The following is a 144,179-nucleotide window of genomic DNA, read 5'->3' as shown; positions in this document are numbered from 1 at the left end:
GGGATGGTTCAATATATGGAAATCCATCAATGTAGTTCACTACATAAACAAACTAAAGGAAAAAACTACATGGTCATTTCATTAGATGCTGAAAAGGCTTTTGACAAAATTCAGCATCCCTTTATGATAAAAGTCTTAGAGAGATAGGGAATCCAAGACCCATACCTAAACATAGTGAAAGCAATAGACTGCAAACCAGTAGCCAACATCAAACTAAGTGGAGAGAAACTTGAGGCAATCCCACTAAAATTGGGGAACAGACAAAGCGGCTCATTCTCTCCCTATCTATTCAATATAGTACTTGAAGTCCTAGCCAGAGTAATCAGGCAGTAAAAAGAGGTCAAAGGAATAAAAAATTGGAAAGGAAGAAGACAAACTATCACTATTTGCAGATGATATGATAATATACTTCCAAGACTTCCACCGAAGAACTCCTAAAGCTGATAAACAACATCAGCAAAGTGGCTGGATATAAAATTAACTCAAGGAAATCAGTAGCCTTCCTCTAATCAAAGGATAAACAAGATGAGAAAAAAATTAGGAAAATGACACCCTTCAAGATGTGACCCTGACAAAGCAAATGAAGGGTCTTTATGAAAAGAACTTTAAGCCTCTGAAGAAAGAAATCAAAGTCTCAGAAGATGGAAAGATTTCCCATGTTCATGGATTGGCAGGATCAATATAGTAAAAATGGCCATCTTGCCGAAAGCAATCTACAGATTCAATGCAATCCCCATCAAAATTCCAAATCAATTCTTCATAGAACTAAAAAGAGCAAATCTCAAATTCATCTGAAATACCAAAGAAACACAGGATAGCAAAAACTATTCTACATAACAAACAATAGTCTGGGGGAATCACCATTTCTGACCTCAAACTAAATGCAGAGAAACTGGAAGCAATCCCACTAAAATCAGGGACTAGACAAGGCTGCCCCCTCACTCCATATCTTTTCAATATAGTACTTGAATTTCTAGCTAGAGCAATTAGACAACATAAGAAGGTCAAAGGGATACAAATTAGAAAGGAAGAAGACAAATTATCACTATTTGCAGATGATATGATAGTATACTTAAGTGACCCAAAAAACTCCACTACAGAACTCCCACAGCTGATAAACAACTTCAGCACAGTGGCTGGTTATAAAATCAACTCAAGCAAATCAGTTACCTTCCTATACTCAAGGGATAAACAGGCTGAGAAAGAAGTTAGGGAAATGACACCCTTCACAATAGCCACAAACAATATAAAGTATCTTGGTATGGCTCTAACCAAACAAGTGAAAGACCTATACAACAAGAACTTTGGGTCTCTGAAGAAGGAAATCAAAGAAGACCTCAGAAAATGGAAAAATCTGCCATGCTCGTGGATTGGCATGATTAATCTAGTTAAATTGGCCATCTTGCCAAAAGCAATCTACAGATTCAACACAATCCCCATCAAAATCCCAACTCAGTTCTTCACAGAGTTATAAAAAGCAATCCTCAGATTCATCTGGAATAACAAAAAACCCAGGATAGCTAAAACTATTCTCAACAGTAAAAGAACTTCTGGGGGAATCAGTATCCCATACCTCAAGCAATACTACAGAGCAAGAGTGTTAAAAACTGCATGGTATTGGCACAGTGACAGGCAAGTGGACCAATGGAATAGAATTGAAGACCCAGAAATGAATCCACACACCTATGGTCACTTGATCTTTGACAAAGGAGCCAAAAACATCCAGTAGAAAAAAAGATAGTCTTTTCAACTATCATGTGCTGGTTCAACTGGAGATCAGCATGCAGAAGAATGTGAATTGATCCATTCCTATCTCCTTGTACTAAGCTCAACTCTAAGTGGATCAAGGACCTCCAAGTAAAACCAGACACACTGAAACTAATAGAAATGAAACTGGGAAAAACCCTTGAGGACATGGGCACAGGGGAAAGGTTCCTGAACAGAATACCAATAGCTTATGCTCTAAGATCCAGAATTGACAAATGGAACCTCATAAAATTACAGTTTCTGTAAGACAAAGGACACTGTCAAAAGGACAAAACAGCAACCAACAAATTGGGAAAAAAACCTTCACCAACCCTAAATCTGACCTAGGGCTAATATCCAATATATACAAAGAACTCAAGAAGCTAGACCCCAGGGAACCAAATAACCATATTAAAAATGGGGTACAGAGCTAAACAAAGAATTTTCACCTGAAGAAATTCGGATGGCTGAGAAGCACCTTAAGAAATGCTCAACATCATTAGTCATTAGGGTAATGCAAATCAAAACAACCCTGAGATTTCACCTCACACCAGTCAGAATGGCTAAGCTTAAAAACTCAGGAGACAGCAGGTGTTGGCGAGGATGTGGAAAAGAGGATGACTACTCCACTGTTGGTGGGATTGTAAGATGGTACAACCACTATGGACATCAGTCTGGCGGTTCCTCATAAAACTGGACATGACACTTCTGGAGGACCCTGCTATACCTCTCCTGGGCATATACCCAGAGGATTTCCCAATAAGGACACATGCTCCATTATGTTCATAGCAGCCTTGTTTATAATAGCCAGAAGCTGGAACGAAACCAGATGTCCCTCAGGGGAGGAAAGGATACAGAAAATGTGGTATATTTACACAATCGCGTACTACTCAGCAATTAAAAACAATGAATTCATAAAATTTTCAGGCAAATGGTTTGAACTGGAAAATATCCTAAGTGAGGTAACCTAATCACAAAAGAAGACACATGGAATGCATTCTCTGATAAGTGAATATTAATTAGTCCAGAAACTCTGAATACCCAAGGCACAATTAGCATAAGAAATGACTCCCATGAAGAAGTAACTCCCATGAAGAATAGGGGCCTGATCCTGGAAAGGCTTGATCTAGCATTGTAGGGGAGTACCAAGACAAAGAAAAAGGAGCGAGGTGATTGGAGAATGTGTGGAGAGAAAAAGGCTTGTGGGAAATATTGGGAGGGGTGAACTGGGAAAGGGGAATTCATTTGTAATGTAAACAAAGTATACGGAAAAGAAAAAAAGAAAAAAGAAAAAAATCCAGTGGATAAAAGAGAGCATTTTTAATAAATGGTGCTGCATCAACTGGAGGTCTGTATGCAGAAAAATGCTAATCGACCCATTCTTATCTCCTTGTACAAAGCTCAAGTCCAAGTGGATCAAAGATCTACACATAAAATCACACACACTGAAGCTTATAGAGGAGAAAGTGGGGACCAACCTTGAACAAGTGGGCACAGGGGAAATTTTTCTGAACAGAACACCAATGGCTTATGCTCTAAGAACAAGAATCGACAAATGGGACCTCATAAAACTGCAAAGCTTCTGTAAGGCAAAGGACATAGTCAATAGGACAAAATGGCAACCAACAAATGGGGAAAATATCTTTACTAACCCTACATGTGATGGAGGGCATATTCAGCGTATACAAAGAACTCAAGAAGTTAGTCTCCAGGGAATCAAATAACCCTATTAAAAATGTGGTACAGAGCTAAACAGAGAATTCTCAACTGAGGAAACTCAAATAGCTCTAAAGCACCTAAAGAAATGTTCAGCATCCTTAGTTATCAGGGAAATGCAAATCAAAACAATACTGAGATTCCACCTTACAACAGTCAGAATGGCTAAGATGAAAAACTCAGGGGATAGCAGATGCTGGAGAGGATGTGGGGAAAGAGGAACACTCCTCCATTGTTGGTGGGATTGCAAGCTGGTAAAACCACTCTGGAAATCAGTTTGGCGATTCCTCAGAAAATTAAACATAGTACTACCTGTGGACCCAGCTATACCACGCCTGGGCATATACCCAGAAAGTGCTCCTACTATGTTCATAGCTACCTTATTTATAATCGCCAGAAGCTGGAAAGAACTCAGATTTTCCTCAACAGAGGAATGGATACAGAAAATGTGGTCTATATACACAAGAGTACTATTCAGCTATTAAAAAAACAATGAATTCATGAAATTCTTAGACAAATACTGGAACTAGAAAGTGTCATCCTGGGCGAGGTAGTCCAGTCACAAAAGAATGCACATGGTATGCACTCACTAATAAGCAGATGCTAGTCCAAAAGCTCAAAATAAACAATTTACAATTCACCCAGCACAGGAAGCTCAAGGAGAAGGAGGACTTAAGTGAGGAAAGGGAACAAAATACTCACAGGAGCAACAAGCGAGGCAATGTGTGGAACAGAGTCTAAAGTAAAGGCCACCCAGCTACTGCCCTACCTGGGGATTCATCCTATAAATAGTCACCAAACACTGGCATTATGATGAGAAGCATGTACCAAAAGGAGCATGCCATGGCTGACTCCAGAGGGGCTCTGCCAGAGCCTTAAAAATACAGAGGCAGAAACTAGCAACCAACTATTGGACTGAGCTTGGGGTCCCCAACGGAGGATCTGGAGGGTGGCCTGGAGGAGCTGAAGAGGTATATAGCCCTGACACCCTAAGACTCCCAGGGACTGAACCATCAACCAAGGGGTACACATAGTTCCAGTGAAAACTGTTGCAGAGGAATGCCTTGTTGGGCATCAGAGGGCATCATATTTGGTCAGGTAAAGATCCAACAAAGGGAAACGGATGGGGGGGGGAGTTGGGGGAGTAGGTGCGAGTGTGTTGGGTAGAGGAGCATATACATGGAGGCAGGGGGTGAGAGGAGGGGTAGGGAATTGTTGGGGAGGGGCACTTTTGGGAAAGGTTTTACTATTGGCAATGTAAATGAAGAAGATACTCAATAAAAAAGATAAAAAAAAAAAAAGATTTCCTCCTTTCCTAAACATTATAGGACCATCTTCACCTTCTGGGAGGAAATAAGCAACTTCATGAACCAAGCAACATAACATAATGAATTATACATATCAAAATTTGTAAAAGACAGCAAGGACTAAGAAATGCTGATTCACCCAGATCCTCATTTGATCTTGACTGTGATGTTAAGTACAGTTATGAAATTTGAGCTTTTTATCTGTGATTCTTTACAAACCCTAATACATTATAAACCATAGCTGTTTTCCTAAGTTATATAATATAATAATAATAATAATAATAATAATAATAATTTTCTATCTGAGTAAAACACAATTATGTATATTGCCCAACACTTCGTTACACATGTATCAGCTGAAGAATATCTAAGCTAATTCTATATTGGAGGGCACAACGAGGATTATAGATGAGAACCCTCTGAATACCTAGCCTAACTGAGATCCCAGACCCCTAGCTCAGAGGATGCAGAACCTTCAACTGTGCAACTATGCCCAGGAGCAGATTGGATGCTCAGGGACTCCCATCCAGACCCAGAAACTGCTTGACTCCCAGGAAGTCCACCACAACCAGGCTTATAGATCAGGCCCTCCAGACCTTCTCTCTCCCACAGAGACAGCCTGATAAAAGGAGTTCCATCATAACCAGGCTCACTGTACGACAGGCTCCAATCAGAGACAGCAAGCCATTTAACACCAGAGATAACCAGATGGTGAGAGACAAGCACAGGATCATAAGCAACCAAAAGCAATGCTACTCTGCAATCTCAGAATCCAGTTCACTCAACACAGCAAGCCCTGGATACCCCAACACACCTAAAACACCCTAATCCTACATCCAATGCAGAGCTAATATACCAAATATACAAACAACACAAAGACATAGAATCCAGAAAACCAAATAACCCTATTAAAAATGGGGTTCAAAGCTAAACAAAGAATTCTCAACTGAGGAATCTCTGATAGTTAAGAAGCACTTAAATAAATGGGCAACATCCTTAGTCATCAGAGAAATGCAAATCAAAATGACCCTGAGATTTTACCTCACACCAATCAGTATGGCTAAGATCAAAAACATAGGGGACAGCAGATGCTTGCGAGAATGTGGAGAAAGAGGAACAGTCCACCATTTCTGGTTGGACTGCAATCTGGTAAAACCTCTTTAGAAATCAATCTGTCAGTTGTTCAGAAAATTGGAAATAGTTCTACCAGAAGACCCAGCTATACCACTACTGTCCATATACCCAAAAGATGCTCTAACATATGACAAGGACACATGATCCATTATGTTCATAACAACCTTATTTATAAGAGCCAAAGCTGGAAACAACCCAGATATTCCTCAAAGAAGCAATGGCTACATAATGGTCTATTTACACAATCGAATACTATTCAGCTATTAAAAATGATGACTTCACAAAATTTGCAGGTAATTGGACAGAACTAGGAAAATATCATCCTGAGTGAAGTAAGCGAGATCAAAAGCACATACATGGTATATATCATTACCCATTGCTTGCTTTTGTTATTAAGCATTATTTAAACTATCTTTCATATGCCTGTATATAAATACATGGTTTTGTCATACATGTCTTGTCCTTGTGATTTGATACACCTTGAATTCATGTGATCTTTATTTATATGGTATCTATGGACCTTCAGACTATTCATTGTCTGATACTCTCAATAAAAGTGGATAATTCATGAGATTTTAGTCTGCCTCACTTATCAGCTCCATTTTACCAATGTATCACTGTCTCTAGAGCTATAACAAGCTGAGTGGGGACCTAATGTTGGCTTTATAACAGGAGATTGAGGATACTCACATTAAAATAAAATAAAATAAAATAAAATAAAATAAAATAAAATAAAATAAAATAGAAATAGGGAAGGAACTTGAGAAAACTACGCTTTGAGCTTGTGTATCATTTTTTTTAATTTGGTTTTTTTCGAAACAGGGTTTCTCTGTATAGTCCTGGCTTTCCTGGAACTCACTCTGTAGACCAGGCTGGCATCAAATTCAGAAATCCACCTGCCTCTGCCTCCCAGAGTGCTGGGATTATAGGCGTGGGCCACCACTGCCCAGCCTGTGCATCATTTTTTAATGAGAAGATGAGCCCAGGTATCAGTCACAACTACTAGATTTATTTCAAATTGCTTGTGATTATAATCCATATTTTGCAGAACATGGCACTTAAATGAAGAGGTATGAGATAGTCTGAATGAATATTGAAAAAGCAAATAAACAAGAGGGAACAGATTCTCTCTTTGGTCACTTTGTCATTGATAGAGACTATTAGCTATACTTAAAGAAGAAAAAGAGGTTAATAATCAACAGGAACTGATGCCCAAGTCCTTTCATGACTATAAATATAACAGGCATACTTTAAAATTGTTAACATATGGGCAAATTCAAAAGTAAAAGTGACATTAATAACTATCCAAGTGATCAATTCCTCAGTGACATTACTGGAGCCTTGAAAAGTGTACAGAACATTGCCTAAGATGATCTTATAGTATGGGATAAAGAATTTGATTTCCAATCTAATCTTGAAATTCTCCACTTTTCAATGAGGATTTAGGAGAGTCTATGAAAAGTCTAACTTTACAACCTAGGTAAGCTAGGGTATGGCAATGAAAAGGAATTCATTGATCCATTCCTCCATGGCCTCACAAGCTGTACTTGCTGCTTTTCATAAAATTTCAATAAAATCAAAAGGATTGTCAGGAATTAGTCATGGCTATTATGAAAGATTTTAAAAAGGACCTAGTGTTCCATATAGTAATGAATATCATTTTTACTGGAGCAATAATGCACAATGATTGCCATATGTTTCGTAGAATTGCTAAAGTGGTTTTTAGCTCTTTCCAATTTCTTCAATGGTGAATGTGGCTTTCAGATAAAGTTCATGGAAAAGTTCGTCAGCTAGAAATGGGGAAAAGTCTAGGAATGTCACAATGAAATGCTGATAGGGATTAGTAAATGAGCATCAACAGATAATCATTTGCATAATTTACCTATTTCAACCCCCTTGCCTGTTAGCTATGTAGCTATGGCTGCCTGCACGAAAACAGAAAAGGAATCTGACTTCAGGTATAGTTATATACAGAATATACAAGGTCTCTTAGAGCTTTATGGTGATTTCATAGAAAAATTCAAAAATGTTATTGAAGAACAAGTAAAGTGGGGAAAAAATCAAGAGTTCTTATATGACTGTTACTTTTGATAAAGACAATAAAGATTGTCAAGAACTAATAAAGCCACAAAGAGAGAAAATGTTATGGATTCTCTGAAGCTATGAAAATATGTAGGGACCTATTATCACAGGGAAAAATTAGCTGCTATAGGAATCTTTGCTGTCCAAAAGCTGATGTTGGTCAAGTGGCCACTTAAAGGTGAATTTAATTGTCTTTACAACAATTGAATGCTCATAATCCATATGCCCTATATGGAAGAAAGTAAAACATTGGGCTAAGGGATGTTGATTTACATATGACTATATGATAATATAGCAATATGAGTCAACGATGGAGAAACCTGATGAGGCAACTCTAAAGGTTCAACAATGTAAGAGTTTAAATATAAAAAATATAGTATTTATGTAGGTTTTAGATTTTAACTAATCTATTCTATTGTTACAAGCTACTACTCAAGCAAGTTCTGCTTTTCATATTCCTAAAGTATTGCTATTTTACCTCCACAATGTCCTTTTAAGTGACAAATAGTTTTTGTAGACCTCATCTGCCCAGAATTGGTGGACTATTGGATCACAATAGGTTATCTCTGAAAGGAATCAGCTCATAAGGACTTGTTGACAGTTATACAGGGGAAATAGCAGCCGTGATCACAGTACCTTCTAATTCACAATCTAAAGATAGAGGAAAATTTGCACAGTTAATGATCATTATCTATAAAGTTTCTTCATGAAAAAAACTGATCCATGCAGGAGGATTCAGTAGTACAAATAAAGCTTCAGCTTTAAGAACCCTATTAAAGGAATATTATACACTCTAAAAATATTAATGGGATTGATTGAACTGTGGAACTGATGATTCTGTTTCAGCCATTGAACAGTGGTGTTCTGAGTGGCATTTTATAGATGTAAGTTAATTTATGGTTAAGAACTATATATTCTAATAAGAGTAAACAAATTACACTATGTAGTTCAAGATGGCATAATGCAAATCACAAAACCTTCTGTTATTCATATTCTGATTACTATTTGGTGAAAAGTCTTTCTACATAAATCTAATACGTGTTTATAACTCTAACACTGCCTATTGTTCAGCATCTCATTTGCTAATGAAAAATGTGGGATTTCAAAAAGGAAAAGTAGTAGGTTAAGTGACTAAGAGTCACAAAGGATTGTGGCTCCTCTATTCTCACATGAACAATATCATAAGCATGGACTGGGTATTTCATTGTAACCAAAAGTTACATAAAAATTTAGTTTATGTGAACATCTCAACAGCCCAGTTCTAAAGGAAAGTTATAGGCTCCTTACCAGTAGTCAGATGACAGTTTGAGAATTGGAACATAAATCTGTCCCTTTTCTCCATGGAATTCTCTTGTTTTGGGGTACAGATTGCTGATGAAGAACTTCGGATGGTGGACAAACATCTTAAAAAATGCTCAACTTCATTAGTCATCAGGGAAATGCAAATGAAAACAACCCTGAGATTTCACCTTACACCAGTCAGAATGCCTAAGATTAAAAACTCAGGAGATAGCAGGTGTTGGCGAGGATATGGAGAAAGAGGATCACTCCTCCACTGCTGGTGGGGTTGCAAATTGGTACAACCACTCTGGAAATCAGTCTGGTGGTTCCTCAGAAAACTGGACATGTCACTTCCGAAAGATCCTGCTATACCACTCCTGGGCATATACCCAGAGGATTCCCTAGCATGTAATAGGGATATATGCTCCACTATGCTAATAGCAGCCCTATTTATAATAGCCAGAAGCTAGAAAGAACCCAGGTATCCCTCAACAGAAGAATGGATGCAAAAAATGTGGTATATATACATAATGGAGTACTATTCAGCCATTAGAAACAACGAATTCATGAAAGTCTTAGGCAAATGGATGGAGCTGGAGAACATCATACTAAGTGAGGTAACCCAGTCTCAAAAGATCAATCATGGTATGCAGTCACTGATAAGTGGATATTAGCCTGGAAAACTGGAATACCCAAAACATAATCCACACATCAAATGAAGTACAAGAAGAATGGAGGAGTGGCCCCAGGTTCTGTAAAGTCTCAGTGTAGCAGTATAAGGCAAAACCAGAACAGGGAAGTGGGAAGGGGTGGGTGGGAGAACAGGGGGAGGGAAGGGGGCTTATTTGACTTTTAGGGAGTGGGGGGGACAGAAATGGGGAAATCATTTGAAATGTAAATAAAAATATATCTAATGAAAAAAAGAAAAAAAGAAAAAAAATAATAGGGTAAATGGAGACAGTTGATTAACTTATTAGATTTTAATACCACCATGTGGCCTATAGGAGCTTTACAGCCTGAGTCTACACTGACAGCTTTTGCTAAAGATTCACCTTCAATTGTTTTGGATTTGAAAAATTGATTTTACACTATATGTACATCTTTATTGTAAGGTATATACAACATCTTCTGTTCCTTCACCCAATCCTATAGAATCCCAGCTTTGATATTAATTGACTTTATTATTTCAAGTCATGGCAAAAATCCACTATTATGTGTCAATACCACGTAGGAAATGTTTTAGAGCCAGTGAGGCAGGCCTTCCCCGCAGGCTTATAATATTCATTACATGGATGACATCCTGTTAGTCACCTCCAAAGAAAAGAGCTATAATGTGTATATGACATTATTCAGGATGTGGTACATAAAATCGGTCTTATTATTAGACTTGAAAATTTACATAGATCAGATGTGTTACAATATTTGGGACATCTGTTAACAAAAACACCTGTTTTTGTTTGTTTATTTGTTTTTGTTTTTGTTTTTTTAATATTTGCTTTATTTACATTTCAAATGTTATCCCCTTTCCTCAATACTGCTCCAAAACCCCCCATCCCATCCCCCATCTCCCTGCTTATCAACCTCCAACTCCCCCTTTCCTGACCTGGTATTCCACTACACTGGGACCTTCCCAGGACCAATGGCCTCTCCTCTCATAAGAACACCTGTTAATACCCACAAAAATGTCAATTAGCCAGGACATTTAAAAACACTCAACAACCTTCAAAAATTATTATGGAATATTAATTGCCTTTATTTTCATGTTTATTAGTGTTCTTCTTGCATGACTGTGCAAGGACACCAGATCCTATAGAACTAGAATTATAGACAGTTGTGAAATAGCATTTAGGTCTGTAGTAAAAAAAAAAATTAAAAATGTCTGTCAATGATGCAGTATTTATCATATGGTAAGATATGATCATAATCATTTATTGATTCTTTGATTCATAATCATTTAGGCCAGGACATAAGTGAAAGAGCAAACATAACATTAAAATAACAAGTATTTTTATTCTTTAATATTAATTAATTAATTTTTTACACTCCACATTTTAGTCCCTACCATCTGTCCACCCTCTGACTGTTCCACATTGCATACCTCCCCTCAAAACCCCTGTTTCCACATGTACATCCTACCCCCTTACCTCTAAATTACCTGGGACCTCCACTCTCTTGAGGGTTAGGTGCATCATCTCTGAATGAACACAGACCCAGCCAACCTCTACTGTATGTGTGTTGGGGGCCTCATATCAGTGAGTGTATGCTGTCTGTTTGGTGATTGATTGAGAGATTTTAGGGATCCCAATTAAATGAGACTTCTGGTCTTCCTACAGGGTTGCTCTTCTGTTCAACTTCTTTCCACCTTCCCTAATTCAACAACAGGGGTTGTTGGGTGCTTCTGTCCATTGGTTGGGTGCAAATATATGCATCTGACTCTTTCAGCTGCTTGTTGGGTCTTATGGAGTGAGGTCATTCTCAGTCCCATTCCGTAGGTGCTCTCCATAGCCTCAGTAATACTGTCAGACTTTGGGATTTCCCCTTGAGCTGGATCCTCTGTAAATCCTTCTGCCTTTCTAGCTGGAGGGCTGCTGTCTTCACAATGAATGACTGTACTATTCCCTCCCCCTCCCTATGCTTTCGTTATTTATACTTATTTTGAAGTTTACCTGAAGGTGATACATGTTCAGAAACTCAAAACTATTTATCTCTAGAACATTCTTCAGTGCCTTTAGATAGGACTGGGATGTTTAAACAATTTCAGAATTCAAAGCCTGGTTGGCTGAAGAAATTTGGGAAAGATATGAATCTGGCCTTGCAGATGTTTCCACTGAAAGATTATGGATTAAATGTTCTCAATTTTTTTCTCTGGCTAAATAAAAGCTCAGGAATGCAACCGTGTTATATGAAATATTTATAAATTTGTTGCTACATTACATTTTTCATCCTATAAGGTGTATCATTTTTCCTTATTCTTTTATTTTTCTCCTATGATGGCTAATTTAACATTATTAGCTAGTGTTTGATGAAATAATATTTACATTGTAGTAGGTACATATGTGGTAGTTGACACAAATTTCCTACTAGAAGTAGTTTAATGTATTTCCCACTAGAAGTAAGTGAATTCAGTTTTTGTAAAATAATCTTAACTGCATCATAAACATGTACTATGTAATAATTTTTTGATATTGTGTATAACTAGGAGTATTTTCAGAGGTAATCTCAACAATTCAATGGTTTGAATAGAAGTTGTGTCTATTTTGTTTTTCTGACTATTAAAAACTATCTCTGATATGTGATAATCACAGCCTTTGAATAGTTGACAGGTTCTGATGTGCTGAGTTTAGTCAACTTAATTTCTCTGACTTTTTATGTTTATATATGTGTGTGTACATTTGAGAGTTCACGCACATGTGTGTTAGTTTGTGTGGTATGTGTGTGTGTGTGTGTGGCGGGGTGGGGGTTGTGTGTGAGTTAGATGTGATGATGCTGGGAAGGTTCCCTACCTTTGTTTTAGCTCATCCAGGTCAAGATTAAAATAAGATGTCCTACTCTATCAATATTTTACATATTTTTTGAGACTGTCACTTATTGAACATGAATCTCACCATTTTCACAGGTTAGTATCCTCAGTATTAACCTGTTTCTGTAACTCAGTACTAAAGCTGTACATGCTATTCCACAACCCTCAACTTTTTATATGGGTACTGGGTTTCAAACTCACATTCTCATGGTTGCTTGGTAAGCACTTTACCCAAGGGTGAATCACTCTGTTACCCTACATGCCTTAATTTAACTAGCTGATACAAACATTTTCCAGGTCTATTAGGTTCTCACAAGAGTTCATTGAGTTCATTAACAGGATTCTTCTTTATAATTTTAATTTTTATTTTATTCAACACAATATACATTTTGATAACAATCATAGAAATGATTGATATGTTATTAAATGAACATAAAAAGATAAAGTCTTTTTGTTTGTTTGTTTTTAGTAGAGCTTAAAATCTTGGCTCTTACTGTGGCAAAACCCAAAATAAGAACAATTTTTAGACATTGCAGTTCATTGTAATAAGGCTGTACTTCAATGTCCCTCACATGCCCAAAGATTTTACCATCATAGTAGCTAAGCTAAGAGTTGACAGTTCTGCTGTGACAAGGAATGAATTGTAGGCACAATTATTTGGATACAGATTTTCTACTATGGTCAAAGATATTTGAGGTTAGTGATTGTTACCATGCTCAACCCACAAGGAACAGGTTACATTCATTTAAAAAAATGGTGTGTATATTAAGATGGTCTATCCACGAATCATTCATCAGCTTTCAATGAACAATGGTTCTGCTTGGTGGTACAGCCATTAGGTGAGAATAAGAGTCTGTTTCATTGGTTGTGATAATTTTGAAAAGCATTCATCTCAGAAAAAGGGTGACTTCTAAGGTCATCTCCAAAATTGATACAATAATTATAAATATCAAGCAAAACATTCAGTCTCTTTGTTGTTCTCTTACAAACCATCTCCAAAATTAATTGTCTATGTTTCTTTTGACTGTAGAAGAAATTTTGAAATATATAAGCTGTTCTGAAAACCATAGTATGGAGTAAAAAACATCAAATAAACAATCCTACTAATAGAGAGGCTAAGAAAGGAGAAGCATAATAAGACCATTATGTAGTACACAGCAAGACACTGTCATGTACAAACAAGCAGAAAGTGTGTATGGATTGTACAATATTGGACCTGTTCCTCCAATTACCAAATTAGAGAGACCACGGGGTAACAGCCAACAAATTTCCAATTCCTCATATATTTGAATTTCAATCAATTAGGATATGTTGGTAATATTAAATTTCATACTAAGAAATATTAAGGAAACGTGGTTGTTACTTCCTGTTATTTTTGTTGATAGAGGTGAAATTATGTTTGTGTGGGTTTGTTGAAAGATTGCTTTCTTGCTTTTTCTAGAGTGCAGTTTCCCTCCTTGTATTGCTGTTTTCCACCTATTATCCATTGTAGGACTGGATTTGTGGAAAGATATCATGTAAATTTGTTTATGTCATGGAATTTCTTGTTTTCTATGTCTACAGTAATTGAGAGTTTTTCTGGGTATATTAGCCTGGGCTGGTATTTGTGTCCTCTTAGGGTTTAAATGACATCTTCCCTGAATCTTATAGCTTTCCTAGTCTCTGGTGAGAAGTCTGGAGTAATTCTGATAGGCCTGCCTTTATATGTTACTTGACCTTTTCCCTTACTGCTTTTAATATTTTCTTTGTTTATTGCATTTGATGTTTTGATCATTATGTGACAGGAGGAATTTTTTCTGGTCCAATCTATTTGAAGTTCTGTAGGCTTCATGTATGTTCATTGGCATCTCTTTATTTAGGTTAGGGAAGTTTTCTTCTATAATTTTGTTGAAGATATTTACTGGCCCTTTAAGTTGGGTATCTTCACTCTCTTCTATACCTATTATCCTAAGATTTGGTCTTCTCATTGTGTTCTAGATTTCCTGGATTTGTTGGGTTAGGAGATTTTTGCTTTTTGTGTTTTCTTGGACTGTTCTGTCCATGTTTTCTATGGTATCTACCTGAGATCTGTTGTTGATGCTTGCATCTACGACTCCTGATCTCCTTTACAGGTTTTCAAGCTCCAGAGTTACCTACCTTTTGATTTCTTTATTTGTTGTAGTTGCGTTTTTAGATCCTGCATGGCTTTGTTCATTTCCTCAGTCTGTTTGATTGTTTACCTGTAATTTGTGTAAGGGATGTGTGTTTTTCTTAAAAGGCTTTTAGCTGGGGGAATCACTGTTCCTGACATCAAGCTCTAATACAGAGCAATAGTGATAAAACATGTATGGTGTTGGTACAGAGACAGGCAGGAAGATGAATGGAATAGAATTGAAGATGCAGAAATGAACCTACACACCTATGGTCTGGACAGTACACAAATGGCTTATGTTCTAAGAACAAAAAATGATAAATGGGACCTCATAAAATTGCAAAGCTTCTGTAAGGAAAAAAGAAAAACATGGTCAGTAGGACAAAATGGCAAGCAACAAATTGGGAAAAGATCTTTATTAACTCTACATCTGATAGAGGGCTAATATCCCTTGTATACAAAGAACTCAAGAATTTAGTCCCCAGAGAGTCAAATAACACTATTAAAAATGGGGTGCAATGCTAAGCAAATAATTCTCAACTGAGGAAATTTGAATGGCTCTAAAGCACCTAAAGAAATGTGCAGCATCCTTAGTTATCAGGGAAATGCTAATCAAAACAACACTGAGATTCTACCTCATACTAGTCAGAATGGCTAAGATAAAAAACTCAGGGAACAGCAGATGCTGGAGAGGATGTGGGGATAAAGGAACACTTCTCCATTGTTGGTGGGATTGCTATCTGGTAAAAGCACTCTGGAAATCAGTTTGGCCATTGATTCCTCAGAAAATTAGACATTGTACTACGAAGAACCAAGCTATACCACTCCTGGGCATATGCCCAGAAGATGCTCCTACATGTTATAAGGACACATGCTCTACTATGTTTATAGCTACTTTATTTATTATAGCCAGACTCTGGAAAGAACCCAGATGTACTTCAACAGAGGAATTGATACAGAAACTGTGGTATATATACACAATGGAGTGCTATTCAGCTACTAAAAATAATTAATTCATGAAATTCTTAGGCAAATTCTTTGGTTACCTCATCCTGAGTGAGGTAACCAAATCACAAAAGAACACACATGATATGCACGACTGATAAGTCGATGTTAGCCCAAAAGCTCAAAATAAACAGTTACAATTCAAACAGCACAGGAAGCTCAAGAAGGAGGACTTATGTGAGGGTGCTTTGATTCATCTGAGAAAGGGAACAAAATACTCACAGGAACATTAAAAGAGACATTGCGTGGAGCAGAGACTGAAGTAAAGGCCACCAAGAGACTGCCCTACCTAGGGATTCATCCTATAAAGAGTCACTAAACCCAGACACTACTATGGACAACAGGAAATATATACCAGAATGAGCATGCTATGGTTGTCTCCAGAAGGGCCCCGCCAGAGCCTCACAAATACAGAGACAGATGCTAGCAGCCAATGATTGGTATGGGTGTGGTGTCCCTAATGGAGGACCTGGAGGGTGGTCCAGAGGAGCTGAGGGAGTTTACAGCCCCATGGGAATAACAATGATTTCAGCCACCCAGATGCCCCAGGACTCCCAGGGACTAAACCATCAACCAAGGGTTACATATGGTTCCAGCCAAAAAACATGGAAGCAGAATGCCTTGTTGGGTATCAGTGAGAGGAGTTGTCGTTGGTCAGGTAAAGGCTTGATCGATGTCCCAACAAAGGGAAATCAAGGGGGGGAGGTGGGAGTGGGTCGGGTGGAGAGGCATACACATGGAGGTAGGGGTGGGAGGAGAGGTTTAGGGTCTTTGGGGAGGGGGAAAATCAGGAAAGGTTTTACCATTGGCAATGTAAATAAGATGATATTCAATAAATAAATAAAAATAGAATGAATCTTCAGCCTACAGATTTAGAAATCATCCTGGACAACACTCAGGATGCCACAGTACCAAGTATGGGGTATAGACCTGGGGGATTGACAGAAAACACAGACTCGGGTCATCCAGTAAGGAGAATGCCAAAGCTTTACTGAAGGACAAGCAATATATGCTAGAGGCCGGGTGAAAAACAACAGGAAAAAAGAATCATAGCCTTAGGGCAGGCACCTGGGAAGTCCCTACCACACTGCACAGGAAAACAGGAATCAAGCTAAGCTGCAGGGTGTACTGCTCTCAGGAAACCTGTGCAAACAGCTCATCTGGAGGCATGGAGCTAAGCTCACTGATACCCAACATTCTTCATTAACCTCATATCCAATAGAGGGCAAATATCCAAAATATATAAAAACAGAAGAAGCTAACCTCAACAAAACCAAATGACCTAATTTGAAAATGACTTACAGAGATAGGCAGAGAGTTCACAATAGAGGATTTTCAAATGGCCTAGAAGGACTTAAATGTTCAAAATCCTTAATCATCAGGAAAATGAAAAACAAAATGACCTCAGGATTCCACCTCACAACAAGCAAAATAGCTATGATAAAAATTAAGGAGACAGTACATGCTGGCAAAGATGTGGAGAAAGAGGACCACTCTTCTATTTCTGGTGGGATTGCAAACCAGTACAACCACACTGGAAATCAATCTGGGGGGTTCCTCAGAAAATTGAAAATAGATCTACTTCACAACCCAGTTATACCACTCGTGGATATATATCCGAAAGATGCCCCACAATACCTCAGCAACATGAGTTCCACTATGTTCATAGTGGCCCTGCTTGTAATAGCCAGAAACTGAAAATAATTCGGATGTTCCTCAATGGAATAAGAGATACAGAAAATGTGGTTCATTTACACAATGGAATACTAATCTCCTATATCAAGAAGGAGGACAATATGAGTTTTTCAGGCAAATAGATGGAGCTAGAACTTATCCTGATTGAGGTAACCCAGACCCAAAAAGACATATACTGTATGTACTCATTAATAAGTGGATACTAGCCAAAATGTACAGAATATCTAGGACACAACCCACAGAACTTAAGAAAGTTAACAAGCAGAAAGGCCCAAGTGAAAGTGCTTTAATCCCTATTTGGGAGGTATTAAAGTAGTCATTGGAGGCAGAAGGAGTGAGGGATCTGAGTGGGAGAATGAAGGGAAGGCAAAAATGGGATAGGTGAGGGTGAAGAGAAAAGCACAGAGGGCCATCAAAATGAATGGACATATTAACCTTGGGGGTTGGGAGGGGCCAGATCCTCTAGAAAGTGCCAGAGAATCTGGGAGGTGAAAGACTATCAAGACCCAATGGTATTGACCTTAGATGAAATGCCCAGCAGTGGGGAGAGGGAACTTGAAGAATCCACCTTCAGTAGATAGACAGGGCATCAAGTGGAGGAATGGTGTTGCCAAGTCACAGTCAAACTATTTGACCCAGAAGTTTTCCTATCTAAAAGGACCACAGGAACAAAAATGGAGAAGAGGCTGAGGGAAAGGCAGTACAGTGGCATGCCCATCTTGGGATCCATCTCATGGGGAGATACCAAGGCCTTACTCTATTGATGCCAGCATGCAAACAAGAAATATCTCAAGAGCAATATAGAGTAGATTAGAATCTTGGCAGCCTTCACCAATTATGATTGTGTGTTCTTTTTAATTCAGTAATTGCAAATTACACTTGAAAAAGGGTAAATATATGAACTAGGTTAATTTTACATGGACCTTCGTAGTTAATTTCAATTCCAAGTGCAAAGTGTTGGTTCTCTATAAACCAAAGCAAAGTGGTCAAATTAATGTGAGTACTATTCAATCTTTAACAATAGCCCTAAACGTATAGAATTTCCACAGTATATAATCTACAGTTTCTATCATTCTGCTATTTTTTATCTGGACACTCAAGTAAAAAAAATTAAAATAAAGGAAACAGTAGCAGTTCAACTGGAACAAGTGGCTCCTGAGATGTAAACTCTGATTGACAACATTGCAGACTAATACATAGACCAAACAAAACTCAAGAAGGAAGATTAAATGATGAATACTTTGGTCCTTCTTAGAAGAGGGAACAAAATACCCATGGAAGGAGATAGAAAGAGAAAGTGTGGAGCACAGACTGAAGGAAAGACCATCCAGAGACTTCCCCACTTGGGGATACATCCCATATACAGTCACCAAACCCACATTATTGTGGATGACAACAAGCACTTGCTGACAGGAGCCTGATATAGCTGTCTGCTGAGAGGCTTTGCTAGTACCTGACAAATACTGAGGTGGGTGCTCTCAGCAAACCATTGAACTGAGAACAGGGTCCCTAATGGAGGAAATAGAGAAAGGAGCAAAGGAGCTGAAGGAGCTTGCAGCTCCATAGGAGGAACAGCAATATGAACTAACCAGTACCCCAAGAGCTCCCAGGGACTAAACCACCAGCCAAAGAGGGACCCATGTCTCCAGCTGCATTTGAAGAATAGGATGGCCTTTTTGGAAATCAAATGGAGGAGAGGCCGTTGTTCCTGTGATGACTAGATACCCCAGTATAGGGGAATGCCAGGACAGTGAAGTAAGAGTGGGTGGGTTGGTGATCAGGGGGAGATGGGATAGGTTGTTTTCAGAGGGACAACCAGGAAATGGGATAACATTTGAAATGTAAATCCAGAAAATATTTAATTAAAATAAAATGGTTACTGGCCAAGCACTATCATTATATACTTCCCTCCCTAGATATAATTTGTATGTTTGTATTTTTAGGTAAAGAAAGCATGCACATAAATACATGCACAAAAACTACACAGAGACCTGTCCTTTTTACCCTGGAAAGAGGGTTTCCCTATGTAGCCTTGATTGTCCTGGAACTCACTCACTTACTCACTCTGTAGACCAAACTGGCTTCAAACTCAAGAGATCTGCCTGCTTCTGACTCCCAAGTGCATAGATTCAAAACATAAGCCACAATACCTAGCTCCAGAGACATGTCTTTATCAAGTATCTCTTGACAGTCTGCTAGAGACTCTGAAAGGCGGGATATCAGAAGCTACACTAAAATATTCTTTGATTTTTTTTAAGACTCTATTAACTACACCTTTATTTTCCACATTTTTCTGCAAGACAATTTTTTTTACATTAAATTGTTTGAAAATTAAAAATGATGGGATTTTTGATAACATATCAGTCTTCGCAGAGTTTTCTGTCTACTTACACAGTAAAAATTTACAAAGAAGATCTCCCTTGATTAAAAAACATTAGTCAGTGCTCAGAAGGTGGTTCATAAATTAGAATGAGCCTCAATGTTCGTTCATGTATTGCATTGTCAATGAGCTTCACTCATTTACTCATTCTTCATTTTCTTTCCTTTCTTTACAAAGAGTCGGTATACAAACATGAGGTACTTTACAGCAAGGGCTGCAGTGGCTGCCACATAGGCGAGCAGGAATTCAATCACATCCAGAGAGTGGTACTGGTACCAGGTAGGGTTATGTCCAAGTGGTCTCAGGTGCTTGGCCCTTTTGTGATGCATAACAAACTCAATCCAGAAGATTGCTCTGTCCAGGGGCTTCATAAGTTGGTCATGGTGAATGGTTGTCAACCACATAGCATTCTTTTTATAGCTGAAAGAAATAAAATGCCATCAATTAATAGAATGAATGCAACCAAAAATCCTGCTCTTACCCATTGAGCTGTCCTTTGAGCCTAATTTTTGATATTATTATTGACTTCATTCCAATATTAGAAAAGTGGTCCACATTAGACAGAGAAGCATGCAGATGCATTTGATTCTATTCTTGCAAACATTATTGGGGAAGGATAACTTAGAGCCATGAGTCTCCAGCCCTAAATAGCAGTTTGATGTAGCACAACTAGTAGGAATCACAGTGGTAGTAACTTACCCTGCTATTGTTTACAAATTACAAGAGCAAAATTGTATGTCTTTGCTCATGAAAACATCCTCATTTCTTAGTATGCCTTTACAATTATTTACAATTTAGGATTCAACTTATCTGATAGAGGAATAGGTAGAGCAGATACTCCTTAGAGATGGCGGTTAGTTAATACAGAAGAAGGTGTGAAGAGTGTGAAGGGAGACAGCAGAATTTAAGGGATCTGATAAGAGAAATGGGATGAGGGGAAGGGCAAGGGAAATAAGAAGAGGAGGGAAAAAGAGAAAATGACAAGAAGGTCTGAAAAAACAAAAAGAATTATACTATTAACATTCATGCCCTACATCTGATTCTATGTATAAACATACATATATAGTTTAATGAACATTTCTCATCTGAACTGATGGTCCTCCCTCCAGTAACCAATGACTTCCTACCAAAAAGTTCCACACAAGATATGAAAGTCTTCTTTTGAGATGTTGACTGTCAAAATCTTTCTTGGCCAAGCAGTATGGAGGATGAAGCAGAAGTGTTAAATATTTAGGACCATCCTGATTTACATAGGGAAGAAACATAAAACATAACAAGAATTAGAAAACAAAAAGTAAAGGAGAGAATAATGTAAATACTGAATCATGCCCTAATTTATCTCTGTTCCTATCATTACCATTACCTTAAGGATAATTCTTGTTTGTTTGGCCTCCAATAAGAAGACAATGAATGTAAGAATGAATGAATGAATGAATGAATGAATGAATGAAGAAAACACATTTTAAAAGTTTATACTCACAAAGGATTGTCTATGACTTCTTCCAGTGCATTGAGCAAATCTGTCCCTGACATTGTTCTGATATTCAGTGTAACAGCTGTTCCTTTGGCCATCATGTGGGCAATGTTATCATGTTGTTCTGCAGACATAGGAATGCCAATCATAGGGATTCTATGATAGATTGCCTCATCTTTGACTCCTTTGGCTCCACCATGAGTTACAAAGGCTTTGGTTTTTGGATGACCTAGAATAAGACAAATTCAGGTTAACATTGATTAGCAATTGTAGCCATGAAAAGAGATATGTATGCTATGAGAGACTGAAAAGAGATAGTCTTCATGAAAATTGCTATTTTCATAATCTCACTGGAATATTTTTCTGTCTCAGAGCTAGAAGAAACTAATTTAAAGAAACTATTTTTGCAGATTTGCATGTGATTTGCTTGTTCTTATGGTTCACATACCCTACAGCTTCATCTCCTCTCCTCTCCTCTCCTCTCCTCTCCTCTCCTCTCCTCTCCTCTCCTCTCCTCTCCTCTCCTCTCCTCTCCTCTCCTCTCCTCTCCTCTCCTCTCCTCTCTACTCCCAGTCCTCCTCTTCCTGCTACTCCTCCTCCTTCTCCTATTCCTCATGGCCTTTGCTTCAAACCTAAATCTGTGAATGAAACCTATGCATACCTCTTCTGCCCATCTGTAGGCATCTTTACTGATGAATCAGGGATAACTTGGGGGTCAACGTTACATAGCATCACTTGATGTATGTGAAAACACCTTGTGCCCAGGAGCAACCAGACTTTGGGGTCTAGTATTTAGCATTACAATACAAAGCAATGGACCAAACCTTAACATTATTCCTATCCTCATGCTGACTATACTAAGTGGTCTCAATTTGGTTTAAAAATTACATATCAAACTGAGAATGAAATGTGGTGGGGTATAGTGGGAAAAATGAAGGGGAAGGCAGAGCCGGTAATATGACCAAAACATGTTATATGCTTATCTATAATTCTGAACAATAAAATAATTGTCTTTAAAAGGAAACTGAGCACAGGCAGCTACAGTCTTGACTCTGGAAACAAATAAGAATGAAAAGGATCATAACCTGGCTTGTCACAGTATTCACGGAACACCTATAAGATTCTAGTCATACCCAGGATTGGAGAAGACCTTGTCTTTCACAGTCTGTATAGCTGGTTTGAGGGGATTCACAGTTAGCACACTACTGCATTTTACCAGAGTAAAAATACCCAATACATATCCTTTCCCTCTATCACATGATCCTCCTGATCTATGTCTTGTAAAGTAGCTGACCAACTTATCCATGGCTCCTGTATCTTAGATCACTCAACCCTCAAATCCTATATCTAGTCATGTGTGCACATTCACAACAGTGAGAAGCACAGAGTAAATCACTCTATGTGTTTCACTCAGTAGAATCATTTGCAAGATAACTTAAGTAATATGCCCTCTCCTATTACCATTATATCATCCATTGAATACTTTAGATAGTTCATCATGGTAAAGGCCTTATCTGTTGTTCCTCATCTTCTGGAGAAACAACAAGCCATCTTCTTTGGAAATTCTTGTATAGATTGAACCCAACTTTTATCTTTAGGTATTTCTTAATCAATGAGAGTTAATAATTAAAAATTATTGATAATGCCCTTCTACATATAAAATCAATACAATTGACCTATGGACAAATCATGACACAGTGATACAAAATTTATGAAATAACAAGACAACATCTGTCTCTAAAGGAGCAAGAAACTGTCTACCAACAGACCGCTAAGAGTAAAGATTGATGTATTTCCTTATAAGAATATCAAAATTGGGAAATGTTAGACAATTCTGCTTTACTAGAAAATACTGTTGAACACTGTGACAAAATTAGACATGAATTACACATAATGAATGGCATATCTCTATAGAGGGATCTCAATGTAAAAAAATCAAATATATACATGGCAATAACTGCTCAGACAACAATCTGAAGTTAGAGTAGCCAGTCTTTGTGAGGTGTTTATTTTTTAAATTAAAAATATATTATTTTTCATACAATGTATCCTGATAATAGTTTATCCACCCTCTACTCCTCCCAGTTCTCTCTCATCCTCTCTCCTCTTGATCTACTTCCTCTCTGTCTCTCATTAGAAAAAAAGCAAGCTTCTAAGAGATAACCAAACATGAAAAAAGAAAATATAATAAGTTGAAGCAAAACTGTCATATTGACGGTGAACACAGCAACCCCACAAGAGAAAAAGAATCTCAAGAGCTGGCACAAGAATCAGAGACTAACTTGTTCTCACAGTGAGGAATTCCATAGAACTAAGCTAATAAGCAATGATATATATGCAAGAGGACCTGTTATGGACCTATATATCACCTGTGCTTGCTTCTTCAGTCTCTATGAGCTCCTATTCCTCTTCCTTAGTTGAGTCAGAGGGACTTGTTCTTCTGGTATCATCCATCCACTCTGACTCTTAGTACTAACAGCAAATCAGTTAGAAGAGTATCTGACCTTGAATATAAGTTATATGAAACAACTAAGACAGTCAAGTAAATGGAAAAACAAATGAAAATTACTTCGGAAAGCTTCAAAGATACTTTAAACAATTAGACATTGAGTTTTGAGATTTTTAAGAAGACAAAATTTCCCTACACACACACACACACACAGAGAGAGAGAGAGAGAGAGAGAGAGAGACAAAAATAATAATAAGATCGTTGAAAAGTGTATTTCTGTATTTGTAAAGTTCTGGACATCCAGGTTCAAGAGAATCAAGGAATTCCTAATAAATTTGCCCAAATGGAACTACCTGGTGAATTTTTTCATCAACTTTTCAAAGTCCTATACAAAGAAAAAAGGAAAAAAATTAGATTTTTCATCAACTTTTCAAAGTCCTGTACAAAGAAAAAGGGAAAAAATCAGTAGGAAAATAATATTTGCAATCATTGCATAATTACTATTAGAGAAATGACCTGCTTCCCAGAAAATTCTCTATGGGGCAGAAGACAATGAGGTAATACATTCAACACCAACAGAGAAGAGGCTGAGACAATGTATGCAACAAAATTATCTCTCAGAAATTAATGAAATGGCAAGTCTGTGAGAAAGAAGAAAACTCATGAATTTATTACTATCAGGCCAATTGTATCAGATATAGCCAAGGAAGTCCTGTACTAGAAGGAAAAAATTTTACATGATTATGATTATATCATAATCATGTAAACATGTGAAAGACAAAAGCAAAACTGTGCTAATTCAGAAAGATTACAGAACAACCATAAGTTATATATTCTATGCTGAAATTACTAAATGAATGATAAGGAAGGGAAAATAAGCTAGTATATACAAACAAGAAAAAAACTGAACTAGATGATATAAATGTATACTTTGTTATGCAAGCCTTCCTGTGGATGCCTTTCCCCTAACAGGGATGCCTTTTCTAGCCTCAATAGGATGTGACTAGTCCTACTTCAATTTCATATGCCAAAGGGGCTTGTGGAGGCCTCCCTTCATGAGATGAAAGGGAGAGGGGATGGAGGAAAAGGAGGTTGAAGGAGGAGCTGAGAAAAGAGCAGGGAGGGGAAGCTGTGTTCAGGATATAAAGAAAATTAACTAACTAATTAATAAAAAGAAATTGACTTCAAAAATAACAACACATGGACAGAGGACAAAAGAGTAAACAATAAATATCATGCAAAGGGGAATATAAAATGAGTTCTGAAGCTACAACAAATTAGAATTAAGTAAGAAACATGTTAAAAATAATTACCAGTTTTGTAATTTTTAATTAAAATTTTATATTCATTCACTTTACATCCTGTTCCCTGCCTCCCTCTGGTCCTACCTTTTTCACAATCCTTCCCTCCATTCCCTCTCCCCTTCTCTTCAAAGAAGGTAGGAGCCCCAGTTCAATGACTGGTTGAGAGTGTCCCCCTCTGTATTTGTCATGCACTAGCAGAGCCTTCCAGGTGACAGCTATATCTGGCTCCAGTCAGCAAGTACTTGTAGGCATCGATAATAGTGTATGGGTTTTGTAGCTCTATATGGGATGGATCACTAGGTGTGGTAGTCTCTGGGTGGTCTTTCCCTCAGATGCTACTCTACACTTTGTCTCTGTATTTCCTTCTGTGGGTATTTTGTTCCCCCCTTCAAAGAACGACCAGAATATCCATTCATTGTTCTTCCTTCTTCTAGGGCATCATTTGATATGTGAATTGTGTCTTGGGTATTCCAAGTTTCTGAGCTAACATCCACTTATCAGTGAGTGCATACCATGTGTGTTCTTTTGTGATTAGGTTACCTCACTTAGGATGAGGTATAAATAAAAGCCATGACAATATGACACCTTTAGAGCACAGCTACCCTACTACAGTAAGCCATGGGTATTCTAACACAAACAAAGCCAGTTTGTTTTCTAGTTCCACCCATTTGCCTAAGAATTTCATTGTTTTTAATAGCTGAGTAGTATTCCATTGTATAAATTTACCACATTTTTTGTATCCATTCCTCCATTGAGGGACATCTGGGTACTTTCCAGTTTCTGTCTATTATATATATGGCTGCCTATGAACATAGTGGAGAATGTGTCCTTATTACATGCTGGAAGAAGTCAAATTTTCACTACTTGCAGATGATATGATAGAATATTTAAGGAACCCAAAATACTCCACCAAAGAACTCCTACAGGTGATAAACATCTTCAGTAAGTAGCTGATTATAAAATTAATTCAAACAAATGAGTAGCCTTTCTATACTCAAAGGATATACAGACTGAGAAATAAATTAGGGAAATGACACCCTTCATAATAGTCACAAACAATATAAACTATCTTGGTATGACTCTAACCAAATAAGTGAAACATCTGTATTAGCTTCTTCTAAAGACCTCTATCCTTTTTATTGTATTTTCTGGTTGTTTTTACGGGCTTTATTTATTTCCTCTTTAAAGGTCTCTATAATCTTTATAAGATTAGATTCAAGGTTATTTTCTTGTGCGTTGTTTATGTTAGAATACCCATGGCTTACTGTAGTAGGGTAGCTGTGCTCTAAAGGTGTCATATTGTCATGACTTTTATTTATTGCGTTTTTTGGAGGGACTTTAGCCATCTGGATGGCTTTAGCCATAGATGTTCTTACCGTAGTACATATTGTGATGGGGTTAATCTGAATGTTTGCAGTATGGCAGGCCTCTAATGGATGTCCTGGGATTGTATGATTTAGGATCCATAGGTCTGTATGGCTCAGGCTTTTCATGTCTAATGATGATGTCAAGAGGTTTCAGAGGAGAATGGAGATCCAGGGGTAGCAATCTGCTAAGGGTAGCTTGACATGCCTCAGAGGACTCAGTGAGCAGGGAACATGGGTGGGGGAGTGGAAGCTAACCTGTATGGTTCAGGATCTACAGGTCTGATGAAGGTGGGTAGAGAGGTAGCAGGAGGATGGATTAACAATTTTAAATAGAAAGTTTGAGGAAAAGAAATCATAAGTATGAACAAATGTCAATGAGGTGAGAACATGTAGCTCTATTCAAAAAGTGTTGCTAGATTCCGTGAAGATTATTAACTATTGTTATTATGGCAAGAAAACATAAGCAAAACTCTTCCACACCCGCAGGTCTAGTGGCAGTAAACGGAACTCAAATCAAATTTACTTTTATCACAGATTGCACTTTTCTAGACTGTGAGGTGATAAGTACAAAAAGTCATTAATTTGCTTGAAGAACAGCAAAGTGCATGCCAATTATATTATATTATATAATATATAATTATAGGAATGTTTAAAATAGCTTAAACCTTGGACATTTTAAAAGGAATTTAATTTTGGTACCTACCTCACCATGTCACATTTGGCACTGTCAGTGCCTCTGGACACAGTCACCTACTTACCTTACAAATATTAGTATGGGTTACAGTAGTACGATCCACCTGCTTCTGACCACCATAACCAGAGCTCTCTCCTCTGACAAACTTTCCCCTGCATGAAGTGATGATACTCTGAAACTATGAAACCATTCCAGAGCCAATCTTGGGTTGAAAATGGTAACATGGATCATTTGGACATCACAGAGGTCGTGTGACTGTGATTGAGACTTGTAATCAAGTCCAAGTGAGTGGGCATGTACAATCTGTGCAAGTCTCCATTGAGTGACCTGGCTTAAGAATGAGCAGATGATGTGAGTGGAGTGTAAGAAACATTCCTGTAGAACCAAACGGGGTTGATTGGGAGGAGACCTTCATATAGCATAAGATAGTCAAGAAATTATATGGCAAAAAATAGTCAAGATTTCATATAGCATATAAAAATATAACTTCATATAGCATTAGACAGGACGGTAGGTGGGATATATATTCAGCATATCAGTTGCCATAGGCATGATAACTATAAAAAGCCAGAATTTCTCTGTGAATATAGCGAAGTATAAATTTTGACAACAGTAAGAATGAATTCATATAGTGAACTTCATATAGTGAACCCTTCATATAGTGAATACTTCATATAGTGAACACACTCTAGAACTGGGGAGACAAACCTGAAGAAAAGAGAAAGAAGAAAGAGTAAATAAAGTTAGGGCATATCAACTTCTTGCAGAATATGTTAATGACAAAATCTCCATAAGACTAAAAACAAAAACCCCATAAGGCTGGAAAGACAGAACATTAAAAGATTTATTGAGAGAGTCACAATAGGTCATTATAAGAAATGAAAAGCAAAGGACCAAAATAATATTGGCAAGCATATATCAGATTAATGGGAGTGGAAGGACAGGAACTCAAGGTCGAATCCTCAAATAGAAACTTCAAACAGAACAGGACAGGAGAGAGTATCCAAAGAGAGAAGAGAGGAAATGTTGTAAATGTAGGGAGAGAGGTTATCCAAAACAAAATGCCTTGTCTTAAAAGCACAAGAAAAATATATCTTTTATGAGTTTAATGAGGATTAAAAGATTTTAATGAATGTCTCTTTCTTTTTTTTTGTTGTTCCATTTTTTTTTTAATTTTTTTATTCGATATAATTTATTTACATTTCAAATGATTTCCCCTTTTCTAGCCCCCCCCCACTCCCCGAAAGTCCCGTAAGCCCCCTTCTCCTCCCCTGTCCTCCCTCCCACCCCTTCCCAGTTCCCCGTTCTGGTTTTGCCGAATACTGTTTCACTGAGTCTTTCCAGAACCAGGGACTGCTTCTCCTTTCTTCTTGTATCTCATTTGATGTGTGGATTATGTTTTGGGTATTCCAGTTTTCTAGGTTAATAACCACTTATTAGTGAGTGCATACCATGATTCACCTTTTGAGTCTGGGTTACCTCACTTAGTATGATGTTCTCTAGCTCCATCCATTTGTCTAAGAATTTCATGAATTCATTGTTTCTAATGGCTGAATAGTACTCCATTGTGTAGATATACCACATTTTTTTGCATCCACTCTTCTGTTGAGGGATACCTGGGTTCTTTCCAGCATCTGGCAATTATAAATAGGGCTGCTATGAACATAGTAGAGCATATATCCTTATTACATGGTGGGGAATCCTCTGGGTATATGCCCAGGAGTGGTATAGCAGGATCTTCTGTAAGTGAGGTGCCCAGTTTTCTAAGGAACTGCCAGACTGATTTCCAGAGTGGTTGTACCAATTTGCAACCCCACCAGCAGTGGAGGAGTGTTCCTCTTTCTCCACACCCTCTCCAACACCTGCTGTCTCCTGAATTTATTTTTAATTTTTTTATTCGATATAATTTATTTACATTTCAAATGATTTCCCCTTTTCTAGCCCCCCACTCCCCGAAAGCCCCGTAAGCCCCCTTCTCTCCCCCTGTCCTCACACCCACCCCTTCCCACTTCCCCGTTCTGGTTTTGCCGAATACTGCTTCACTGAGTCTTTCCAGAACCAGGGGCCACTCCTCCTTTCTTCTTGTACCTCATTTGATGTGTGGATTATGTTTTGGGTATTCCAGTTTTCTAGGTTAATATCCACTTATTAGTGAGTGCATACCATGATTCACCTTTTGAGTCTGGGTTACCTCACTTAGTATGATGTTCTCTAGCTCGATCCATTTGCCTAAGAATTTCATGAATTCATTGTTTCTAATGGCTGAATAGTACTCCATTTTGTAGATATACCACATTTTTTGCATCCACTCTTCTGTTGAGGGATACCTGGGTTCTTTCCAGCATCTGGCAATTATAAATAGGGCTGCTATGAACATAGTAGAGCATGTATCCTTATTTCATGGTGGGGAATCCTCTGGGTATATGCCCAGGAGTGGTATAGCAGGATCTTCTGGAAGTGAGGTGACCATTTTTCGGAGGAACCGCCAGACTGATTTCCAGAGTGGTTGTACCAATTTGCAACCCCACCAGCAGTGGAGGAGTGGTCCTCTTTCTCCACACTTATCTAGGACGGCAAAATCAAAAGATATTAACCTCATTGGCATCCTGTGAGAGGAGCCTCATGGCTACTGCCCCTGAGCAGTGAATGAATGAGTGAGTGAGTGAGTGAGTGAGTGAGTGAGTGAGTGAGTGAGTGAACTAATGGACATACATTTTCTTAAAAGTTAAAAGATACACTTTAGCCATAGTTCATTTTAAGTGACTGTTAGTGGTTCTTTGATTGAATTATACAAGATTGATTTATGGCTAGTCTTTGAAATTGTTGATTGATTCATTCACCAACACGCTCTATAAAACTAAATCACAGTAAATTCAGAGAATAACAAAATGAATATAAGCACTTATGCACATAATGAAAAGAATTAAGAGTCAAGGAGGTAAATTATCAAGAAATTCTCGTTATAAAAAGTAAATAGAAAACTGTTAGAATTATACCACCAATGCTTATAATAATTTCAAACACTTGAGAATGTGTGTGTGTGTGTGTGTGTGTGTGTGTATGGTCCCCTGTGTCTTAGTGCTACAAATTTAAAATTTGACTTAGGGTGTAATGACAATGATATCACTGGTGGAAAATGATCACGACCATTCAATCTAAAAGGATAGGGTCAAACGGAGTTATCTACTGGGTTATTTCACAGCGTACATAATTCTTTTCTTTTTATTTATTTATTCGATATAATTTATTTACATTTCAAATGACTTCCCCTTTTCTAGCTCCCCCACTCCCCGAAAGTCCCGTAAGCCCCCTTCTCTTCCCCTGTCCTCCCACCCACCCCTTCCCACTTCCCCGTTCTGGTTTTGCTGAATACTGTTTCACTGAGTCTTTCCAGAACCAGGGGCCACTCCCCCTTTCTTCTTGTACCTCATTTGATGTGTGGATTATGTTTTGGGTATTCCAGTTTTCTAGGTTAATATCCACTTAATAGTGAATGCATACCATGATTCACCTTTTGAGTCTGGGTTACCTCACTTAGTATGATATTCTCTAGCTCCATCCATTTGCCTAAGAATTTCATGAATTCGTTGTTTCTAATGGCTGAATAGTACTCCAATGTGTAGATATACCACATTTTTTGCAGCCACTCTTCTGTTGAGGGATACCTCGGTTCTTTCCAGCATCTGGCAATTATAAATAGGGCTGCTATGAACATAGAACATGTATCCTTATTACATGGTGGGGAGTCTTCTGGGTATATGCCCAGGAGTGGTATAGCAGGATCTTCTGGAAGTGAGGTGCCCAGTTTTCGGAGGAACCGCCAGACTGATTTCCAGAGTGGTTGTACCAATTTGCAACCCCACCAGCAGTGGAGGAGTGTTCCTCTTTCTCCACACCCTCTCCAACACCTGCTGTCTCCTGAATTTTTTATCTTAGCCATTCTGACTGGTGTAAGATGAAATCTTAGGGTTGTTTTGATTTGCATTTCCCTAATGACTAATGAAGTTGAGCATTTTTTAAGATGCTTCTCCGCCATCCGAAGTTCTTCAGGTGAGAATTCTTTGTTTAACTCTGTACCCCATTTTTTAATAGGATTGTTTGGTTTTCTGGAGTCTAACTTCTTGAGTTCTTTATATATATTGGATATTAGCCTTCTATCTGATGTAGGATTGGTGAAGATCTTTTCCCAATTTGTTGGTTGCCGATCTGTCCTCTTGATGGTGTCCTTTGACTTACAGAAACTCTGTAACCTTATGAGGTCCCATTTGTCAATTCTTGCTCTTAGAGCATACGCTATTGGTGTTCTGTTCAGAAACTTTCTCCCTGTACCGATGTCCTCAAGGGTCTTCCCCAGTTTCTTTTCTATTAGCTTCAGAGTGTCTGGCTTTATGTGGAGGTCCTTGATCCATTTGGAGTTGAGCTTAGTACAAGGAGACAAGGATGGATCAATTCCCATTCTTCTGCATGCTGACCTCCAGTTGAACCAGCACCATTTGTTGAAAAGGCTATCTTTTTTCCATTGGATGTCTTCAGCCTCTTTGTCGAGGATCAAGTGGCCATAGGTGTGTGGGTTCATTTCTGGATCTTCAATCCTGTTCCATTGATCCTCCTGCCTGTCACTGTACCAATACCATGCAGTTTTTAACACTATTGCTCTGTAGTATTGCTTGAGGTCAGGGATACTGATTCCCCCAGATTTCCTTTTGTTGCTGAGAATAGTTTTAGCTATCCTGGGTTTTTTGTTGTTCCAGATGAATTTGATAATTGCTCTTTCTAGCTCTGTGAAGAATTGAGTTGGGATTTTGATGGGTATTGTATTGAATCTGTATATTGCTTTTGGCAAAATGGCCATTTTAACTATATTGATTCTACCGATCCATGAGCATGGGAGGTTTTCCCATTTTTTGAGGTCTTCTTCCATTTCCTTCTTCAGAGTCTTGAAGTTCTTGTCATACAGATCTTTCACATGTTTGGTAAGAGTCACCCCAAGATACTTTATACTGTTTGTGGCTATTGTGAAGGGGGTCATTTCCCTAATTTCTTTCTCAGCCTGCTTATCCTTTGAGTATAGGAAGGCCACTGATTTGCTTGAGTTGATTTTATAACCTGACACTTTGCTGAAGTTGTTTATCAGCTGTAGGAGCTCTCTAGTGGAGTTCTTTGGGTCACTTAGGTAGACTATCATGTCGTCTGCAAATAATGATAGTTTGACTTCTTCCTTTCCAATTTGTATCCCTTTGACCTCCTTATGTTGTCGAATTGCCCGAGCTAGTACCTCAAGTACAATATTGAAAAGATAAGGAGAAAGGGGGCAGCCTTGTCTGGTCCCTGATTTCAGTGGGATTGCTTCAAGTTTCTCTCCATTTAGTTTGATGCTGGCTACCGGTTTGCTGTATATTGCTTTTACTATGTTTAGGTATGGGCCTTGAATTCCTGTTCTCTCCAAGACTTTAAGCATGAAGGGATGCTGAATTTTGTCAAATGCTTTTTCAGCATCCAATAAAATGACCATGTGGTTTTGTTCTTTGAGTTTGTTTATGTAGTGGATTGTATTGATGGATTTCCGTATATTGAACCAACCCTGCATTCCCGGGATAAAGCCTACTTGACCATGGTGGATGATCGTTTTGATGTGTTCTTGGATTCGGTTGGCAAGAATTTTATTGAGTATTTTTGCATCGATGTTCATAAGGGAAATTGGTCTGAAGTTCTCTTTCTTTGTTGGATCTTTGTGTGGCTTTGGTATCAGCGTAATTGTGGCTTCGTAGAAGGAATTGAATGTCTCTTTCATCAGGAACTTTGATTACAGGTTGGTGTGGAGATTTCAATCTCTGTACTTGCTTGGTTTTCTGCCTTTTAATGTTTACAGTGAATATTGCCTGAGCTCAAGTCCATTTTGGTAATGTTCCCAGATTCTTACTAAACTGCAAACTTTGTTTCAACTCTCATTCATGTGAATGCACAAGGAAGGAGCAGAAAGAGGAGCAGGGACATTGCAAATGTCCAAGCAGAGAAAATATTTGCTTAGTGTTTGCAAAAGGAAAACATTTAGTAGCTAAGTGTACATCTTTGGGCATTCTTTGCTAAATGTGCCCTGTTATTTGGACACAATTCTTGTTTAAGACAATAATATTAAAAATATTCTGGAGGTGGATATGCACATGAATATGAGGTTCTATAGTTTGTATGACAAAATATGAGTTTGTCTTAAGAATAAAACATAAACATTAAGGACAAGACTGTATAAGCTTAAAATGGATGCACAATTTTCATCCATGCTGCTATGGGTATTGTCTTTGGCTGCTTATGCTTATGCAGTCATGTTGCTATGACTTTATTGTGAGTTATAAAGGTAAACATTTTGAATATAGTTATGCTGGAACTACAGGCAAATGTCTGTCCTTCTTTATCTAGGGATGGAACCCTGTGAAAATGACTTAATATTTTTTTCTGCTCTATTTTTGTAGAAGTCTAGGTGAGTATCAGAGACTCTGGTATTCTAGGTCTTAGAAACTTTCCATCCGCTTTCCATACTGTTCCTTGGGCAATAGATGTGGGAGCTATGCTGTAACACCTATGGTCCACAACAAACCAGAATGTCAATGAATCTATAAAGGTGTACTAAGCAGACCAAAATGTCCCAAATTATATCTAAGGCTTTTTAGTAGTAGAATAAGCATACCTGATAACGGAAACCTAGCCAACATCCTGGGGCTGATGAGGTTATGGACTAAAAAAAGAAAAAGTGCCTAATATAGCCCCTTTCCTAGAGCAGTAACATTTCCTTCTAGATTCTAAACTATATTCTTGTAATTTTAGATAAGTATAGCATCTACCCCCTCAAAAAAGGAAACTTTCTACATCAAATGGAGACCATCCCAACTGGATATCTTGCAGATATCAATGGTTTAAGGAGAGTCCAGCACCAATAGGAGATTTACTAATTAGTAATTTAACCTCATTATCAGTTATGAACTTGCTTAAGTTTTTATTTTATTTTGGCCTAATTATATATACATTTCTTTCCAATTTAGTATAATATAAGTTTTAAGGTGAATTCTATGATTTTTTTTAAATTCCTACCAAAATTAATGTGTTTCATTTCTTATTTGATTGATTAGAATCTTAACTCTATTTCTGAGAAAATTATGTTTTACCATGCCTGTGAAAAAAAGAACTGAAAATGTTTATTAGATACATTTGATATGTATGATATTATTTACCTCTTATATTTCTCTATATTTCAATGACATGTATATTGATCTGAGTGAGATACTTCAGTCACTAGAATAATAGTTTTTGAATTTTATATGTGGCTTTAGATTTATTAGTGTTTGTTGTTTTGAAATTGGTACATCTATGTTTGATACATAGGCATTTAGAGCCATAATGCAGTCATGACAGTTTGTTCCCAGCAAAGATTTTTCTTTATAAAGAACACATTTGGTGAGCCTGGGCCACAGTGCTCGGTCTCCAGGAAGTGCGGGAGACCTGGTGTGCACCCAGAGGCAGTCTGGGAGCACACAGCTTGCTCTGGTGGCACAGAGCTTAGGTTCCTGGCCTGAGGCCTCTGGCAGGAACCCTCAGATCTCTCTGCTTCTGGATCCAGATCAGCCTGGGCAGCAACGCCACATCTCCAGGTCCTGCAAGAGGCAAGAGGGGCTTCCAGGAGGCTGGTTGGGAGAAGTCAGTGTGCTCTGGTGAACCCAGCAGGCCCCAGCAGGAGCCTTTAGGTGTCTGCCTTGGGATCTGAACAGCCTGGGCCACAGCACTCGGACTCCAGGAAGTGCGGGAGACCTGGTGTGCACCCAGAGGCAGTCTGGGAGCCCACAGCTTGTTCCAGTGGCACGGAGCTTAGGTTCCAGTTCTGAGGCCTCTGGCCGAAGCCCTCAGATCACTCCGCTTCCAGATCAAGATCACCTTGGGCTGCAACGCCACATCTCCAGGTCCTGCAAGAGGCAAGAGGGGCTTCCGGGAGGCCAGCTGGGTGAAGTCAGTGTGTTCCGGTGTATCCAGCGGGGCCCGGCAGGAGCCTTCAGGTGTGTGCTTCTGGTTCTGAACAGCCTGAGCAACAGCACCCTGTCTTGAGGCAGTGCAGGAGGTAAGCTGTGCACAAGAGGCCACCTGGGAAGAGGCAGCTTGCACTGGTGAGTCCAGCATTGAAAAGACAACTAACACCAGTGAGAACTAGATGACAAAAGGCAAACACAGGAATGTTGCTAACAGAAATCAAGGCAATATGGCAACATCTGAACCCAATTCTCCTTTAACAGCATGTCCTGGATACCCCATCACACCAGTAAAACAAGACTTGGATTTAAAATCACTGGTCATGATGCTGGTACAGGAACACATGAAGGAGCTTAAAGAAACTCAAGAGAAAATGGATCAAAAGTTAGAAGCCCTTGCAAGTGAAACACAAAAATCATTGAAAGAAATTCAGGAGAATACAAAAGCCAATAAGGAGGAAACGCAAAAAAAACACTTAAAGAAATACAGGAGAACTTTGGTCAACAGGCCAAGGCCATGAAAGAGGAAACACAAAAATCTCTTAAAGAATTACAGGAAAGCACAAACAAGCAAGTGAAGGAGCAAAGCAAAACCATCCAGGATCTAAAATCAGAAGTAGAAGCAACTAACAAAACTCAAAGGGAGACAACTTTGGAGATAGAAAGCCTTGGGAAGAAATCAGGGGACAGAGATGCAAATATCAACAACAGAATACAAGAGATAGAAGAAAGAATCTCAGATGCTGAAGATACCATAGAAACCATGGACTCAACAGTTAAAGAAAATGCAAAATGCAAAAAGCTTGTAACCCAAAATATCCAGGAAATGTAGGACACAATGAGAAGACCAAACCTAAGGATTATAGGCATAGATGAGAGTGAAGATTTACAACTGAAAGGTCCAGCAAATATCTTCAATAAAATTATGGAAGAAAACTTCCCTAACCTAAAGAGAGAGATGCCCATGAATATACAAGAAGCCTACAGAACTCCAAACAGACTGGACCAGAACAGAAATACTTCCTGTCACATAATAATCAAAACACCAAATGTACTAACCAAAGAAAGAATATTAAAGGCAGTAAGAGAAAAAGGCCAAGTAACATATAAAGGAAGACCTATCAGAATCACAGCAGACTTTTCACCTGAGGCTATGAAGGCTAGAAGATCCTGGGCAGATCTCATGCAGACTCTAAGAGAACACAAATGCCAACCTAAACTACTATATCCAGCAAAACTCTCAATCACCGTAGATGGAGAAACTAAGATATTCCATGACAAAACCAAGTTTACCCAATATCTATCCACAAACCCAGCCCTACAAAGGATAATAGGAGGAAAACACCAATACAAGGAGGGAAACTTCACCCTAGAAAAAGCAAGATAGTAACCTTTCATCAAACCCAAAAGAAGTTAAGCAATCAAATTTAAAAAATAACGTCAAAAATGACAGGAAGTAACAATCACTATTCCTTAATATCTCTTAACATCAATGCACTCAATGCCCCAATAAAAAGACATAGACTAACTGACTGGATACGTAAACAGGACCCTACATTTTGCTGCATACAGGAAACACACCTCAGGGTCAAAGACAAACACTACCTTAGAGTAAAAGGCTGGAAGACAATTTTACAAGCAAATGGTCTCAGGAAACAAGCTGGAGTAGCCATTTTTTAATATCAGATAAAATTGACTTTCAACCCAAAGTCATCAAAAGAGACCCTGAGGGACACTTCTTGCTGTTCAAAGGAAAAATACAACAAGAAGAACTCTCAATCCTGAACATCTATGCTCCAAATGCAAGGGCACCCTCTTTCATAAAAGAAACTTTATTTAAACTCAAAGCACACATTGCACCTAACACAATAATTGTGGGTGACTTCAACACTGCACTTTCCTCAATGGACTGATCAGGAAAACAGAAACTAAACAGGGACACAATGAAACTAATTGAAGCTTTGGACCAATTAGATTTAACAGATATATATATATAGAACATTCTATCCTAAAGCAAAAGAATATACCTTTTTCTCAGCACCTCATGGAACCTTCTCCAAAATTGACCATATAATTGGTCACAAGACAGACCTCAACAAATATAAGATCAAACTAATCCCATGCCTCCTATCAGATCACTATGGAGTAAAAGTGGTCTTCAATAGCAACAAAAGCAACAGAAAACCCACATACACATGGAAACTGAACAATATTCTACACAATGATACCATGGTCAAGGAAGAAATAAAGAAAGTAATTGAAGACTTTTTAGAACTTAATGAAAATGAAGACACAACAGACCCAAATCTATGGGACACAATGAAAGCATTGCTAAGAGGAAAACTCATAGCCCTGAGTGCCTCCAAAAAGAAAATGGAGAGAGCATACACTAACAGCTTCATGACATACCCAAAAGCCCTGGAACAAAAAGAAGCAATTTCACCCAGGAGGAGTAGAAGGCAGGAAATCATTAAACTCAGGGTCGAAATCAATCAAGTAGAAACAAAGAGAACCATATAAAGAATCAACAAAACCAGGAGCTGGTTCTTTGAGAAAATCAACAAGATAGATAAACCCTTAGCCAGACTAACCAAAGGACACAGAGACAGTATCCAGATTAACAAACTTAGAAATGAAAAGGGAGATATAACAACAGAAACTGAGGAAATTCAAAAAATCATTAGATCCTACTACAAAAGCCTATACTCAGCACAACTGGAGAATCTGGAGGAAATGGACAGTTTCCTAGACAGATATCCGACACCAAAACTAAATCAGGATCAAATAGATCAACTAAACAGTCCCATAACACCTGAAGAAATAAAAAGGGTCATAGAAAATTTCCCAACCACAAAATGCACGGGACCAGATGGCTTCAGTGCAGAGTTCTATCAGACCTTCATAGAAGACCTCACACCAATACTCTTCAAACTATTCCACAAAATAGAAACAGAAGGAACTCTACCCAACTCATTCTATGAAGCCACAATTACGCTGATACCAAAACCACACAAAGATCCAACAAAGAAAGAGAACTTCAGGCCAATTTCTCTTATGAATATTGATGCAAAAATACTTAATAAAATTCTTGCCAACCGAATCCAAGAACACATCAAAACGATCATCCACCATGACCAAGTAGGCTTCATCCCAGGGATGCAGGGATGGTTCAATATAAGGAAATCCATCAATGCTATCCACTACATAAACAAACTCAAAGAAAAAAAACATATGATCATCTCATTAGATGCAGAAAAAGCATTGACAAAATCCAGCATCCTTTCATTCTAAAAGTATTGGAAAGAACAGGAATTCAAGGCCCATACCTAAACATCATTAAAGCAATATACAGCCAACCGGTAGCCAACAGCAAACTACATGGAGAGAACCTTGAAGCAATCCCACTAAAATCAGGGACTAGACAAGGCTGCCCCCTCACTCCATATCTTTTCAATATAGTACTTTAAGGTCTAGCTAGAGCAATTAGAAAACATAAGGAGGTCAAGGGGATACAAATTGGAAAGGAAGAAGTCAAATTATCACTATTTGCAGATGACATGATAGTCTACTTAAGTGACCCAAAAACCTCCACCAGAGAACTCCTACAGCTGAAAAACAACTTCAGCAATGTGGCTGGTTATAAAATCAACTCAAGCAAATCAGTTGCCTTCCTATACTCAAAGGATAAGCAGGCTGAGAAAGAAGTTAGGGAAATGATACCCTTCAAAATAGCCACAAACAATATAAAGTATCTTGGTGTGACTCTAACCAAACAAGTGAAAGATCTATATGACAAGAACTTCAGGTCTCTGAAGAAGGAAATCGAAGAAGACCTCAGAAAATGGAAAAATCTGCCATGCTCGTGGATTGGCAGGATTAATATAGTTAAAATGGCCATCTTGCCAATAGCGATCTACAGATTCAATGCAATCCCCATCAAAATCCCAACTCAGTTCTTCACAGAGTTAGAAAAAGCAATTCTCAAATTCATCTGAAATAACAAGAAACCCTAGATAGCTAAAATTATTCTCAACAACAAAAGAAATTCTGGGGGAATCAGTATCCCTGACTTCAAGCAATACTACAGAGCAATAATGTTAAAAACTGCATGGTATTGGCACAATGACAGACAAGTGGACCAATGGAATAGAACTGAAGATCCAGAAATGAATCCACACACCTATGGTCACTTGATCTTGGGCAAAGGAGCCAAAAACATCCAGTGGAAAAAAGATAGCCTTTTCAACAAATGGTGTTGGTTCAATTGGAGGTCAGCATGCAGAAGAATGAGAATTGATCCATTCTTATCTCCATGTACTAAACTTCACCCCAAGTGGATCAAGGACCTCCATGTAAAACCAGACACACTGAAACTAATAGAAAAGAAACTAGGGAAGACCCTTGAGGACATGGGCACAGGGGAAAAGTTCCTGAACAGATCACCAATAGCTTATGCTTTAAGATCAAGAATTGACAAATGGGACCTCATAAAATTACAAAATTTCTGTAAGGCAAAGGACACTTTTAATAGGACAAAACGGCAACCATCAAATTGGGAAAGGATATTCACCAATCCCACATCTGATAGAAGGCTAATATCCAATATATACAAAGAACTCAAGAAGTTAGACCCCAGGGAACCAAATAACCCTATTAAAAATGGGGTACAGATCTAAACAAAGAATTTTCACCTGAAGAAATTCGGATGGCAGAGAGGCACCTTAAGAAGTGCTCAACATCATTAGTCATTAGGGAAATGCAGATCAAAACAATCCTGAGATTTCACCTTACACCAGTCAGAATGGCTAAGATCAAAAACTCAGGAGACAGCAGGTGTTGGCGAGGATGTGGAGAAAGAGGAACACTCCTCCACTGCTGGTGGGGCTGCAAGATGGTACAAACACTGTGGAAATCAGTCTGGAGGTTCTTCAGAAAACTGGACATGAGACTTCCAGAGGACCCTTCTATAGCTCTCCTGGGCATATACCCAAAAGATTCCCCAGCATGCAATAAAGACACATGCTCCATTACGTTCATAGCAGCCTTATTTATAATAGCCAGAAGCTGGAAAGAACCCAGATGCCCCTCAAAGGAGAATGGAAACAGAAAATGTGGTATATTTACACAATGAAATACTACTCAGCAATTAGAAACAATGAATTCACAAAATTTTTAGGCAAATGGTTTGATCTGGAAAATATCATCCTAAGAGAGGTAACCCAATCACAGAAGAATACACATGGAATGCAATCTCTGATAAGTGGATATTAATTAGCCCAGAAGCCCTGAATACTCAAGGCACAAATTGCATAACAAATGACTCTCATGAAGAAGTATGGAGAGGGTCCTGATCCTGGAAAGGATTGATCTAGCATTGGATGGGAATATAAGGACAGAGAAAAAGGAGGGAGGTGATTTTAGAAGGGATGGAGAAAAGAAGGTTTATGGGACATATGGGGAGGGGGGATCCGGGAAAGGGGAAATCATTTGGAATGTAAACAAAGAATATAGAAAATAAAAATATTTTAAAAAGAAAAAAAATACATTTGGTGCTCTTTACATTCAATTCATCTCTTTCTTCTATTGCAATGTTTTGTACACTTTTTAAAATAACATCCTAATAATCTGTATGTTCCATTCATGTATTTTCAAAACACTTATTTTATTGAGTGATCTAATTATTCTCTGTTGATTACCAATGTCTTCAAGTTGACAAGTGAGAATATTGATTATACAGACCTAAAATTCCTTGTTAATTAGATAACCTAATTACTAGGTTATCTAATATTGATTGATCTCAATATTTTAGTTGTCTTTATTTTCTATTATTTAGACTTATGATACTAGTTTCATTTTTGGAAGAAGTAACAAAGTATACTAACTTACTAATATAAAAACAAATCCAACAGGAAAATGCCACAAGAAAAGAGAAATAATGTATAAAGAATCAGAATAGACTATATGCTTATAAAGGTGATCACTAAGTGTGGCCCTGTTCTACTTCTGCTTTTGGAGTATTCAGACACAGATGAGTGTATAAAAGGAATGAAGCTTTTCTGGTCAGGGTGAGTTAGCAAGAAATGGGTTGTCTTAAGTACTTGAGGTCAAGTGTTGGTGGGGGTGAAGAAGCCTACTCTGAGACCATTTTTTCAGTGTTGCAGCTTTTTTCTGAGGGTATGTAAAAGGACTATTATAAACTTTGGGGAGTGGCTAGGACATTATGAGGATGAGTGTACATTATTGGTTGGGACCAAGATGTTAGGAATTCTTCATTTACACACAGAGAGATACCAGGTGCTTAAACTTGTAATTTAGCCTGTAGGTTACTTGCTCTTTGGCATGCAGTCTCAGAACTTTCTCCTGCCAGTTTTAAGGGCAGATTTTGAGGTATTGAACATGTCTTAACCACATTATGGCTTAGGGTCAGTCTCCTAAGCATGGTTCACTTAACCCTACAACTAACATTAGTAACTAGAGATTTGTTACATTAACCAGTGACATTTCTATTAAACTTTGGATGGAGTAAACATGTGTCAGCCATGATGGAGGCACTTAGTAACTCTTTTTGCATTTCCTACTTATGGATTTTTATATAGAGAGGGTGATAATATTTGATGGACTCGATAGACCTCAAATAATTGACTTCTGTTTCCAATATTGATCTAACTACCAGTGAACGATCATTGAATGGAGGGTGAAATGATTAAAAGAGCCAGAGAGACAAGACAAGAACTTTAAGTCTATGAAGAAGGAAATGGAAGAAGACTTCAAAAAATGGAAAAACCTCCCATGCTCATGGATCAGCAGGATTAATATAGTTAAAATGGCCATTTTGCCAAAAGCAATATACAGATTCAATGCAATACTCATCAAAATCCCAACTCAATTCTTCACAGAGTTAGAAAGAGCAATCCTCAAATTCATCTGGAATAAGAAAAAACCCAGGATAGCTAAAACTATTCTCAACAATAAAAGAAATTCTGGGGGTATCAGTATCCCTGATCTCAAGCAATACTACAAAGCAATAGTGTTAAAAACTGCATGGTATTGGTACAGTGACAAGCAGGTGGATCAATGGAACAGGATTGAAGATCCAGAAATGAACCCCATACACCTATGGCCACTTGATCCTCGACAAAGGGGCGGAAAACATCCAATGGAAAAAAGATAGCCTTTTCAACAAATGGTGCTGCTTCAACTGGAGGTCAGCATGCAGAAGAATGGGAATTGATTTATCCTTGTCTCCTTGTACTAAGCTCAACTCCAAATGGATCAAGGACCTCCACATAAAGTCAGACACTCTGAAGCTAATAGAAAAGAAACTGGGGAAGACCTTGAGGACATCGGTACAGGGGGAAAGTTCCTGAACAGAACACCAATAGCTTATGCTCTAAGATCAAGAATTGACAAATGGGACCTCATAAAATTACAAAGTTTCTGTAAAGCAAAGGACACCATCAAAAGGGCAAATAGGCAACCAACAAATTGGGAAAAGATCTTCACCAACCCTACATCAGATAGAGGGCTAATATCCAATATATATATAAAGAACTCAAGAAGTTAGACTCCAGAAAACCAAATACCCCTATGAAAAATGGAGTACAGAGTTAAACAAAGAATTTTCACCTGAAGAACTTTGGATGGCAGAGAAGCATCTTAAAAAATGCTCAACTTCATTAGTCATTAGGGAAATGCAAATCAAAACTACCCTGAGATTTCACCTTATACCAGTCAGAATGGCTAAGATTAAAAATTCAGGAGACAGCAGATGTTGGCGAGGATGTGGAGAAAGAGGAACACTACTCCACTTCTGGCGGGGTTGCAAATTGGTACAACCACTCTGGAAGTCAGTCTGACAGTTCCTCAGAAAACTTGGCACCTCACTTCCAGAAGATCCTGCTATATCACTCCTGGGCATGTACCCAGAAGAGTCCCCAGCATGTAATAAGGATACATGTTCCACTATGTTCATAGCAACCCTATTTATAATTGCCAGAAGCTGGAAAGAACCCAGATATCTCTCAATAGAAGAGTGGATGCAAAAAATGTGGTATATCTACACAATGGAGTACTATTCAGCCATTAGAAACAAAGAATTCATGAAATTCTTAGGCAAATGGATGGAGCTGGAGAACATCATACTAAGTAAGGTAACCCAGACTCAAAAGATGAATCATGGTAAGCACTCACTAATAAGTGGGTGTTAACCTAGAAAACTGGAATACCCAAAACATAATCCACATATCAAATGAGGTACAAGAAGATTGTAGGAGAGGCCCCTTGTTCTGGAAAGACTCAGTGAAGCAGAATAGGTCAAAATCAGAACAGGGAAGTGGGAAGGGTTGGGTGGGAAAACAGGGGGAGGGAAGGGGACTGATGGGACTTTCGGGGAGTGGGGGTCCAGAAAAGGGGAAATCATTTGAAATGTAAATAAAAATATAAATAAATTTAAAAAAAAGAAAAAAGAAAGAAAGAAGTTGAAGGTAGGGTCAGTCAGTGTTATAAGTGTGGACTTTCTTCTCTCTGATGCAACCAGTCTTGGGGGGACCAAAATTAGCTTCAGAATGCAAGCAGCATTAGACCAATCTGCTATGTTTTAGTATGTCATGATCACTTACCTTTTAAAAGTCAACACATTCTTTTAGAGGTATTAATTCAAAACATTCATAGACAGCCCCTGAAAAATATGAGTGAATTTTGTGTACTGTTTATAGAATGCAGCTGAAGCAGCTTTATTTTTGCCCAGTCTGCTTTAAAATCATTCTAGGTATATTTAAAAAAAAAAAAAAAACATGATCAGGTCTTAGATCAAAGATAAAGTAATCTAGTGAAGTAGTAAACAAGGAGGTCACACAAGAAAGTAATCAAGCAGAGTCGTAAGCAAAAGGATTACACAAGGTAATAATTAAGTAAAGCAAGTAAAGAGATCACATATGGTAGCAATTCAGCAAAGTAGTAAACAGAGCCCCATGGTCACTGTTTGTTTCTCATATTCTTATCTGATGCTACTTCCTTGTCTGAGCTGAGTAACAAATGCCAAATTTCTAGAAGTTCAACAAAATCTCTCAACAGAATACTATATCAGTCTAGAATAAAGAGACTAATGGATATTATTCAAATATTTGAAGGTTAATACTTTGATTTTTGTTTTATTTATTTACATTCCAGATATTGCCCCCTTTTAGTCCCCCATCCCACAGTTCTTCAACCCATTCCACCTCCCACTTGCCTTTGAGAGGGTGCTCCCTCTCTCCCCCTAGACAGGCCACCACTCTTCCCTGAGGCCTCAACTATCTACAGGATTAGGCACATCTTATCCTACTGAGGCTAGACCAGAGTGTCTTCTGCTATATATGTGTCAGGCACCTCAATCCAGCCTTGTATACTCCTTGTTTGGTATCTCAGATTCTAGGATCTTCCAGAGGTCCAGGTTAGCAGAGATTGCTGGTTTTCCTATTGGGTCAGCATTTTCTTCAGTTCCTTCAATCCTTCCCCTAATTCTTCCATAATGATCCCTGACTTTAGTCCAATGGTTGGGTATAAATGTCTGCATCTATCTAAGTCTCTGATAGGACCTCTCAGAGAACAGAAATGCTAGGCTCCTGTCAGTAAGCACATCATTAGCATCAGTAATAGTGTCAGACCTTGGTGACCACCCCATGAGATGGATCCCAAGTTGTGTTGGTCATTGGACAGCCTTTCCTGCAGTCTCTTCTCCATTTTTGTCTTTGCAGTTCTTTTAGACAGGAACAATACCAGGGCAGACACTTTGACATTAGGTTGGTGACCCTGTCCCTCTACTTGGGGCCGTATGTATCTACTAGAGATGGTCTCTTCAAGTTTCTTCTCCCTACTGTTGGGCATTTTAGCTAAGGTCACCCTCATTGAGTAGTAGGATTCTCTCATATACCAGGTCTCTGGGACTTTGTAGAGGGTGGGGCCAACTCCCAGAACCTGCACAGTTCCATTCAATCTTCTGACCCTCTGGGTTTCTCTACTGTTCCCCCACCCACATACCTGATCCTGTTCCTCCTTTCCTCTCTTCCTCTCCTCTTCAACCTAGGTTCCTCCCTTCTTCTGCCTCCCATGAATATTTTGTTCCATCAGCTAAGTGGAATTGAAGCATCCTTCCTTAGGCCTTCTTGTTAAACTTCTTGTAATCTGGGTTGTATCATGGGTATTCTGTACTTTTTGAATAATATCTACTTATCAGTGAATACATACCATGCATGTCCTTATGGGCCTGAGTTGCCTCATTTAGGATGGTATTTTCTAGTTCCAACCATTTGCCTGCAGAACTCATGACATCCTTGTTTTCAATAGCTGAATAGCAAACGAGCCACATTTTCTGTATTCATTCTTCACTTGAGAAACATCTTGGTTGTTTCCAGAATCTGGCTATTACAGATAAGGCTGCTTTGAACATACTGGAGCACATTTCCTTGTGGTATGATGGAGCATCTTTGGAGTATATGCCCAGGAGTAGCATAGCTGGACCTTCATGTAGAACAATTTCCAATTTTCTGATTACGTGCCAGATGAATTTGCAAAGTGGTTGAACCAGTTTGCAGTCCCACCAGCAATGCAGAAGTGTTACTCTTTCTCCACATCCTTGCCACCATGTACTGTCACTTGAGTTTTTGATCTTAGTCATTCTGATTGGTATAAGATGGAATATTGTTGTCATTTTGATTTGCATTTCCTTGATGACAAAAGATGTCAAATATTCCTTTAAGTGTTTCTCAGCCATTTGAATTTCTTCTGTTGAGAATTCTCTGTTTAGCTCTGTACCCCATTTTTAATTGGCTAGTTTGGTTTTTTGGAGTTCAACTTCTTGAGCTCTTTATATATTTTGGATATATGGATGTATGGTTAGTAAAGAATTTTTTTCCAATCTGTGGGTTGCTGTTTTGTCTGACTGATGGTATCCTTTGCCTTACAGAAACTTTTCATATTCATGAGATTTCATTTATCACGTGTTGGTCTTAGAGCTGAGCTGTTGGTATTCTGTTCAGGAAGTTTAACACTGTGCTAATGAGTTCTAGGCTCTTTCCCACTTTCTCTCCTATTAGATTCAATTTATCTAGTTTCATGTGGAGGTCCTTGATCTACTTGGACTTCCAATTTGTGCAAGGTGATAAATATGATTCTATTTTCATTCTTCAATATGCAAGCTGCCTGTTAAAACAGCACACCACAATGTATTGAAGATGCTTTCTTTTTGCCCACTATATGCTTTTGTCTTCTTTGTCAAAAATCAAGTATCTGTAGGTGTGTGGGTTTATTTCTGGATCTTTAATTCTATTGCATTGATCCACTTGCCTGTCTCTGTACCTCAAATATCATGAGGTTTTTATCACTTTTGTTTTGTAGTACAATTTGAGGTCAGGAATGATTATTCTCAAAAAAGATCTTTATTGTTAATAACTGTTTGGACAATCCTGAGTTTTTTGTTTTTCCATATGAAATTGAGAATTGTTCTCTCCATGTCTTTGGAGAATTGTGTTTTAATTTTGATCGAGATTGGTTTTGTAAGATGACCATTTTTATTATGTTAATCCTACCTATTCATGAGCATGGGAGATCTTTCCATCTTTTGAGGTTGTCTTCAATTTCTTTCTTGAGAGACTTGAAGTTCTTGTCATACAGATATTTCACTTGATTGGTAAGAGTTAAACAAGATATTTTATACTATTTGTGGCTATGGTGAAGGGTGTTGTTTTCCTAATTTGTTTCTCAGACCCTTTATCCTTTGTGTAGAGGAAGGTTACTGATTTGTTTGAGTAAGTTTTATAACCAGCTACTTTCCTGAAGTTGTTTTATCAGCTGGAGGAGTTATCTGGTAAAATTTTCAGGGTCACATATGTGTATTATATATCACCCACAAATAGTAGTACTTTGACTTCTTCCTTTTCAATTTTTATCTTATTGATGTCATTTTGTTATCTAATTACTCTAACTAGAACTTCAAGTATTATATTGAGTAGATAGGGAGAGTGGGAAACATTATCTTCTCCCTGTTTTTAGTGGGATTGCTTCTGTTTTCTCTTCTTTAAATTTGGTGTTAGCTGTTGGGTTGCTATATATTGATTTTATTATGTTTAGGTATGTACCATAAATTCTTGTTCTGTCAAAGGCTTTTAATATGAAGGGGAGTTGTATTCTGTCAAAGGCCTTTACAGCAACTAATAAAATAAACATGAGACTATTTCCTTTGTGTTGTTTGTATAGCAGATTATGTTGATGGATTTTTATATATTGAAACATTTCTACATACATAGGATGAAAACTTCTTGATCATGGCTAATGATAGTTTTGATGTATTCTTGGAGTCAGTTTGTGAGAAATTTATTGCTTATTTTTATATCAATATTCTTAGGTGAAATTGGTCTGAAGTTCTCCTTCTTTGTAGAGTCTTTCTGTGGTTTTGGTAGCAGATTGACTGTGTCTTCATAGAACAAATTTGGTAGTGTTTCTTCTGTTTCCATTTTTTGGAATAGTCTGAGGAAATTTTTACTAGCTCTTCCTTGAAGGCCTAACATCTACTCCTCTTGGGTATATATATATATTTTTTTCAATTCTAGAGCTTTCAGGGGTGCTGTTAAGTTGATAGTATGTGATCTCTTCAAATTTTTTTTCTTATGAAAGCACTATAGTGTTATAAATTTTCCTTTTAAGACTGACATCATTCTGTCCCATAACTTTGGGTGTGTTGTGCCTTAATTTTCATTGAATTTTATAAGGCTTATAATTTCTTCCCTGACCAAGTTTCATTGAGAGTTGTTCAGTTTCCATGAGAATAGGACTTTCTTTTGTTTCTATTGTTATTGAACTCCAACTTTAGTCCATAGTTATCTGATAGAATGCATGGGATTATTTCAATCTTCTTGTATCTGTTGACGTTTTTCTTCTGATTATATAGAAAAATTGGAGAAGGGATCATGAGAAGCTAAGAAGAAGGGGTTTTTTGGGTTTTGTTTTGTTTTTTGTTTTGTTTTGTTTTGTTTTTGTTTTTGCTTTGGGGTGAAATATTCTGTAGATATCTGTTAAATCTATTTGATTTGTAACCTCTCTTAGTTTCATGGTGTCTCTGTTTAGTTTCTGTTTCAATGACCTGTCCATTTGTGAGAGTAGTGTATTGAAGTCTCCCACTATTATTGTGTTAAGTTTGATGTGTATTTTGAGCTTTAGTAAAGTGTCTTTTATGAATATGTGTACCCTTGCATTTGGGGCATAATTGCTCAGAATTGAAACTTCATATTGATGGATGTTTCCTTTGATGGATATGCAGTGTCCTTCCCTATCTCTTTTGATTACTTTTGGTTAAAATTCTATTGGTTGTTAGAATGGCTAATTCAGCTTGTTTTTTAGAAACATTTGTTTGGGAGACTTTCTCCATTCCTTTATTCTGAAGTAATCTCTGTCTTTGTCACTGAAGTGTGTTTTTCCTGTATGCAACAGGATTATATTTATGTATCTGGTCTTTTAGTCTGTGGCTTTTTACTGGGGAATGGTATCCAATGAAGGTCAGGGATATTAAGAACCAATGATTATTACCTACTATTATTTTTGTTTTGGGGGATGATATTATATGTGTGTGATTCTATTCTTTTGGGTTTGTTGTGAGATGATTAATATTTTGGTTTTCCTAGAGTATAGTTACCCTCCTTGTTTTGGAGACTTCCTTCTAGTATTCTCTTTAGGGATGGTTTAGTAGAAAGATATTGTTTATATTTGGTTTTTTCATGGAATATTTTGGTTTCTTTATTTATGATATATGGGAGTTTTACTTAGTAGAGTAGCCTGAGCTGGCATTTGAGTTCTCTGAGAGTCTGCATGATATCTTCCCAGGATCTTCTGGCTTTTATAGTCTCTATTGAAATATTGAAATATGCAAAAGCAATCTATAGATTCAATGCAATCCCCACCAAAATTCCAACTCAATTCTTCACAGAGATAGAAAGAGTAATTATCAAATTCTTCTGGAATAACAAAAAACTCAGTACATTGAAAACTATTCTCAACAATAAGAGAACTTCTGGGGAAATCAGCATCCCTGACCTCAAGTTGTACAATGGACAAATCATAATAAAGAATACATGGTATTGGTAGATCAATGGAATAGAATTAAAGTCCCAGAAATAAATCTACACATCTATGATCATCTGATCTTTGACAAAGAAGCCAAAACCATCCAGTGGAAAAAAGGACAGCATATTCAACAGATGGTGCTGGCTGAAGTGGCAGTCAACATGTAGAAGAATGCAAACTGATCTAATTTTATCTCCTGTACAAATTACAAGAACAAGTACATCAAGGACTTCCACATAAAACCATATACACTGAATTAATAGAACAGAGAGTGGTCTTGAACATATTAGCACAAAGGAAAATTTCCTGAACAGAACACCAGTGGCTCAAGATCTAAGATCAACTATAGAAAAAAGGGGTCTCATAAAATTGAAAAGCTTCTGTAAGGCAAAGGACACCATCAACAGGACAAAATGGAATCCTACAGATTGAGAAAAGATTTTTGCCAACCCTGGATCTAATAGAGGGCTAATATCCAATATATACCAAGAACTCAAGAAGTTAGATTCCAGAGAACCAACAACCCTATTAAAAAATGGGTTACAGAGCTAAAAAATGAATTTTCAACTCAGGAATGCTCAATGGCCAAGAAGCACCTAAACAAATGTTCAACATCCTTAATCCTCAGGGAAATGCAAATCAAAATGACCCTGAGATTCCAACTCATACCAGTCAGAATGGCTAAGTTCAAAAACTCAGGTAACAACAAATGCTGGCAAAGATGTGGAGAATGAGAAACACTCATTCATTGCTGGTGGGATTGCAAGTTGGTACAACCACTCTGGAAATCAGTCTGTTGACTCCTCAGAAAATTGTACATAGTACTACTTGAGGACTCAGCTATACCAGTCATGGGCATATAGCTGAAAGATGTTCCAACATGTAACAAGGACACATGCTCCACTATGTTCATAATAGTCTTATGAAACAACCCAGATATCTCTTAAGAATGGATACAGAAAATGTGGTATATTTGCACAATGGAATATTACTCAGCTATTAAAACCAATGATGTCATGAAATTCTTGGGTGAATAGATGAAAGTAGAAAATATCATCCTGAGTGAGGCAACCTAGTCACAAAAGAACACACATGGTATGCACTCACTGATAAGTGGATATTAGCAAAAAAGCTTGGAATACCCATGATACAACTCACAGACGAAGCTCAAGAAGAAGAAAGACCAAAGTTTGGATGTTTCAGTCATACTTAGACGTGGGAACAAAATAATAAAGGGAGGTAGAGGGAGGGGAGGATCTGGGAGTGAGCAAGGAGAGGGAGGGGAAAAGGTGGCAGTATCAGGTATGGGAGGAGAAGAGGGAGAAGTATAGAGGGTCAGGAAATTGAAATGTATGTAGCAGTGGGAGAAGGAGAACTGGGGATAGCCTCTAGGAAGTCCCAGATGCCAGAAATTCCCAGTGACTCCCAGAACCCAACAGAGATGACATTAGCTGAAATACCCAACAAATGGGAAAGAGATCCTTTAGAAATGATATATCTAGTGCTTAGACATGGCTCCTGGTTGAGGGATGGGGCCACCCACTCATCTCAAAAATATTGTTAACCCAGAATTGCTCCCATCTAAAAGAAATGCAGGGCAAAGAGTGGAGCAGAGACAGAAACAAAGGTCATCCAGAGACTGTGCCCCCTAGGGATCCATCTCATCTGCAGTCACCACACCCAGACACTATTGCTGATGCCAAAAAGTGCTTGCTGACAGGAATATGGTATAGCTTTCCCCTATGAGGCTCTGACAGAGCCTGACCAAATCAGATATAGATGCTCACAGCCAACCACAGGATTGATCACAGGGACCCCAAAGGAGAAGCCAGGAGAAGGAATGAAGGAGCTGAAAGGGACTGCAATCCCATACGAAGAAGAACAACAATATCAATCAGCCAGACCCCCCAAAGCTCCCAGGGACTAAATCACCAACCAAAGGGTACACATAGAGTGATCCATGGCTCCAGCTGCATAACAGAGGATTGCATATCTGACATCAATGGGAGGAGATGTCCTGTGGAGGCACGATGCCCCAGCATAGGGGAATGCTAGGGCTTTAAAGTGGGAATGGGTGGGTGGTGAGGGAACACCCTTATAGAATCAGGGGTTGGGGAATGGAATAGAGGGGGTTTTTTTTGGTGGTGGTGGTGGTGGTTTTTTTTTTTTTTTTTTTTTTTTTTGGTGAGGAAAGCAGGAAGAGGGATAACATTTGAAATGTAAGTAAATAAAACAATCAATAATAAAAAAGAGATATATCCAATGAATCATATAGATCTGCCTTTATATGTTACTTGGCCTTTTCCCCTTACTGGTTTTAATATTCTCTCATTGTACTGTGCATTTTGTGTTTTGATAATTATGTGATGGAGGACTTTCTTTTTTGGTCCAGTATATTTAGTGTTCAGTAGGCATCTTGTAAATTTATGACTATCTTTTTCTTATGTTAAGGAAGTTGTCTTCTATGATTTTGTTGAAGAAGATTTCTGGCCCTTTGAGTTGGAAATCTTCACCCTCTTCTATTTCTATTATCTTTAGGTTTATTCTTTTTTTTTAATTTTTATTCGATATAATTTATTTACATTTCAAATGATTTCCCCTTTTCTAGCCCCCCCCCACTCCCCGAAAGTCCCGTAAGCCCCCTTCTCTTCCCCTGTCCTCCCTCCCACCCCTTCCCAGTTCCCCGTTCTGGTTTTGCCGAATACTGTTTCACTGAGTCTTTCCAGAACCAGGGACCGCTCCTCCTTTCTTCTTGTATCTCATTTGATGTGTGGATTATGTTTTGGGTATTCCAGTTTTCTAGGTTAATAACCACTTATTAGTGAGTGCATACCATGATTCACCTTTTGAGTCTGGGTTACCTCACTTAGTATGATGTTCTCTAGCTCCATCCATTTGCCTAAGAATTTCATGAATTCATTGTTTCTAATGGCTGAATAATACTCCATTGTGTAGATATACCACATTTTTTGCATCCACTCTTCTGTTGAGGGATACCTGGGTTCTTTCCAGCATCTGGCAATTATAAATAGGGCTGCTATGAACATAGTAGAGCATGTATCCTTATTACATGGTGGGGAATCCTCTGGGTATATGCCCAGGAGTGGTATAGCAGGATCTTCTGGAAGTGAGGTGCCCAGTTTTCGGAGGAACCGCCAGACTGATTTCCAGAGTGGTTGTACCAATTTGCAACCCCACCAGCAGTGGAGGAGTGTTCCTCTTTCTCCACACCCTCTCCAACACCTGCTGTCTCCTGAATTTTTAATCTTAGCCATTCTGACTGGTGTAAGATGAAATCTTAGGGTTGTTTTGATTTGCATTTCCCTAATGACTAATGAAGTTGAGCATTTTTTAAGATGCTTCTCCGCCATCCGAAGTTCTTCAGGTGAGAATTCTTTGTTTAACTCTGTACCCCATTTTTTAATAGGGTTGTTTGGTTTTCTGGAGTCTAACTTCTTGAGTTCTTTATATATATTGGATATTAGCCCTCTATCTGATGTAGGATTGGTGAAGATCTTTTCCCAATTTGTTGGTTGCCGATCTGTCCTCTTAATGGTGTCCTTTGCCTTACAGAAACTCTGTAACCTTATGAGGTCCCATTTGTCAATTCTTGCTCTTAGAGCATACGCTATTGGTAGGTTTATTCTTTTCATTGTGTACTGGCTAGTTTTTCTGTCAACTTGACACAGGCTTGTGTTATTACAGAGAAAGGAACTTCAGCTGGGAAACTGCTTCCATGAGATTCAGCTGTGGGGCATTTTCTCAGTTAGTGATCAAGGGGAGAGGGCCCATAGTGGGTGGTGCCATCCCTGGGCTGGTAGTCTTGGATTCTATAAGAAAGCAAGCTGAACAAGCCAGAGGAAGCAAGCCAGTAAGAAGCATCCCTCCATGGCCTCTGCATCATTTCCTGCTTCCTTGTCTGCTTGAATTCCAGTCCTGACTTCCTTTAGTGATGAACAGCAATGTGGAAGTATAAACTGAATAAACCCTTTCCTTCCCATCTTGCTTCTTAGTCATGATGTTTGTGCAGGAATAGGAACCCTGACTAAGACACATCATATCCTGAATTTCCTGGATGTTTTGGGTTAGAAGTTTCAACACTTTGTATTTTCATTAACTGATATGTCAATATCTTCTATGTTATCTTTTATTTCTGAGATTTTTCTCTTCTATTTCTTGTATTCTGTTGGTGATACTTGCATCTGTAGCTCCTGATTTCTTCCCTATGTTTACCTAGGGAAGGTACTTCCATTTAGGTTACCTTTATTTGGCATTTCTTTATTGTTTCTATTTACATTTGTAGGTCTTGGACCATTTTGCTCAATTCCTTCACCTGCTTGAAGGTATTTTCTGGTATTTCTTTAAAGGGTTTATTTGTTTTCACATTAATAGCTTCTAGCTGTTTACCTGTGTTTTCCTGTATTTCTTTCAGGAAGATTATATATATATATATATATATATATCCTTTATGAGCCTCTATCATTTTCATGAGATGGGATTTTAGGTCAGAATCTACTTTTAGGTGTGTTAGTCATGCAGGGCTTGCTGTGGTGGGATAAGTTATTTATGATGGTGCCAAATTACATTGGCTTCTGTTGCTTATATTCTTGAGCTTGTTCTTGTCATCTGGTTATCTCTATGTTAAAGGTCCTGAGTGCCTCTAACTGAAATCAGCCTCGTTGAAGGCAGGTTGAGCCTGTATTTTAGCAGGTCTTATGAGGGGCAGGTGGTGTTGTCTCTGGTTATGGGGAGCCTCCTCTGTCCCTGATAAGAATAGGCCTCCTGTGTTCCTGATTAGGGCAATTCTCCTGTGTCCCTGGTCAGGGAAGAACTCCTGTGTTCTGGGTTAGGCCAAACCTCTTGCATCCCTGGTTAAGGCAGACCTCTTCATAGACAAGCAGGCTATGGGGTATGGGAAGGGAAGGGAAAGCTTTACTGCCATGGGGGGAGGTACACATTTGAAGGAAGAGGGAACTAGGATGAGAGCATAGCTCCCTCATCACCTGGGCTCTGTGGGTTTAGCAGATAGCATGCAGAGGGTGTCTCAGCTGTGTTCTTGGTTAAGGGAGACCTCTTGAGAGACAGATAGACTGTCTGTGAAATGTGGAAGGGGAGCAGGTGCGCCAATCTGCTCTGGGTAGAGGTACAGCAATATTTTGATTTTTATGACTTTGTCAGGTATATATTCATTTTCCATATTTTGTATGCATGCAAATCATTTTATATTGAATTGTTTGAATATTAAAATAAATGATGGAATTCTTTGATCAGTTTTCAGTAACCACAGATATACATGTATATATATTTACATGGTACAAAATTACAAAGATTTGCCTGGATAAAGTAATCTGAGTGCTTAAAAGGTGGTTTATAAATTAGAATGATGCTGACATTTCACTCACGCATTGCATTGTCAATGAACTCTACTCATTCTTCCTTTTCTTTTCCTTCTTTACAAAGAATTGACAAGCAAACAAGCAGCACTTTACAGAAAGTACTATAGTGGCCACAACACAAGCAAGTAGAAATCCAATCACATCCAGAGAGTGGTACTGGTACCAGGTGAGGTTGTGTGCAAGTGGTCTCAGGTGCTTGGCTCCTTTGTGGCGCATGACAAACTCAATCCAGAAGACTGCTCTATCCAGGGGCTTCATAGGCTGGTCGTGGTGAATGGTTGACAACCACATAGCATTCTTTTTATAACTATAAGAGATAAAAATGGTCATCCAAAAAATAGAATGAACAAAAAATACATGTTTCTAAAATTTTGTGTAGATAGAAAACATGATTTTACAAAAAAATAGAAGGAAAATGAATGATGCTTTACATTAATGTCTACGAATATGTTAGTAGGCATGTTTTAACTTCTTGCATAAACAAAATGGAACTATATAAACAGAAAAGTAGAAAAGACCAAACATTCAGAAATTATAGTTTGTAGACAGTTAATCCTTAAATAAAAAATAAAAAATGACATATTTGAGTGTATGAAACTTCAGTTATTCAATATGATGATACAGTTCAAGAATAGACTTTTGTGAGATTTGTAAGGGTTTGTGAAAAAAAAAACTCCACGAAAACAAGTTAAGAGTCTCATAACCTCAGTTTCTTCAAAAACACAGAATTTTTTTATGGATTATGCTTTTGTGGCCCTTTCAGATATAGCAAATAGGCACGCATTTACTTCAGATTATTTATTACAACTGGTTATTGTTATTTTTCATATGCCTTTGTGGAAAAAATATGTTTTACTGTGAATGGCTTGTCTACCATGGGCATCTTACCCCTGTTATTGTACACTTTACTCATATGACTCTTCTTAATCCTTAGAGTATAAATGTCTGATGCTCTAAATAATGTATGCTATTGCATGAGACTTTACTTTGTCTCAGTTATCTGCTTGACTCTCCCAGGTCCCACTGACATTGCAGAGCAGTAAACAACGGAGTAAGCAATTATAAACTGTTTTTTTTGTTCAGACTGTGTACTAGCATCAAAATGTATAAGTGGAAGGCAATTATCTCTCAAGCGGCAACATTTTATCTATCTGTGTATTGATAGTAAGAGGTTGGGTTTGAAATGAAATTTTTATGGAATGCCATATAAGTCATATATATTATGATTAAATATGTGTCCCAGATCTTTTTAATTAGCTCTAATGACTACTTCTTGTTGCATTTATCTACTTTGTTTGAAGGTTAGCATTTATTGATGCAATTAATTGAAAGGTTAACAATTCTCAATTATAACATTGAAATTATTTGAATTTTTATTGTATTACATATGCTCTTTTTTTAAAGATTTATTTATTTATTATATGTAAGTACACTGTAGCTGTCTTCAGACACTCCAGTAGAGGGAGTGTCAGATCTTGCTACAAATGGTTATAAGCCACCATGTGGTTGCTGGGATTTGAACTCAGGACCTCTGGAAGAGAAGTCAGTGCTCTTAATCCAGTTCAACATATATTCTTTTTATAAAATAAGATCAATAATTTTTATTATTTTTAATTATGTGCATGTGTGTATGCATGTAAGAATATGGGAGAATATGAGAATGTATGCATGTGTGCTCCTGTGTGTGTGTATGTGTGTGTGTGTGTGTGTGTAATATCTGAAGAGCTGGAGTTACAGATTGTATAAATTATGGGTGTTGGGTACTGAGCTATGGCCCTCTGCTAGTGTGAATCCTGCTCTTATCTACTGAGCCATCCTATGATCCTAATTTTTGCTATTCTTGATAATCTTCATTTTTTGTTTAAAAAGATTGATGATTATATAAATAAGAAGGGTGACTTAGAGACATGAGTCACCAGCCCTCAATATCAGTTTAATGTAGTACAACAGTTAGTAATTAAAATGGTAGTAACTTACTCTCCTACTATTTAGAAAGTGCAATAGAAAAATTGTGATTTTCTTTTCATTAAAACATCCTTATTTTTAGTATGCATATTACATTTATTTACTATTCACAAGATTCAACTTATCTGATGGAGGAATAAGAAGAGGAGAGGCTCCTTAGAAACAGGGAAGGAGGTAAATTCAGAAGAAGATATGAAGAAGGCGAAGAGAGATAGCAGAATTCAAGTGCTCTTATAAGGGTAATGGGAAGAGGGGAGGCTCCCTAAGGAGAGGGAGACAGAGAAGAGGAGGGAGGGGGAGAGGGAGAGGGAAAGGGAGAGGGAGAGGGGAACAGAAGAAGGGAAAAATGAATAAAATAATAATGATGTCTGAAAATCCACAAAGAATTATGCTATTTACTATTTATCAAAATTACCTGTAATGGCTACAATTCCATGTATAAATATACATTACAGTTTTCATGAACTTTTCTCATCTAGAATGATGGTGCACCCTCCAGAACCTAAGGACCCCCTGCCATAAAGCCCAGCACCAGACTTGTGGAAGCCCTCCTTTGAGATGTTGGGCAGAGTTGTCATGGACACCATTAAACATATTGTTGTTACCTTTGGTTATTCCCAGGAGATGGGAAGCATGTTTTTTGTTTTGTTTTGTTTTATTTTGTTTTTTATTTGATAATAGTGCTTGCTCACTTGTCCATCAGTAAGAAGGTAATGACTGAATAACTAACCAAATAAATAATACATAAATATGTAAATGAATAAACAGTGGATACACATTTTAAAAGGTAATACTCACAAAGGATTGTCAATGACTTCTTGCAGTGCACTGAGCAAATCTGAACTTGACATTGTTCTGATATTCAGTGTAACAGCTGCTCCTTTGGCTACCATGTGGGCAATGTTATCATGTTGTTCCCCAAACAAAGGAATGCCAATCATAGGGATTCCATGCTGGATTGCTTCATAGAGGCCATTCGCTCCACCATGAGTTACAAAGGCTTTGGTTTTTGGATGACCTAGAATAAAATGAATTCAGGATAACATTAATTAGCAATCTTAGACACAAAATGAGAAATGTATATAATATTAGGAACTGAAAGGAGATTTTATTTGCATAAAGATTCTTTATGTAAATCTATACTCTAAAACTCACTGTAGGGCTAAAGAGATGACTCAGCAGTTAAGAGCACTGACTGCTCTTCCCAAGGTCCTGAGTTCAATTCCCAGGAACCACATGGTGGCTTGCAACCATGGGTAATGAGATCTGATGCCCTCTTCTGGTGTGTCTGAAGACAGCTACAGTGTACTTACATATAATAAATAAATAAATCTTAAAAAAGTTAAAGCTCACTGTAATGTTTTCCTGCCTCAGAGCAAGAAGACACTAAATTTATGTACACCTAGTTTGCAGATTTGCATGTGACTTGAGACTTGAACTATGAAAACTTGTTTCCAGTTGAACACATGAAGCACATAGTAGTTAAGAGAAAACGAGTGTGAAATTGTTTTCTTAAATAAATAAATTATATATTTATATTATCTTAAATAATTTATGAACCCTGTGTAATATAAAGGCTTTTGACTCTTTAAGATAGGTACAGGAATCAAATAGAGTCATTTGTGATTCAGAATTTGTTTTCTAGACTCTTACCAAGAAGATCATTCTGGGGGAGCCACTTGTAGACTCTGGTATTAGGTCCTAAGGAGGCTGGTCTTTTGCCGTCAAATCGCCAAAGAACCTATTAGATGCCAGATAATCTTTATTGGTGGAGCCAAATTCAACATTAGACATCCTGAGCAGGTCATATCCAAATATTTAAATGTAGCTGCATATATTTATGAAATGACAATTAATGAAAAAATGATGTCATGGATTTGAAAGAGAGGAAAGGCATAGATATGAGAGTGTTAGAAAGAAGGAATGGAGAAGGAGATGATGTAATAATAATTTCCGATCAGGAAATAATTTTTAAAAATGTGGCTTTTATATCTTAGAGAAAACATAGTAAAGTACCTCCCATGGGATAGATAAGGAAGTCAGAAGTGGTGATCAATGAGAACTCTTAAAATACTGAGAGAAGAGTATGACAACAGTTACTGTGTTTATTTTTACATTCAGACGGGTTGACCACAATCCTCATTTTCCAAGCAGATGAATTTAGACAAAGGAAATAGTTAACAATACGTGAAAATACCTAAGTGCATAGTTCAACTACAGAGAAGAGCAGCAAATTACTAATAATTCATATTATGTATAAGTTATTTTGATAGATCTACTATCATGGCTTTAATATCATGGCAGTTTTACTTTGTTTACTTTTATTCATTTGTTCTATGTTATTTTTAATGAATTTTAATTTTTTGGTCTTTAATCGTGACGTGTATATGCCATTTTCCCAGGTGTAGCAGATAAGGGTGAGTCTATTATTATTACCCATTCCTTGCTATTGTTATTCAGATAATATTTAAACTATCCTTCATGTACCTTCATGGAAATACATGTTTTTGTCAAACATGTCTTGTTCTTGTGATTGTATACAGCTTGAACTCATATGATTTTTATTATATGACACTTCTGAACCTCGGATTATCCGATACTCTGAAAAATTGGGCTATTTATTACTCTGACTGATCACATTGACGGATTGTAATGAGAGTCCAGTGTTTTATGTTTTATGATGCACAGAAAAGACTGTAAGGGCAGTACCCATGTCTACCTTTCCTTTCTATATTTCTTCTACAAATATTTGAAGGGGAACCCACAATCAGTTATTTTTGTTTATTTGTTTGTTTCATTTTGTTTTTGTGTTTGTTTTCTTTTATTTTTTAAACAGTCATCTCAACTACACACTGAACAGACTTACTTCAAAATTAGGATGCAGACTCATGCCACATTTCAAACATTTTCAATACTTTCGTAATATTCTTTTGCTAGAAAAAATTAATACAAATTTACTCTCCCCCCAAGGAAAAAAAATGTGTATATATGCAATGACTTTAAATAATTGACAAATGGAACAAGCGACTCTGAAAAATTTGCTGTGTCTACATACCCTTGACAAAGATGGCATCATAATGCCAGCATTTTGAAATGAACCCAGAGATCACAAAGTTGATATCCTATGTATGCACAGGCAAAAATACCTTCTGTAGTATTGTAATATCTGTTGTGTGTATCTGTTTCTAAATTGCCTAAAATAAATTAGAACTTACCTAAAACTTTAGGTTTCACACTGTCATTTCTAGAATCAGACCTAAGTAATTTCATAGACTCAGTATAGAGTTGCCTCCCATGGGCACTGTTCCTCACCTTTTGTGGAATCTGGGCAAGGGCCCATGCAATTGCGTTGGCCTTTTCTTCTGTCATGTTACTGACCATTGATCCCAGTGAAAACACCACCACACCATGCTCTCCAGAGCTTTTGACAAAGTCTTCCATTTCCTATGAAGAAAGAACTTTTTGCATCACAAAATAACACTTGTAGAAAAAAACAAATTATGAAAGTTTTATGAAAAAAATGAAGAATAAATAATGAAGTATCTTAGGAATTTTTAGAATCACAGTTTTAACACATACTGAAGACAAAATTGGTAATGATAAACACTTTGAACATTGCAGGCAGCAGTGTAAAATGTACTCACACATGTTCAACAAACATTCTCTATGGATATTTTGCCTACATTTGTGTCTGTGTGTTGTGTATGTGCAGTGCCCACAGAGGCTAGAAGATAACGTTAGACCTCTTAGAACTGGAGGTAGAGATTGTACTGGCTGGTTGTGTGTGTCAACTTGACACAGGCTAGAAGTATCACAGAGAAAGGAGCTTCAGATGGGGAAGTGCCTCAATGAGATCCAGCTGTGGGGCATTTTCTCCATTAGTGATCAAGGGGGTAGCACCCCTTGTGGGTGGGTGGTGCCATCCCTGGGCTGGTAGTCTTCTATAAAAAAGCAAGCCTAGCAAGCCAAGGGAAGCAAGCCAATAAGTAACATGGCCTCTGTAATCAGCTCCTGCTTCCTGTTTGAGTTCCAGTCTTGACTTTCTTTGGTGATGATCAGCAATGTGGAAAGGGTAAGCTGAATAAATCCTTTCTTGACAAACTTGTTTCTTTGTCATGATGTTTTGTGCAGGAATAGAAACCCTGACTAAGACAGATGATTGCTGGGATCGAACTCAGGTTGTTTGTAAGAGTAGCCAGTGCTCTTAGCACTGAGCCATCTCTCCAACCTCAACAAACATTCTCAGTACTTTCCTCTGTTAAAATGGAAGCTCAGGAGTGCAAGCGAAATAGGAGTGCAAATAGTATGTGAAATATTTGTAAAATTGTAGCTTCGTTACATTTTCATATTATAGAAAGTATGATTTTTTCCTTACCATTTTCATTTTCTCCCAGGATGGCTGATTTAATGCTATTATCTAGTGTTTGATAGTATAATACCTATTTAATACCTATTTATAGTATGTACATATGTGGTAGTTAATATAAGTTTCCTACTTCAATTACTTAAATGTTTGGAGTTTCTTTGTAAAATAATCATAACTGCATGGAAAGCATATACTATGCAATAATTTTATGGTATTATGTATAAACAGGTATTTTTCAGATATGACCTCCACAAATTACATGGTTGTATAGAAACTATGACTATGTTGTTTCTCTGGATAACAACAATTAACTTTAATATATATTAATCACAGCTTTTAAATGATTGAGAGTTTCTGATGTGCTAACTTTAATTAAGTTTTTGTATGTTTTGTGTGTATATGTTTATATGTGTCTATGTAATATGTATATTCATGCATGTGTGTGTGTGTGTGCGCGCGCGCGCGCGCGTGTGTGTGTGTGTGTGTGTTAGGGCTGCTACTGTTGGAGAAATTCCCTGCCTTTGTTTGAGCCCTAGGGAACCAAAAGTTAAAACTAGATGTCATCCTCTACATATTTTTAATCATTGTTTTGAGACGTTCTCATTGAACATGAATCTCACCATTTTTAACAGTATCATAGCCAGTAAGCTATCAGCATTAACCTGTTTCTTCAGTTGTCAGTACTAAAGTCATAGATGCAATGCTAGGATACCTAAATTTTTAGTTGCATGTTGAAATTCAAACTCATATCCTCATTAGTTGCTTTGTAAGGACTTTACCCAATGGCTAAACATCCAAATACTGAACCTAATTTAAGTCACTAATACGAATATATCTTAGGTCTCTCATACTCTTACTTGAGTTTATTGAATTCCTAGTTAGCAGGATCCTTAATGTCACATCATATATATAATAAAAGATGTAAAACATCATGAAAGAAGAAATATAACATAATAGGAGAAAAACCATAATGGGAGAAAAAAACATAATGAAAGATGTAGAATCATTTGACCAGAAATGAAAGGAAATGAAAAAGAGATACAAAGAATGTATTTACCTTAGGCAGAGGTTTAGCAGGTTTGCAATGAAGTCCTCCAACATAGTCAATATTTGGTAAGGTTGGGTGAGGAAAATCCAAATCCCAGTAGGATCTAATGAGCCACATTTCTGCTTTGCCCATTGTCTCAGCTAAGGTGGTGGGCCTTCCTAGATGGAGAAAATGAGCAAATGTGACAGAGAAACATTGACAGAAGTGTCGTCTAAGTATAAAATATATTTCCTTAAAAAATGTTGGAAGGATTATTTTTTATGTAGAACATGTACATTAAAAAACCAATGGTTATGTATATATAATATGATTTACATGTATGATTTATGGCTCAGATAACATATATAAATGCCAGTTTGGTTTTATTCTTAAAGCAGACTTTGAAAGTTACCTCGTTTCCTCCATTATTTGAAACCATGAATAAGTATTGAAATAACCTTCTAAGCTACTATACAAATAAGCACAAATTTACTCCTCTCTAAATTTTTGAAAGAAACTGTGTAAATATAAACACACAATACAGGTCCAAATTTCACATTATGCTGTGTACCCTGGCCAGAATCCCAAAGGTCATTGCACTGTATAGATAGTCCTTAATTCTTCCTTTGTCAAGAGGGCAAAAGTTTATGAGTGGATGAATTTCTACTTAGTGCTTCTACTCTTGTTTCATATTAAGATATCTAATAGTTATATAAGATATGTAATAGTTAGATATCTAATCTATTCTATTAAAACAATCACAATATTTATACAAGTCACAAGAATAGAAAGTTTAGGGTAGTCTTAACTATAGTATAATTTCCAAGAGAAGAAACTTGACTTCAAAAAATATAGAACAAGTATATATGTTTCCATTCTTCTGTAGAGTACAGATATTTATAATGAGTGGTAAAAAAAAAATACAATAGGAAATGAGCTGGCAGAAACCTCAGTGTTGTTTTCAAACCTGTAAACTGCATAGTATCTTTGAAGAGTAGGAGAAATTTTTAGGAAACAGAGAATATATTCTATGATTTGTCTTTTTATTTACATATATTTGTGTTTGCGTGAGTATATGCTAAGTTTATTCCAGTGCCTGAGGATACCATAAAAGATTCCCTGAATCTGAACTTACAGGCAATTTTAGGCCACTGGACCTGAGTGAATGCTAGGAATAGAACACAGGTATTAAATGTGAACAGAAAATCAAAATTTGGCCATGTTGTAAGACCCCACATTTTAATTTTTATATAAAGACACTGGTTTGTGCAAGAGAACACCATTTCTTCAATGTTAAATACATACTGACACTTAAAAATATGTCATTCTTTAATCTAAAGAAACCTACATTTAGATAACCAAAGTGACTTATTAAAATAGAGGGGGAAACTGTAAAATGGGTAAAGAATCACTTAGGGACCATCTACTTGAATCTCCTTACAATTGTATAGCAAACCAGATGTGTTTTATCAGGACTGATACCTTCTATTTGAACAATAAAACCAGCTTTTACAGAGCATTTGTGAGTTCGTTAACTAATATCCTATTTTATATCTGATCACCTACAAAAACAGCTTCACTTTTAATTTCATGGACATATAGCTTCAAATGCATGTATAACTTATCAAGCTGCTAAGAAGAAATGTAACTTACCCAAAATTTCACTGTAAAACTGATCCCATTCATTCTCTCTAAATGTCTGGAACCAAAAGTCAAAATAAAGCATACATATCATATTTCTCACCCTCTCTTTGAATGTCATTTGGCCACCCAATCCTGACAGAATTACAGGTACATAAGAGGGAGGGAGTAGAAGTCCTCCACTGTATTTTTCCATCGTGTAGCCAGGAGAGAAGCGAAGACTGTACAGAAAAGGAATCTGGAGCAGTTCAGCTATGAGCTCCCCACAGGGGCCAATTGCATCTGACAAAAGGACATCAAACTTGGACTCTTGGAGTTTTGTCATGAGCTGTTTGTTTGAAACAGCTTCCTTACAAAGACTTAGATAACAATCAGAGTATTCATCAAACAGTTTTTGAAGTAAAGGAGAATATGACAAACATGTATCTCTTGGGATTTCATAAGTCCACGTATCCACAAACTTTGTAAAAAATTTTTCCATTTCATCATTACTCAGAGATGTAGGAAAAGTTTCAAATTGAAGGCCAGGCGATTTTTTGGGATCAAGAAAGATGGAAGACGAAGGTCTCAGAACAGTGACTTCATGGCCTCTCTGTACAAGTTCATCCAGTATTATCTTTAAATTCATCCAATGACTGTATTCCATTGGCCACACCAACACCTTTCCACAGCTTGTAGATCTGAAGCAGCAACTCATCTGCAGCAGGAGCAGAGCAGAAATCCACTTCCCAGGCATCCTGGAAATCAAAGTCCTGTGTTTTCCCTTCTTTCACTGCTTGTCTTTATGTCTAAGAAGAAAAAAAATTCATGAGTTAAAATATAACCAGAGTTGGTACAAGCAAATATACTTAATGACCAGGTTGAAAATGTTGGCTTAAGAGATATAGTAAAAGCAAATCTTAATTATTTCAAATTTACTTGGGAGTGTTTAATGTCACATGTTTCGAAATGAAGTAAAGTTAGAAGTCATGACCTGTCTCTGTAAATCTGTTTGCAAGAGTTTTGAATCACAGAAAGAACACTGATTAGAATGAGGTGAGTCTGGACTTTATTCTTAACACATGAACCCTAGTTGTACTAGTTACAGAGCTTACCAGTATTTCATGGATAGTATTTTATAAGAATATTGATTAAAATATTCAGTCACATTGAATTTGTTGAATAGCCTGACAGTGTGCCTTACTTATTTGACAGAGAGAAGTTCTGGGAATAAGATAGACAAGAATTCCTGTCTATGACTGTCCCTAAGAAAACAGCCAAACACACTGCCCTGAGTGGTATTTGCTGCTAAAGTTTGCAGAAAGCAGTCAATTGGCTCAATCTATCTGTTCATAGCCCTTTCCTAGACCAAGAAGTAGCTTGATAGTTTGTTCTTGCAAACTGTCCTAGTCAGGGTTTCATTGTTGTAAAGAGACACCATGGCCAAGGCAACTGTAATAAAGGACAACATTTAATTGAGCTGGCTTACAGTTTCATAGGTTCAGTTCATTATCAACATGGCAAGAAGCGTGGCAGAGTCCAGGCAGACACAATGTTGGAGAAGGGACTGAAAGTTCTATATCTTGATTGAAAGGCACCTAGGATACTGTTTCCACATTGGTCAGAGCTTCAACATGAGGTCACACCTAATCAAACAAGGTCACATCTCTTAATAATCGCTCTCCATGCACCATGCATATTCAAACCACAACAGAATCTTAGTGCACAAAGGTGCGGAGAAATAGATGAGTAGATGAACTTCTTCATCAAGAAGCATTGTATCTACAATTTTTGAAATCACCAATGCTTCCATTTTCCCATGAAAATTGTAGATATTGACATGTGATTTACCTGGATCTTCTTGTTTGTCTTGGTATTGTAAAGCTACAAACTTTCAAACAACTCTAGGATGCATCATCTAGAGAAAAATCGATGATGATAAAATGATTATATAATATAGTATATGATTCCTCATCACACTGACCAAGTCCTTTTCCAAAACCAAATTTTGGTATGATAGATATAATTTATTGCACAATTTGTAAGGGTGGTATGCATCATGACAAGCAAGGTCTATAGGAGTTTATATAATGAAAACACATGAAAGAGACACCCTCACTATGGAAAAAATGATAAGTTAATCCTTTCTGGAAAATTTCTTACAGATGTACTCAAATATTTATTTTAATAGTGCCTTTATCAGTCAAGTTAGCAATGAGAAAACCACCAACTTATGAAAAAGATTGGTAAGAGAAAAGCTAATTCTCTATCTATCTATCTATATATCTATATATATATATATATATATCTATAATTCATATATATTATATATAACAAGAAATAAAATGAATTAAAGGAGGATACATTTAATTATAAATAACAAGCTTGACTATAAACTGATCAAATTCCTTAGTTAAAATATACACAATGCATACATCAAGCAAAAAATCCAAACACGGGATATTACCTATAAGAAAATCAATAAAGAAACACCTGCATCAAAAAATTGGAAAAATAAATATTATATAGAAGCAAACTACAAGTGTACTGTAGTATATATACTTACAAGTGACGAAAGTAGAATTAAGTTATAGAGTAGAAAATGTGACCTTAAGGTCACCATATATTTACAAAAATGTCAGTTAATCAAAATGAAATAACAATGGTAATAATAGCATCCAATCATATTCAACAAACACTGGATGTGAAAAATATATTAACATAAATGTTACTATCCTAATTATTGTGGCAGAAGATTTGATCACACTGCAACCCCAAGATTTTTATTGGAAAAACCCATTTCTAGTTTTGGTGTGGCTCAGTCCTAACAAACAACCTTAATCCAAGAGTTTTCCATGTATTGTAAACAAGATTAAATAAAGTCAACCATAGCTCAAGAGGCAGAGCAAGCAACCAGTTACAGGGTGTGAACATAGGGGAAAAAGAGAAAGGAAAATGAAGAGAGGAAGTCAGGCTCCAGCTTCTGGCTGCAAAGTCTTTATTAATAAAATTAAACATTTGAGATTTTGTAAAAAAACAACAAATTATATTCTTTAGCGTCGAACAAACAGGGACCCAAAGCAACATGGGGATGAAAGGATATATATGGTTTATACGTCCTGACCATAGTTTACTGTAGGCTTTTCCATCCATGCCACAGTTCACAAATAATGACTTGGATCCTGAATTACTTATGAATAAATGCCTAAGCCATAAGCTTGGGCTTGTTCCCTCATAATTTATATAACCTATATATTCTATTCTATGTGTGCTGCAGGGTTGGTTACCTCTCCTCAGTTTCATAGAAAGGTGGTCAATTATATTATTAGACATTTGCTACTTCAGCCAATAATATATTTTCTAGTACATTGAAATTACAAGGATAAGTATCTATCATAATTACAACACATAGTAATTATCCTTTCTGTTTCAAGTTTACTAGATATATATAGAATGATATTTAATGAAAATTAGTGGGCCCAAAAATATTGACTCTTCTGTCCATCTGTTTAACCACTATAGAAAGAGAATCTAGCTAACTAATACGTCAGTTCTCATCCACATCTGGTTATCAGGTAAATGACCACTGTGGTGGCTGCAGACCAAGGTCCAACTCTCAACTCACCTTTGTCTGAATTACTCTATGTTCTCCTGCTCAAGTATTTTATTTCCAAAAGAACTCCAAGCTCCTACATATAGTTAGCTTAACAGAGGTTAGTGCACAGAGAATACTGTGGTACCCATTGTCAAAGTTTGGGATGCAAACAAATGAAAACTTTGAAATCATTTTATTTTCTCTACCAATTATTAATTTTCTCTGTTTCAAAATTTGCTTTGCTAAATTTCAAATGAAGACTCTGACAGCATTAATCATATTCTTAATAGCTGATATTTATTTTTATGGACATGGGACCTTGAAGCATATGAATTAATACATTACACACTCTACATACTACATAAATAATGTAGTATGCCTATAAGACTCATCATATAATATCTAATGTAGTCAACATATGTGTCAAACCAGAAAACTATTAGTTATACAATGTGTTCATGAAGTAGTTGACTAAATTTTATGTGTGATTTCAAAACTAAGTTCATGATTCTCTAAGCTTTGTCTTCTATCTCAAGGGTAGTTGGATAGTCCTACATTTAAGCCATATATTAAAATTAAATATTTCTTAGATATTAAAAAACAGAGCTTTATAAACAAAGCAATTTAATCATTAGTATTTATTGTTTATCCACAATATAATTAAAATTTCATATAATATAGAAGTGAATGAGTTAAAAAGAATAGATATAAAAAGAACTGGAGGAAATTTTTTAATTTCCTGCTTTCCTTAGTGAGACTTGACTGATAGATTACCAATAGGCATTTCCTAAATATCCTTGTAGGAGCCCACAAATTGCCTAATAGTGATGAGATTTCTTAATACCCTCCAAGAGGGGCCTCCTCATTTGTAAACTGATCTCAATTTCTCTTTCTTTCCTAATTTACATCATACCTCTACTTATTGAGATGTGTTCTCAAATGTCATCTTATTAGACAAATAATTATTGGTTAATTATTACCAGTTTATCTCACAGTCGTTGACCTTAATTCTTCTCTGATTATGCTGATTCACAGTCATCATGACTCAGCATTGTAGCTTAAATATTGGAGTCATATAAAACTTACCCTATTTGACCTTACAATGAAAGCCTGAGAATAGAAAACCTCTGACAGAAGACAGATGTAAATTAGGCCAATTTTATATTTTATATTATCTCACAGGTTGAGCTATTAAGGATACGTATCTGAGGCTCTATGTAATTTCTTTTTCTAGTTCCTTTTTTTTTTACAGATCATTGAAACTTGATGGAAATTAATTGACTCTATCCAACATTGATCTAATTACTACAGAAATTAAAAGACAGCCATGTGAATGTATCAATTGTGAACATATTTCTGGAAAGCACGTGAATAATTCAGTGTTGCTTCAGAAAGATGTCCAACTCTATGTTCATTTTTCTCCGAATTTCCATGTACTATATTTCTTTCTTCAAGAGCTGCATTTCCAAAAGAACTTCATGCCTTTTTCACCATAAACCAGTACCTAAGTAGTATGTACCTAAGTATGAAGAGTTGTTAGGATAGCTGTTCTATAGTATCTTTTCCAGAAAATAGCTCTTTACCTCAAATAGATTAAACTTTTGCCATATCCTTCAACCAAGTTAATAATATGGGTTACATCTAATTGAGTTGTTGGCCAAAGAGGTACCATGAAAATTACCAAAGAACTTGGGCTACTTCCAAGTCTACTTGTTGCTCTCCACAAATTGATCTTTACATCTCTCACTGAATCCATAAGAGTTGAGATGCTGCTAGAGCATTTACCCTTACAGAATTGTATTCACAGTATTGGGAGACATTCTACATGCTACCAAGGGATAACATAATCCCCAACCTAGCTACAAAGTTGACCTACTAAGTAGTGACTTACAAAGGTGATTTGCCTGCATAGAATACTTATACAATAATGTCACAAACATTGTGTTAGTAAAGCCAATCATTCTTTGATGATATTTAAGGCCCATTCTATAAGGCAGAAAATCCTTTTCTGACACTGGTTGGGTGGATAAGAACCTGAGACTAGATAGAGCATGGGACTAGAGAAAACACAAATACTATTGTTCTCTGAAAAGAAGATAATAATGACTCCTAATGATGTTCTGCTATAGTCCTAGATCAGTGTCTCAGCCATCATTAGATAATCTTCCTCTTGCAGTACATGGAAACAAAAACAAGGACCCAGAACTGGCCAATATATAGAATGAAAGATTTTATAAGACTCATTCCAAAGTGCGATGTCTTCATAAAATCCTTCCCCTCAAGACATAGGGGATTCGATGAAAGTAAAGGAAGAAAGAGTATAAGAACAAGAGAGGGTATATGACACCATGTAAACAGTATGTTCCAAATACAACAAGTCCGTCACACATATGAACTCCTACAGACTGTGTCAGCATGCACAGGACATACACAAGTTCAAGCCAGTTGAGGTCTAAATGCTAAGTGGGGGACATAAGCTCCCATGTCTCAACAAGAAGCATCAAATGTGCAAAGGAATTTTTTTTTCTCAATGTAATCTCACAGGACATGTAAACAACATTTAAGTGTAGTTCTCATGCCCAACTGTAAATAGCCAACATAGCAAACTCAATGGTATTTTTGTAGATTTTTAATTTTTATCTCATATTGCTTTGTTTGGGCATTTTTATATTACTGGTCTTTTTTTACTGTGGTTTCTAATTTGTGTTTTATGAATTTTGTGTATTTCTTGTGCTTTTTCCTCTATAATTTTACCAAGTCTCTCTTTTTTGAACTTAAGATGTCATGGAGTTGGTCAGGTAGGGATGTGGGAAAGATTGGAGGAGATGAGAGTGAGGAAATGATGATCAGAATATAATGCATGAATTTTTAGTAAAAAAGAAAAAAATGCCTTGAGTTAAATTAGAACTATATGCTCAATCTATCTTGCTGTGTTCTCAACCTGGTTAATTTTAACCTGCCATTAAGAAAACAATGAAACCAGTCTCAGTGTAGGATGTAATCAGCTTTCACAACCCAAAGTAAGCATGGAGCTTTAATCTTAAACTGTGTGGTATTCCATACCCGTGATCCAGAGTAGTACATGCGTGCATGTCTATACTATAGTACTAATTTTCTGCAAACAGAAGCCAGACTGACATCAATCTTAGCAAACAAAAATATCTTAAATTTCGAGAGCACTATATGCACATAGGTTGATAATGTTAATGTGTAGCTCTGATTAGTATTTTATGTCAGTTGATTTCAATAAAGTATCATCTTTCCTTGTGAAACTCCATTAAAGATTTCTGTAACCATATCCCTAATCTTTTCTTATGCCATGTCTTATATTTTGTTCTAAATATAAAACAAATCCCTTTGTAAGAAACAGACAGGAAATATGGCCAGACAGTAGGGGGCAGACACGGATAAGATGCACAACAACCAGGCTACAGAGCACAAACTATAGACACACTGGAAGCATGGTGAGAGATGTGGAACATTCAAATTTGGGCTCACTCTTATTCTAAACTATAAGAAGAAGTCTCTCTTGAAGGTGATCTGGGTCTGTCCATCTTCTGGCTATTATAAATAAGGCTGCTATGAACATACTGGAGCATATGTCCTTATTACATGTTGGAGCATCTTCTGGGTATATGCCCAGGAGTGGTATAGCTGGGTCCTCAGGTAGTACTATGTCTCATTTTCTGAAGAACTGCCAAACTGATTTCCAGAGTGGTTTTACCAGCTTGCAAATTCCACCAGCAATAGAGAAGTAGGGGCTGGAGAAATGGCTCATGGCTAAGAGCACCTACTGCTCTTCCTAAGGTACTGAGTTCAAATCCCAGCAACCACATGATGACTTAGAACCATTCATAATTAATTCTGATGCCCTCTTCTATGTTGTCTGAAGATAGCTACTCTGTACTTACATATAATAAATGAATAAATCTTTAAAAAAAGAAAAGAAGAGAGGGAGTCTCTGTCTTTTTCTTTCTCTTTTAAGGTGATATTCACAGAGGTATTGTTTAATGTAGTATGTAGTGTTAATTAATTAATAATGACCACCCTGCCAGCCCTCGGCACCAAGTCCGGGCAGTCTGGCTCAGTGTGGCTCTCACTGTTGCCCTTGAGCTAATCTCTTCTAGCTAGCTTTCTCAGCATCTCAGCTGCATTCTCATTCAACCGATTCCACACATGCCACACTAAGGGTTGCCAGTTCCTTTGGTTTCCCAACTGTGGTGTCCCAAATTACCCAGTAGAACAGACTCTCAACACTCAATTTGCCAACCAAATGTGTCAATATTTAAAACACAAATTCAAGATGCCAGTACAATGAAAGATTTTGCCAATATTTCTAACTTCATAATATGTACAAAAAGATGTCCTAAGCCATGGTGTTCAACACTCCTGCCACGACCTCCTTTTCCATGCACCTTCCTGCATCTCTCCTCCCCTGCCTGTGTGCCCTCCTCTACAACTCCTAGCTCCTCCCCTATCTGCCCATCCAATCACTGTACTGATGAAATTGGACAGAAAAGTTTCTGCAACAGTAGTAGACTTACAACATTGGGAATGCCAATAAATGCAATTTGAAATAATATTATATACCTTACCTATTTCTGTTTTCTTTCAGTATCAAAAGTTTTTTTTAATAGATATTAAATGGGAACATAAAATGTTTCTATATTATCAGATGTCTTGATGTTGATCTTCATCAAAGTGAGAGGTGGAATGTATATATTTTAAATAATTTTTATAAAAATCTAGGACAAAACCTTCTATCAGTATTTATCCTTTATTTGCCTGTGTGTCGTAAATAGATGTTAATTTATAAAAGTACTAGTAGTGAACTTTGTCCATGAAATAGATGACCAAATTTCACAATGTGTTTTTCAACATTAAATTCATGACTCATCATTTGGTTTTAAATCTCTCTGGTATTTGTGTAGTTCTAGGTTTAAGCACTATATTTGAAATTAAAGAATATGTTCAAGATTTTAAAGATGCAGAATGTTACCTTAACTGTGAATCTAAACAAAATTTTTAAACTGTCTGAAATATTTTTGGATATAGAGAATTTGAAAGTTGCAAAAAATCAATTGTGAAGAAAAACTATAGATGTATAATTTTACTTTTTTTATTAATGTATTTATTGACTTTACAACTTGATTGTAGCCCCCTCCTCTTCTCCCATTGCCTTCCTCACATAGCTTCTCACTCCTAACCCTTCACCTTCACCTCTAAGAAATAGGAGGTCCCTCCCAGAAATGCATGATTTTAAATGTTGGAAATTTAAAATATAGTTAATTATGAGCCTCCAACAATTTTTCATGCTGCAAAATTTTCCTAAGTATGTGATGATTTTATATAAAAATAAATAAATAAATAAATAAATTTCTTTTAAATAGATGAGTAGTCATAGAGTTATATGTCTCCTTTCACAGTGGACAAATGGCAAAGAATGTTTGTTTTGATATACCATCTCAAAATGTAAACATGCATTGAGTAGCATGTAAGTCTAAAAGATGCTGGGCTTCAGGTCAAAATATGCAGAGTTTCTCCTTGTTGCCACAGAATCAGTCACATGTATATAGTTTTTTTTTAAATATATTAATATATTAATATAATGTATAGTTATATAATTAAAGAACCTTAGATATTTACTGTCATGCTGTGGATACCTGAAGCTTTTACTACTAGAAAAGCCCATGCTTTCACAGTTTCTGAGTTTGGTGAGCTTCCCAGTAATTTCAATGATTTTTATTACCAAGAGCTTGGGGATTGTAAATTATTTATATTTTCTATCATCCCATAAAGCTCCATCTTGAGATATAAACTTGCTGTGTGGCTTGAAAATATTTGGCCAGCTGAGCTGCTGCTCAAATATCCTCTAAAATCTACTTGGTAACTGTGCTCACTCATAGTCCTCAGGAACTTACCTGTAGGAAACGTAGAAACAACTCTCTAATGAGTTTTAAGTATTTTGAATTCTTCAGGAAAGAAAAATGTGCCACATGCATTTTTCTGATACTCTTATAGCAACCAGTTGAACCTATGTACTCACTCTTGACTCTACAAAATAGCTTTGAAGAAAAATTTAATAGCTTGATCACAAAGGTCATTGAATAAAGATAAGATACGACCTATCTGGTGTACTATTGGCCCCAGAGAAATTACTTCACATGCTTGCCTGAGTAAGTTTGTCCAAGGAGGCTCTCACAAAATAGTCTGTTAACCTAGAAATTGTTTTTGTAATTCCCAAATGCATTTAGCAGCTTATTATCAGAATGGTAGCCTAGTAGAGCTCCAAGAAGTGTGGGATAAGATGTGTCTACACAGTCTCTACCACTGGAAGCAGTACATTTGCCATTCTTGAGATCACAAATCTTTATAAATGTATCCTTGCCTATGAAAAAGTAGTTGTGGTCTGTTCCAGTCTACTAGTACTCAAATCTGATAGACATCCAAGCTGACAAAGTGACTCCATCTCAAACAATTTGTAGAAACCGATAGTTTCTTTATACCCGAACTCAACACTATGTTGACTATATCCAAAATGCTGATGTGACTGTGTAGCTCATGTCCTGCAATATACAAAAAACAAAAACAAATAGACAAAAAAACAGTAGCTCATAGATACAAAAATGCTTGAGGTCCTGGGTTCATTTCCTAGCACCAGAACCATAAAAATGAAAACCAAACCAAACAACAACAAAATAAACCAATCATCAATAATGTAAATTCTATTTTTGACAATATACAAATTGATGAATAAGAAATAAAGATCCCGCATGACAGCACTGTTGAGTATTTTTTCACTAATAGGTTATATCATGTTTAGTTTAAAAAGTAAATAAATTGTCTGAATAATTGAAATAGTATTAAAGAAAATATGACATAGAATACTCTTAAAATATAAACCCTGGCAAAACAAGTGTGTAACAGGTAGACACTAAAGAAACAAATAATTTTATGCCAACAAACATCTAAAAAAATGAAATTGACACATTTCCTAGAAAAGAACACTAAGTAAGAAATTTTAAAGAAGTGGCGAGTTACAATAGAATTTGACGAAGCATAGAAAAAAAGAACCTAACAAGTCTGATATATTTATAGACCTGGGAGTTATTTTTTAAATGTAAACCATGTTATTTATTTATTTATTTATTTATTTATTTATTTATGGATTTTTAATTGGATATTTTCTTTATTTACATTTTAAATGTTATCTCCTTTCCTGGTTTCCCTTACAGAAAACTCCCTAACCCATTCACCCACCCCCTGCTCACCAACCCACCCACTCCTGCTTCACTGTCCTGTATTCCCCTATATCATGGCATCTAGTTTTCTCAGGAAGAAGGGCCTCACCTCCCTTTGATGTCCAACAAGCGCATTCTTTTGCTACATATGCAGCTGGAGCCATGGGTCTCTCCAGGTGTACTCTTTGGTTGATTTGGTTGGTGGTTTAGTCCCTGGGAGCTCTGGGGCATTGGGTGGTTCATACTGTTGTTCCTCTTCTGGGGATGTAAATCCTTTCAGCTTCTTGGGTCCTTTCTCTAGCTCCTCCACTGGGGACCCTGTGCTCAGTTCAATGGTTGGCTGAATGTGTCCCCCTCTGTATTAGTCATGCACTCACTGACAGAGCCTCCCAGGTGACAGCTGTATCAGACTCCTGTCTGCACATCCCAGTGAGGTAACGCAATCACAAAAGAACACACAGGGTATGTACTCACTGTTAAGAGAATATTAGCCCAGAAGTAGAAAGATACAATTCACAGATGCTAATATTTTTTAAATTATTATTTATTTTATCTGTTATTAATTGATCTCATTTCTTTTCTGGTGATGGTGTGTCCTTGTTAATATGGCTCACACTTTTAACTTAATACTACAAGACCATTTCTATGCCTGTGAGAAAACGTGGTGCGTAGCAAAACTTCAAGAGAACAATTGGTAAGTAAACAGATACAGAAGTCTGTCTGTCTGCCTATCTATCTAATCTATATCTATCTATACATATATATTTGTATATAATATAGATCATATATAATATTAGAGACTTGTCACTTCATGAGTTTTTTCTGCTTTTAGTTGATAACTGAGACACAGGCCTTTCTTCCTCAGTTCTCATATGATACATCTGTATATAGAATGACAAAGTTTCAAGAGAAAAATGACCCATCAACACTGCCTCTCTAATAAACATTTATAATACTTTGCAAACAAAATTCAAGTCTTGTTGATGTCGTTTCTGATTATCTATCTGGAAAGTAAGTGAAGGGTTACCTGTGTGACTGAAGACTCATTGTCTGACTGTGAGCTCATCCTCAGAATTTCTGCTGTTAAGTTCTTCATTTTCAGAAACTCAGTGCTTCTTGCTCATGTTTGCTTAGATGCCATGAAAGCAAGAATACCAATGACATTTACCATCTTTTTTTAATTTAGCAGGTGAATCAATTTTCTTTTTTTTTAATTTTTTTATTGGATATATTCTTCATATTTCAAATGTTATCCTCTTTCCCAGTTTCCATCCCCCTCCCAGGTAGCACCTATCCCATCCTCCCTCTCCCTACTTCTATGAGGGTGTTTCTTCACCCACCCCCTCACACCTCTCCACCCTCAATTTCCCTACAATGGGACATCTATCCAGCCTTCATAGGACCAAGGACCTCTCCTCCGCTTGATGCCTGACAACACCATCCTCTGCTACATATGCAGCTAGAGCCATGTGTACCCCTTGGTTGATGATGGCTTAGTCCCTAGGAGCTCTGGGGTAGGGCGGTGGTTGGTTGATATTGTTGTTCTTCCTGTGAGGTTGAAAACCCTTCTGATCCCTTTGTCCTTTCTCTAACTCCTCCATTGGAGACCCTGTGCTCAGTCCAATGGTTGACTGTGAGCATCTGCCTCTGTATCTGTAAGGCTCTGGCAGGGCCTCTCAAGAGACAGCCATATCAGGCTCCTTTCAGCAAGCATTTCTTGGCGTCCATGAAAGTTTTGGGGTTTGGTGACTATATATGGGATGAATCCCCAGGTGGGACAGTTTCTGGATGGCCTTTCCTTCAATCTCTTCTCTACATTTTCTACATAGTTGCTCCTGTGAGTATTTTGTTCCCCTTCTCAGAAGAACCAAATCACCCACACTTTGTTCTTCATTGTTCTTGAACTTTATGTGGTCTGTGAATTGTATCTTGGATATTTCGAGTTCCTGGGCTAATATCCAATTATCAGTGAGCACATACCATGTGTGTTCTTCCATCCATTTGCCTAAAAATTTCATGAATTCATCATTCTTAACAGCTGAACAGTACTCCATTGTATAAATATACCACATTTTCTGTATCCGTTCCTATGGTAAGGGACATCTGAGTTCTTTCCAGCTTCTAGCTATTATGAATAAGGCTGCTATTAGCATAGTGGAACATATGTCCTTATTACATGTTGGAGCATCTTCTGGGTATATGCCCAGGAGTGGTATGGCTGGATCCTGAGGTAATACTATGTCCAATTTTCTGAGGAACTGCCAAACTGATTTCCATAGCAAATGAGAATTTTAAAGTACCTTTTACCAGATTATTTTTATTTTCATTTGTCATTAAAAATGTTTTGATCAAAGGAAAAGAGTGAATTCTTGATCACAGATGCCTGGTCTGAGTTCTGAGTTGTACATGATATACAAAAGGGGAAAAAGGTCAGTGTTGAGTGTGTAGAAGGTAGTTTATAAAGCAGAAAGATGATAAAATTTATCTCAGAATACACAAAATATAACTATTACATTAGAATAAGATATATGTGCAATATTTTGTTTCTTGAAATATATTAATAAAATTAAAGGGTAGTAGTATATTCTTATTTCTGAAAAGCCTACAAATATGAATTATACAAAATTTTACTGAAAATATATTTTTAAATTTTAGTTAAATGTATAAAAATGATATTTTATATTTGCTAAAGAGTTATTATTATTATTATTACTAAAAATTATTCCAAGTATATTTTTTCCCAATGAGTTTTTCTCTTTTCTTTTTAATTAATCATTTCATTTGATTACATTTCAAATGATATTTCCCTTCCTGGTTACCCCCCCCATTCCATCTGTCCTCTACCCCCTCCCCTTTGCCTCTAAGAGAGTGCTCCTCCACCAACTAACCCACTCCCACTGCTCTAGCATCCTACTATGCTGGGACATCAAGCCTCCACAGAACCAAAGGGCTCCCCTCCCATTGATGCCAGATAAGGCCATCCTCTACTATGCATTTGGAGCCACAGATCCCTCCATGTGTATTATTTTGTTTGTGGTTTAGTCCCTGGGTGCTCTAGGTGGTCCACTTAGTTAGCATTGTTCTTCCTATGGGGTTGCAATCCCTTCATCTCCTTCAGTCCTTCCCCCAGCTCTTCTATTAGGGTCCCCAGGCTCAGTCAGATAGTTGGCTGTTAGTATCTGAATCTTTATTAGCCAGGTGCTGGTACAACCTCTCAGGTGACAGCCATACAAGACTTCTTTGCTCAGTCCATGTTCAGTAAATCTCAACTTCCTTCTCTTTCTACTAATAATTTTCCATTTACTAGTAGCTCCTCTGCTCTCCTCGATTCCCTACTCAGCACTAAATTGTTTAAAGAAACTATATTAGAATTTCTTAGTTATTTTATGAGGTCCCATTTGTCAATTCTTGATCTTAGAGCATAAGCTATTGGTATTCTGTTCAGGAACTTTTCCCCTGTGCCCATGTCCTCAAGGGTTTTCTCCAGTTTCATTTCTATTAGTTTCAGTGTGTCTGGTTTTACGTGGTCCTTGATCCACTTGGAGTTGAGCTTAGTACAGGAGATAAGAATGAATCAATTCGCATTCTTCTGCATACTGACCTCCAGTTGAACCAGCACCATTTGTTGAAAAGGTTATCTTTTTTCCACTGGATGTTTTCCACTCCTTTGTCAAAGATCAAGTGACCATAGGTGTATGGATTCATTTCTGGGTCTTCAATTCTATTCCATTGGTCCACTTGCCTGTCAGTGTGCCAATACTATGAAGTTTTTCACACTATCACTCTGTAGTATAGCTGGAGGTCTAGGATACCGATTCCCTCAGAATTTCTTTTACTGTTGAGAAGTTTTAGCTATCCTGGGTTTTTTGTTATTCCAGATGAATTTTGAGAATTGCTTTTTCTAACTCTGTGAAGAACTGAGCTGGGATTTTGATGTGGATTGTGTTGAATCTGTATATTGCTTTTGGCAAGATGGGCATTTTAACTATATTAATCCTGCCAATCCAAAAGCATGGAATATTTTTCCATTTCCTGAGGTCTTCTTCGATTTCCTTCCTCAGAGACCTGAGGTTCTTGTCGTATAGATCTTTCACTTGTTTGGCTAGAGAGCTCTAGGAAATTTTGCACAGCTTGACATGGATGCTGAGGCCCAAACACTAGTCCTGCAGAATAGCAGCAAGTCCTCTTAGCTGCTGAACTTTTTCTCCAACTCCCTCTGCTGTATCTTAACTGAATCAATGTCAATATTCTAGTTAGTCCTACCCTACAGTAATATGATTCTGTCATTGTAGGAACTGTACAAAGGACACATAGAATGTTTGATAAAATATGCAGGTTTTATATAAGTTCTAGAGTTCAATTGCTTGAATTTTTTGTGGCACACACATTACAAAGTGTGTGACCATTAAAGGATTACCTGATCTCTATGTGTTCCGGTTTTCTATAAAACAGGACCTCAAAATAGTATCTATTTCATAGGATAATTATGAGTATTAAATGATTTGATGTTCTTTTGGTTTTTGTTTGTTTGTTTTGAAAAAAGAATTGCTTAGTTATTAGTGTTTATGCAAAATTAAAATGTCTATGTATAATAAATGGTCTAAATTTTTATAAAACAAACAGAATTACCTTGCAACAATGCACAGTGCAGGGATAAATAACATTCTCTCTCTTATCACAGACAACCTTAGACTACCCAGTAACTCAAGGGAAACATATTAGTTATTCACTCTGAGTTATCAATAATATATCCATTGGTATCACATTAAGGAAAGAAAGAAAAGTGCACTCCCCCTTGGAGTCATTTAACCAAAAGTGAATCAGATTTAAATACTTCTTCTCTTCGTGCTCCCTGTGTCTTCTCTTTTCTGTTGCATGAGTTTGAATCTGTGCCTACCTGAAGGCTCTTTCTGTCCTTGTGTCTTGCTGTGTGTCTTTACTGACCAGTATAACAAATGTGACATGGGAAGGAATGGGGTACTTTAATGAACTCCAAAAGAGTTTTGCATGAGATTAAATCTCTGGCTCCAACTCATCTCAACTGACACCGACAACAAACAATTGTCTACATCATCTAGTTATCACCTATACCTGCTGTGGCGGCTTTCAGTCTTCATGGTGAATTTAGGAAACTGCTTTCAACATCTGTATTTACAACTTCCAACAAATGATACGCATATGTTGACTGGGTCTGGAGCATAGAAGGGTATGTAATTTAAGATTACAGCTATGCTTTATTTTAGATCATAAATGTTGATTACATGGGGGAATCCAAAGCAAATAAAGTTGATTGTTTTTTCAAAAGTCAGGTAAAATAGTTTTAGTATATCGCAGCCTAGTCTTAAGCATTATGTGACCTCAAGGTGTATTATTAACTCTTACTGACTGTGAGCTCTAACAAAACTTCCAGTCTCTGAATGTGAGAGATGTTTCCAGAATAATGTATTGTCACAAGCTCTCCTCACTCTTTCTTTCTTCCCCACCTTCACAACATTGGGATCAATAGACAAGTAGAGTGTTTATTTTCCAACAAGGAAAGTAATGCCTGACACTGACCAGTAGTGGTGCTGGACCAGATGAGGTTATATGTAAATTGCCTCAGGAAATTTTGTTTATTTGTCTGCCATGAGCATAAACAAAATTTGTCTGCAGCATGAATTGCAGGAGTTTTAATTTTGGAGTAGACTAGTATCAGAATGATGTTCTAGGAGTTAGACAGACCCTGACAGTTGTTGTTGTTGATGATGTTGTTGTTGTTTCTATTTAACTTTTTGAGAGAGAATGAAAATAAATTTTGGAGGTAATGGGATTAGGAGGATCTAGCAGGAATTAGAGAAGGGGGAAAATGACCAAAATATGTTGCATAAAAATTCTTTTCAACAAAAATATTTTTTTGGAAAATAAAAAAGAATTCATGATCTAATATCTGCAATATTAGAGAAACAGAAAAGTTCGTTTTTATCAGAAAAATACCATCTCACAATACACTAAATTCTTGTGGTTGCTGTGAGACAATATGATAGGCTTGTGACATTGACTCTAAGAGATCCTGATATATATCAGTAATATTTGTATTATGTGCTTTCCCAGAGTTATAGCATATTGTTATTCATCACTTCATTTCTATAGAATATATTTAGAATTCAGAGTTTCCATATCTGAGGAGAGTGAAAAGAAAATGCCTACAAGATAGAAAAATGGAACATGTCAGTAGTTAATTATCATGGTAAATGTTTACATTTATTTCCAGTATGAAACAGAATGGCTTATTTGAAAATAGATCTAAAGCAGGTAGTTGCAGGCTTCTTGTGGTGAGAGTTAATATAACTGTCATTCCGGACTTTCTCAAACCTTAAAAAGACCTAGTTCTTTTTCTTTCTGGTCCCCCTTTTCTTCCTTTTTTTCATACAGCATTTTCGACACACAAACAAACAACATTTAGTGATGATGAATATCAGAATCACAACACAGGCCAGCAGGAATCCGATCACATCCAGAGAGTGGTACTGGACCCAGCTCAAGTCATGGGCTGCCACACGAAGGTGCTTGGCTCCTTTGTGACGCATGACAAACTCAATCCAGAAGACAGCTCTGTCCAGGGGCTTCACTGGCTGATCGTGGTGGATTCTTGATAACCGCATGGCATTCTCTTTATAACTAAAAGATAAACACACAAACTCTTTTTTTTTTTTGCTTGTTTATAGAACATCTGATACATTATGCAAGCCACAAGTCATATGTAAGTTTCGGAACTACTTTCTTGGACTTTGTTCATTTCGGGGATCTTCAGGAGTTTAAAGGAAAAGTTGTGGAAGCAGTATGTTCTTAAGACAATATGATCAGATGCAGATGTAAAAATAAATGTAACAGCTAGTATTAAATCAACGTTCTCATCTTTTTGAAAAAATTCTGATAACAAGAAACTATAGTGCCCAAGACTGTTTAGATAAAGATGGGGGGACACACTTATATATATGACCACTAGCATCTAGGTAGTTCATGTCACTGACACAGAGAATAGGCAGTCAGCATAAGTCAGTCATTTTAGAGTTCAGGGATCTTTCACTCCTGGATGTGTTGGGGGCCCTGGGGTTTTATTATTCACACAAAGCAGTAAAAGAACTAAGAATGTTAGTTACATAGGGGAGGGAGTCTCCTCTAAAGAGGAGATGAAATCAAATACCTGAATTCCATCCAGAAAACTAAGAGTGGAGGTTACTAACAATGAATGAATGATTATTTCAGACTCTGCCCTCCTGAGACCATTACTCCTCCTTAGGGTAGAAGTCACACAAATATTATGGCCTTCTGATTCTATGCTATTGGTCAGAGACCACACTGGATTCTAGGCCTTTTACCTATAGAACCCACCTTCATTGTAGCTCCCTGTTGTGGGCATGCCTTGTTCTAGGTTCAGTGTAAAAACAAAACAGGAAAAAAAAACTAAAAAAAAAAAAAAGACTTTTTTAAATTTCACTGAACTACAGAGTCAAAATATACTTTCACAGGGTCATTCAGCTGAAGTTTAGGCAAACTGTATTGGTGATAAAAATATTAATATTGCAAAGTTTTTTTCAACAAGATATTTTTGCTCACACTTAGAGATTAAATTTCAAATTTACATACATTTATTTGTTAGAAAACGTTGTGACTCTGAACTTGAAAAGTTCCTTTTCTTATAATCAAGGTAAGACAATGTACAATTTATTTATTTTAGTCACTTACTGTTTAGGCATAAAACTGTTAAAACATCCTGAATAATTAACATAATTACCATTCATATATACAGTTAGAATGTAGCCTCTTTAGCTTCTTTTCCTTATCTTTCCATGTAAAGGGTACATGATGGGTAGGTACTACACACACATGCAGAGGCCAGAGGCCATTCACTAGGTTTTAGTCCTTAAATTCTATCTTATTTAAGAAGGGTTTGCTGTTCACTACTGTACACACCAGCCTAGCTGGTCGGCTTTTACGTATTCTCCTGTCTCTATGTCTCATTTCGCTCTAGAAACTCAGGGGTTAACAACAAAAGAGAGATCACTGAGGATCTGAACTCAGGTCTACACACGTGCTCAGCAAGATCTTACTCTGATCTTACCCCTTCCCAATTCCCTATTGAAATTTACAGTTGTTTTATAGAATCAGATAGTAGGAATAAAAGCACTATGCCCTGTGTTCTCAAGTAATCTTAGAAATACTACATGGCTTATTGTTAACATCAAGTTATTTTAAGTTAAATACTATTTTAGTCCATACATACTCAAACACAGGCACACACACACACACACACACACATATGCAGGCTTTCTAAAATTGTTTACATTATTATTTCTTTTATACATCAATAGATTTGAAATAATGGACTATTCTATGCATTAATGTTTAAAATAATCATAAACTTTTCCTCTCTGATAGTTAATCAAAATGAATCAAATTACCATAAACTAAAATCTTGGTAAGAGTCTAACATAATATCTTCGTTAACATGCATGCAAAAAAGTAGCTTATCTTAAGAAATATTGATATTCCTAACCCTAATATTATCTCCTAAAATATATCTTTCTAATAGCCAAAATATTATGACACACTTAATCAGAAATAACTATTACATAAATAGTAGTTTTTGTTAAATATAACACTATATATAATTTTTGAAAAATAATATTTAGAATATTATCAGTTCCATCTTGTATTTAAACAATGTATCTAAGTGCTTCTATCTTTATCTCTTAAATTGAAACTACAAGTGTATTTGTATAATCATACTATATTCTACAAACATGTAGATTGGTACAATCTTCAAGCAAATATTTTTTTCCCAGTTTCAGGAACTGACTCCAGTAGATAGGAAATGAGAAAAAAAAGTTTCCCTTTTTGTTGCATTTGTTTTATGTTATCCCGTTTGAAAATAAGACAAATGTAAAATATAAAACATTGGAAATTTTCCAGAATGATGGCCAGGCTAACCAATGGCTGGCAGAACATTCCACGCTGTAGTACTTACGAAGGCTCATTAATGACTGCTCTCAGGGCACTGAGTAAATCTGCGCTCGTCATTGTGTTGATGCTGACTTTCACAGCGGCTCCCTTGGCCTCCATGTGAGCGATGTTAGAAGGCTGGTCAGCGAACATGGGAATCCCCACCATAGGGACCCCGTGGTAAATTGCTTCATAAATCCCATTTGTTCCACCATGGGTGATGAAAGCTTTGGTTTTAGGATGTCCTGTTTGAGGGGCAGAGTGCCAAGTCAGTGTGGATTTCATGCTAACATATTGGCAGAAAAATGCAGAGTGTGAGTCACTGAAGAAGGTAAAGTTTCCTCTAAAGGGAGGGAACATGGGACATTGGTTCCCTACAATTAACCCCTTCTTCACAGACTGAGAATCACTGGCGCGATGACATCTGATGAAGACGGCTTCTTGGCAGTCTTAACTGAACCAAAGCAAGAATGAAACAAAACTAACTTAATGGATATTTATTTCATTTTATTCTACTCCAGGGGAAGTGCTATATGAAAATTTAAATTATTCAATACTCTCTACTGATTGGATGTCGGATGCTTGACTCTACAGCTTTTCTCTCCCAAGTTCTTACCAAGTAGATCATTCTGGGGAATCCAATTAAACAGCTGAGTATTGGATCCTAATGTGGCTGGCTTCTTGCCTGAGTATCTCCACAAAACCTGTTGAAGATAATGCAGTAATTTTGTAGGTTAAAAACATACAATGAGGCTATATAAATAGCTACAGCACTATTTACAATGAACATAGCCTATACTTTTTAGGTGAGACTTAAGATAGTTTGTGGCAGTTTGGAAAAATTAAGAGATATAGTAAACTTATTTATATCCACCTCTTTGAACCAGCTTCTAATAATAGTCTAATAAACATAACATTGCCACCTTGATCTTTATTATGGGAAAACTGACAGAACAAGAATTTACATGAATAACTAACTACTTTAATTAATCAGAATATTGGGTTCTGAACATGAATGTCTCACACATTTATTTCACATGATCTAGTGATGCTAATGATCATGCTCAAAATGTATCCTTTTTCCAAAGAATATAACTAAGTTTAATGCGTGTGGTAAACATTTCTTATTTACGCGATGCTTCTCTTCTTTCCTTTTACATCTTTTCTTATTTGACTCTGTCTTCTCTTCTCTTTTTGTTTCTGCTTCTGTCCTTTCCTCTTCATCCCTCTGAAGTCTTTCTCTGATTCTCTGTCTCTGTCTCCCTCCCTCTATCTTTCTTGCTTTCTTTTTGTTTCTCTCTGTGTGTTTTCCTCTGTTTCTATATTAGTTAATTGATTAACAATTAAGATTTTGCTTCATAATATTTTCTGTGGAGTGAAAAACTTTCTTATAATGTAAAGGTAAAATGTTGTAGAAGAAAACTGTAGAAATAAACCCCAATATTTAGAAGTATTGTTAGCATACTTCAGATAATTTTATGCAGTTAGGCTAGCACAGTCAACAAAGGTCCCTCCAAGAGAGAGCTGGTCTCCCAGGAGTGTTCTTACTTATGGGAACAGAGGTAAGATTGCTACTTTCTCTCCCATAACTGTCAAAAGAGGGACTAGCCAGAGGCACACAGGGCACAGAAACAGTGGAGCTGCTGGGACAGAATCCTTCCAATCTCCATCTGTACCCCGGAGCTAAGGCTGTTCCACACCCAAACTCTGCCCTGGACATAGCTGGTCTTCCCAGGCAAGCAGACATTGACTTACAGGCCCACAGGAGGAACAAGCTCCAACCAGAGACAATAAAACCAACTAAAACCAGAGATAACCAGCTGGCAAAAGGCAAGCAAAAGAACCTTACCAACAGAAACCAAGGTTATTTGGCATCATCAGAATCCAGTTCTCCCACCATAGCAAGTCATGGATACCCAAACACACCAGAAAAGCAATATTTGGATTTAAAAATCACATCTTGTAATGCTGATAGAGAACTTTAAGACAAACATAAATCCTCTAAAGAAATACAGGAGAACACAGGTAAACCACCGGTAGAAGCCCTTAAAGAGGAAACACAAAAATTCCTAAAAGAATTACAGAAAAAAACACAATTAAACAGGTGAAGGAATTGAACAAAACCATCTAGAATCTAAAAATGGAAGTAAACATTAAAAAAAAAATCACAAAGGGAGACAGCTCTTGAAATAGAAAACCCAAGAAAGAGATCAGGAATCATAGATGCAAGCATCAACAACAGAATGCAAGAGATAGAAGAGAAAATCTCAGGTGCAGAAGATATCATAGAAAACATTGACACAACTGTCAAAAAAATAAAAGATACAAAATGGCCCTAACCTAAAACATCCAGGAAATCCAGGGCATAATGAGAAGCCCAAACCTAAGGATAATAGCTATAGAAGAGAGTGAAGATTCCTGACTTAAAGGGCCAGTAAATGTCTTCAACAAAATTATAGAAGAAAATTTTCCTAACCTAACGAAAGAGATGCCCATGGACGTACAAGAAGCCTATAGAACTCCAAATAGATTGGACCAGAAAAGAAATTCCTCCCATCACATACTAATCAAAACACCAAATGCACAAAACAAAGAAAGAATATTAAAAACAGAAAAAGTCAAGCAATATTAAAGGCAGAAAAAGAATTACATCAGACTTCTCAACAGAGACTATAAAAGCCAGAAGATCCTGGACAGATATCATACAGACCATAAGAGAACACAAATGACAGCCCAGGCTACTATACCCAGAAAAACTCTCAATTACCATAGATGGTGAAAACAATGTATTCCATGACAAAAAGAGATTTACACAATATCTTTCCACAAATCTAGTCCTTCAAAAGATAATAAATGGAAAACTTCAACACAAGGAGGGAAACTACACCCTAGAAAAAGCAAGGACATAATCTTCTTTTAACAAACCAAAAAGAAGATAGCCACAAAAACATACTTCCACTACTAACAACAAAAATAAAAGGAAGTAGTAATCACTTTTCCTTAATATCTCTTAATGTCAATGGACTCAATTACCCAATAAAAAGACATACACTAACAGACTGGATATGTAAACAGAAATCAAGATTTTGCTGCATATAGGAAACTCACCTCAGTGAGGAAGACAGACACTACCTCAGAATAAAAGGCTGGAAAACAATTTTCCAAACAAATGGTCCCAAGGAACAAGCTGGAGTAGCCATTCTAATACTGAATAAAATTGAAGTTCATCCTAAAGTAATCAAAAAAGATAAAGAAGGACATTTCGTACTCATCAAATGAAAAATCTACCAAGATGAATTCTCAATTTTGGACATATATGCTCCAAATGCAAAGGCACCCACATTCATAAAAGAAACTTTACTAAAGCTCAAAGCACACATTGTACCTCACACAATAATAGTGGGAGACTTCAACACCCCACTCTCATGAAGGGACAGATCATGGAAACAGAAACTAAACAGAGACATAGTAAAAATTAACAGAAGTTATGAACCAAATGGATGTAACAGTTATCTATAGAACATATAATCCTTAACAAAAGAATATATCTTCTTCTCAGCACCTTATGGTACATTCTCCAAAACTGACCATATAATTGCTCACAAAACAGGCTTCAACAGATACAAGAAGATGAAAATAATTCTGTGCATCCTATCATATCACCAGAAGCTAAAGCTGATCTTCAATAACATCAAAAACAATAGAAAGTCTACATATACATGACTTGAACAATACTCTATTAAATGATAACTTGGTCAAGTAAGAAATAAAGAAAGGAATTAAAGATGTTTTAGAATTTAATGAAAATGGAGCCACAATATACCCAAACTTGTGGGATACAATGAAAGCAGTGCTAAGAGGAAAAAAATCATAGGTCTGAATGCCTCCAAAAAGAAACTGAAGAGAGCATACACTAGAAGCTTGACAGCACATCGAAATCTCTAGAACAAAAAGAAGCAAATACACCCAAAAGGAGTAGATGGCAGGAAATAATCAAGCTCAGGTCTGAAATCAACCAAGTAGAAACAAAAAGTACTATACAAAGAATCAACAAAACCAGGAGCTTTGAGAAAAACAACAAGATAGATGTTTTTTTTTTTGCCAAACTAACCAGAGGGCACAGAGACAATATCCAAATTAACAAAATCAGAAATGAGAAGGGAGACATAACAATAAAAACCAAGGAAATCCAAAATATCGTCAGATCCTACTACAAAAACCTATACTCAACAAACTGGAAAATCTGAATGAAATGGACAATTTTCTAGACAGATACCAGGTACCAAAGTTAAATGAGGATCAGATAAACCATCTAAACTGTCCCACAACCCCTAAAGAAATAGAAGCAGTTATTAATAGTCTCCCAAACAAAAAAGCATGGGGCCAGAAGGATTTAGTGCAGAGTTCGATCAGACCTTCAAAGAAGACCTAATACTAATATTCTTTAAACTATTCCACAAAATAGAAATAGAACAAACACTACCCAATCCATTCTGTGAAGCCACAATTACTCTGATACCTAAACCACACAAAGACCCAACAAAAAACGAGAATGTTAGACTGGTTTCACTTATGAATATCAATGCAAAAGTATTCAATAAAATTCTTGCCAACTGAATCCAAGAACACAGCAAAATGATCATCCACCACAATCAAGTAGGCTTCATTCCAGGGATTCAGGGACGGTTCAATATATAGAAATCCATCAATGTAATCCACTACATAAACAAACTCAAAGAAGGAAACCACATGATCATTTCATTAGACAATGAGAAAGCAGTTGACAAAAATCAACACCCCTTCATGATAAAAAGTCTTTGAAAGATCAGGAATTCAAGTCTCATACTTAAACATAGTAAAAGCAATATATAGCAAACCAGTAATCAATATCAAATTAAATGGAGAGAATCTTGAAGCAATCCAAGTAAAATCATGTACTGGACAAAGTTGCCTACTCTCTCCCTACCTATTCAATATAGTACTTGAAGTCCTAGCTAGAGCAATTAAACAACAAAAGGAGGTCAAAGGGATAATAATTCTAAAGGAATAAGTCAAAATATCATTATTTTCAGATGATATGATAGTATTCTTAAGTGACCCCAAAAATTCCACTGTTGTGGATTGTAGCTGCCAGCAGCCACATGTAAACCGGGTTACCTGTTGAGAGAATTTTGGGGTTACAGGGACAGAGGAGGCGAAAAGAGATTTGAGTCAAGGCGGGAAATTCCGGTCAAGACTGGTTTTAATAATTTTAAGACAGGTTAAATAGTCTTTTGGGGGATCGACCAACCCCCCACAAGTCTGTGGCTTCAGAGGTGGTTCTGTGAATTCTCTGGCTCCAGGTCTCAGCGGGTCGCCTGCCTTCGCCAGCGACTCAGGTAAACACCGGCTTGGGGGCGGTGTCTCAGCGGCTCGGCTGGCTACTCAGGTAAACACCAGCTTGGGGGCAGTGTCAATAGCCGAGGTTCGGAGCCTATTGTTCACAGAACAAAGGCCGGAGGTAGCTATCGGAAGTGTTGGGTGATTCGCCAGCCAGCTTAGTTGGGGGGGGGGGAGGAGGAGACAGTGGATGTCAACAAGTACTTGCTGACAGAAACCTGATATATAGCTGTCTCCTGAGAGGCTGTGCTAGTGCCTGACAAATATAAAGATGGATGCTCACAGCCAACCATTGGCCTGCGCACAAGTTCCTAGATGGAGGAGGTAGAGAAAGGACCAAAGGAGCTGAAGGGGTTTGCAGCCCCATAGGAGGAACAACAATATGAACCAACCAGTACTCCCAGAGCTCCCAGGGACTAAACTACCAACCATAGAGTACACATGGGAGGGACCCATGACTCCAGCCACATATGTAGCAAAGGATGGCCTCGTTGGATACAGTGGGAGGTGAGGTCCTTGGTCCTGTGAAGGCTCGATGCCCCAGTGTAGGGGAATGACAAGACAAGGGAAACAGGAGTGGGTGGGTTGGCGAGCAGAGGGAGATGAGAGGGAATGGGGGCTTTCAGAGGAGAAACCAGGAAAGGGGAAAACATTTGAAATGTAAATAAAGAAAATATCTAGTAAAAAAGAATTATATACTGTAGTTAGTACTTTTCTTCAGCTATAATGACTAATATATATGATCAAAAAAGGAATCATTTCACATTTTAAAATTCAAATATATAGAAGATAGAAATATATAATTCTATTTCTTAAATTTATAAAATTAACTAAATATTAATAGGAAAATTATTAATTATTTTTGACAACATTTGAAGTCTGTATTTGAAAGTAGAATATTCAGTTTGGAAAGAATTGGTGACCCTAAGTATATTTTTGTAAATTATTAATAAAATTTATAGTTTTAATTTTAAGTCTGGTTTCTCTCTGCCATGTGTGTAACCTTTCCTGTCTTCTGGAATTATCTGAGTTTTTCCAAACATTCAGTGCAAGACACGAGTTTTTAAGTGGTCTTGGATAGTTCTCTGTGAGGGTTTGTGCCTCGTCTTCTTGTAATTTGTGATGCTATCTTTGGTTGATATCCCTTGGAGGTCTGCTCTCTTTTTGAAGGGAAATGGGAAGGATGTGGGAGTGAGGGAAAGTGGTAAAGTAGACTCCATGGAGGGAGAGGAAATGCAGACAGGATGTAACATTTAAAAGAAGAAATAAAAGAAATAAAATTGAATGGACAGAAAAGCATGATTTCCTCTTGTCCTAAGTATCAGTAGACTAATGAGCAAATGTGGCTAAACCATAAAGCACCATTTATATATTCGATCAATATTCGCTAAAAGCTGATGTCAGCTGTACTCACTGAGAAATTGATTTAAGCTTACATCTGTAAAGAACCCAGTAAGCAGTTCTTTGGGCTCCACTCTAAGCTGCTCTGCTCCCCAAGTTAGAGGATGTACTAACCTTCTGAGGAATCTGGGCAAGGGCCGAGGCAATGAGGTTGGCTTTCTCTTCAGTCAGGTTTTTAATCACTGATCCCAGCGAAAACACTACTACACCATGTTCTCCAGAACTCTGAACAAATTCTTCAATCTCCTGCAAGCATAACATTATTTTTAATAAAAACATGCACCATCCTCACATGGTGCCTGCCTTTAATCCCAATACTCTAGAGGCAGAGGAAGGCAGATCTCTGTGAGTTCAAGGAAGGCCTGGTTTACACAGTGAGATCCAGGCACACACATATAAACAGATGTTAACAGAGAGACACAGACACCCATACTACCGAAATGATGGTAAACTTTTACTTGAGTGTCATTTTTTTCCATAGCCTGCATTTCCAAAACTGGTGAAAGCCATGACTGATATTTGTCCGGTCAAAGTCTATTTTGTTAAAAGATGTGAATTTGAATTAAGCCTCATCACATTCCCATGGGGGCAAAATTGCCTAGGCAGTTTTGTGGAGTTTTCATAGGCAGAGACTCTGGTAAGTGAACTCTAACAGTGTGGTGTGTACTTCACTTAGAAAGCAGTGAATATGTATCATTTAGGTACTGATTCATAAAACCTTATACAGCAATATTCAGCTAAGCTTGTTAATAGCTGTATCTTATAAGAAAAGCATATTTAGATTACTAAAATAAACTTTACATTTAAATAACCCTTCACAGTTTATACAGGAATCCAGAACTCCCCAGGAAACACCATTTAATCTTCAGTCTTCTGAAAATTATGTTCTTGATAAATTTGTATTTATCTTTTCATTTTCAACTATTTTTCCTACTCTATTTACCTATTATCTTCTCTTTCTCAGCAATTTTTATATCAACATACCTGACATTCACCTTTTTTCTATACAAGGTCTAAGAAAAGATATGTAAGTTTTCTTTTACTTCAAAAACACCTGACTTCATACTCATAGGGGCCCCATATATCATTTGAATTTTCCTGTTTTATTACTTCTCCTTGATGTTGATGATCTCAATTCACACAAATGTCTCACCTTTTAGACTTCTCAAAAGTTTACTTCAGTGAAATAATGAATCTTAGGCTTTTTACCATATGTAGTAGAAAGGCAAACTCATCATTGCCAATTCTGGCTATTTTTTTTTCTAGCAATTATTACTACAGCACTAAAGATCAGCACACCCATTAACTACTGAGACTAAGGTCTGAGTTGCCCTGACTCTGAAGGCCTTCCACCCATGCTTTCTCTGACTCATTAACTCCTAAAAATTTGGCAAGTACTTTCATGAAGGCATCCTCCTCTATCAAGCTGGTGAACACAAATTCCTTTCCAAAGGTCTGTCAGGCACATAAAGAAGGCTGTAAGAAGGCTCTTTGGTGATCTTTGTAGCTTCCCCCCTCCCCCACAATACAGGCAGAGAGATAATTTTAATATATCACCCCAGCATTTTATTCTCAAGCCTAAATTCTTTAGTAAGATTTGGAAGATCCAACAAGTTTCACCTAAGAGTAACTACGATAATGAAAGGAAATTCTAATGTACAGAGAACACTAGATAGCAATATCTTTGCTACTGAAGTTATTAACCTTGAAGGGAAAAAAACATTTTTTGTATCATGAAATAATTAAGATCGTCTCTGTCATAGACCTACCTTAGGTAAAGGCTTGGCAGGTTTGCAGTGCAGTCCTCCCACAAACTCAAAATTTGGTAAATATGGACGAGGAAATTCAATATCCCAATATGTTCGGATTAGCCAAACTTCAGCTTTCCCCACAGTCTTACAGAATGTGGTGGGTCTTCCTTGAAAACATACAGAAGGTTGAGAGGGACAAAATTAGCATTTGGGTTTGCTGTGCACCATAGGAAGGCTGGGGTTCAGTTTCTGTCAATTTGACACAAATATAGACATAGCTGGGATTAGGGAACCTTGCTTGAACAAATAAATATCTGAATCAAATTGGCCTCTAGAAACCCTTTAGTATTTATTCTTGATTGATGTTTATGGTGACAGAGACCTAATCACTATAAAGACATTGCCACTCCTGGGAAGAAAGACCTAGAGAATATAAGGAAGTTGGCTGAGCAAGCCCTTAGCAGCAAGACATTAAGCATTGTTCCATCCTTGCTTCTACTTCATTGCGTCTGGGCAATGCTCCCCTGAAAAGACTGTAAGCCAAATAAACCCTTTTCTTTCCAAATTTCTTTTGGTAATGTTGTTTTATCACACCAATAGGAGAGAGAGAGAGAAAGAGAGAGAGAGAGAGAGAGAGAGAGAGAGAGAGAGAGAAAGAACACATTTGTGTAGTTTAAATAGAGTTAACTCAAATGAGCTTATAATGTTCCCCCAAAGGGCCATAGACTATCTAATAAAAGCACCAGTGCCAGACATGGAAAACCTCCTTTTGGGTTATTAGAACCAGCTATAAAGCTTATGAACAACAATATCTCTCTTGCAACAATAGACCCAATAATGCAATAAGGACACTTTTACTAGTTAATAATCACTGCTTAGTTGGACTTAAGAGTCTCTTGGTAGCAGAGAATTTAGGTACTGTATTACAAGCCTGGTTAACTATTCATGGCTAGTGAGGTCAACCAGAGGAAAATTTTCTACTGCTACTTTCTTGAACTTGAATCAATTCTAATTGCTTTCTAGGTATTTAGTGCTCTATCTACAGATAAATGAAACTCCCACCTTAGAAAATAAACGTTTTTTGTTTTTTTTTGTTTGTTTGGTTGGGTTTTTTTTGGTTTTGTTTTTTTTTTTTCCCCAGCAGAAGACTTTACAGCAATCTACTACTGGTCAAAATGTAGCTGTAACAGTCCTTTGAAGATCCAACACTAATTGTTACATTGCAAATACTACATGCTTTACTGCTCAGAGAACTTCATAGAAGAAAAGACAGACATGTTGAGAGAACCAGAGAACCAAGACACTTGCTTTCAGATAGCATCTTTTAAATACAACAAGAAGTAGTCACTCGTTAAATTTCAATAACTTGGTCATCTGAAGAACAACTGCATGATGACAATACCAGTTGATAAGTCAATATGGATGAGAAAATCTCACATGACCAATTCTAAAATGAGTGCTGAAGGGGAGATCCATCAGTCTTCTCTAGGGATGAATGCCCATGTGTGTCATCCCTACCAGTTGGTCAGCCCTCAACATATAAATATATGAGCAAATACAAAAGTGGGTTATTCATAGTGTATGTGAGTGTGTGTGTATTCATGTGTGTGTGTACATATATGTGTGTTTATTTATATATGAATCAAAAATAATTTAAAAATAAGAGGTCAAGAACTTGGAGGAGGGCAGAGGTGTCATTAGAAGAGCTGGAGGGGACATAGACAATAGACTTGCTCTAAATACAGTAGTCTTATATGAAATTCTCAAAATAAAAGCAATTAAATTAAAAAATTAAGTAATAAGCTTATCCATTCCCATGTTACATATGAAAACTCATTTTGCTTAGTGATTATTAATAATTACAGAATCTGGAATCTTTAACAAGCAAGTACTGATGTTAACTTATCTAATATTTTCCTATATTGTGAATTGCATTCTCTCCACTAGGAAAGAAATATATAATCTTGCAAAGGACAAGTCACAGAACAGAGTTCAATGAAAGGATGAAACTTGAAATGAGTCCTGACATCTTATGCCAGTTTCTCATTTGCTAGGGCTTGAATGGAAAGCATCTAGCAAAAATTGAATGCAGATGTGTTGTTTCCTTTCTTTCTTCCTTCCTCCCTTCCTTCCGTCCTTCCTGTCTTCCTTCCTTCTTCCTTTCTTACCAGTTCCCTTTGCATTCCAACTGCAAAACCCCTCAGTCAGAAACCTATTATTATGAAGTCAAACTGCTATTATTTCCTCTGTGTAATCTTTGATGGTCCATCTGCCTGTGGGTTTTTATCTTTTGATGATGCTTTTTCACATGTTGTTTATAGTTTTCAAGCTGGAATCCTGTTCATCTAGAAGAGTTGGTTGCAGTAACAGCTCCCAAGTCTTTGCTGAATTCCTGGCTGGTCATTTTGCTGTTCAAATAAATAAATTTGCTCTGCTTAAGAAAACTTGGTGTGAGCACAGGGAGCACAGGATTGGCAGAGCAGCTGGGACAGGGTCCTTCCAGTCTCCATCTGCACCCAGGAGCTGAGCTGTGGGAGACCAAAATGTAAGAAACCAGACTTTCAACAGTTCCCACCCTGAGAATCCACTGACCCTTTGTCAGCCGAACCACCCCCTCCTTCACACAAGGCTGATCGTGAGAATCAACTGGTCCTTATCTTGGCTGAACACCTGGGGTTGTCTAGGCGGAACCAGCATTCCAGAAAAACTGCTAGATGTTTCAAGCCTGCAGTCAGCATCCGCCCCAGATGTCCTTCCCTCTTTCTGTGCCTTTAGCATTCCCCCTCAGCCCCTCCCTACTTGCTCTCACTGTGTGTTTATAACCAGGCTTTTAGTCTTTTATTAACCAGACCTTGACAATGACAACCTTTTGCTTGATCTCGCTCCCTTTCTCTCACCCGTTTCTCTTTCAGGCTTGGTCCTCCTCGACTCCCCCCACCCCCCCGACGCCCGCCCCCGAAAAACTAGGTCCCCGCGGGACCGGGTACTGAGCTGCTCCACAACCATCTGTGTACAGGTCCTGCCAGGGGAGAACTGGTCTCAGTCTCCGGAGAGTTCATTGACTACTGTATTTGAAGGTGAGATCATCATTTTCTCTCCAGTGACTGTTCAAGGTAGACAGTCAGAAAATAGATTTACAAGCTATTGAAGAATTCTACGGATTAACATCTGATATCTTCAAGAACTCGGATTCTGGGTACTGAAAGAAGCTTCTGCGTGTTTCTCTGGGTGTTTCAGAAAGGATCCAACTGATCAAGGAGAGAGAGAGAGAGAGAGAGAGAGAGAGAGAGAGAGAGAGAGAGAGAGAGATGCAGGTCGCTCAGGGCAGTAGCTCACTTTGCATACGATGAAGTAAAGACTGGGGATTAACACGCGATTCTGATCAGGTCACAGTAGTTGAATGTTTTTCCTCAGGAACCATGCGTTCTGTGCCGTTCCATACAAGGAAATGCAATCAGAGACACCTGCTCTCTTGTAAAGCAGCTGCCAGCTGCCAACGACACATTTTCTGTAGTAATTGCATCAATGGTGATTTGAGTTCCTCTGGCAGGGCAGTGGTAGAATTTGAATGGGCACTCTGCACTGTGCGCCAGCCAGCGCGAGCATGTGTACACTGCATAGGAGCAGTGGCGGTCTTTCAAGCATCCAGGAAAGTACCTTTGGGCCCAACACTTGCAGCAGCCTTCCTGACCTACAAAGAAGACACGGAGCCCAGTGTCAGGAGGTCAAAGACACCCTGCTTCTCTGGAGAAGCGTGTGATCATATACAGTGTATGTACATGGAGGGAACGGCTAGTTAAAACTGGCTTCCTCGTTCCCCAGGGCGGAAAGACTGGCTTTATAATGATCTTTTTTTTCTCCCTTATTTTACTTAAACTGGTTGAGTCTAAGTATTGTATGAAGTGCCGGTGACTCTACCAGCAAGTCTTAGCATATATAGTTTGTCAGCTGAAGTCCTGCGGTTCATTTCTGCTTTCTAGGTGAACTGAACAGTCTAGCTGAAATCACTAAGACTACCATGAGAAAATTGCAATGAGTGGGGTCAGTGCTGTCGGGAGGGTCTGTCTCTAGCTGAGCATTTGCTCTGTGGTTATAGTTTGTTACTTTTTTAAAAAGCTTTAATTAGAATTCACTGTTACTAGAATGATAGAGGAAGCCCCAGCGTGAAGCTAGCGCTCTGCCAGCCAGAACCCCAGGACCCGCACAACTGAGGCATTCTTTAGTCCCTTTTTAGCCTTGGGAAGGAATAGTAGAGCAGCCAGAACCGCAGCAGCTCTCGCCCTTAGGAAGATTACATTTTGGAAAAGTTGTAATCTCAAGAAGTCCCTCCGCCTCCTGACCTGAGCGTCCTATTCGAACAGTGTTCAGACGCTTACAACTGAATCTGTTTAAGAAACAATGCGGGGAGTCTCCACATATGGCCAGGCATCAAGTGGCTGAATGTAACTTGCAGAAAATGGTTGAGGATTCTAGTCAAAGTCGCAGCTGTCAGACTCTGGGTAACCTCGCACTACCCTCCCCATGCTGTGGTGGTGGTGGCCGCCTATTGAGAAAGCTCCTGATTTTCTAAAGCTATTTTATTAAAACAACCACTCTGGAAATCAGTCTGGCAGTTCCTCTGAAAACTGGGCACCTTACTTCCAGAAGATCCTGCTATACCACTCCTGGGCATATACCCAGAGGATTCCCCACCATGTAATAAGGATACATGCTCTACTATGTTCATAGCAGCCCTATTTATAATTGCCAGAAGCTGGAAAGAACCCAGGTATCCCTCAACAGAAGAGTGGATGCAAAAAATGTGGTATATATACACAATGGAGTACTATTCAGCCATTAGAAACAATGAATTCATGAAATTCTTAGGCAAATGGATGGAGCTGGAGAACATCATACTAAGTGAGGTAACCCAGACTCAAAAGGTGAATCATGGTATGCACTCACTAATAAGTGGATATTAACCTAGAAAACTGGAATACCCAAAACATAATCCACACATCAAATGAGGTACAAGAAGAAAGGAGGAGTGGCCCCTGGTTCTGGAAAGACTCAGTGAAGCAGTATAGGGCAAAACCAGAACAGGGAAGTGGGAAGGGATGGGTGGGAAAACATGGGGAGGGAAGGGGGCTTATGGGACTTTCGGGGAGTGGGGTTCTAGTAAAGGGAAAATCATTTGAAATGTAAATAAAAAATATATCAAATAAAAAAAAAAAACTGTTGACCGAAAAGCAAAGAGCAAAAAGAAATGTTTTTTTGGTTTTTTTTTTTTTTTTTTTTTTTTTTTTTTTTTTTTTTTTTTTTTTTTTGTGCTGCTATGATTAACATTTATTTTCTACCTTTAGCTCAGGAAACGACTTCATCTATTCATCCCAATGGGGATCACTTAGCTAATCGGGCTTTGTAGACAGATGTGCTGAGAGAAAAGGATGGCGCTTGGCAAACTCATTTGGACAGTTTCTGAAGCCTTACTCAGCCTGCCAGCATCACAGAGAACCACAACCAATAGTATGGGAGTTAGAGCCCAGAGCACAGGCCTGTGAGGGCCTGCATGCTGTGAGGGCCTGCATGCTGTGAGGGCCTGCATGCTGTGAGGGCCTGCATGCTGTGAGGGCCTGCATGCTGTGAGGGCCTGCACCAACCAGACTGTCAGATTCAGGACTGCAGTCGCTGAGCATAAATAAGTGGGACTGAGCCCTCAAGTCTGCCTTTGCAGCCCTGAAGCACTGTGTTTGCTCATACACATGATTTTGAAGTTAAAACACAAGCAGGAAAAACCTAGTTAAGTTCTCCGTGAGGCAGGGTGTGCTGTGGAAGTTGAGCTCCAGGCAGGCGGGTGGCCATGCTTGGCTCAGGTCTGCGCTGGGCGGTGTGCAGGGGAAGGACTCCTGGGTGCTGGCTCTAAATTTACGTTTTATCCATAGTGCAGATGGATCTGAATGAGACAATTTGAACTTTATCAGAAACTCAGTAAACTTAAAAAAAATCATGCAGGGTTTGGGTTGGGGACTAGGGATAGCAGATATAGGAAGTGAGAAAGGAAGGTCACCCGCCCAGCACACATTTCGGGTGATTGTTGTTTGCCTGCAATTATGATGAGGGCAGATGCGAGTTTCAGACAAGGCCGGTTGCTGTGTAATTATGTATATGTTTGATTGGGCAGCTTTCCCAAATTTTGTATAATAGAACAAAAGTTTCTATGAACTATCATAACTAAAAGTAAATATTCTAAGTTAAGCCCATTCTGAGTCATGCAGTTTCTGTCATGGGAATTTTACCTTTAGAAGGTGACTCAGGACAGGAGCCGGGTGACTTGGGAGGGGACAAGGAAAAGTGCTATAGCTGCCTTATGACCTCAGCCACCAGCATCTGTTTTTTGGGGTTTTTGTTTTGTTTTGTTTTTTGGTTTTTTTCCCCTGTGGCCATAGGAAGACCTCACTTTCATAACATGCTCCTCCTGATATTTCCTGTAAAGATGCTATTCATTAAAGATCCTCTTGTAAGGGATGTGGCTGTAAGCTGGGAGGCAAGGTGCTGGAGTCCTCACTCTCCAGTGAGCTTAGCTGTGTGACCTTGGGCAAGTCACCTAACCTCTCTGTGCTTCAGTCTCCCTCTTGTAAAAGGAAGTCATACCTACCTCACAGGGTTGTGAGGATTAATTAGAGAGAAGTATGTAAAGCATTTAAAAGGTTCTTGAAGAAGGCACTATATAAACACGAAATAATATCTATTAAAGTTGAAAAAGAAAAAAGAAAAATAAGGCACAACATACCCAAACTTATGGGACACAATGAAAGCAGTACTAAGAGGAAACCCCATATCTCTGAGTGCCTCCAAAAAGAAGCTGGAAAGAGCATACACTAGCAACTTGACAGCACATCTGAAGGCTCTGGATCAAAAAAAAGTAAATACAACCAAGAGGAGCAGACAGCAAGAAATCATCAAACTCAAGGCTGAAATCAACCAAGTAGAAACAAAATGAACTATACAAAGAATCAACCAGCACTGGGCAGTGGTGCTGTAATCCCAGCACTTGGGAGGCAGAGACAGGTGGATTTCTGAGTTTGAGGCCAGCCTGGTCTACAGAGTGAGTTCCAGGACAGCCAGGGCTATACAGAGAAACCCTGTCTCGGAAAAAAAAAAAACCCAAAATAAATAATAAATAAATAAATAAATAAATAAATAAATAAATAAACAAAAAGAATCAACCACACAAGGAGCTGGTTCTTTGTAAAAACAAACAAACAAAAAACAAAAAAACAAACAAACAAAAAAACACAACAAGATAGATAAACCCTTAGCCAAACTAACCAGAGGGTACAGAGACAATATCCAAAGCAGCAAAATCAGAAATGAAAAGGGAGATATAACAACAGATATTGAGGAAATCCAAAAAAAAATCATCAGATCCTACTGCAAAGTCTGTTCTCAACAAAAGTAGAAAATCTGGATGAAAAGGACAATTTTCTAGACAGATACCAGGTACCAAAGTTAAATCAGGATCAGTAAAAGATCTTAACAGTCCCATAACCCCTAAAGAAATAGAAACAGTCATTAATTATCTTCCAAACAAACAAACAACCAAAAAAAAGCCCAGAACCATATGGGTTTAATGCAGAGTTCTATCAGACCTTCAAAGAAGACCTAATACCAACACTCTTCAAGCTATTCCACAAAATAGAAACAAACGGAACACTACCCAATTCATTCCCTGAAGCCACAATTACTCTGATATCTAAACCACAAAAAGACCAAACAAAGAAAGAGAACTTTAGACCAATTTTCCTTATGAATATCCATGCAAAAATACTCAATAAAATTCTTGCCAACCTAATCCAAGAACACATCAAAATGATCATCCACCATGATTAAGTAGGCTTCATCCCAGGGATGCAGAAATGGTTCAATATACAGAAAATCATCAATGTAATCCACTACATAAACAAACTCAAAGAAAAAAAACCAGATGGTTATTTCATTAGATGCTGAGAAAGCATTTAATAAAATCCAACACCCCTTCATGATAAATATCTTGGAAAGATCAGGAATTTAAGGCCCATACCTAAATATAGTAAAAGCAACATACAGCAAACCAGTAGCCAATATCAAACTATATGAAGAGAAACTTGAAACAATCCCACTAAAATCAGGGACTAGACAAGGCTGCCCACTCTCTCGATATTTATTCAATATAGTACTTGATGTTCTAGCTAGAGCAAGTAGACAACAAAAGGAGGTCAAAGGGATATAAATTGGAGAGGAAAACGTCAAAGTATCACTATTTGAAGATGATATGATAGTATACTTATGTGACCCCAAAAATCTACCAGAGAACTCTTAATCCTGATAAACAACTTCACTAAAGTGGTTGGATATAAAATTAACTCAAACAAGTCAGTAGCCTTCCCATACTCAAAGGATAAAGAAGCTGAGAAAGAAATTAGGAAAACGTCACCCTTTACAATAGTCACAAATAATATAAAATACTTGGTGCTTCAACCAAGCAAGTGAAAGATATGTATGACAAGAACTTTAAGTCTGAAGAAATTGAAGATCTCAGAAGATGTAAAGATCTCCCATGCTCACGGATTGGCAAGATTAATATGGTAAAATGACAATTTTGCCTAAAGCAATCCTCAGATTCAATGCAATCCCCATCAAAAGTCTACCTCAATTCTTCATAGAGTTAGAAAGAACAATTTCCAAATTTATCTAGAATAACAAAAAATCCAGAACAGTGAAAACTATTCTCAACAATAGAAGAACCTCTGGCAGAGTTACCATCCCTGACTTCAAGCTATAATACAGAGCAATAGTGATAAAAACTGCATGGTATTGGTACGATGGCAGGCAGGTAAATTAATGGAATAGAATTTAAGAGCTGGAAATGAACTGACACACCTATGGTCACTTGATCTTTGACAAAGGAGCTGAAACTATCCAGTGGAAAAAAGAGAGCATTTTCAACAAATGCTGGGTCAACTGGCAATCAACATGTAGAAGAATGCAAATTGATCCATTCTTATCTCCCTGTATAAAGCTCAAGTCCAAGTGGATCAAGGACCTCCACATAAAACCAGATACTCTGAATATAATAGAAGAGAAAGTGGGGAAGAGCCTGGAGCACATGGACATAGGGTAAAATTTCCTAAACAGAACACCAATAGCTTGTGCTCTAAGATCAAGAATAGGCAAATGGGACCTCAAAAAATTGCAAATCTTCTGTAAGGCAGAGGGCACTGTCAGTATGACAAAATGGGAACCAACAGATTGGGAAAAGAGCTTTACCAATCCTACATCCAGTACAGGACTAATATTCAATATATACAAAGAACTCAAGAAGTTAGACTCCAGAGAACCAAATAACCCTATTAAAAATGGAGTACAGAGCTAAACAAAGAATTTGCAACTGAGGAATACTAGATGGCTGAGAAATACCTAAAGAAATGTTCAGCATCCTTAATCATCATAGAAATGCTAATCAAAATAATTCTGAGATTCCATCTCACACCAGTCAGAATGCCTAAGATCAAAAACTCAGGAGACAGCAGATTCTGGCGAGATTGTAGAGAAAGAGGAACACTCCTCCATTGCTGGTGGGATTTTAAGCTGGTAAAACCATTCTGGAAATCAGTTGGACAGTTCCTCAGAAAATTTGATATATTACTACCTAAGGACCCAGCTATACCACTCCTGGGTATATACCCAGAAGATATTGCAACATGCAATAAGGACACATGCTCTACTATGTTCATAGCAGTCTTATTTATAATAGCCAGAAGCTGGAAAGAACCCAAATGTCCCAAAACAGAGGAACAGATATAGAAAATGTGGTACATTTATACAATGGAGTACTACTCAGTTAAAACAATAAACAATGAATTCATGAAATTCTTAGGCAAATGGATAGAACTAGAAAACATCATCCTGAGTGAGGTGACCCAATCACAAAAGAACACGCATGGTATACACTCACTAATAAGTGGATATTAGCCCAAAAGCTCAGAATACCCAGGATACAATTCACAGACCACATGAAGCTCAAGAAGAAGGAAGACCAAAGTGTGGATACTTTGATCCTTCTTAGAAGGTGGATCAAAATACCCACAGCTCACTGCCAAACAATTGACTGAGTATAGGGTCCTCAATGGAGGAGATAGAGAAATTACTCAAGAGCTGAAGAGGTTTGTAACCCCATAGTAGGAACAATAATATGTATCAGCCAGTACCCCCAGAGCTCCCAGGGACTAAACCAACCAACCACACATGGCTCATGGCTCCAGGTACATATGTAGCAGAGGATGACCTTTTCAGACATCAGTGAGAGGAAAGGCCATTGGTCCTGTGAATGTTCATTGCTCCAGTGTAGGGGAATGCCAGGTCAGGAAAGTGGGAGGGGGTGGTTGGTAAGCAAGGGGAGGGGGCATGGGATAGAAGATTTTTGGAGGGGTAATGAAGAAAGGGGATAACATTTGAAATGTAAACAAAGCAAATATCTACTAAAAATTAAAAAAAAATACAAAAGAAAACTTGGTGTGTCCTGGGTGTTGGATTTTCATCAGACTCTACAACATCCATCTGGTAATTCAGCTCCTACCAGTGGCAGGTACCCTGATCTGTACATGGATTTTCTTACATTGTCTCTCAATGATCGATCCTAAACAGAAGTAAATTTGTACACTAAAAGAACTGCAAAATTCAGATTATCTGATCCTCACAGATTGTTACTAAGTCTGTTACCAAAACCTTAGAGCTCCTTCCCATGTTGTGTCATTAGAGTAGGATCATTTGCTACACCAACACAGATTGAATTTTTCTAGAAACGTCCAAATTCCTTGGAAAGGTACATGGTGCGAGAGAAGTAGGCCTCTACTCTGCCAAATGCATTACAATATGTTCATTTAAGGTGTCTACATTACTCCATTGCAGTAAGCCGGTATCATGACAAAAGGCACAGAAGGTTCAGGACCAGAACTGAAAAACAGATTCTGATAGAGCCAGGGCATTCACACTGTTTTTTTCCCCCCACCAACATTAAGAATAACCTCAATAATCAACTAAAGATGCCATCTGCTGATCAAATTACATTCCTGTTGAGAACCATTTCAGTAAAAGGCAAATTCAAAGTAAGAAGCTGAGCAGAAGGCAGAATCACAAAGTGTCCGCAACTATAGTCATCTTCCTTTTTGATGAAGATGCCAAAAATACACATCTTCAACAATCTGTGGGAAAACTTGCTTTGAGAAGAATGGAATTAACCTGCATCTATCACCTTGCACAAAGTCATCTCTGAATGCATCAAAGACCTCAATGTGAAAATTATAAAACATGAAACTATTAGAGAAAACAGGCCAAATTCTACAAAGATAAGCACAGAAAGTTAAGCACTTCAGTTGACAAATGGGAAGAATCTGAGTGAAGGGGAATCCTAGAATCTGGATTTAGCATAGTTTACAGCTATAGATCAGATAACATATCAATTTGTAGAATATAAAAGAATCTATAAAAGAAACAAGCAAAGTAAATAAAATGGGATGCTGGACCTGGAATGAGACTTTGCCAAAGAAACACAAAACCATCTAAAGAATATCTTTTAAAATACTTAATATCCTCAACAATTAAAGAAATAAAAGTTAAAACTATTTTAATTTCATCCTATCCCAGTTACAATGGATAAGATCAAGAAACAACTCATAGCAAATGAAGGTAGTAACAGGGAAACATTAATTTATAAGTAACTAACATAGTATGAAAGCTAGTCTCTTACCTAGCGTTTCGCTGTAAAACTGATCCCAGAATGCAAAGTCATATTGCTGGATCCAAAAGTCAAAAAACAGTGAAAGCATCATATTTTTCACCCTTTCTGTAAAGGTCATATGATCTGCTAATTCACTCATGGCATCTGGTACATACGAAGGTGGAGTTGGAAGCTGACCACAGTGTTTCTCCACGATATAGCCCATGCTGAACCTCAGGGTGTTTATGAAAGGGACCTGAAGCACCTCTGCCACCAGCTCTCCACAGGGAATGATAGGGTCTATAACCACTACATCATATTTAGCATCCCGTAGCTTGTTCATGAATGTCTGGTTGTACAATACACTCCTACAAAGATCTTCAAAAACTCCAGTCAGTTGAAGAAAGAAATCTTGCAATGATCTTGCAGCTTTCCACCGGGACTGGTTTGGAATGACATTCACAGCTAGATTTGCCATCTTATTTAGAAGATCATCAGCAATTTCACTTTCATACGGCACAGGAATATTCTCAAAGTGCAGTGGAGCACGTTTACTCTGATCTATGATGATACTGGGGAATTTCAGGACTGTTACCTCATGCCCTCTTGCTGTGAGCTCCTCAAGAATAGTCTTTAGATTCAGCCAGTGGCTCATATCACAGGGCCACACGAGGACCTTGCCGCAGAAGCCACTGGCCCAGCAAAGCTGTAGCAGAAAAACTGCCACAACCCATTTTTCAGAAACCATGACGTGCCTCCCAAAGCCGTTCCACAAAAACTGAGGGTTTGTTCGGTTGAGTAACAACTTAGATATAAAATAAATTAATTATTAACTGTTAAAGTTACAAAACCACCCAAGTCAAGAGAGTTCTATCCAATAAAACACCCATTGATTATTGTTTTATAGTTTACATCTTTTCACTTATGAAGAACTGGATCTTGTTTAACAATTTTACCTTAAGCACATTAAAGAAAATGTTAAAAAATGTGATATTTTCAAATTAAGAACGGAATATAGCACATGTACCAGCTGAGTGTCAGGAAGGAAACTAGATAAAGACTACTAAAGAAAATGAGTAGAAGAACATACGATAAAGAAAAACAACATTGGAATTATTAACACTGGAGTTTGGAGTTCTCAGTTCAATGTATGTGTTGTGTTGGAAGCGTGGCTCATGTCCAGACAGACCACACCAAGCCAAAAACAGTTCCACATGAGGTTCATTGCAGGAGAAAAGGGCAAAGGTGGTGGCAAAGAAGGAGGGGAAGAGAGAGAAAGAGGTCAAAGGGGTCTTCATTTTATTTGGATAGTGATGTAGCCATTCTCAGGTAAAGTGGGAGATGAGGTTGCCTTCACAACAGATGTGTAGGTTCCCTGTCACTGATGTGTGGTGTCACTGGTTTTGGAGCCTATCTGCAGTGCTGATACCCTGATGCCAACAGTATGAATCACAGAATGAGCAAAAAAGAAACTAACTCCAAACAGTAGAAACTCTGTAGAATGTTGAATTCTATGCTATGTGTAAGTTTATTTTAAATCTCTATAAAAATATGTCAGGAGAATATAATCTTTGTGACTGGAACCATAGGGATAGAATTCTTATAATTGATGCTAAGTGAGTAAATTGGCATAAAAAAAAAAAAGAAAGAAAAGTGGCACAGAAATTGTGGAAGTGACCAACCAATGACTAGCCCAGCTTGAGACCCATGCCATGATAGGGACTCCATCCTTGGCAGTGCCTGGAGGGCCAGGAACCAGAGGCAGGATAGCCTAGAGTCCTGGGATATAATCAAACATGACTGGCAAAGAGAGAGAGAGGAGAGAGAGAGAGAGAGAGAGAGAGAGAGAGAGAGAGAGAGAGAGAGAGAGAGAGAGAGATCAATGGGATGATTCCTAGTGATATTCTGCTATACTCATAGACTGGTACCTAGCTCAATTGTTATCAGAGAGGCTCCACCTCTCTGATAATGTACAGCCAAACATTAGGGGGAGCTTAGGGAATCCTGAGGAAGAGAAGGAGGAAAGATTGTAGGAGCTAGAGGTCAAGGATGGACACCACAAGAAAACCCACAGAATCAACTAAACAGGACTCATAGGGGCTCATATCGACTGAACCACCAACCAGGGAGCCTGCAGGGGACTGATCTAGGCCCTCTGCACATATGTTACAGTTTTGTAGCTTCATCTTCTTGTGGGACTTCTGACAGAAGGAGCAGAGGCTATCTCTAACACTTTTCTCTTTTTGAGTTGCCTCATCTAGTCTTATTAGGAGAGGAGGTGTTTTAATCTTACTGCAACTGGATACGCTAGTTGATATCCATGGGATGCCCACCCTTTTCTAAAGAGAAATGGAGGAATAAAGGAGGCTGGGAAGAGAGGTTTGGGAGAGGGAGGGGAGGAGAGAAGGGAGGGGAAAATGGTCAGTTGTTAAAAAAAAAAAAAGTTCAGTATTAGTTCAGAACCTGAGGAATCAGAGTGAGATGATGTCTGTAGCAAAGACATGAAAGGAAAGGAGGCATAGCCATGGACTGCTCAGGAGAAAGTAAGGATGCAATAATGCTTCAGCTAAATCTTTAAGGATGGATACTTTATGAACTGAAAAAGCACTATTTTATCTTAACGGGAATAGTAATGCATATGCTACTGTATAGTATGACCTATTAAGATGTATCTTCAGTCACAACATTTGATGGCAACTGGTTGATTAAAATTTCAAATTTCTGGAGCTGGAGGAAGGGCTCAGAGGTAAATAGAGCTTAAGATTTTGCAGAGGATCCAAGTTAATTTCCTAGCACCATTGGCTAGTGTCAGAAGATTGTCTGAAATATTAGCTGAGGAGGGTTGAAACCTCAAGTCTTTGCAGACATCACACGCATTTGTAAATACCCACCCACAGACAGACAGGCAAGCAGAGAGAGACACACACACACACACACACACACACACACATACACACGAGAGAGAGAGAGAGAGAGAGAGAGAGAGAGAGACAGAGAGACAGAGAGACAGAGACAGAGAGACAGAGACAGAGAGAGAGAGAAACAGAGGGAGAATAAATCCTTTATGTGTTTTTGTTTTTGTCAAATTGCTTTGGAAGTTTTGTTTTGCTAACATGACGTCCTAGAATATATTCATTTATAACTCAAAGTCAAATTAGCAGAAAAGCCAAAGAATTCTATGAAATTACAAAGGTATGGCTTGCACAATGGTTAGTAACTTCACATTGAAAGCCCTCCCCAAAAGGTCAGAAACAATTCACAATATATGAGGGGGTAAACAAGTGCGTTAAGAAAATATTAACATTGTTATCATAGTGACCAAAGTCTATGAAATAAAATTAATGCCACAGAGGCAGTAAAAATCATTTTATAAAGTCTGTCAAGTTTTGTGGTATTATGTAAATTTGAAGCAATAAAGGAACAGTGGTAGATAATATCACTTGTAGCTTTTGGAACTGATATCCAGATATAGGTGTTATTAAAAAACTCAAAGGTGTTTGAATCTGTGAAAAAACTAAAGACTAGTTCTGGCTATGTAGTAAGTTTTATTTAAATAAATTTAAAAGTGTAAGTGCTGTGGTGGTTTGAATGTGAAAGGCTTCTCATAGGTTCATATATTTGAAAGCTTGATACCCAGGTGATAGGTATTTTGGGGAAGGATTATGAGGTGTGGCTTTGATGGAGGTGGTATGTCAAGAGAGGTGGACTTTGAAGTTTCAAATTCCTTGCCTTGCAATCAAAGTTCTCTCTCTCTCTCTCTCTCTCTCTCTCTCTCTCTCTCTCTCTCTCTCTCTCTCTCTCTCTCTCTCTCTGTCTGTCTTGTGGTTGCTGTCTCAAGATACAAGATCTCGGTTCCTGTGCTAGCACCATGCCTGTCTGTCTCCCTGCCATGATGATCATGGACTCCCTCACTGAAACAGCGAGAAGCCCCCAAAGAAGACTCTTATAAGATGCCTTTTTCTCTGTTGTAATTGATTATTTATAAAACATCACAGCAATACAAATATACCTGAAACAGGCACATTTTCTCTTTTAGTAAAGGATAACATTTTAAAATGTGGATAAAATGTAAGGTTTTTAAAATTAATTTTTGTTTTGGCAACAATAAAAATCACCATCCCTCTTTCTAGTCATCCCCCCAAATATGAAAAGAAAATCCTGGCATACAAAATTTTTCAAAAACTTAAGTGGTTAGTGTGATTAGAATTAGTGATCCTCACCCTGCAGGCCATGACTCCTTTGGGGTCACAGCACTCTTTCCCAGAGGTCACATAAGACCATTGGAAAACAGAGATATAGAGGCATAACATAATAAAATCAAAACAAAATAATAGAACTAAAGAAATTCTTGTTACAAAAGATTATTATGATAGTTTGGACTACCAGTCTCTATTCATACTGATTGACTTGTTTATTTATTCTTATCTTTCCTTTCTTTTCCTTATCCTCCTTCCTTCTCATCTCCCTTTCTCCTTCCTCTTCTCCTTCTTTCTCTTCTTCACCTCCTCCTTCTTCTCCCTCTCCTCCTCCTTCATTTTGTGATACAAGGTCTCATTTGTCCAATCGTACTAACTTCAAACTGCCTAATATCAAAGTCTTGCCTTCCATTATTTACTGTTTCTCCTCTTGCCTTTTTTGCTTTACTTTCTGTTTTGTCAATTGCTTCTGAAGTAACACAAAACATGTTTCAAACAGGATTGAATTCAGTTCCTCAGAAAATTGGACATAATACTACTTGAGGACCCAGCTATGTCACTCCTGGGCATATACTCAGAATATACTGCAACTTTTAATAAGGACACATGCTCCACTATGTTCATAGCAGAAGCTGGAAAGAACCCAGATGTCCCTCAACATAGAAATGGATACAGAAAATGTGGTACATTTACAAAATGGAGTACTACTCAGCATTAAAAAACATCATCCTAAGTGAGGTAACCCAGTCTCAAAAGAACACTCATAGTATGCACTCACTGATAAATGGATATTAGCCTAGAAGCTTGCAATATCCAAGACACAATTCACATATCAAATGATGCCCAAGGGGAAGGAGGGAATGGCCCTTGGTCCTGGAAAGGTTTGGTGCAGCAGTGTGGGGGAATGCCAGGACAGGGAAGTGGGAAGGGGTGGATTGGGGAGCAGGAAGAGGGCTTATGGGACTTTCGGGGAAGGGGATCCAGGAAAAGGAAAATCACTTGAAATGTAAATAAAGAATATGTCGAATAAAAAATGAATTAATGAAATTCTTAGGCAAATGAATGGAATTAGAAAATATTATCCTGAGTGAGGTAACCAAATCACAAAAGAACACACATGGTATGCACTCACTGATAAGTGGATATTAGCCTAGAAGCTTGGAATACCCAAGACACAATTCACATATCAAACGATGCCCAAGAAGAAGGAAGAACAAAGTATGGATACTCTGGTCCTTCTTAGAAGGGAGAACAAAGTACCTACAGAAGGAGATACAAAGTGTGGAGCAGAGACTGAGAGAAAGACCATCCACAGACTACCCCACCCAGGGATCCATCCCGTATACAGTTATAAAACCCAGACTCTATTATCGATGCCCACAAGTCTTGCTGACTGGATCCAGATATAGCTGTCACCTGGGAGGCTCTGCTAGTGCATGAGAAATACATAGGGGGGCACTCCCAGCCAGCCATTGAACTGAGCACAGGATCCCCAATGGGGGAGCTAGAGAAGGACCAAAGGAGTTGAAGGGGTTTGCAGCACCATAGGACAATGAGCCACCCAGTACTCCCAGAGCTCCAAGGGACAAAAACATCAACCAGATAGCACATATGGTGTTATGTATGTTATGTATGGCTCCAGAGGCATAGGCAGCAGAGGATGGCCTTGTTGGACATCAAAGGGAGGAGAGGCTCCTGGTCAGCAGTGTAGGGGAATACCAGAACAAGGAAGCAGAAGGGGGTTGATTGGGGAACAGGGGGAGGGGAGATGTCTTATGGGACTTTTGCGTGGGGGGGGACCCGAAAAGGGGAAATAATTTGAAATGTAAATAAAGAATATATCTAATAAAAAAAGAAAAAATAACTAGTAGAAAAATAGAAAAAATATTGAGGATTATCAGAAAAAAAAGAAAAAGAGAATTTTCAGGCACATGTGCCGTCATTGTCGTCATATTTGCACTCTTTTTCCTACCCAGAAAACAGCTCTATTAGAGCTATCAGCATGTTTTCTTTGTAGTTTCTATGTTGGAGAATCTGTTTGCTTCCCAATTTCATTAAAATTGTTCAAGACAGCATTAGCAAGCAAATTTCCAAATCCGATAAAGCACATTTTGCTCAATATTTCCTCCTATTCAATCTCGTTCCACTTCATCTACTGAAATGATAATCTATGTTTCCGACTCGCTGTAGTCACAGGGTTTTACTATAGCATTTGGACTCACTCTCATCCAAGATTACCATATGTCCAGTATATGTCCATGTTCTTATTTTTTACATTAGCTTTGTCATCAATTGCCTACTGGGTGCCCAGGTCTCCTATGTGTTCTTTCTCTCTCTCAGAAGATTCTTGGCTGTCCAGCAACAATTATACATAGGCTTTTAAAAATTATATTGTTAGATATAACCAGTGTGTCCAACAAGGCAAGATAAAAGGAATTTGCCAACAAACACAATGCAAAAGCCTCTTGTTTTCTATTATATTTATTTCATAGGTTGAGAGTTGTGTCTACTATTAGACAGATTAGATGAGTTATTTATTCACCTTTTTCCTGTCAATCTCTTCTTTTTCTGATCTTCCATAAAATTGTATAATTCATGTGCAATAGAACTATGAAGGCCAGAATAGAAATTTGCTTAACTCTACAACATTAGATTGATCTTCCAAGGCAAGTGTTGTCAGTGAAACTGGTCCACAATTACTATGTAATTGCAGCTACATCCAAGAAGCTCCCTAGTATGGCACTGATTTCTGAAGGAAGCCAGCCAAATATTTGATGGTGCATTTGTTGGTTTGTAAGAAAATAGTTATAATTTCCAATAATCTTCATAAAGGATTCACCAAAATTATAATCTTGATGTTAACATTAAATAGAGTTAATGATAAGTTTATAGCAAAGAGATTACAACAATGTCAAGGGTTGCATTTTTAGAGGGTTGCATTTTAAACATTACTTAATGTTGATTGTTTGAGGTTTTGGTAAGGACATTGCCAAGGGCAAGCCTTGGCTTGGAGAGGAATTCCTAGAAAGGGATGTTTGGGAGTAGCAAAAGAACTACTGGAAATCAGTCATGTGTATAGCCAAGAGCTGTGTTCTGCTTTAGCTGGCTCTCCAGAGAGCTGTGTAGATAGTGCAGCTATTGCCGATCAAAGCTCAGTTTTTCATTTGTATATCTATTCAATCATTACCCTAGGTTCCACAAATCAGCATTTTATGGCCTTAGTCCCTTGACTCAGAGAAAGAGACAACAAGTACATTTTCTTAACATAGCAAATGATCTCAGAGATATGCTTGATTTTGTAAGCACACATAATAAGTTTAGCTACCTATAGTCCCATCTTGTATTTACCATTACCACCATGCCTGAACCTAAAGTCAGTCTGTTCTAGGATGAACTTGAACTTAGGTATCTCCCTGCCTGTGTAAGCACAAACAATAAAGGTCGCTGAGTTGGATAATTGCCCAGAGTTCACCATTGCCTGAATCTCTTTATCTCATTCCTTAATATCTTTCTGACAAGCTGGCTCATTAGTATAGCTGTCTATCCTTTTAGGTCTGTGAAGCCACTCAGACTTCATATTGAATCCCTATATTTTGCATAGTTGAAAAATGATATATTTGTGAACTCATGTTTTCAGAGTTCTTTGTGTGGACCCCTTAAGGGCTGTCCTTGGGTCACAGTGCTTACCTTTTTGATAAGGAACATGTTCTTGCCTCCTAGGCTCAACCTGTTTCTAATTATCAGAGTCATTTACCTTAACGCGGAAGCATTTTGCAAAGGAGGACATGAATGTCCACTATTACAAACAAGCCCCACAGACTAGAGGACAGACCAGTACTTAATGGTGATTGTCACACTGCCCTGCTAACTTGAACTGACCCTGGAAGCAGGAGCTGAGAGGTATCCTCTTAGAATGAGAATGGGCATAATCACTGGTTGTAAATCAGAGTTGTCTGCATTGTCATGGGAATGGGTCTAATTAGCCTAATCATGGTAAACAAACATTAGCCTATCAGGACCCTAAATTTTGCTAGACCTCAGCTGCCTTAGTTAGCACACCACCTATTGGGTATTTTGGATGCTGTGCTCCTTTAGCTAAATTCTGAGTATCATTTAATTACTTTTAAGTAAATCTATCAGTAAATCCTTTTTGACATCAATTCTATCTCTTCAGGTCTCCCCTACATCAAAATGAGTGTCATATTCTCTAATTTAGACACCTATTGTCATATTATGAGAAAATCTGGTAAACTAATGTATACTCATTGTTGCAACTAAATGGTGAGTTTAAATTTATAGAAAATAGAGTCGGGAAAATAACACAGTGATCTCAATATAAGTATTTATTTTAGCAGAAAATTAACCATTTCATTATAAATAGTGATTATACAGTAAGAACTACGCAATTTCTAAGTGCAATGGATTAACACAGAGCTAAAGAACAGTCAGTTAAAAATTTAAGAAATTACTACAGTATTTCAATATTTGCTCTTTCTAGAAATAACTTTCAAATATTGTTAGTAATGGTTATCTGAGGGAAAATGGCAGCTCAGTTCATGTCTTCATTTCTTGGAAAAAGTATCTAAAACCTTTGCCTGGAGAATGAGCATACAGATACATATTTTAGGGAAAAGCAGGAAAATAGGCCATCATAATTTAAATATATTTAGAATTTTTATGTATTTTTCCTACTATGATATGGTATAACAGTTCTGAACTGATACTCTAATGTCTGTGACATCAGAGAAACACAATAGCTGGCCTTTAAAAAGAAAACAATGAATCCTCACATACTATACTAATCCCTGTGGTCAGAGCTCTATCTGTGTGCTCCATGAGCACCTGTCTAAGTGACCCTTGCGTGATCCTTAAATAAAACTCAGTATACCCTGTGTACCTTCTCAAAGATTCAGAATGCTATCAGTTATTATCTTGTTTATGTTTTAAATAATATTCTGGAAAGAACATATTTATAATAGTGCCCCTGTGCCAGGAAGATAAAAAAAATTCTAGGACCATCATAAAAATAGCAAAGGAAAGCTGAGGTGTCCTCAGGAGAGTGTGATTATGTTGCATCCTACAATTTACCTGCAGGTTAAGGCAGGACTGGGTTGTTGGAAAATGGGATGAGGATAGGTGACTGGCAGTTCCCCGGGGTTCTAAGTACTATTGCTTCTCCATTCGGTACTTCACCAAACCCAGAGACCTGAGGTGTCTTCCTTCATCTAGTCTCTTTTTTTCTTCTTGCCTGTCTTACCAATTTTTTGAAATACAAACAAACAACATTTTGCAACCAAAAATACAGCAGATGCCATACAGGTCAGTAGAAACCCAATCACATCCAGAGAGTGGTACTGGACCCAGCTCAGGTCATGGGCTGCCACACGAAGGTGCTTGGCTCCTTTGTGACGCATGACAAACTCGATCCAGAAGACAGCTCGGTCCAAGGGCTTCACTGGCTGATCGTGGTGGATTCTTGATAACCGCATGGCATTCTCTTTATAACTTGAAAAAGGCACAAACATTTGTCTGTTTTTTTTATAAAGTAAGTATGTGACACACGTTTAACTAGTTAATTCGTTATTATAAGAGTATTTGCTATAGACCTAGAACTTTTAACCCTTTTCTCAAAAAGCATCCAGGGCTCAGCAGGCCAGTCAGGGTTATATAGTGAGACACTATCTCAAAATAAAACAACCAGAACACAGCAAAACAAGGGCAGATAACATCAAGTAGAGAGCTAAGTATTTAGAAGGCAAAGTATGCTTTCTCTTGGAGTTTGGTTTGGTCATAAGGTAAAGTTTTGTACTCTATCCAGACTATATTCATAGAGATGATGGGAGTACTTTGGTTTGTGAAGAGGTGTCCTATGGCTTCCAAGATATCCATAGGATTAGGGGAAAGTGATCAACACTCATGTGGGTGTTAAAGAGACACAGTGTGGGCTTTTTCGTGTGTGTCCTCCTTTGTGCATGCTAGTGGAGGACCTGTGGGCAGGTGCTAGCTGATAAAGAAGGGAGATTCAGTTTTCTTTAAAGTTTTGGTCTTGGCATGTTAACACTTCTCTAGTAGATAAGTCCAAGCCTATGTGCTATGGGCAGCACAAATCAGAATCAGCAGCTTATTAAAAAAAAAAGATATGAATTGGGAAGCAATGAATCTGAGAAAATTTGGAGTAGGTGTAGGAAATAGGATTGATCAAACTATCATATATGTGTGTATACATACACACATATACACACACAAACACACACATATATATACTCAAATAATAAAAATATAGTTTATAAACTAAACTAAGATAAAATAACTTTATAAAATAAAATAAATACGTAAAAATAGTTCAATACAAATTAAACCACTTATTCTTTTTCAATTGTATTGAGCTATAGTCCCTTAAAAATAATAGTTTACATGTTCCTTCACACAAATATTAGCAAATGATTTTTTTATTTATAAATCAAATTCTATGTTAAGATTTCCAATAGAAAATTTAAAGCTAAAATTTCTTGATTGAAAATATTTTGTTTTTGGTTTTACAAGACAGGGTTATATTTTTGTGAATACCAATAAAATTTTGTGATAAGCCAGCATTATTAATGACCATATTCACATACCATTTTACATCATATGTGACAATGAAGTATGAATTAAAATTTTCTAAACAGTTAAAGCTACTATTATTTACATATTAATATATAATCTTTCATACTTTTTAAAGGTTTTATGAAATCTGATACTGTAATGCAAATATTACATACTTGTGAATTCAGGTAATATCAGTAGTAGTAGTAGGCTTGGAGTTCATGAGAAGTTATTTCAGAAGACATGCATTTTAGTGCATGGGTAGAGTTTCTGAGAGTAATTGCAATTCCTTATTTGCATAAATGAATTTTAAGTATAACATCTAATAAACATTCCGTGAAGTTGAGCTTAAAAACAATCAGATTTTCTGACATTTAATAAAATGAGTCAAATCAGCTCAATTTATATCTTAGTTATAAATGAATAGATTTAGTTAAATAGATTTCAAGGTCAATATTTATAGAAACTGAAAGCTCATACTAAGAATTACTGATATTCCTAATGCATAATGCAGTTCCTAAATTAAAATTTAATCAACAGAAATACTTCACAATGCACACATTGTGGAAGTATGCAGAGGCAGCAAGTTATTGAGAACAGACAGTGTACATACTTTAGGTCATATTGTGGAGAGGTTATAGATATGGGCATTTGCAAACACAGAATTACCGAATAAGACTGTCCACAAATAGCCACTCCTAACAGCCTCTACTACTGGTCTAGCAGAAATCAATGTAGGGTAATAGTTATAGTTAATAGTTAATTATACATGATTATATGCAAGAATATATGCTAATAATATAATTGGAAAATATGTTTACTAAATATTTAAATCCAATTTATTTTCAATTTTTGGAAATAGCTTCATTAATTGAAAATAAAGCAAGCAATAGTTACATCAGTCTCTTGTTACTTGTATTAAAACAAGTTCAATAGTATGAACTTTTGGAATATTCCAGAACGATGGACAGCTTAACCCTGCCAGCCATGGCTGTCTCAGATTCAGTACTTACGATGGCTCATTGATGACTGTTCTCACAGCACTGAGCAGATCTGCACTGGTCATCGTGTTCATGTTCACCTCCACGGCTGCTCCTTTGGCCTTCATGTGAGCAATATTGTCAGGCTGGTCAGCAAACATGGGAACTCCCACCATAGGGATCCCATGGTAAATGGCCTCGTAGATTCCATTCGTTCCGCCATGGGTAATAAAAGCCCTGGTTTTGGGATGTCCTATTTTGAGGACAAAGGAAGGAGTGAGTACTGATTTCATGCTAATTAGTTGGCTGACTCTCAGAGGTCAAAGGAAAAAATGGTTATAGTAGAAGTCATCAATGAAGGCAACATTGTGTATAAATATTGAGCATGATATATTGCTACTCTAGAAATTATACTTCCAGAGAGGGGGAAATGAACTTTTGCCACTGTATGAGAAGGTATTACTTGAAGTAGAGATGTCTAACATCTGATGGGAACTGAAGATGCTCAAGATTTCTTTTTGTGCACAGTGCAACCATGGATGTGTACAATTCAATGATTTCTTCTTTAAACCTGGAGGTGAAGGTAGCTCAGTGATGTAGTATCTGCTTTGCATGCAAAATGTCCTAGATACAAAACCCAGTACTAACACAAAAGTAAAACTTGAAGTAATATATAAAACGTAAACAATTTCGTTGCATCAAGACAGTTGAAAATATCCAATAATTTTAAGTTTTAACTTGCTTCCTAACAACAGAGATTTTTCTGGCCCCAGAGTCTTACCAAGAAGGTCATTCTGAGGAATCCAATCAAACAGTCTTGTATTGGATCCTAATGTGGCTGGTATCTTTCCTTTGTATCGCCACAAAACCTGTGGAAAACAATGTTTTGATTTTGCAGGTAAAACACACATTGTGAAGGTATGTTGAGGCACCAAGCTATTGAGAACCAACAGTGTACATATTTTATGTTGTATTTAAGAAGGAGTTACACATATGGGAGTTTGCAAATACAGAAATGCAGAATAAGACTGTTCATAACTAGCCACTCCTAATGGCTTCTACTTCTGGTCTAATAAAAACAGATTACTACTTTGATCTTTATTACTGAAAGCCATTAGAAATAAACTAGAGTACATATAGGGATATTTTGATTTTTTCTTTTGGCCTTTGGTTTGTTTTGGTTTTGAGAGAGAACTATATCGAGCTTGCTTATTAATCATGCTTTTAAACATTTATTTGGAATAACAAGATACGTTTTTAATTTCTAAATGATAAATATTAAAAACAGCAAGTGTAGGAATAAATGCCACAATTTTTAAGCTGCCTATTAATATAAATACATTATATGTATATGAAAACTAACAGATACATGACTGACGCTAGGTTTGTCCATGAATAGAAATTGTTAAATTGTAGAATAGCAACAATAAATGTTAAGGTTACCTGAGTGCTATAAATTATAAAATAAATTATATTTTAAAATAACACTAAAATTTTGTTTATACAACTGTAGAATATTCAAGTTAGAAAGAATAGTAGACCCTAGGGCTTCTACTTCTAAAACACCTGCATTTTCATATGTTATTAATGTGATTCAGAAAGTTGGAGTATAGCTTTTATCATGATTTCTTTTTAAAGGATGTATACTGTCTTTCGTCTTAAAAGCATGCTGGTAAAACAAATTCCAGAAATTCCTGTCAGTCAATCCAGGTCAAATGACTTTAGAAGTGGCCTAATGTTTTTTGTTTGTTTGTTTTTTGGTTGTTGTTTTTTATCCTATTAATTGGTTGTGGAAGTCAATTTTTCATAGTAACTGGAAAATAAGGCAAATGAACAAATATGTCAAAAAATACCACTAACTCTTGAAAACGTCATTAGTTGTGTTCACCAGCTGACAGGTTTAAACTTCTGTCTGCAAATACCACTACCGGTCTCACTCTGCTGCCTCTCTGAAGCTGCTCTGGTCTCAAGGATCAAGGTTTTACTGACCTTCTGTGGAATCTGGGCAAGGGCTGAGGCAATGAGATTGGCCTTTTCATCTGTCAGGTTTTTGACCATTGACCCCAGAGAAAACACCACAATGCCGTGTTCCCCTGAGGTCTGGACAAATTCTTCCATTTCCTGCAAACATGACATTCTGTTGAAAATGTATAGAATCGTTAGGGGGGGAAATTTAGTTCACTTTCAATTCTAAGTAGAACACCTGGAAATAAGGATCAGAGAAATTTTTATATTTCTCTGTCCTGTGATATGTAAAGCCAAATAATAACTGTATGAGGAAATACTTTTTCTGGGAAAAAAACATGTATAAGGTGTATTCAAGAACAAATGTAACACCAAATCACCATAGAAGGGAGCAGAAAATAAGAGAATCACCTCTCTTTGCAAGTGAACGTGTTATTCACAAAACATAACTGAAAGGAAAAGAAAATGTCTGTTGACTTGGATGAACATTAGTGAAGCCAGTGAGCCAGACTTAGAATTATTGTCATGCTGGTTACACATAAGTATTCCTAATAAAATTATCATGGAACTATTATGATACTTGAATCTGTCTACTCATATTATTATTTTTACTTGATGTAGATGAGTCTCAGTCTGCATCAAATGTTCTTCATTGATTAAACCAATGTTTCCTTAAAAAATCTTCTAAAATATCTTTTTATTTCCTTAATGATATTATGCTAAAAGTTAAAGTCATCTTCATTATCGGTTCCTGATAACAGTTCCATACCAATTGTTACTACAAAAGTACAGGTCACCACTCTGTCTATTAACCCGCACATTAAAGTCTGAGAGCTTTGCCTGATCCTGCAGGCTCTCAACATGTGCTTTCTCTTACTCATCAAATCCTAAACAATGCATCGGAAGTTATGCTGGAAGCATCGTTCTCTATCAAACAGTCAGGAAAGGTGTCCCTGTGCACAGCTCTGGGCACTGGAGGAAGACTTTCAGCACTACCCTGGTCATCTGTGGTCCTGTTTCTCTACTCTGGCTGTAGTATCACACTACAGAAAAACTAACAATTTTAGCATACCTTTTATTCCATTTGTTGTTGTTAGTTCTTTTTTTATTATTTTTTCATTGAAAATAGATTCTTCTCACATAAAGTACATCCCTAAGACAGCTAAATACACCTTACCCCACTTTTCCCAACTCCCCCTCCAGCCCCCCTCCCCAGATTCACTCTTAAGCTTAAATTCTCAAGTCCAAAAGATCTACTATAGTTAGTAAAAAAAAAATATGATGAGAGCAGAAATTCTCCGAGCAGAGTAGAGTTACTCAGCAATACATCTTTGTTATTAAAGATATTAACTTTGAGGGAAAATCAGTTATTGTATTATGAAATAATTAAGACCGTCTCTGACATAGACCTACCTTAGGTAAAGGCTTGGCAGGTTTGCAGTGCAGTCCTCCCACAAACTCAAAATTTGGTAAATATGGACGAGGAAATTCAAAATCCCAGTATGTTCGCATTAGCCAAATTTCAGCTTTCCCCATAGTCTCACACAGTGTGGTGGGTCTTCCTGCAGAGTACAAAATATTGATTGGAGGAAATTAGTACTCATATTTGCAAGCAAAAAAGTATCATGCATTTCCTCATAAGCTATTGGAAGAAAACGTAGACTTCCTAAGATGCTTCTCATGACTCTATGTTAAAAGAGGAAGAGAGTGAAAACTAGAGGATTCAAAGACAGTGAAAGAGGGTAACATGCAACTATTACCACTGCCTAAAAATAAACCAATAGAAGTTTAAGTGAAGCCACAATGACTTATGAATTCTATAATTTCTTCTCTTTAGTAAACAGCAGATTGTCTCTATCCTGTAAACTAATTGCCACTGTTCGCTGTTCTCCAATTTCCTCCTAGGAACAAATTTCTCTTCTACACTGTGTTATAGGTGGTTTAAGAATTATGTTTGTGGATTCCCATTATGTACATGATTCATCATTATTTCATCATTGGGTGGACCCTGATTAATTTTCTGAGTAAAATTACAATACACTTTGGGATATGGGATGCAAATATAAGGATAACCAATACACATCTTTACACTTACCATTAAGAAAAACACTGGAACAAAAAATTTAAATGCTAATTTCAAGAGTTATTGAGAGAAAATGAATATGTTGAAATACTAATATTAGGCAATTATAGACAGAAAAACGTGTGCTTCAGATGAGAAAAGAAACAGTCAACGGGATCCTTTTTAAGTAACCCTTTTGATCTTGTGCAGGCAGTGTAGATATTATTTCTAAAGGTCATAGTTTAGTAGTTTTGACACAAGCATGAAGTCACACAGCCTAATGGCAGTTAAGTTATCTGAAAACACTGAGCTTGGAGTTTCCAGGCAGTACATTTAAACCATCGCAGATCTCACCCACCAAAATGTTTATATCCCTTATGTGCATTATGTGTGCTTCTTCAAGACTTTAGACAAGTTCAGTAGATGAATTTTATATTCACGGATTTTAGATTTAACAGTTATTTACAATAGTTATCGAATTCTATGTTAAAACAGCCATACATGGGTTTTGGAGATGACATAGTTGGTCCTACATTAAGAGGCCTTAAGATATTATTCCTAGAATTCTATAAAACGCTGGCAGCGGTACATGCCTTAACCTCAGTTTGTGGGATTTAAAGAGAAATAAATACCTAGAATTAGTTTGCTAGCCAGATTTGCCAAATTGGTGTGATTTAAGATCAATGGACCCTCTCTTAGTAAGTAAGGTAAAAGCAATATGAGAAGACAGGTGATACCCTCTAGCCTCCACATACATCAACACATAACCTCACACCCATGCACACATATAGCCACACATACCAAAGCAGTGATTGGGTTTATAAATATGAAGTCCATGTAAAGTAAAAAAAAAAATGAACAAATATTTACACTTATTGGAAAATAATTTCTTTTTTAATATTTATTTATTATTATATATATAAGTACACTATAGCTGTCTTCAGACACATATAAGAGGGTGTCAGACCTTATTATGGAGGGTTGTGAGCCACCATGTGGTTGCTGGGATTTGAACTCAGAACCTTTGGAAGAGCAGTCAGTGCTCTTAACCGCTGAGCCATCTTTTGAAGTTCTAGAGAGGAAGAATGATTGTAAACGTGAGAGCATCAGGGAGTTTGCTGTGAAATTGTGTCTCCTAGTGGTGTTAGAAGCTACAGCATAAGTCTCACCAACTGAGTGCTGAACAAGGAGAAGAGCAGACACATCAAAGTGGGTGGTGGAAAGACCTGCAGGCCTCAACTGGAAACAACTGTAGGTCATTCTAAAAGTGGGGAAAACAGTCTCTCCCAGAGAGAAGCATACCAATAGGTTATCCTTGACTAAGTGATCAGCCCTGAAAACATATATTCAAGTAGCATTATACAGACTAAGCAGATGGTATTTATGTATTATATATATATGTGTTTGTGTGTATGTATGTGTATGTGTATGTGAATATATATATATATATATATATATATATATATATATATATATACAGATGTGTGCATTATAACCAATGAACAAAGAGGCCATCAAGTTGAAAGAATAGGAGGGCATAGATAGAAAAGACTTAAGGAAAAATGGAACTGGGTAAATGATATAATAATATATTAATCATGAAAAGAAACAAAATATAACAGTCATAATTAAATTAAATTAATCCAGATGTATAATGAATAGCTTACCACATATAAATTAATAACTATGATATACCAAGTTGACATTTAAGAATTAAAATATTGAGATAAAAAAGCATTTTCTACTAGATCGGCATTCATTTGTAGCATTTTTGGGTGTTTTAACGACATCTATTTTCTTTCAAGTTATCACAAAGCAATCTGGTGAGAACTTTCTACTTCCCAGTTGCTAGAAGAATGAAATGTTGTTACTTGTCATGTTGCTTGTAATGTGGTGCTGGCATTGCATTCAGAGGTAGGTCTCCATTGTTGATTTTGTCATCTTATCTAGTGAATTCTCAATGAACTCGTTCTCACTGGGCACACGGATTCTTTCAAGTTCAGTGTAGGACACTTGAGGTGCTGTGATCTGGGAACATACTCTGATGTCAGATCTGTTAGCCCTGCCCATTCTATCCAAGATTCTTGAGAAGAAGCTTTGATTGAAACAATGGCTCATATCCTTGTTACACTCCACAACATTGTCATGATAGCTGTGATCAGCACAGCAGAGGCACAGCAGAAAATCACCGTGGTCTTTTCTGAGAAACCACTGCTGTGACTCCCTACCCTGCTCTGCAGAGGTTGAGTGTCCATTCGATTGAAGTGGCAACTTAAATAGAAAGCGAGTCAAATACTGACTTCCAGAGTTATAAAAGTCCCACAAATGGGGAGAAATCTGTCATTTATTGTCTATGTATAGCACCTATGGGCCTTATAGACACCTTTAGGCTAATCAAATTAGACCAGTAGACATTTAAATTTCTTCTGTGACCAAGCTAGCTCCATGGATCCAATTGTCTCTACCACCAGGGCTCTGGAATTAGAAGTGTATGCTACTGCACCTTGTATTTTCATGTGGACTCTAGGGATCAGTATCAAACTCTTATACTTGTTAAGCTAGCCCGTTACTTACTAAGCCATCTCACCCACCTTACTGTGTTCATTTTCATTTGTAGGATATTTTAAAATAATAAACAGGTAATAGTCCAGGACATTTATCAGAATAAACTAGTTACTAGTCTCAGAAAATGGCAAAGACAATATGCAACGATGTAAATATATGACTTAAAGATAAATATTTTAATAATAAAATTGAAAATATGCCTTGATTTCTTACCAAAAGTAAAAATTTTTCCTTATTAGAGTTATGCTTTGTTTTCTGTTCTGTTCCCATCCCAAGTTCATTTGGCTAAGAAATCTATGAAGTGAATCAGTTTAGTTAGCTCACTTTGGGAGGTTAAAATCTGACATCAGGAAGCAATATGGGTTTGGGGATGAAGAACTTCTGGCTACATCAAAACACAGGACATGGCATCCTGACTGAATGCATGTGAACATGAGAAAGCAGTCAATCTGAAAGATAAGGTAAGCACAATGAAGAACAGTTGCTATATGCACTGCTGGATATAAATGATATTGTCATATTCCTGTTCCATTGCCTGTTAGGTGGATAAAGGTAATTAGCCCCTCCACCCATAAGATTTGCAATCAAGATAATACAGAATAAAGACTTTTGGATGAGTTCACTTGGATGTATCTTGATTCTCCCCTCCGTTCCTTAAAAGAACGTATGGTAGTCTTTAACCATAGTCCAACATTACTACTCTACATTTTCCGTAAAGAATAGAAGGAAAACATTATAATGGGAACTTTGTAGGAAATGAACATTTTATAAAATCCCTTGTATTCAGAATAATAAAATAGTGCATTTATCTTTTTTCACTACTAGTTTATTCACACTGGGTATCTCTATCACCATAAAAATATGATTCCCAGGAAAAGGCATTACATATCACCAGTTTCAGACAATGTGCTACTTAAACTATTTTCTGATCAAAGATATTTAGTGGGCAAGTGAGCTGGCTCAGTAGGTAAAGGTGTTTGCCATCCAGTTTAAAAGGGCATGAATTCAATCCCAAGAACTTATATGGCAGAGGGAGAGAACGAATCCCCAGATTAAATTACAAGCTCCACCTGCACTCCATGGCATACACACACACACACACACACACACACACAGAGAGAGAGAGAGAGAGAGAGAGAGAGAGAGAGAGAGAGAGAGAGAGAGAGAGACAGAGACAGAGACCGAGACATAGAGACAGAGAGACACAGAGAGAGGATGTTTAATAACAGGGAACACAATGATCTTAAGTATTTAACAAACAACTTCTCAAGTGGTAGGATTTGTAAGTCTAGATCATTATCCTGTAATGTAAGAAGTTGAGAACTTTTTATTTACAAAGACATTCACCATTCACCAGCATTATATGATTGTTATGGCTTACATTGAGAGGAAATATTTAGTACCTACCATAGGCCACATACTTTGCAGATTTTTGCTTTTAAATTTAACTCAATATAACACAGGGCAAAAGCAGTTTGAGAAAGAGTTTTAATTATTTTCAACTAACCCCATGTTTTATTTGTCAACAAAACATGCAGTTATTCTAATCAAGTAAGATTACAACTTATTAAGTTACTAGATCGAAAGACATAAAAACTCCATGGTTAACCTTCTTGGGCAGCCATGTAAATCTCCTCCTGACCTCTGTGTGTGTCCTCTGAAAGTTTCCTACAACTCATTTTGATCATATTTACCCTTACTCAACTCTTCCTAGATATACCCTCTCCCATAATCACCCAGCCTTTTGTTCTATTTTGTTTTTTAAATCTTCAAGATCAATTTGTGCTGCCTAAATCCTCTTAAATGTCTGGCCTTCCAGTGGAGCTTATAGACCTACTACATTCTCAGAGAAAACTGTCTCTCCCTTTCTTAGCAGCTAACAATTTCCAGTGGCTCTGGGTTCTAGGTAAGATTTCATGACCCATTCCCACTCACAAATTTAGTTCAGCTTTTGCTTGCAGAGGTTTTGTTCATATTGTTGCACTCACTGTGAGTTCTTCTTATGTGCCTTGCCATGTCCAGAAGAAACTTTTCCTTCTAGTCATCCACATGCTTCTGCGTATGTACGTGAGATTACCACTAACACTGCATGCTTCTCTGTATTTACATATGAGGTCATACACTTCCTCTGCATGTGTCTATGTATGTACCTATGAGGTCAGCTTCAACTGTTGTTTCCTGGGTACTATTTGTTTTCTATTGTTGTCATTCCAATTTTCCAAACAGACTAGGCTGGATGACCAGCAATACCCAAGGAACTGGTATTATAAGTAGACACAACCATGCCTAGCTATTTTTGTTGTTTGGTTGTTTGGTTTTGTTTTTGTATGAACTCAAAACTCATGCTTTCAAGGCAAACACTTCACCTACCAAGCAATAGTGTTACAAGATATTTATGAGCAAAGTCTTAATGTCTAAATCCTCACCAGCATGTGATCATGCTCTGCCATTAAAGAGTTAATGCACAGTATGATGTAAATGATATTTAACCTAACTTTTCACAAATGAAGGATGCATCCACACACATAAACTTCTAAAGTCCAGTGAAATTATTAACCCAATTTACAGAAAACAAAGGACATTGACTGAAAGCTTCATTAAATCACGTGCCTGATACCAGACCGAAGAAGGTGGATCTCTACCCCAAAACTACCATAATTTCCAAAGTCTTCATTATCATACTGTTTAAATGTCTACATTAAGGGAGGTGTACAGTCACCTTATTTAGTACCTATGATATACACTGTATAATAATGCAAATATGAGCAATGAATGACAGCTACTACAGAACATGTATCAGAGGCTGAGAAATGACGATGTAGACAATGCTTAAATCTAAATCAAAATGCACGTTTGAGGCGCTTGAGAGATGACTCATCAGTTAGTAACTTATAGTATTCTTTCAGAACACCCAAGTTCAGTCACCAGTATCCATGCCAGGTAGCTCACAGTTACTCATTATAGCTCCAGCCCCAGGCGCATACTACCCCTCTAGCCTTCAGGGACACACACACACACACACACACACACACACACACACACTAACTTAAAAGTGAAAAAAACATCTGATGAAGCAGTTCTAAGGCATAATATATTTGAAATGCCTTCAAAAGAAATCCTAAACTACACTGTGTGAAATATAAAAATCAATAATTTTTCTTACCATTTTGTAGCTATCAGACCATCAAAGATCATGTGAATATTTTAACTATCCTTCATATTTTACCTTATATACATGACATGCAGAATATCTTCCATCTATGTAATTTTATGAAGAAATCAAAACAAATTCCTGTGGATATTTGTATAAAGGACTTTCAAAACACACAAAAAATCAAAATGCAAATGATTTTACCTGTGACAGGAAGAGTTAAAATCAAATATAATTTCACTGTTGCTGGACTTATAGCATACAGTAGCCAGTAATTTAAGCTTGAAACACTTTTGACACAGATAAAATACTCAGCATCCTTGGAACCTTGTACAAGTGTTACTTTTAATTTGATCCCTCCCATGGCCTCTCTGAATAAGTGCAATTTCAATTCCACCCCAAAACATTGACTTTCTTGTTCTACTACATAGCATATGTCATAGGCTAACATATGTGCATACATATCATATATAAATATATTTATGTGTCTTGTATAAATATACATTATTATATATGTGATGAATTATTAGCTTCAAATATGAGCTCAAAGGGTGATTTTTGTCTGCTGTGCTCATTATATTTTTATATGCAGGAATTTATTAGCCACCTATTTTATGTTCAGTAAGTATTTCTTTACACAAAGAAAAAGATAGGAAAAAAGAAAATGAAAAGGATAGAGGAGATAAAAAGGATGAAAAACTGGGTAGAGGAAACTGTTTTGTAGCCCTAACTTCTGCAAGAAAATATCACTGGCAGCCTCCCGTGTTGTTCTGTGTACTACCTCCAGTGTTATTATGTCTGCTAATTAATCCCCCTGAGTACGAATAGACCCAGAGGAAAGTCATTCAGGAAAGCAAAGAAATATGGAAGAAGATCCCACAAGAGTCAGAAAGAGAAACAATATAAACCATCATCCAGAACTTCCTCCTCAGTTAGTACTGTTTTATAACATAAGGCTCTCATAAGGAAGGCTGTAGACACGTAGAAGACACAGAAGCATTGCTAGGAGAGAGGGAAAGCCCCCTGAGATGTCTAGGATGAAAAGAGATCAGCAGAGTAAGAAGTACATGTGAGTTTCCTAGTAATAACATTTTATGTTTTCCAATATATTTCTGCAGATAAAGGCTGAAGGATAAAAAGAGAAAATATGTATTATCACAATATTGTTCATTTTGTTCATATGGCTATTATCATATTTTACCTTAGTAAAGTGGGCTACATTGGTATTTGAAAGTTTATTTAAACATTGGAAAGCTACTAACTAAAATAAGAACATTTTCTTTCTGGCAAATGATAACTGAATACACATTAATATCATCAAAACATTTTTTTGAAGAATTTTCTTAAACAAGAACAGTAACTAAAGACGTGAAGAGATAGTCAATCCATTCCGGCTCGTCCAGTGGGATAGATTACTTTAGCTGAATAAGAATGAAGTTTTCTGTGGTCATCAATGGGAAGAAATGCTGAGACTCACCTAGAACTCTGCTGTAGTATGAATTCCATTCTCCCCAGTAGGTCTTAAATATATAGTCTTGCAGAGAATAAGAAATGGTATTCTTAACCCTTTCACCAAAAGACATCTGGTCAGTGAGCTCTGACAGAGCTGCAGGTACGTAAGAGACTGGTGCAGGAATTTTCCCACAATGCCTCTCCACTGTAAAGGCTGGAGAGAAGCGTAGTGTATACACAAAGGGAATCCCCAATTTCAGAGCCACCAGCTCTCCACACATTGTTACTGGGTCAGCTATTAACACATCGAAGCCACCGTTTTGAAGTCTTGCCATGAGAGTGGGATTGTTTAGTACACCATCACAGATTTGCTTATTGATTGTGTAGAAAGTAGCAAGGAGCTTTCCTAGTTCTTTGTAGAAAGTCCACATTGTGAGAGGCGTTGGCCTGTGGTCCAGCCACAGTGCAATCATATGCTCAATTATTTCATCTATCTTGCTTTTTGTGTAGGAAACTGGAATCTCTTCAAAACTTATAAAGGCATCAGGACTGGAGTTGATGAATAAAGTTTCTGATGAAGCCAGTACAGTGACACTGTGATTTCTTTGAACCAACTCCTCAAGAAGGATCTTAATATTTAGCCAGTGGCTGCCATCTGTAGGCCAAATTACCACATTCCCACTGAGAACAATTTCAGCCAGAGCCAAATGAAAAATAAGCAGCTGTAAAACCTTCTTGATCATGGTGGCATCCACTGTGAATGACTGGGTACTGTGGCTCTTTTAAGATGAAAAAGAAAAATTCAATGTATTTAGGTAGATTTCAGGTAACATAATATTGAATATAATAGTCAAGTTACACCATTGTTATGTAAGTTAAGAAGGAACTTATAAACAATATGCATCAACAGGATTGTAGTTTGGGTAGAAAAGAAATCTAGTTCGAATGTAATGAAAAGAAGCTATGAAAGGTGTATCTGTGTATTCTGTATTCTGAGTCACATCTGTGACTCCAGGTCTACTTTGTAAAAGTATATGTGTCCTCGTTATAAGGCATTGATGTAGATATTGTCTCATTAGACCCTCCTCCAATATTGTGTGTCAGGTGTTATCTCTTGTATTTCATTGAGAACTACAGTTGAGTTTTGTTGTATATCCTAAAACTAATATACAAAGTTGTTCAACTGGGATTGTATTTTCAAATTTATTTGGCTCACTGTTGAACCAGCATGATCATTCACATTTAGTAAGAAAACAGAAAATAACGTCCACACATTGTAGGTTTCCTACAGCAACTACTTTTAGAAGTTTTAGATTGACTGGATTGTGGAGTACCTTGATACACGTTATAGAGGATGACCCTTTTATTCTGAGTGATTCATCTTTCTCCCTGCTTCCTGGTTATAGTCAATTATCATTTTCCTCCTTATGACATCTTTTAAAACAATTCAGAACACAGTCCCTTTAAGGCTGTTGAAATCGGGTCTGTTTTACACAATCTGTTTGGAAACTAAATGAGAGGAACCCAGGAATACAGTAAGCTCCCCAAAACTATTATATCCTTTGAAGCTTTTGAGATACTGGAGAAATGTCAGGGTCACCTCGGTCTCACTTTTCTTTTGTGTAAATGAAAGACAGCAGAGCTAAGATTGGATTAGTAATTTAGTCTTTCTCTGCAGAGATAACATGAAACCTGCTTCACTCGGAGCAATGGAATAATATTTTAATAGTTTTACAGGTTTGCCCAGGGATAGGAGATTAAAAGGTCCCAGGATTAAATTAGCGATCTAGCTTTAGACACAGGTGAGCCGGGATTTAGAGGTACCACCTGCAGTTCTGAACGTCTCTAAGGTGAGCGGAGGCAATTACACAACGAAGGGAGTGAGAATCATCAAGGCGCCATAAATGAAGCCGGGAGAACAAACAGGATGATGAAAAGGGTAAAAGGCAAATTTAAAGAATGGACATTCAGAATCAGTTACTCCTGAATCAATTCCAGGCCCTTCTGTATCCAAGGGATCAGGATCAGAGAGAAATGGAAATTTGGGAAAGATATGTCAGAACTGTCATTTTCATAGTCTCTAAGGAGACACCTCCAACTTGGAGACTGCTGTAATGCTTTTGCGGCCAGTTAAGCCTCGGAACAAAGAAGGCAGAGGATAGTCTGAAGCATCACCTATTGCTGACTTTAAGGAATGTCATGACCAGTGTTGTTAAAGTGCTTGGAAGTTTAAAACAGGGAATTTTCAAGGAGTTAGGTGATCCCTGCTAGACAATAAAATGATTGTATTACTCTGTGATGAAGAAATGTTCCTTTTGTTTAACTGTGGAAGCAAGCATTTTTGTTTTTAGACATTATACATGGGTGGTAAAGACTTTATCTTCATAAGTGTTGCTTTGGGCATCTGAAATATTTGTTCCCTAATTTCAGATACTACTAACATATTCCACAATATCGCATATTCAAAACATGGAAGTACATTGTATTTGTAGATGCTTGCAGGTATTAACTTATGAACTTAAGTTTCCATAAATGACAAAATTAAATCTGTCTGACTTAATAATGAAAGTGGTATTTTAAAATTATTTATTAATTTGTAATACTTAATTTACATTAATTATTTAGTCTCTATGAGTACCTGGTTCAAATAAACATCTGAATATAACATTTAGTTAAATAACTTATTATTATTTCAAATTTCTTAGGTAATTTACATATGTAATACTATATTATATAACTATATATATATATAGTATAGAACCCTAAGTAAATAAAAGACATTCCTTTAAATTCTTGCTTGTTTTTTGTGGTCAGAGCATAAAACTCACAACAGTAGATAATGGATTTTATATACTCCATTGTTACAAAATTTTCTATACTTTCTTTTTAAGATATTACACAGTTTTGGTAGCATTTTAGAAAATATTATAAAACTAAAAGTTACCTGCTTTAAGAAATCATACTTAAAATGTATAGATGCTTTTTCTTATTTTCAGCTAGAAACTGTTCACAGAAATCACTTAGAGCCAGAAAAATATCCCAGGCAACAAACCTTAGACATTAGAGGGCCACAGAGATCTATTCCTTAAGGAATAGGAACAACACAGTAACAACACAAGCAATTAAACTTCATGCAGCAAATAAATAGGCAAAGAGAAGAATTATGAATTAAAAGAAATGAAATAAAATGCCTAAGAATGTTCAAATAAAACTATGTTAAAGAACTGATAAGTTTCTATCATAAATTTAAATTGGAAGAAGAAAATTCTGGAGTCTGGTGTAGTAATACCTCCAGCGTGATTTTTTTTTTTTTTTTTTTTTTTTTTTTTTGCTTAAGATTATTTTTTAGCTATTCATGTTCTTTTGATTTCATATAAATTTTAGCTTTGTTTCTTTCTGTTTATGAGTAGAATTTCATGGTGATTTTTATTAGGATTGCATTGTATCTGTAATTTGCTCTTGGTATCATGGCCATTTATACAATATTAATTCTAACAATCCATGAGCATAGGGAGTCTTTTCATCTTCTAGTGTCTTCTTTGATTTCTTTCTTTAGATATACAAAGATTTCACTGAAGAGTTCTTTCAGTTCCTTGGTTAAGGGTTTTTTTTTTTATTTGATATATTTTTGAAGGTACTATGAACTGTCGTTTACCCATGATTCCTTTCCCAACATGCTTGCTATCCATATAAACTACACACTATATGCTATAAGGCTACTTACATATGCAAGTTGATTTTATTAATGCTGAAATTAATGATCATTTTTATGTTTTCTGATAGAATTTTTAGGACCTCTTATTTATCATATCATTGCAAATAGGTAGAACTTGGCTTGCTTTCCTATTTGTATCCTTTTAAGTTCCTTCCTCTGTTTTACAGCTCTATCTAAGGCTTCAAGCACAACATTGAAAAGAAATAGCAATAGTGGACAGGCCTGTATCTACCCTGGTTTACATGAGTTTTGATTTTATTTTTTGGTTTTTGTCCATTTAGATTGATGTTGGCTATGGGTTTATTTTACTGAAATATTTCAACCTCAACTGATACAACTGCAATGCAATCTACCACCAAGGCTCTATGAAAATCAGGGAAGAGGGAGGGGAAGGTTGTCAGAGCAGGGGTTCAAGGACCCCTGCTGCTACACATTGTCCCCTAGACCCAACAGGAAAAATGCACTTGCACTCAGGAAATCTCAACAATATAGTTGCGTATACAAGATTCAAATAATGACAACATCAACTGACATGCCAATATAGACAGGGAGAATATATCATGGTCTTTCCCAGAAGAAGGTGTGGCCAATGGCTCCTCGGGGAAGGGAGAACTAGTGTCCTCCAGTGAGGATCTCCTGCCTTGATTTGCAAATCCCAAGTATTGAACTCTGGACACATGGACATATGCACATGTAAGTAAAAGTAAATAAACTCAGTCAACTTTATACATTTAAATATATGTATATGCATATAATAATAATAATAACTGACAAAAATCATGACTTTGGGAATAAGGAAGGGGAGTCAGAAGGAATTAAAGGGTAGAGAAAATAGGGATAATACAGATACAGTAATAGCATATAAAGTTATAAAAACAAATTAAAACAAAAGTCTAAAAATAAGAGGGTACAGGAGATGTTTTTTGGATATGATTTCTTCAAGATAATACTATATGACTTTACATTAACCTGCCTGAAATTTTGAAACCTTAATACTTTCATATATAGTGATTACTTTTTCTCTGAAATGGAATTAATTAGTTATAAAGATATGTAACAAAGTCAAAATATATATGAAGCCTTTGCTACAGCACCTAGGATCTGGGTACGTTAATTATTGCTAGCTACGATTACTATACAGATCAATGAGGTTTTACTGAAAGAGTCATGACAGAGGAAATGAGTAATTTTGACATGGTGTGATCCAATTCCTAGCAATTAACAGAGATTAAGGGCCTACTCTGGTTTTCATTACATTCTTTCACAGAGAAGTAATATCTGGGAAATTTGGTGCATTTATTTTCTCAGCTGTGACAACTTGAGACCCAAATGCATTTGGAGCCATTACAAAAGTTCAATTAGAGCAGGGAGCTAAAAGAAGATGATAAATGCATAGGACCCTTTGGAAGAAAACTCAAACCCACTGCCTGCATAATTTTCATTATTATTCACTAAAATGAGTTACTTATGCCAATACACTAGTATTTTAATTCTTACCTGGTCTTTTAAAACAGAGTGTTCGTGTCCCTCAGATCACCAGATTACTATGTCTGGGTAAAAATTATGAACTTATATAGACATTCTGAGTCAAAACATGGTAATTCAGCTAGCAACACAATGCTTTGTATCAAGATCACATTTAAGAACATCTGCATAAAGCCTCATTATTTTCTCATGAACAAATTGTTAAGAAAGATTAGTCTCTCCTGCCTCAAGTCTAGAATTGTGTGATTCTATAGTTAGCACTAACTTAAAAGCAAAGAACAATGGTCTTTGTATTCTGAAATTCCATCCTGGGAAAGGTTATGTGACAAATGATCTCACAGGTATAAAAGGTACTATAGGAATTTTTAGAATTATGATTGTAAAATACTTTTATTAATATGAATGATGAAGAAAGGATGGCATAATCCAAAAGACTCAGAGATATGTCTAGTACAGCCTTCTCTCGCATTAAATGCGATGTTGCACACATTAAGATTCCTTGTTTACTATAGGTGTGAAGACATAATGGAGCTTTGACTAACTTTAGAGTTTCAATTCCCCAAGAACTCTACTTTTTTTTCACCTCTCTTCATCCCTTTTAAGCACTTATTTTGGTTGGGCTATGTGACTCATTTCCTTGAGTCTTCATAGCTTCCCAATGTAGACATCAGATCTATCCTTGTTTTCTCTAACAGGCACAAGTACTACATTGTCATATACATGCTGAAATAGATCATTAGTTGATAAACCACGGATCAACATTTAACAAAGAAGAAGTTGACTCCTGTAGTTAGCACAAAATAAAGAGTTAGAATTGGTACCCAGTTTCATTCATGCTCATCGAACTTTAGTAACTTTGGCTTGCATCCGAAACTCATTTGTTAAAATTTACTCTGATTAATAGGTATACATTTACAAGTATTTTAGATTAGATACTTGAAAGAATGCAGGTTTCAAGGTGTGATTACAATGAAACCTCTAGTTTTCTTTCTGAATTTCTTGCAGACTATTGGCTTTCTCTCTTCATTTTATCATTTTTAAAGGATTCTTGATGTCATTCAATACTTTCATTCATTAGCTAGCAAGCCTTGCTAGGCCATATAAGAACTAAGGGGCATTTCCCTAATGACTAATGAAGTTGAGCATTTTTTAAGATGTTTCTCCGCCATCCGAAGTTCTTCAGGTGAGAATTCTTTGTTTAACTCTGTACCCCATTTTTAATAGGGTTGTTCGGTTTTCTGGAGTCTAACTTCTTGAGTTCTTTATATATATTGGATATTAGCCCTCTATCTGATGTAGGATTGGTGAAGATCTTTTCCCAATTTGTTGGTTGCCGATTTGTCCTCTTGATGGTGTCCTTTGCCTTACAGAAACTTTGTAATTTTATGAGGTCCCATTTGTCAATTCTTGCTCCTAGAGCATACGCTATTGGTGTTCTGTTCAGAAACTTTCTCCCTGTACCGATGTCCTCAAGGCTCTTTCCCAGTTTCTTTTCTATTAGCTTCAGAGTGTCTGGCTTTATGTGGAGGTCCTTGATCCATTTGGATTTGAGCTTAGTACAAGGAGACAAGGATGGATCAACCCTAAGATTTCATCTTACACCAGTCAGAATGGCTAAGATTAAAAATTCAGGAGACAGCAGGTGTTGGAGAGGGTGTGGAGAAAGAGGAACACTCCTCCACTGCTGGTGGGGTTGCAAATTGCTACAAACACTCTGGAAAGCAGTCTGGCGGTTCCTCCGAAAACTGGGCACCTCACTTCCAGAAGATCCTGCTATACCACTCCTGGGCATATACCCAGAGGATTCCCCACCATGTAATAAGGATACATGCTCTACTATGTTCATAGCAGCCCTATTTATAATTGCCAGATGCTGGAAAGAACCCAGGTATCCCTCAACAGAAGAGTGGATGCAAAAAATGTGGTATATCTACACAATGGAGTACTATTCAGCCATTAGAAACAATGAATTCATGAAATTCTTAGGCAAATGGATGGAGCTAGAGAACATCATACTAAGTGAGGTAACCCTGACTCAAAAGGTGAATCATGGTATGCACTCACTAATAAGTGGTTATTAACCTAGAAAACTGGAATACCCAAAACATAATCCACACATCAAATGAGGTACAAGAAGAAAGGAGGAGTGGCCCCTGGTTCTGGAAAGACTCAGTGAAAGAGTATTAGGCAAAACCAGAACGGGGAAGTGGGAAGGGGTGGGTGGGAGGACAGGGGAAGAGAAGGGGGCTTACGGAACTTTCGGGGAGTGGGGGGGCTAGAAAAGGGGAAATCATTTGAAATGTAAATAAATTATATCGAATAAAAAAAATTTAAAAAAAATGAAAAGAACTAAGGGGCAAACACTGTCATTTCTCCACTTGAACACAATGATGTTCACTACTAATAGAGATGAGTGAGTTTAATACACAAACTTAAATTTGATGTTCCAAAAGAGATAATAAATTTCAGAACTTAGCAACAAGACATATATCTCATCCAATGGGCGATTTATTCCTAGTTTGTCTCATTCTCACTGGTAATAGTTTCCTCTGGTACATTTTAATAGGACGACAGAATAAAATATTGATATTTAGTGTCTACCACCTATAAAATGCATCACTATCATGTATTCTAGGTACCTTCACAGATGATTACACCATATAAACTCATTGCTTGATTTTAAATGATTTGTTTCTTGGCATATATGTTACATAACAAAACAGGATAATAAAAAGCAACATACAAGTGGTGGGAAATAAGGAAACAAGGAGAAGAAGAAAACAAGTACTAATTTTACATGAATAGTATTCCGATCTCTAACCAATTGCCTTCTCTCTAAAATACAATTCTGATTAACCCATCTTGTATTGATACTTGCCAGATCTTGTATAAAGTAGCACATACATAAAAATGAGCTACATTATTCATACTACCCAATTTTATCTTATTTTTTATTGGATATATTCTTTATTTACATTTCAAATGTTATCCCCTTTCCCAGTTTTCCCCCTCCCAGAAGCCTCCATCCCATCCTCCCTCCCCCTGCTTCTATGAGGGTGTTCCTCCACCCACCACCCTCCCATTCCCCCACCATTAATTGCCCTAAGCTGGGACATCTATCAAGCCTTATAGGACCAAGGACCTCTCCTCCTATTGATGCATGACAAGGCATTCCTCTGCTACAAATGCAGCTGGAGCCATGTGTACCCCTTGGTTGATGATGGCTTAGCCCCTGGCCACTCTCCGGGGTCTGGTTGGTTGATATTGTTGTTCTTCCTATGAGGTTGCAAACTCCTTCAGCTCCTACAGTCCTTTCTCTAACATCTCCATTGGGGACCCCACGCTCAGTCCAATGCTTGGCTGTGAGCATCTGCCTATGTATTTGTCAGGCTCTAGCAGAGCCTCTCGGGAGACAGCTGTATCAGGCTCCTTTCAGCAAGCATCTCCTGGCGACCACAATAGTGTCAGGGTTTGGTGACTGTTTATGGGATGAATCCCCAGGTAGGACAGTTTCCGGATGGCCTTCCCTTCAGTCTCTGCTCTCTCTCTGCTCTATACTTTATCTCCATATTTACTCCTGTATTTTGTTCTACTTCTCAGAAGAACCAAAGCACCCACACTTTGGTCTTCCTTCTTTTTGAGCTTCTTGTGGTCTGTGAATTGTATCTTGGGTATTAGGAGCTTTTGGGCTAATATCCATTTATCAATGTGTGCATACCATTTGTGTTCTTTTGTGATTAGGTTACCTCACTCAAGATGATATTTTCTAGTTCCATCCATTTGCCTAAGTTTCATGAAGTCATTGTTTTTAATAGCTGAGTAGTACTCCACTGTGTAAATGTACCACATTTTCTGTATTCATCCTCTGTTGAAGGACAAATTTTATTTCTTTTATAATTTGAGGCTGTTCATTAGGTAAGATGACTTGATGCAGAGGCATGAAGGCCTGAATTCAGATTCCAGTACTCCCTTTGGAAACATTTATGAATATGATCACATGTCAGTAACTCCTAAACTGCTGCAAACAAGAGTGTTGCCTTTTATAATTACCTCAGTTAACCAGGCCATTTATAACTTACTGAAACCAAAAATACTGAAACTCTTTTAATCTTACACATTTTATCAGTCTTCATAAAGAATCCATCAACCTTAAGTAAGTGTATCTAATTAGAAAATACAAATTGGGTATGCAGTATCTCTCAGTTTGTAAAAAAAAAAAAAAAAAAAAAAAACACATATTAACACTTTTTATTATTTCTGCTAAAAATGAGATAATCAACATGTGGATGGAAAGGGACACTATTACTTTTCTGTGGCCACACAATTGTAGGCTCCTATTGATTATTAACAAACTGTTTAAGCATGCTATTATATACTGTCTTTGTACATTTTTTCTTCATGTTTTAGTCACCTTTCCAACACATGCCCTTCTTATATATTTATTTTTGGAGGAATGGAGTAATACAAATTTAAGTCTGTCCCCTTGGTCTCTGCATCTATCCAGACATTTTGGTAAAACATAATTTCATCAAAACAAATCCCTCTAAACAATTTCAACCTGACATGTTTAATGTACAAAAGACTATTAAAGTGTATATTGAGCATTTGGAGTGGCCGTTCATTAAGTAAGATGACTTGATGCAGAAACATAAAGGCCTGAGTTCAGATTCCAGCACTCATTTTGATAACATTTATTCATAATTGATAACACTTGACCACTGAGCTTGCTGTTCAGAAACAAAAGGATAAGGCAGAGAGTGACAGAGCCGTCAGGCCAATGTCTTTTTCTAGATTCTGACATGAATGGACACATACTTTCACACATGGGCACATATGCCACCACACACACACACACATGAACTCAGACACATGGATTTAACAACTCTGACATCACTAATATTTTTCTCTTACCTCCCACCTCTCATATTGACACATACTAAGAGTGCTTCACATGTGAAACATAGAACATGTTATGTTCATTTTGATTTCTAATTTGGGCACAATTTTCATTCCAATGATTGTTTTCCAAAAGAACTGATATTTTTTGCCCATAAGTTTTCTGGTGAAATCTAAAGATTTTCAGAAGAGCACTTACTTTTGATCATTCAAGTAAAGCCTATCTCCTCTACCCTCTCTTTGTATTTATCTGAATAATTAAGAGATAATTGGCTTCATACATATTTTTCCTGTGCCGCATCTATGCTCAATGCTCCAACCTTACATCATTGCAGTTGTCATCTCTTTTCTAAGCCAGTGTTTGGAAACTGCTAGGAAACCCATGCCTAGTAGAGCATAAACATCAGAGAAAAAGAAATAGACTACTTAATTTTGAGACTATCTGGAGATGCAGTGGTGCTATGGAGATAGCTGCTGTAGGTACTCGCCAAATATCTTCGTCTTTATTAAGCACTAGTTGGAGACTATATGTACTTAAGAAAAAAAAAAGGATAGATATTGGTCTATATAAGAGAAGGCTTATGAAAAGAATGTAATTTCTCCCAGATACATTGGTACAAAACTGAAATTTCTAGGGAAATTTTATTCTTATAATAGTTCTAAACAAGTTTAGTTTTACTTATTAATCCAATTTATTTGTCAAAGCCTTTATCCGTATAATGATTGAAACCTTAACCCCATAAAATTAGCAAATTGATAATTCTACAACCTGTGCTTGTTCAAAAATACTCTTTCCTTCTAGCATGTGATAAAACTAGTCTACTGTTACGCAGACTTCAAATTATAGATTTACAGAATTAAAGAAGAAATTACTAGAAGCCTTGATCATAGTTGAATGATAAAGGAAAAATGGCTACATACCTAAAGCTTTACTGTAATAGGAATCCCATTGCTTCCAAAGTGTTTCAAACATGTAGTCCTGCATTCGGTAGGAGATGAAGTTTCTTACTCGGTCAGTGAAGGACATCTGGTCTGTGAGTTCTGACAAAATTGCAGGAACATAGGAAGGAGGAAATGGGACCTTTCCACAATGCTTTTCCACTGTGGAGGCGGGAGAAAATCGCAAGGAATAGATAAATGGAATGCCCAGTTTTAAAGCCACGATGTCACCGCATGGAAATACAGGGTCTGATAACAGTACTTCAAACTTCCCTTTCTGCAGCTTGGCCATCAGCTTTTCATTCTTAAGAACACCATCACAGATCCCTCGGGACACCAAATGGAACTCCTCAATGACTTTGGCCATTTCCTTATAGAAAGTCCAGATAGTTGAAGGAGATGGCCTATTTTCCAGCCACGTCAAAACAAAGTCCTTGATCACACTTTCGATTTTTTCCTTGCCAAAGGACACTGGATATATTTCGAACGTCAGAGATGGGCTGACCGATGGTGTGATGAAAAGGGCCCCAGATGCAACAAGAACAGTCACGTTATGCTCTTTCCTTAGGAGTTCGTCTATTATGATCTTAACATTTAGCCAGTGACTGCCTTCCATTGGCCAGATGAGAACGTTCCCGCCAAGACTCATTCCTAGGAGACTTATCTGAAGAGACCACAGTAGAATGTTCTTCAACATGACTGCTTTCATGTAGACGTCTTAAAATGTTGAACAAACAAATTTCTCTACTTTCCTGGAAAAAAATAAATACAAAAATATAGCTCCCCTTTCACTTAAATAATTCATATTTTAGTAATATTTTCTCTTCCATAAGTTATTAGCAGCAATAGATTCATGTTTAATGGAACGAGGTTTAAAGTAAGGTATGCTGCCTTTCAATGTGAGTCCTACTTTTTGACCATTTTGAATTTGATCTTTTGACCCATTTTTGTATACCCTATTTGTTGATATTTTCTCCTTAAACTGAGCTAGCTCCTTGTACTCGTCAGTGCTACCTACAAGTAAGTGTTATTTATTTCTTTACTTTAGTAAGTTCATATAATTACATTACTGGTGAGAAAGGTTTTGATTTAATGGTATAATCATATAAGTTTATGACAAAAGTTTATGAAAGTTAAATACATGTGGCAAATTTATATTCATTAATGCTTTACCAACACAGTTGAGAAATTATTTTGTCAATTATTGAGAGAAATAAAAGTGAATAAAATATGCACTAAAAGATATGTAATGGATGATGCTCTGGAGTATAGGCTCTATTTGAAGAGGTTTGCTTTTTCAAGAACAATCGACTAAGTTATCTTGAAAAACAAGCTTATCTAGGCTAGTGACCTATGGATAAAACAGCCTTTAATACTTGCTAGCAGTTGCTAATATGAAAGACCCTAGAGAGTGCTCAGCATATATCAACCTCATTTTTTCTTTTGTCATTTTTAACAGATTTGATCTAAGCAGAACATTTATTGCACTTTATGCTTTGTCTGCTGATGCGAACCTTATCCACAGTCGTGTAATCTTTGAAATAACTGTGATACTTCACAGAAGTGGGCAATTGATTGTGATCCACTTTATGTTATTTTTAGCAAGAAGTCAGTCCCAGTTTCATATAGTATCTTCTAGTTAGTTTTTACTTATTGTATAAAATGCTTTATTAGTTAAAAAAATTAGTGCAAAGTATGCTTTTCATATTTATTCTATAGTAAATACAATTTAAGAATAAATTACATAAAATGTGTTACTACATATAATGTACAATTGTGTAATATAGAATAGTTATACAATCATATGTACAGCCTGAATGAATACATACAAAATAAAGCCGTATTTATTAATTAACCAATATTGTATAAGACAATGTAATATGTTCTTCTTAGAATCCTCCATTTTTTTCTTTTTAATTTAATTTAATTTTTTTACTTATTCACTTTACATCTCTCTCACTGCCCTCCTCCTGGTCACCTCCTTACAATCCTTCCCCGTTTCCCCTCCCCTTCTACTATGAGGGGGTGGGGATTCCCCTGAGTATCCCACACCCTGGCACTTCCAGTCTCTGCTAGGCTAGTCACCTTCACTCCCACTGAGGCCAGACAAGGCAGCCCAGTTAGCAGAACATATCCAATGTAGAGGCAGTAGCTTTGGGGATAGCACTATTGTTCAGGACCCACACGAAAGTCAAGTTGCACACCTTCGACATGAGCGGGAGGCCTAGGTCCAGCCAAGTATGTTCTTTGATTGGTGGTTCAGACTGTAAGAGCCCCAACTGCTTTGAGATAGAATGATGTATGTCATCATTTTGCACCCATTCAGGATAGGGACTGTTCCCAGGACATTGTTTTCAAAGAAGGATTACTGAGTAGCTGAGGATAGCTACGGCCTCAAAGGGGTCCTGATTTTCAGCTTTATTTTGTGTTCTGGGATACTTGGTGTGTAAAATTAGCAGGGTATGCAACAGTGACCACTATCATCCCAAAACATAAACTTAGATGCTCATGTACACAGTCCAGGAATGTTGCAAATATTAAGAAATTTCTCAAACTATGGAGCTTAAATTTTAGATTAACTAATTAAACTGGAGACTAAACCAGAAATTGTGCTGATAAATATGTAGAGAAATTAAAAGTAAATGTTGCCACAAACAAGAAGAGAGCATGGCATCTTATTTATTCTGACCTAAAGCTCATTGGAAACCTAAAATTTATCTTTCATGGAAAAATTTGAGAAAGGGCACAATTGAGTACAATTCCAGCACTAAGAAGACTGGAGTGGGAATATCTTAGGTTAAATCAGCCTTGACACTGTCTGAAATAAAAATGAATAAATAAATAAATAAATAAATAAAATGAGAAAAGACCTATTTCAGTGCTATAGCAAACCTACAATAATGGTTACTGTGCTCATGACATCTGGCATGTGCAAGAAAAGTTAATATAATTGAAAAGAAGATGCCATACTAAAATATTATCCTAGGAAATGAGAATAAATAAAACACTTTGCCAATTTGCTCACTGTGGGATTAAGCATAGCATTTACTGGAACAGGTCACCCCTTTTACACCTGAGATTTCCGTATAGAAATTGTATTCATTTTTCATTTTAATTACTTTGCATGTAGTATATTATGTTTATAGTTGAAACACATAAAAATTTAAAATTAACTACATAACTTGACAAAAGAAAATGCCAGAGTGTGCCGACACTGTGCCCTATTTGTGCAGGTGCACCACAAGGACTGCACAGTGGGCCTTTGTAAGACCCACCTGCCTTTTGTCATAAGTTCCTGTGAACCTTACGAATCACATTATGCTTCTAACAAAGGAACAAGTTAAAGCTCTGCTGCAAATAGCTAGGGATTTGAGATAATTCCTCAAATAAGACAAATTAAATTACTTTCCCTCTTACATATCTACTTTACAGTTATAAATCAATCTGAAAGGCACAAATTCAATAGTAAAACCAATCAACCAAAAAACAAAACAAATAAACAAAAAACTTAGGTTATTTTTGAATATAATATTTTCAAGAGGAAGCAGTTTAGAAAACATACTCTTCAGTTTCAACATAAAACCTTGTCATTGATGATTCTTTTTTAAAAAACTGAGGAACAATTCCAAAATATATCAGACAATATAATAAAAGGATTTAATATAATTGAAAAAAAAGACTAACAAAATTTCAGGTTACAAAATTCCTCCCCACAAGACAAATTTTTTAAAAATCCCTTTCTCTAAAAGGTCATTATCTATTGATTATTATTAATTTTATAAATCTCTTACCCAGTCTTCACAGCAGTGTCAGCAGGACTCATTTGCCAATAAGAAAAAGTGGAATTTAAATAAAGTCTAGCTAGACAAGGTGATAGGATGTGGAACATGATCTTGAAGGTAAAAAGATTAAGTAGATCTGCTTACACCCATGCAACCTACCTATTACACCTTTTGTTGAAAGTATATCTTTCCATTGATTCCTTTATAACAATTTACAATGAAGGCCGCCTATCCTATCTACTATTAGTACATTTTGAAAAATGAAAGTTATTAGCAATCTTGGAATATTATTAAGAATAATAGGATAATAATATTCTAAAATTCATGTAACATATCACAGTTTTATAATTAGTTATAAGATTATTTTGGTTGAAGAGTCTTTACTGTAAGTACTAAATAATTTTCTCAATTTTAGATTTAATGGGAAACAACTTTCTCTGAAAGACGTTCTTCCACAATGATGAAAAAAAAGGTAGAATAGCGAAGCACTAGTTGAACTGCTAGTACACACTGCTTTTCCACAAGGGCAAGTTCAAGAAAACATTCTCATGAGCTGTCAGATCAAAATTCCGTCACTGTGCACTATCTTTCTTATCTCTAACAAGATTATTAATTATTCAAATATCTTGATTTATAAAAGATAACATATTTAACATCATTTAGATATGGTTTTCTAAATATGTGATACTAATAACAGGTGCAGCTAAGAATACCTTCATTCACTGTTTTAGTCTTTAAGCAAATCTGGCAATAAATTTCATACAGATTTAATGGGAAACAACTTTGTCTGAAAGACGTTCTTCCACGATGATGAAAAAAAAAAGGTAGAATAGCAAAGCACATGCTTCCTTCAAGTTCCGCTGTGCACGGATTGTACACCTGCTTGATGATGTTGCCAAGTCATGGGATGAGTTCAAGCTAGAATTAGTGTGTGTTCTACAGAAATGTTTCTTCGCTGTTGAACTGCTAGTACACACTGCTTTTCCACAAGGGCAAGTTCAAGAAAACATTCTCATGAGCTGTCAGATCAAAATTCTGTCACTGTGCACATCTGTTCATAGAAAACAGCATGAGCAAGAATCAATTTCTTTAATCCCTGCCTTTTCACGGAAGATCCATCAAAGCATATTCTGCATTTTTAACACTCCCTGTTGTGAAATATAACACTGAAGCCAACACTTTGCTTCTCCCCAAAATGCATGCATTTGATTTATATTTATTTCTAGCAATCATTCTCCTGCATTATGGGAGCTATTCATGGGAAGCTCATTCAGTGTACATGCATTCTATTTATTCAGGAAAAAAAAAGAGTTCTTTGTATATATTGGATATTAGCCCTCTATCTGATATAGGGTTAGTGAATATCCTTTCCCAATTTGATGGTTGCCGTTTTGTCCTTTTAACAATGTCCTTTGCCTTATAGAAACTTTGTAATTTTATGAGGTCCCATTTGTCAATTCTTGATCTTAGAGCATAAGCTATTGGTGTTCTGTTCAGGAACTTTTCCCCTGTACCAACGTCCTCAAGAGAAATTTGACTCTAAATGTTTCGTTTCGGTGATCTGGAGAGATGGCTCAGTAGTTAGGAGTACTTGATGCTCTTGTCGAGGACATGGGGCCGGTACCCAGCACCACATGGCAAAATACAACCTCTGTCAATCCAGCTCCAGCTCATTGAAGTCCATATGCCCTCTTCTAGCTCCAACAGGCAGCAGGCACATGTGTTGTGTTCCACACACATAAAAGTAGGCAAGATACTCATTCATAAAATTAATAAAAGTCTTTTAAAAGTAGGCTGGGTGGTATGGTTGGTTGATATTGTTGTTCTTCCTATGGGGCTGCAAACCCCTTCAGCTCCTCCAAACCTTTCTCCAACTCCTCCATTTGGGGACCCCAGGCTCAGTCCAATGGATGGCTGCAGCATCTGCCTCTGTATTTGTCAGGTTCTGGCAGGCACTCACAGGAGACAATATTCAATAAAAAATGTATTACCACAAAATAAAATTATACTCTTTGAAATATTAAAAAAATAAGATAAACTGGGTGCCTCTACATTGATTTTTAATTCATCAGTGTTTTAGTAGCTTTATATAGAAAATTTGAGTGTCATTTTCACAAGATTGGCTTCTTTATTGATTATATTTATTGATATAATGAAAAAATTATAACAACATTAAAAGTTTTGAAGCAAAAAAAAAAAATCATTTCATGCACTGTCAGTTGGGTGGATGAGGGTGCTATGCCTGGTTGGGCACTTCTGCTAATCACTTAGATATAATCCATGTGGCTTAAAGTCATGTTGGTCCCTCCATATTAAAGCCACACTAATCAACTCCACAGAGACTGTCCGAAGTGCACTCACTTAACCCAGTGAAGCTGCCATCTCCTTGTTCTTACTACATTGATGCTGTCATGAGGAGACGCTCCATCCAAGTGGTCCTTAAATAATATAAAAGAATGAAGAATGAATCAGCTTTAAATACATTTAAAGAGAGACACACATAGTTTCTAAGAATTTCTTCTCTATGCAAAATTCTGGCAAATTCTTGTGTAATCATACTAAAT

The 144,179-nt window shown here is 37.1% G+C and overlaps 3 protein-coding genes across 7 annotated transcripts; all 3 read right to left on the bottom strand.

Annotated features, from left to right (window-relative positions):
- Nucleotides 1–54,775: 54,775 nt before the first annotated feature.
- On the bottom strand, nucleotides 54,776–64,516 carry LOC127695999 (UDP-glucuronosyltransferase 2B17-like). Of its 2 annotated transcripts, none has more exons than XM_052198409.1 (6): nucleotides 63,793–64,516; nucleotides 62,170–62,318; nucleotides 60,059–60,190; nucleotides 58,400–58,487; nucleotides 57,545–57,764; nucleotides 54,776–55,088 (listed from the first exon to the last, which is right to left on the bottom strand). In XM_052198409.1, the coding sequence occupies exons 1-6, from the start codon at nucleotides 64,514–64,516 to the stop codon at nucleotides 54,809–54,811; spliced, it is 1,593 nt and encodes a 530-aa protein (XP_052054369.1). In that variant the 3' UTR covers nucleotides 54,776–54,808. The 2 variants fall into 2 exon arrangements, with proteins under 2 accessions (XP_052054369.1, XP_052054370.1); XM_052198410.1 differs by having other exon boundaries at nucleotides 62,170–62,314; nucleotides 64,041–64,516.
- Nucleotides 64,517–80,914: 16,398 nt separating this feature from the next.
- Nucleotides 80,915–104,590, bottom strand: LOC127695998 (UDP-glucuronosyltransferase 2A3). Its single transcript, XM_052198408.1, has 6 exons — nucleotides 103,873–104,590; nucleotides 92,127–92,275; nucleotides 90,472–90,603; nucleotides 84,194–84,281; nucleotides 83,603–83,822; nucleotides 80,915–81,252 (listed from the first exon to the last, which is right to left on the bottom strand). The coding sequence occupies exons 1-6, from the start codon at nucleotides 104,588–104,590 to the stop codon at nucleotides 80,958–80,960; spliced, it is 1,602 nt and encodes a 533-aa protein (XP_052054368.1). The 3' UTR covers nucleotides 80,915–80,957.
- Nucleotides 104,591–113,263: 8,673 nt separating this feature from the next.
- LOC127696122 (UDP-glucuronosyltransferase 2A1) lies at nucleotides 113,264–138,530 on the bottom strand. 4 transcript variants are annotated; one of them, XM_052198638.1, is made up of 7 exons: nucleotides 137,816–138,530; nucleotides 126,824–127,453; nucleotides 118,982–119,130; nucleotides 117,593–117,724; nucleotides 116,385–116,472; nucleotides 115,637–115,856; nucleotides 113,264–113,543 (listed from the first exon to the last, which is right to left on the bottom strand). In XM_052198638.1, the coding sequence occupies exons 1-7, from the start codon at nucleotides 138,528–138,530 to the stop codon at nucleotides 113,264–113,266; spliced, it is 2,214 nt and encodes a 737-aa protein (XP_052054598.1). The 4 variants fall into 4 exon arrangements, with proteins under 4 accessions (XP_052054598.1, XP_052054599.1, XP_052054600.1 ...); XM_052198639.1 differs by lacking the exon at nucleotides 117,593–117,724; XM_052198640.1 differs by lacking the exon at nucleotides 126,824–127,453.
- Nucleotides 138,531–144,179: the final 5,649 nt, after the last annotated feature.

This window comes from Apodemus sylvaticus, chromosome 11 (genome assembly GCF_947179515.1).
Source record: "Apodemus sylvaticus chromosome 11, mApoSyl1.1, whole genome shotgun sequence".
In the NCBI taxonomy this organism is placed as follows: Eukaryota; Metazoa; Chordata; class Mammalia; order Rodentia; family Muridae; genus Apodemus; species Apodemus sylvaticus.
The sequence above is the reverse complement of the archived record's forward strand: the minus strand, read 5'-3'. Positions and strand labels throughout refer to the sequence as shown.

Bases quoted from the DNA above. Each gene is read 5' to 3' on its own strand.
- LOC127696122 (XM_052198638.1), bottom strand. From the start codon at position 138,530: ATGTTGAAGAACATTCTACTGTGGTCTCTTCAGATAAGTCTCCTAGGA. The intron at 116,473-117,592 runs GTCAGTAAAACC...TGTTTTCCACAG, and splicing joins TTGCCCAGATTCCACAGAAG to GTTTTGTGGCGATACAAAGG. The intron at 113,544-115,636 runs GTAAGTACTGAA...GCCTTTTTCAAG, and splicing joins ACAGTCATCAATGAGCCATC to TTATAAAGAGAATGCCATGC.
- LOC127695999 (XM_052198409.1), bottom strand. From the start codon at position 64,516: ATGCCTGGGAAGTGGATTTCTGCTCTGCTCCTGCTGCAGATGAGTTGC. The intron at 62,319-63,792 runs GTAAGTTACATT...TTCTCCATCTAG, and splicing joins GTTTTACAGTGAAATTTTGG to GAAGGCCCACCACCTTAGCT. The intron at 57,765-58,399 runs GTAAGAGTCTAG...ATTTTATTCTAG, and splicing joins CCCCCAGAATGATCTTCTTG to GTCATCCAAAAACCAAAGCC.
- LOC127695998 (XM_052198408.1), bottom strand. From the start codon at position 104,590: ATGGTTTCTGAAAAATGGGTTGTGGCAGTTTTTCTGCTACAGCTTTGC. The intron at 90,604-92,126 runs GTAGGTCTATGA...TTATGCTTGCAG, and splicing joins CTGCCAAGCCTTTACCTAAG to GAGATTGAAGAATTTGTTCA. The intron at 83,823-84,193 runs GTAAGAACTTGG...CCCCTCAAACAG, and splicing joins TCCCCAGAATGATCTACTTG to GACATCCTAAAACCAAAGCT.